Genomic DNA, 144,179 nt, shown 5'->3' with positions numbered 1-144,179 from the left:
TCCTCCCACTTCCCTACTCACCCTCCTTCCCTCCCCCTCCAGTTCTAATAGACAGCAGGGTACCCTGCCCTGTGGGAAATGCAAGGCCCTCCCCACTCCATCCAGGCCTAGAAAGGTGTGCATCCAAATAGACTAGGATCCCAAAATGCCAGTACATGCCATAGAGACAAATCCCAGTGCCATTATCATTGTCTTCTCAGTCTGCCCCAATTGTCAGCCACATTCAGAGGGTCCAGTTTGATCCCATGCTCATTCAGTCCCAGTCCAGCTGAATTTGGTGAGCTCCCATTAGATCAGGCACACTGTCTCAGTAGTTGGATCATCCCCTCATGGTCCTGACTTCCTTGCTCATATACTCCCTCCTCTGCTCTTCAACTGGACCTTGTTTCTTTTTAATTATAAAAACATTTAATTAACTTTATTATAGTATGTATATAGTGCACAAAGTGTGCATAGGTGCACATGTACTAAAGAGCACTTTGTCAGGTCAGGACTCTCCTTCCACATTTCATTGGCTTCTGGAAGGATTAAGCTAAGAATGTCATTCTCGGCAGCAAGTGTTTGCCCACTGAGCCAAACTGTTAGCCCACAGTTAATGATTTTACTTCGCTTTATCTATGGATCTCAATAAAAATGATTCTATTTCCTAGGTATTTACAAATATAGTACTCATGAAATTTCAGAGATTTGTTTGGTTTTTTGCAATTTCCTTTCTGCAGCATGTAGTGGCCCAACATACAATCAAGCAAAACACTCAAAATAAAATGGATACATGTAATAAAAATTGTCAAAAATGCAAAGTGAGTCTGAAAATTAAAAACAAATTAACAGTTGTGAGATTTAAGAAGATGAACTACATAGGTAGGTGACAATTTTTTAAAAACAATGTTACATTTTATTTAGTCACTATGTGTGAATGTTTGAGTGTGTGTGTGTCCATGATCCACTGAGTGTGTAATACCATGGGACAACTTGTGGCTGTCAATTCTGCCTTCTACGATGGACAAACAGAGAAATGAGTTCAGCTTGTCAGGTTTGGGGTTGCTAGGCAGACCAAGCATAGAGAAGTTTTTTAAGGTAATGAAATAGTTCTGTTTTTTTTTTTTTTTTTTTTTTACATTTTATGCACATGGAAGACAAGTGTTATTGCATATTTCCCAAAGTCCTATAATATAAAACAGTGTCTGTTCCTATGTCCTATACATCAAAGACTATAAACTTTGGGTGACTGAGATTATTATTAATAGCATATACAGCTCTGGTGTGGAATGCCGTTAGAGGGAAATATTTGCGTCTGCAGGCACAGGTATATTGAAACTTCCTCCACTTTTGCTCAGCTATGTTACAAACCTAAAAGTACTCTAAAATAAATTTCACTAATCATGAAACAAAGTATTCTCTCTCGGTCTCAATAATCCTCAAATGTAAAATGGAGAGTGCAACAGTGGCTCAGTTGTAGAGTGGTTGTAAGGTCAAATTAATTAGCAGACATCATTGATGGAGCACAGCTTTTCAGACAAGAGATACAGATATGTGTGTCATTATAGGATAAAGCCTTACCATCATTACAGCCTATCTCATTTATATGAACTTAATAGTCACTAAATATCCACAACACTTTATGATGTAGAGTTAGGTGAAATTTTAATATCTTTTCTCTATAAAAAGGAAAGAATAAATAATCAAATTAATTCTGTGGGATCACATGGTGAGGACTGGAGATGGGCTGTCTTTCTTCAGAAAAATCTTTTGCTTATTATATACAGTGTATACAGTATCCTGATAACAAGAATACAAGAAAGGAGAATCATTCAAAGCAAAAAGGTGCTTACACTGCTGTGTCTGAGATTTGTTTAGCATGTATATCTGTATGTTTTTCAACATTAGGTATTTAGATTAGAATAAGCAGGTAGTACAATCATTATCTGAGCTTCTGGTAAATTATAATATTGCATGTTGCCGAACAAAAAGAATGGGAATAGACAAGGAACAGTTTAGCTTATTATAAAAACAGTTTATCTTTCCTTTATTTCATTTGAAATGATATTGAAGCACCAAGATTTTAAAAGTTTATGCCAGGAGAATGGCTGCAATATAGTTTATTTCAAGAGAATGCTTTCCTGTACCCATTCTGCTCTTCTCTAGTCTAATTGTGCCTGTTCTCAACAGTCCTTCAGTTATTTTTCAGTTTGATCACTGAATTTCGCAGCAGGCAGCGTTTAAGTCTGGACTGCTTCCTGGTCCTCTTTACTTTCCATGTGGGCACATATTACTCTGGAGTGAGATGAGAAAAAAATAAACGGCCATAATATGCAAGCATTTCTGCCTGAATTAATCAGTAAGCTCTATTCATGGGGAGCACATACACTGGTGGAGAGAAGCTCAAAATACTCTGAGCTGTGAACTGGCTTCAGGAGCTGGAGAGGTGGACCAGGCCAAACTGAAGGATAAAGTGGTGGCTGCTTTGAGGGTGACCCACAGAGTAGAGGCCACAGAGCAGGGTACAAAGTAGAATGTGACAGGAGAGGAATGAACGACCTGAGACCCTTCAGATTATCCATAATTAATCCACAATGTTCAGTTTCTTATGCAGTTCAGAGAAGGTAATTACTTTTGTTTTTAGATAACTAGGACTGATGATGGAATGCCCTTTCATTTCACATTTAAGCTATAAAATGTCACCAGTATTTCCAGATTATTAGATGGCAAGTTTCTTCAAAATCTTTAATTTCACAAATATCATGCCTTTTGTTGTAGAAGGTCATTATGTGATTCTGTTTATTTGCAATTTCACCAAACAAATCAATTTTTGTTTCTTTGAAGAAAAAAGGCTGAGCTAATGAGATGCTGTTTGTGCACATAGCTTTCCTTCATCACACAGCTTGAGATTAAGTGACATGATGCTTCCAAAACACTTCGCTATCAAGTCTTAATTCCTAGGGTGAGACATATTACACCTTCTGATAGGTAAATAATGTTCCCTGCAACTGCATGTTGCAAGCAATTGTATAGTGAACCCTTATTAGGTATATATCATCAGTCCACATGTCAGATATAAAAGTTATTTACGACATGTAGCTTCCTGAAAAGACATGCTATAAATGAGTAAAGACATAAGCATAAAATTATAAAAATACTATAGGTGCAGTGACATAATACAGATGCTAAACTTCATTTCATATGAGATAAAAATAGTAGAGGATAGATAACAAATCTAAGGAGCAAATTCTCAGTTTAACTTTCCATTATTAACATTAACCCCATGAACAACCACACATTATACTACAAAAGTCAAATCACAAATATAGCACTGTATGTGCAGTTATGGCTTGATTAATATGTAAACTCCCCTTCTATCATATTTTCAAAGGGGTGGGGGGTAAATGTTTATTGATATTTATTAGAAGAAGGAATATAGTCTAATTTCTGTGTAATCAGGCTGAGGGTATTAAATGGCAGTAAGGTTTGTGAATTTTTTTTTTTTTTTACTAATTGGAAGATTCTTTTGAGAATGAAGCCTGTGAAAGTGGGGAACAATTGTTACATTCGAGTCTTCATGAACACATTTTACTCTGAACTCAGGCATACGATTCTAGATCTCCCCCACACTTATCATATAAGTTGAAATGAGTCAATATCATAAAAGATACTAAAAATTGCGCAGGACTTTAATTATGACACAAACTTGTTTCCAAGATTCATTCTGAATTCAATCTAAGACCACTCAAAGATAAGTTTTGGACAAACAAATTTAGCAAGAGTTTATTGGCAAGCAGAAAAAAAAATCACCAAAGAAACAGTCCTCAATTATAGAACACGTTCTGAGAAACTAGATCCACAAAGTAGGCAGGTAGCACTTATCCACACAGTGTGGATGTGAGGTGGATATGCAGTTTGGTCATGTTTTGTCTATCCACTGGCCACCTGTGATTGACTGAGTAATTTGTTGTAGAAGCAGGCAACTACATTAGGCTTGCAGTGGTTTTACATAAAAATACATTATAGTCCATTACATAGGGACTCAAATTACAAGCTAACCTTCTTTTCAAATAATGATATTTGAGAAGAAGCGATGTCAAAAGGTATTCAAGAAGAAGAAATGTAGAGTAGAACTAGGAATTTTAAGTCCTATTCAGTAACACACTGGTTTCGTTTGGTCAAATAGATTTTAAAGTTTCATGAAAAATAACAAATTCAGTTTTGCAGAGGTAACAATCCATAGCAAGCAAAGGCTTGGCATAAGACAAAGGACAATTAATTTGTATGAAAATATTATCAGTTTTGGTATCTGTTTTTAAAAGTTTGATATTTTGTCAAACTACTGACCCTGTGAGGTTAACAATAATTCTCCCTTCTCAACTAAATTTGCATTCTTGCATATTTGCTCTAACATATTTAAGTATATTTATTTCTCAATGTTTTAGGTCTTTTTATTTATTTTCTATTTTCTCATACTAATTGTACGTTATAGGATATAGCACTTGTGTAATGGTTATACTGATAACAGTTACCTTCTTTAAACCCTTACTATTACTACTTCATTGTGCTGAGAAGTCCAGACTTTCTTTTATATAAATGTAGTATTGCACTTATTATACAAATATAATTGCTGTCAAAAGACAATAGTCACGCAGTAACAACCAAAATTTCAGTTAATCTCTTACTTATAACCATTTGTCATTATTCATTATAATTTTTACTGTTATCATTCTAACTTCAATGAAATGATTCACCATTGTGGATTTGATTTATATTTTATGAAAATTAGAGTTCATTTATGTATATTTCTTGTGTTTTCTGAACAGTTATACATTCTTTACAGAAAAATATCTGTTGAGAGCATTCGCACCTCTCAAAATATTCCTTTCTGGAAAGTATATCAAACTCCCTATTTATTCCAACTGTTGAGGATGAACAAATGATAAGTACCTCTTGCTCTCCTTTATTTTTGCTTTGATACTCTGATTTTTAAAATCATTCTCATTTGATTTTTTGTTATGAGGATATTGATTTTGCTCTTATTCTGGAATTGAGGATCTGTGTTTGGATTATTGTAATTCTAGGTGCTGATATCTGGTCTTGTACTTGTTGGGTGAGTGTAGTTTTATTTGGTTCTGCTTTCCTTTTTGATTCCAAGCTATGTACTGCCTGGAAAGGTATCTTGGTGTGGTCACTGGAGGTTCCTGGTAAAATGTGGTCTAGGTATTGGGGAGTGACCTTTAGTAATGGAATGGACCCTAGGAATGGCTGAGAGGGCAAATGAGGAAGGAAAGCAAAGTGTTGTACCTGTATCTGCTTAGTACCAAGAGAATGAGGGCAGCGTATGTGTCAACTTCACAACCGGACTTCTGCTACACAGCTGGGGATGAGACTTGAAGATTAGATATAAAGCAGAATATGGAGAGTGAAGATTAGCTGTTAACATACCTGCTTCTTTGGCTGAATATGTGTGTGTGTGCACATATATGTATATGTATAATATGTATATATACATACATACATTATATATATATATATATATATATATATGAGGTAATACCCTTATGAGTTCATTTCAGTCATTCTAAATAATCTCATGCCTTTTGTAATGATTCTTTATCCAGAACACAGAAAAAAATACAAATCATTCTATGCCTGCTGAAAATTTTGGGTAAGATCATTTGGATTTTTTTTTTAGACAGGTAATGTGGTTTGATATCCAGTGAAGGTTTCTGTATATCTTCATGAATTTTTGAATGTGACAGTAACTGAAGCTAGAGAATGAAAGTAGGAAACTGCGAGTTTATTTATTGTGAGAAAAAAAATTGCCAAGTTATGGTTTATGTTTTTCTAGACCAAAATCACCATGCATATTGATTTTATGGAATGGAATATATTTGTACACAAAATATAATATAATTAAATGATAACTAATACAGTAATATAGTTAAATTCAATGAAACTATGCAACCATTTTGGGAGTCTGCTACCTTTGGATTCTGTGAGCTTTAATTTCTCATTGTTTTTATCTTTCTAAAGATTGTGCAAAACAAAATAATTGCACGGATTTTTACTTATGTTACAGGCAATTAATAAAAGAATACCTTTCTAATAATTGTTTTGAGTATTGTTTGGAGAGTTTAAATCCAACTTAAATGGATTTGTTTTTTCATTTTAAAGTGTGTGTTTCCATGAGTTCAACTGTAAACTCTCTGTCCTATATTGTCTGTATGAAGTAGACTAATGTAATTTAGCCTTCCTATCAGAACATAGTTACATGGCAATATATTGACATTCAGATTGTTTAGATTAACCTTCTTTCCAGACTATGACTTATTAAAAATTATTGTCATTTTAAGACAAGGAAAACTGTAAGTTCTGATTATAAGTACAGCCCAATTTGTACTTGTCTATATCCTCTCAGATACATGGTCTTCCTTTAGAACACAGTGGGCCAACCAGGAAACAAATATTAAAGGAAACTGACTCTCACTCATACAGTGTCTCTCAATTGCCACCAACTCTTCAGTAGAGGGTTGTCATTTCCAAGCTGGGATTTTGTTTGGCTTGGACTTCCAAGCTTTGGTCATGCTTTTAATACTGATGTGGATTATTATGTACAAATCTATTGTGTTGTCCAGTTCATTTCTTAATCATAAAAAAGAAGAAATGAATGTCCTAGCTGAAAATTGAGAATTTCTTTCTTTTTTTTCCTTTTTTGATTATTAATTTATTACTTTAAAAAATACCAATCCTAATTCCCACTCCTTCCCCTCCTCCCACTCCCTCCACATACCCTTCCACTGCTCCCTCCATCAATCTTAACAAAGGGCAAGGCACACTGCTCTGTGGCAAGTCCAAGTTCCTCCCTGCTACATCTAGGTTGAGCAAGGTATACATGCAAAGAGAATAGGATCCCAGAAAGCCAATAAATGCAGTAGAGACAAACCCCAGTGTCACTGTCAGTGGCCACTCTGTCTGTCTCATTTGTCAACCACATTCAGAGGGACTAGTTTGATCCCATGCTCATTAACTCCCAGTCCAGTTAGAGCTTGTGAACACTCATTAGCTCAGGCAAACTGTCTCAGTGGGTGAACCCCTTATGGTCTTGACCTACTTGCTCATATTCTCACTCCTTCCACTCTTCAACTGGACCTTGGGCGCTCAATGTAGTGACTCCTGCTAAGACCCTAAGCAAGAGAGGAGAGGGTGCCTGAACTGGTCTTGTCCTATAGTCAGACTGATGATTATCTTAAATATCACCATAGAACCTTCATCCAACAGCAGGTGGAAACAGAGGCAGAGAACCACATCAGAGAATTTACTTCTTAGACAAAGCAATAACAAAGGAAAAACTTCTAGCCTACAGGGTAAAACTCAACAAATATTACGTAAGATGCATACATTGTGGTTTTGAAGAGGATCATAGAAAATGTCATGACCTATTCAAAATGTTAGTGTCACATGATAATGTTTGAGTAAGGTTTTCTAAGAAAACCCAATAGACACTTTTTAAATTAGACTGTTTCAGACATGGATATAAGTTTTAATTTCTTAAATATGTTATTGAAAGTTACAGTATAGGCAGAAGATTTAGTTCATCGAATTTGACTTCTTTTTAGGGCTATGTTTGTTTTCATTGTTCCCCTCACCGGAGCAATCAAATTTCCTTACACACATTCAAGTCATCAAAAATAAATATTTAATTTGACTAAGTAATTTGCATTAAAAATTAAATTATATAAACATTATGTTTAAACAGACAGCTATATTTTAATTATAAATTGAGTGGTCAGAAAGTGTTTTATTTTCAGATATCATTTTAAATAAATCTGTCACATCTTTAAGCATAGCAAAAGGAATCAGAGCAAAGTAACTTACTAAGTATTCTTTTCTGAAATGAACAACTACAAATTAGAAAATCAGCGGCTTAGCAATGCTGAGATTTTCTCTTCTCAACTATCTCCAGTTAATCTAGTGGATAAAAACTCTGTTGCAGTGACCTAAGGATCCTAGTTATCCAAACAAACAAGCAACAACAAAAGTCTAGACATCTCATAACTGCCCATGCTAGAATTCTATTTTAAGTTCTCTCCTAGACTATTTCCAGAGACTCATTAAATAAACTTCAAAGATGGAAAAAAAATTAGAGCATTTAAAAGAAGCTGGTGCAAAATATCTTAAATTTCCTCTTAAAATTTACCATGTGTGCTCTTTACAAAGTCTGGATTTTCTCTTGAGACATAATCTCCTTTGTGTATAAAATGGTTACTGATTTTAATTTCCTCCACTATTGAAAACTTGAAGAATTGATTTCATTAGCACATTAAATCTGCATTGCACTTAGATTGCCCGTTTCTCTCAACACAAACTAAAGTTAAAAAATTCCTCTGTTGTTGTTTGAGATTTCATCTGGGTAGATTGGGTTCTGACTGATTGCCTGCTCTTCATTACCTCATCACACATTGCATTGATTAAGATTAAAGAAGCTATACTTTCATCATCCCAGTGTCTTATTTAAAGCATATTCAAACTTTTATTCATTTTAGAAATTGTGCATTATACATACATGAAAATAGGTTCCAAAAATTATTTCAGTCTATAATATATTCATAAGCTCTTGAGCTTTTACCTTGTCCAGACTAACATCTTTCAATTAGAGATGCTTCTTTACAGCACCTGTGATCTTTACCGTTAATGATAGTTGCCTGGAGATGATAAAAGTCAGTTTCAAAGTCCATCTCCTGAGGAAAGAGGTCATTTTCTCTCCAAGGACCTGCACCGAATATTTAGAGAGTTTATGTCTGCATTTCAGTGGATTCTCATCAAAGAAGAGGGCTAGGAATTAAATTACCACCAGTCCAATACTTCAACTGAAAACTACAATCACAGTCATTTTGATTTGGTGGGCCAGTTTCTTTATGCATACTTACTTTGGGTCTTAATTATCTCAAGTGTATGGATCAAAAATTGTGATGTTAGTCATTCACTAAAAAATACAAGTAACCATCATATTCAATTAATCTATAAATAATGATATATTCATAATAAAATAAAATAATCACAAATGTTTATATTTATAGCAAGTTTAATGATTAAAATTTTGTTTTTCAATGTATTGTGACATAATTAATAGTAAATATAGTTTTACTTATATTTCTTATATTTTATGTGCAAAGAACTATATTTATATGATAATATTTAATCACTATGAGATTTTATTCATATATATTTTATTAGTATTTGATCAAGCTGAATACTGAATAATAAAAGAGACTAATAAATCCAAGAATGATACCTGTTGTATGTCCCTTAGACAAATTTAAAATATCTATTTAAAGATAGGTGCAGCTTATTTTACTTCAACTTCCTAGAACTCAAAAATACCATGAATGGAAAAGAAAGCTAAAATTGCAGAAATAGCTAAACTGAGAATGGTCATCATTTCTTTTTGCTTTATTTCTTTGATGTGTAAAAGTTCATTCATTTGTTAAGTTTGCTCTTAAGAGAATGACATGAAATGGAACCTATTCCTTTATTATAAACTTAGTCTTTTATTGATGTTGCAATTTTTGAGGTTTAAATTAGCCCTAATTACAGGAAGAGATTAATTACATTATCTTTTAAATCAAAGATAACAAGAGAACATAAATGATTGAAAACTTCTTCTTAGATTGGATTCTTAATATTGGTTCAAATGAAATTCCGGAAGAGGTCCAAGATAGGGACTCCTGACATACTCATATCCAGTTCATCCAGACACAGCTATTTCATTTCCCTGTTTCTTGTTATTCTTAACAAAGGCAAAGTTATGTAGGAACAAGAACCTTATTTAAGGAAATGGCTTCTTCAAATCACCTATAGGCAAGTCTCAAATGCATTTGCTTGATTAATAATTAATATGGGTAGGATCATCCATAGAAGGTGTAACACTTTCAGGGCATGAGGGCTTGAGTATGTAAGAAAGCAGGCTGGGCAATTCATGAGGACTAAACTAATGAGTAGTATTCCTCCCTGGTTCCCGGGTCCCTGCCTCAGTGCCTGCTTCCAGGTCACTACACTGAATTTTTGTCTTTTTCCGTCATGGTGGCCTTGAACTAAAAAATGAAATGAACTCTTTGCTCTTCAACTGGGCATTGGGGACTCAGTCTATTACTCTGATGAGGGACTTTGTCTTTATCTCCATCTGTCACTGGAAGAAGATTCTATGGTGATATTGGAGATAATCATCAATGTGATAGTGGGGCAAGGCCAGTTCAGCACCCTCTCTTCTGCTGCCCAAGGACCTAGCTGGGGACATCCCCGTGGACAACTTGGATCCCCTCTAGAGCCAAGTCTCTTGCCAACCCTAATATGGCTCCCTTAATGTAGATATCTTCTTCTCTGCTCCTATATCTGCCCTTCCTCCATCTCCATCCTCCCAGTTCCCCAAGCTTTCCCCAGTCTTTCCCTTTTCCCTTCTCTCCCCGCCTCTCCCCTTTACCCAACCCCACCCTCACTCCCATGATCCCAACTTTTGTCCGGCAATCTTGTTTGCTTCCAATTTCCAAGAGGATCTATATATGTTTTTCTTTGGGTTGACCTTGTTATTTGGCTTCTCTAGGCTTTTCAACTATAGGCTTAATGTCCTTTGTTTATGGCTAGAGTACACTCATGAGTGAACACATACAATATTCATCTTTTTGGGTCTGGGTTACCTCACTCAGGATAGTGTTTTCTATTTCCATCCATTTACATGCAAAATTCAAAATGTCATTAATTTTTACCGCTGAGTAGTACTCTAATGTGTATATATTCCACACTTTCTTTATCCATTCTTCCATTGATGGGCATCTAGGTTGTTTTCAGGATCTGGCAATTACAAATAATGTTGCTATGAGAAGATGAGCAAGAAAGTCTGGACTGCAAGGGGTTGGTCCACCCACTGAGACAGTGTTCCTGTTCCAATGGGAGCTCACCAAATTCTGCTTGACCGGGACGGAATCAGCATGCAATCAAACCAGACTCTCTAAATGGGGCTGAAAATGGGGGCTGACTGAGAAGCCATTGATAAGGGCACTGGGACTTGTTTCTACTGCATGTACTGGCTTTTTGGGATCCTAGTCTATTTATCTATTTGGATGCAAAGTTTACTAGGACTTGATGGGGGGGGGGCAGAGCTTGGACTTCCCACAGGGCAAGATTCCCTGCCCTCTCTTAAGGAGGGAGAGGAAGGGAGGAGAGTGAGTGGGGGAGTGGAAGGGGAATGGGAGGGGGGGAGGAAGTGTAAAGTTTTTGAATGGAAAATAAAATAAAAAAATAAAAATATAAAGAAATGAACTCTTTGTTTTCCAATTTGTTTTTAGTGTTTTATCACACTAGCATACCTCAATGAAGACACTTACAAAGGTTCCGTTTCAAATAACTCATCTACACGTTTTCTAAAATGTTTTGGAGTTAGGTTTTAGTTCTGCCTTAAGCTTTTGCGTTGAAATCAGTTTGGAAAATTTGTGTGAAGCTGCTATTAAGATGTCAAATGATCTCTATCATGTTTTGCTTTAGAAACTTTTTCATTCCCAGATGTTGCAGGATATTTGATCATACTGTGAAACTCCAAGTCTACTTTAAAATAATTAACTTTGGATCAGGGAGCAAAACCAGTGACTAGTTGACAGGAATTAGCCATAGAGAAGTTGGAAGAACCAGGAATACAGATAGAGGGACACATAGAAAGGACTTAGATATTCTCTATCTTTCGGATTTGGAAAGAGACAGATGCTTCTCCTGCTGTGTCTCCTGCCATAAAGGAAGGTAAGCTAGTTGCCTCTTGGCTTCTCCAGTTTGCAGGTTTTCACACCGACACCTGACTCTCTGTCCTTATTGGTAAATAGAATGATAGAGACTTAGTTAAAACCTGCATTTAATAGTCAATGCCTAGCTGGTGCCCAGCTAGTTCCTGGAAGTCATGCCAGGCCCTTGTCTGAACAGCAGGGCACTGACAGTGGGGCTGCTGGTCACAGATGGTAGTAAAAATATCAGTAGATTCTAGTGTAATCGCTAAGCAGAAAAGCAGAAAAACAATAAACAGGACTGCTACTTTCTTCTTATTAATTCATATTTAGTAAAAAATATAGAAGTAATATAAAATAAAAGTCTGCCTTGTGCTGATTAAAAGTTAATATACTCAAAATGCTTGCCCCCACCACATTCATTTTCTTAGTTTCTCACTGTGAGGTATAAATATAATATGTACATTCAGTTAACTCATTCATCAATGTTTTGTTATATATGTATTAATATGTCAAGATATTACCATTTTACTTCAGAATACTACATTTTTCATAGTACATCATCATGACCCTTACAATCTTTCTCATACCACATATGAATATTGTATGAAGTGTGAGTTTCACCCGAACTGTGAGAGTCATGTGTGAACGAGATGAATAACACCATGGAGAATATAAAAACTAAGTTTTTAATGTTTGCCAACAATCTCACACTATTTCATGGAAATATATGAGCCTGAACTGCATTTTTAAGATGGAAACTGAACCAGAGCTATAAATTGATCATGTGCATACTTAGTCATTAAGTCTCCATCTTGTTACAAATGTTAAATCATGCTTTTATAAGTTAAACACATTTTGACATTTTCACATATGTACATAATCAATACAAACCACTCTGCCTCTCCAGTCTCCCTCCTACCCTGTCTATAACACCTGCCCAACACCCTAACAAGTTTCCTTCTCAATTTTATGTCTTTTTACTTGGTGACTCAGTAAATTTCCCCAGAATTGTGTGTGTTCCTGGGTTTGAGGTAATCTCATGGCTCATGGTGGCTTATTAGAGGTTAATCAGTAGAAGATAACGACCAGCCTTCCTACAGAATCTGTTAGTTCTAAGGAGTTACATCCCTAAAAGCCATCCATAGTTCATGACTCATTGCTGACTGGGACAGTCTTGCATTGGTCCATTGTAGTTGGAAGTAGTTTGTTGACTAGTGATTACAATGTTTAAGTCAAATCTGGAGGAAGGCACTATGCAGACTGTCACTCTGTTGTATGGCTCTTGCATACCCATTAGCTACAATTTTAATCCCTATGCCACTTTATTCCTCAAGGTGTAGATGGAGGGCTATAAATGTCTTATTTAGGGCTGAATCCTCAACTGACATCATTTCTCAGTATCTTGGGCAGGTCACAACTCTCTGCATTCAAAACCTTTTAATGCAAAGAGAAATTTAATGGTTAAGGTTGAGATTACATTTTGAACATGGGTATAAGTATCAATATTTAGAAGGCTGTTTGATATTATGATAGTGCTTTTATGAGCTCTGCCTTAGTTTCATTTTCTGTTGTTGTGATAAAGTATTTGACAAAGCAAGTTGCTGAAGGATCGCTTTCATTACCCCACAGTTCCATGTTATAGCCATCATTGTGAAGTCAAGGCAGAAGAGTCATAGCATATTGACAATAAAGTGCAGAGAACAAAATTAATGCAAGCTTTTGTTCAATCTGACTTCTCCAGTCATAAAATTCAGGACCTCCTGCCAAGGGAATGGTGCTAGTCACAGTATTTGTATCTTCTCACTACTATTAAAGAAATCTATATAATTTCCTGTATACACACACACAAAGCCAATATTGTGGGTTGTCCCTACAAATGCTAGAGAAGTCAGAGGAATAATCAATGAGAGTCAAGAAGGATGTCCAAATGAGCCTTACTTAGCTACCTGGAGCTAGTTAAAACTTCTAGAATATGACACCAGTAAGTTTATTTAAATATATTTAAGGACAATACAATTCTGGAAAAAACATTTCCTGGTAATTATTTTTTTAAGAGAATAAACTATCTGTCTTCATTATACATACCAATGCCAGTTTCCACTCCCTCCCCTCCTCCTATTCCTTCTACTTACCACCCCACCCCACCCCCTATTAACTTCACAGAGAGGGTAAGGCACATTGATTTGAGGAAGGTCCTAGGCCCATCCTATTATGCCTAGGCTGAGCAAGGTATGCATCCAAAGAAAATAGGTTTCCAAAAAGCCAGCAGAAGCAGTAGGGTTAAATTCTGGTGCCAGTAACCCCATTTCTACTCCAGCCATGCAACTGTCAACCACATTCAGAGGGATTAGTTTAGTCCTATGCTTGTTCTTACACTGTCTGGCTGGAGTTAGTGAGTTCCCATTAGCTCAGGTAGACTATTTCAGTTGGTGTACTCATCATGGTCTTGACCTTCTTTGTTGATATTCTCACTCCTCCCATTGTTCAACTGAACTTTGTAAGCTCAGTCAAGTGCTCCAATGCAGATTTGTCCCTCTGTTTCCATAAGTTACTAGATGAAATTTCTATTGTAGTATTTTAGATATTCATCAGTCTGAGTATAGGGCAAGGCCAGTTCAGGCACCCTCTCCTCTATTGCTTAGGTTCTTAGCTGGGGTCATCTTTGTGGATTCCTGTGCATTTCTCTAGAGCCAGGTTTCTTGCTAGCCTCATATGTTCCTCAATCAAGATATTTCTTTCTTTGCTCTCATCTCTGTCTTTTCTCCATCTCAACTATCCCATTCCTTCAAGTTATCCTCCCCTTCTCCCCTCCTCTTCCCCTTCTGCTGTCCCTTGTCCCCCTACCCTCATGCTCTCAATTTTGTCAGATGATGTATATTTAGACTTTTCAAATGAATCTATATATGTTTTTCTTAGGGTTCATCTTGATACTTAGCTTCTCTAGGGTCATGAACTATATGTTCAATATCCTTTGTTTATACCTAGTATCTACTTATGAGTTTCAATTGCATGTGCACAATAAAACTTAAGGTGTGACGACTTTAAAACTTTTTCAAATACACTTGACATCTACCATAAGATGATAAGCGCTTGATGAGGTCTTGGTCAAATAGATATCTTAGAGATCATCAAGCTATATAATACATGTGACATATCCTCTAAAGATGGGTTCCACTGCTGGAAACACAAAGATAAAGATCTAGGGAAAAGTGACTAGAAAAAACATAGTAGTCTGGAAGATGGCAGTGTAGCCTTGCTCTGCAGATAGAAAACAAAAACAAAAACAAAACAAAACAAAAAAACAAACAAAAACCAGGTTACTAATTATATCCTCCCTGAGCCTTGAAAGTGGAGAAGAGTTTTGTGTATCCCTTCTGTTAAAGAGAAAAACTTGGTTGCTTAAGATTCCAGTTTTCTCCAGAACTTTTCTGTGTGCACAAAGACATTGTACCCATCTATATCCACACAGTACTACTGAGATAATTCTCCATTGATATTCTCTTCCCTGCTAACTATACATTGTGTTATGTCCTCAATCACAAGAAAACATTGCTACTTCCCAAAGCATAGGGGCATAACTGAGTTTTCAGTACCAGACATGGATTCTGCCAGAAAGGGTCTAAAATCCAACCACAAAGTAGCTGGATAACCCCACAACAGCCATACCACTGGTGCACAGGTTGACACATCTTGTCTAGAAGCTTGGGTGTGTGGTTCTTAGGAAGGACAGCTGAGTATGATAATTATGCTTCCCTCTCTGCAGAAGAGCCTGCACAGCAGCTTGGCTTTCAGCTCTTTGAAAGTAGGCTGGTGGGAACATTACCATATCAGTTCCTGTGTATCTTACAAAAGGGATATGCAGTTTCTTTAGAAGAAAGAATACTTCTTCTAGTTTTGATGGGCAACCAAGAGGTATAGCAAGAGCTTGTACTATTGAGAGATCTCTGGGGTTTCCCTAAACACTTTTGGATATATTACTACCAGGAACTAGGATATTTGTTTAGTACCCCATCATTTCTAGGAGAAGGATTAGCTAACCATGCAGATTACCTCACATTAATCTTCCTTTTGAAGTTTTTATTTCAGTTAAGAGGTAGCATGTTGCCTTATGGATTTCCCATGCACTATTCATTTTAATTAAACCTTTTCCTGACGTTTTCATCCCCTCAATGATCCCAGCCAACTCCTTATTTCAACCTATCCTACCTACAGTATTCCCTCTTACTTTTATTTGTACCCATGTTCTAGTATCCCCCTTCCTTAAAGAAAGTCTCCCCAGGTCTCCTTCCTTAATTTTTGGATTATCCAGATATTTCATATTAAACAAACAGAGCTAAAGTCTTCAAGCTAGGCTCCATATAAGAGAGAATATGAAGGCGTTTTTTCTTTTTTTCTGGGTCTGCATCATCTCAGTATAATTTTTCCAGTTTTATTGATTTACATGCATATTTGATAATTTCAATTTTGCATAAAGCAGAATAAAATCCAGCTGTGAGTATGTGTCCCATTCTCAGTACCACTCAGCTGTGGATGGAAAATAAGGATGCTTCTGTTTGGTGCTATTTTGAGTATAGCATCAATGAACATGTATGTGTAGGTTTTTGTGTAACATGGCAGAATATGTGTTCTTGCAGTACTTGGTACTCCTAACAGTAGGAGTAAGGGTGTCTCCGACTCTTTTGCTTCCTCTTGCGACCCTCTTCCTCCTTTTGATCTGGCCTTGATATGAGTTTATTCTGAGTCATATTATACTTTGCTACACCAAGTTTGATTGATCTGCTTTGGAGACCGCTAGGTATTGCAAGGAACCGGAGGAAAAGTAAATCTGGGCAAGAGGTGAGGTTGCTATGAGGGGTGGAGGGAAAGGCAGCTGTGATCAGGAAGAATTGTAAGGGAAAAGAATAAATAAAATACTAGTATTGATAGAAATAGTGTCGATGAGTCATACAAAATTCTACTTAACATTTTTGAGAAGCAACAGCACTGAGTTCCAAATACATGCTATAGTTTTCACTCATACAAAAAGGGTACTCTGGCTCCTTATTCCGCATATCCAAATCTGTTTGTGGTGCCATCTGTATTGTTTTTTGAAGTTGTTTTGATTTGGATAAAATACAGTCTTATAGTAATTATAATCTGCATTTCATTGATGGCTAAAAGGAGGTTTTCTATTAGTTGGTTTTGGTGTTTTCTACCTTATGTATTCCTTCTTTTGAGAACTCTCCATTTAGTTCTATATATTATTTAGTTTTTGTTTGTTTTAATTGGGTCATTCAGTTCCTTGCTGTTTAAGTTTTGGATGTACTTTTATATTCTAGACACTAATCTTTTGCCATAGGAATAGTTTGCAAAGATTTCCTTCCATTCTGTGGGCTGATATTTCACTCAAATTATAGTTTCTTTAGTCATGTAGAAGCAACTTTGTTGGGTATTATTTGACGAGTATTGATCTGATTTCTGGTAATAATGTACCTTTTAGAAAACATTTATACTTATATGTTGAAATATTCTCTATACATTTTCTTTACCAACTCGGAATTTATGTTGACAAACTGTTTAACCCATTAAAGAATCCTCACAACATGGAAGAAAATGTATTTCTTTTTTTGAACATGTATTTCTTTAAGGAATAAAATATAATTCTTTTTTATTAGCTTGATCAAATCATCTCCAAATCTGAATGCTCTACTTCCTTCTAAATGTCCTCCAAATTCAAGATCACATCAAGAATTCCATTCATTGTGATCAAGTTGTTTTCACTACAGAAATGCAATTTTGTTTCAACATATAGAAATAAATAAATGAAATACAACACATGATTATACTCAAAGACAGAAATAACATGATGATCTCAATAGTCTTAGAAAGGTTTTTGTCAAAGTCAACATCAAATCATAACAAAAATCATGAAATTAATGAATAGTATGGGGAAAAAGCTAGCATGCCTCAACGAGATTTTAACACACACACACATATGTATATGTATAAGTATATATATATATATATATATATATATATATATAACTTCTAGCCAATGTCACAGTAGATGAAGAAAACCTCAAAATAATTGTACAGAGATCAGAAATGTGAATAAGATGTGCTTTATTTCTACTCAATAAACATCAATCTTGATTGAATAATGAGCCACACATCACATTTTAAAGCTAATATTGATTACCACTTAGAATTGTAAATTTAGTCAAGAAACCTTAACTGAAAAATTTAATAGCATCTTGATTAATAATTAGAATTCAAATGATTTGGTATGTTGGTTTTCCTTATGCTGAAAAATTATTTGCATCACTTTTCTCCAATTATGTAGGTGGGTTTCCAAAGTCAAATGGGTTCTTTCTGTGGATAGAATACACTAAAAGATAAAATTATATGTCAAACTGTGTTTTAAAGTTATACTAGAAAAATATATCAAGTTAAAATCTGTTTTTGTAAGAACAGAATGCTATTAATAACCAAAAAGTTTAGTGCTGTTAACCTTCATATCAAGAATTAAATTTCATGTGTTTTTGTACTTCATTGTCCCATTGAAAATGTATGGACTTCAAATGTTCAATCTTCCTCTTCCTTATATATGAAGCAAGCAGGGTGTGTTAAATTTTTCTCTAAATTTTGAAACCAGAAACTGATTTTTTTGACTTGCTCGATGCTACAGAAATTGATTTTTTAAAAAGAGTTATATGAAGAAATTAAGTACAGCCCCAAGCAGTAAAGAACAACTTTACCAGTGTAAATAGCCTCATTTTTGTAGAACCAATTTGGGATGAGTGATTTAAGGAAAAAACCACACACCAGAACATTATTGCTATACAATTACAGACTGTATAAAGGAAGCAAAACTGTGAAATTGTTGAAAATAATATTTTTATTAAACTACTTTGGGTATGGGACCTTCCCTGTTGAATTGTCCACCTGCCAGATGTCACAATATTAAAGAAATTAACTCTCTCTGTTTCAGCAGCCATCAGATACTAATACCTGCTTAGGTAACTTTGGGATATTGTAACTAACTCCACCTCACCAGACTTGATTTTATCTGACTTGAGTATGTAAAGGTATGCACATGTTATCACAATTGCTGGAAGTTCATATGCATAACTGTCTTGTGCCTAGAAAACACAGCTTCTTTGACGTCATCAACCACCTCTATCTCTTAGCTCAATCATTCTGTCCTTTGTTTTGCAAGGACAAATCCCCATACGTTAAGAGGGGTGATGTGATACAGATATATGATTTAGGGCTGAACACACTGAAGTCTCTTATTCTCTATACATTGAACAGTTGGGAGTCTCTGTGCTAATTACCTTCTACTTCAAGAAAAATCATCTCCATCGAAAGTAGAGGAATGATCTAATCTATGTGTTCAGCAGTTAAGTCCTTTGGATGCATTTTAATGTGGTGTTCCTTTAGCACAACAATAGTAGTAGGATTTCTCTTTTTATCTTTGACTAACTATGAGTTTTTGACCTCATTAATAGTGTCAAGTATGGGCTCCATCTGCTGTAATGAAATTTAAATCTAATCAGCCAATGATGATTTACACCCACAATATATATATAACTATTATATGATACGAATTGTTATATATAACTGAATTTAGTTTCATATTCCTCAATTTTTAATTGACGTACCTTAATACTTACTTCAATTAATAATAATTTATTTAATTGCTTGAAAATCTTAATACATTTAACTTAAATACATAAAAATGATGACACACTTTTTCAAAGCTTCCAACACAGATTGTCACTGTTATTGTTTATATACAAGAATGAGAGCTTTATATCTTACTGATAAAGATATCATATACTTTGGCTACAGAATATAGACAAAAAATATGGAAAGGATATGGATCTTTCTTATCTGATGGTAGTTTTCATAGAATCAGAGGTATTATGCAAGATGTTGAATGAGAGAAATCATCAATTATTTCGTTAAGCTATGGCCCATTATGCCACAATTGTGCACTGACTCTGAATAGGCTGACTGACAAATATATATTACAGGGGAAAACAAATGATTTCTTATTGGACTAATGGAAACTCCATGATGGAAAAATGCATTTCTGATACTACAAATAGATAAAAAGTGTATGGAGATGGATGTCACAGACCTTGTGAGAAAAACTACTACTTATATTATGCTAAACAGATATATTATTAAACTGACATCTAAATACTTATGTTTATACCTATAGACATTATCTTGTTCAGAAATGTATCATTTGGCAGTTGATGATCATACCAGAGACTCATAGGGTTCTGAGAATCGGGGATTATTAAATCAATTGTAATAAACAGAACATCTAGATCACCCCTCCATAGTTAATAGAACAATGCCATGATTATATATGTTGATGATTCTACAAAGTGATGCCTTCTACATATGATGCGGCCATTAATGTCATGAGGTTACACATCACAGATATGACCAATTTCATGATAGCTGCACAAAATAAGAAAGAGGAAGAGTGAATTGCAGGGTACGCAGAAGTTTCTAGCCACTCTCAAATAAACACATCGAGGCTTAATATTAATAATAAAAATGCTTGGCCAGTAGCTCAGACTTCTTACCAAATAGCTCTTACATTATAAATTAGCCCGTATTTCTTCTTTCTGTTCTTTCATAAGGTGTACCCTTATTTGCATGGCCCATTCATTTCTTGCTCCCTCTGCATCTGTTAATGTCTCCTCTGACTCTGTACATCTTCCTCCCAGCATCCTTAGTTTGTTGTCCTGTCTATACTTCCTGACTGGCTACCAGCCAAACAATTTTTTTTTATTAACAATGATAGCGATATATATTCATAGTATATAAAGATTGTTCTAAAGCAATGTAGCAACAGCACATTCTGAACAGGAAGGGAGAACATGAGAATCAATTTGGAAGAGCATCAATGGGAGAGGGAGGGGAGATTGGGGAGAGTTGCTAGGATTTGGAGGAATATATACAAGTGTATTGTACACAAGAACAGATATCTCAAAATTAAAATTGTACAAGCAAAAGATATACTTACTTTAATAATATCATAGAAAAAATGCCTAGAAATAAAAATAAAACTTTATTTAGTGTTGTTTGAAGGAATTAAGAGACAAAATAAAGAGAAAAGTGAAGTTTTACTCCATGTAAAGTGAAAAGAGACATAGAGAAAGTTATTTTTTTCATGAACAATTGAATGAGATTCAGGGAGAAAGAGAGAGAGAGAAAGAAAACTAAAACTTTTTAAACAGTTTTGGGCTTTTGGGGCCATCAGTTTCTTTGGAATATTTTCTTAGTTAGCATGAAGAAATATGTGCATAAAATATTAATTCCACTTTCACAGAAAAAAAATGAAAGCTCAAGAAAATGAATTAACCTGCCAAAAATCTTGTAGATATAAAAGAGGTGGACGTGGGTCTAAAAATATGTCTACTGTTTCTAGGACTGCTGTCAATACACTCAATTGCACAGCTTTTGGAAATAGGTAGTATCATCAGAAAGCACATTCACTCATAACTACAGATCTCTGTTTCCAAGGGCTGGTTGCTTGTAATTTTATAACTCTACCTGGTGTTCTGTTATGTTAAAGGGAAAGGACTGTCATGATTTAAAAGAAAAAAAAAGAAAAACACAAGGTTCATTATTGTTCTCGAAACACTGAAGAAATATAAATTATGGAAGAATTATGCAAAAATCACAGAGCCCCAGCCCACAATCAACTGTGGTAAACTCTGACTTTACTAATCAATTTTCCAGACGTTTTGGTAAGGTACAAACTACCATGTTCCAGAATTAAACAAAAAAGTTAATATAAATAATAAACTCCTGAATTTGACATAGGAATTTCCAACTGTCATTTATATGATACACTGTGTTTTATTTCATCATTGATAATTATATTAATATTTAAGGGGGTGCAAGTCAACTGCTATTTTATATATCCTTGTTGAGTGGCAGGTATATTTAACATGTTATATATGAGTGTATGGATATATTTGGTTTCTTAGGGATATTTGTCAAACTGCAAACATAACAGATACACAATTTTTCTGACTATTTTTGAAACATTTATTTATTTATTCAGAGTAAAAATTTTGAAAGATAAAAATAACAATATACATATTAGGTTCTTAATAAAATATTGCCAAGCAATAAATGCAATTTCCATTTTAAATGTGAATTATAATATTAATTTATGGATGTATATGTATTTTTAAATGTATATGCATAATATATATGTATATACACAAATGTATTAACACATATGGTAATAAAAATAACAGAGCAAACTAAAAATTTCAGTATTTGTCAATTGACCTATAATTTTTGATTGTATAATTTTAAATAACAGCAATAATAATAATAACATTGTATTTAACGCTAAAATGAAGTTATATGGAGTTTTTCATATTATATTTGATAAATTGAATTTGGAGCAAAGTCATTATTGTTATTCTATATTACTTAATCTTGACTTTTTTGAATAGGTAGACTTTTGAAATTTTAAGTTTGAATATAATAATGTCATTGAGGGCCTTCTCTATGATAATCCAGGGTTAATTCAAGGGTTTTAGAAAAGGGAAAAAAGAAGGAAAGTACTTTTGCTTCCCCAACAATATTTGCTAGAAATGGAAAAATTTGCAAATCATCCATATGGATTTGGGTAAAAGAGATATGATTGTGACTCAGAATGTCTGATTGACATGTTTGAGTTTGAATGCCTTGTAAAATTCCAGAGAATGGTTTGTGAGTTGCTGAGTCCCATTTACAGAGGCATTCAAGCACCTAGTTTTCTAGACATGCCAATGTAGTGAGAGGCAGGAATTGTTTCCATGGCATTGGTGGGCAATAAGCTACAAGCAATTTTTATAGAGAAACTATTTCAAGCAGCAGACATACGTTCAAACAGAATAATCTAGTTTCTTTGGTTAGATTGTTTTTACTATAAAAGCAAGTACATAGTTAAAAATCAATGTGCAACACATAAACCAAAATCATTTTGTGCTTCATTTGAGAAGTATAACATGGACTAATCGTAGATTGTCATTTGATTTATGATTAAATATAAAACATAAAACCTTCATGAAAAATTCTAATAAAGGAATACTAATGAAAGGCAGATCTTAAGCAAAATAATGGTTGGATTATAAGAATGGATAAGTTCTGTTGAGTGCAATATACTATACTATACACCACTATATGTGGTGTAGTGGACCACAAAGGAAAAATATTTGTAATGTGTATTCAATATATTTAGGTCAAAGTGATTTAGAAAGAAAATATTTTTTAAATAAATCAACACATAAAAGAACAACATAGGAAATTTTAACTATGATTAGTTCAGACAACACATAAAATAAAATTTTACTGTGAATAGTAGATTTGAATATTAGAGCCAAGATATAAATTAGATAGCTGTAAAAACAAAATAGCAAAGCAAATGTATCATGATTGTTTTAGAAATAAATGGTTTTTAAGCCATGGCTTGAAGTTAAAATTTAGACAAATTATGTTATTGATAGTTATCTGTAGAAATCTGCGGTGGAGGTTTCTGAGCAGGCCTTGAATACCTATAAAAATAAAATAAAATAATATACATTTTAGTAAAAATGTGTTCAAATAATCTAGTAAATGCCGCACTAAAAATTCTTAACGTAATACTTCAAGTTTACTGAGCATCTGCTGTGGTTTTTTTTGAAGAATTTTACATAGGTCCTTTTACTACAATGATCTGCCTTGTTAACTCACACATCACCCCAACCTCGCCTGAGATGATGGAACCTGTACTGGTGCTGAGTGTAAAAGTGGCTTCCTACGTCTTTCCTCCAAAATGGAGCAAGATAAATGCCTTAACAGAGCTGACAATACTGCTTATGCCTGGACTAAAGGACTTCTGGCCTGTCTTCTTTTGTTTTTCTCACATCCTGGGAGCATATACTGCTTCTGTGTTATAAACAGAAACAAAGGTTTTCGCTTCCCTTCAAGTTTGGTGATCCAATCCATGTACAGTTGTTCTTTGGTATCCATAAAATATTGACTCCAGGAGTCATTGGTGATAACATAATCTGGTTGGCTGTAATTCCATCATAAACAAAACTCAGAGGTAACGTATATAATTTATACACCCCATTAATACATTAAGGCATCTCTAGATTGTTAAAACTGTATAATAATATGCATTCTTAACCTGGAATATATTTTAAGAAATATGTTATCAGAAAAAAAATGTGAATGCTTAATAAAAATACAATATTTTTCAAATATTTTCAGTCTTTGATTTGTTGACTTTGTTCACTTGTCAGCAATGTTATATAATAAATATATGTGTATGTGCATATACATATATATGTATATAGATATATACATAAGTACATGCACACATATTTGCATATATATGCATATATATAATTCTATATATAGTGGGTTTAATTATAAATTTGTCAATCTCTGAAAAGCTTAAATATGTATTTAAATTATATATATTAAAAAGATTTAAATTTGGCTCTACTCTGTATTAGTGTTGCTATCCAGAGACACTGTAGAATAAAAATGTGTCTTAAACAGCTGGTCTCAACATCAAGAGTCCACTATCTTAACAGAATTATATGAATTATGTAGGCCCTTAATAATGGAGCTGGAAAATAAGGATTCAAGTTGGTGATATGTTTCTAACATGTTAAATAAAAGCACTATCTTTATCTTTGCATAGACTTATGACTACATTCATAAAAGTGTCTCAAACATAAACAAATTCTTTTGAATATGCTTAAAGTTTATAAAAGAAAAATATAACTATTATTTTTCTCTGAGATCATAAATGAAGGAAAGAGACCTCAGATTTAAAATTTAAGGGCTACAATTTATTTCATGTTGGTTTTTTCCCAAAACAGCTTTTAATATTAGAAAACAGATATCAAAATTCTTTATTTCTGTGAAATTAAAGATGTATAATTAAAAATGTATATATAAACCAGGTACACAAAAAACACTGACATTATTATCTTTACCTGTACAGATCACATTTTTGTTTCTTTGTTTTAACATTTTTGCTTCTTTCTTTGTTTTGTGTGTTTCTTTGCATCTTCTTTTGAGCAGACACACCCACACATGTTTTTTATGTGTTTCTGTGTTTTCAAAATTAATGTGATTAAAAGGTAAAAGAGTAAATAAATAAATGTAGGAGGGCATGAATGCTCCATGAAAACAATCCTCTCCAATATAAACTAAGCTGAACTTGCTGAAACAGATCGTTAGTCTTTCAATAAAGTCTAATTTGACCTGCTCAAACTTCATGGATAGCAAGGTTGTCTCTTTTTCAATGAGGACAAATGCCCTTCCTCAGAAGGGAACCTCATTTTTACCATTTTTCCAGTCTTTCTGCGAAGGTTCAATTACTTTACAGAGCAACCAAAGTAGCCTCCAGCTGTTTTGGGCTCCGTGTTACCAGCCAGGGATGCTGCTTCTGTTTCTCACCCAGCAGTTTTCATTTTCTCATTTAATTATTATAGAATGTGTTCCTTCTTTATTTTGTCTCCATTCTCTTCCCTAGGCAAAAGCATGATTACACAGATTTTATGAAAGCTAGTATTATATGCTATTTTTCTGTGGTAGAACGAGTAATAGTCAAGGCTTGAAAATAAGCTGCTGTTTGTACAACATCTCACATATTGCACTTGAAATTATGTTCAAGTACATTGGACATACCAAGACACTCATCAAGACACTTGATTTAGTTACTATTAGTGAGCTGTTTCCTTATACATGGGAACATGTTTATACTGATGCAGTTAAGCTTGATACATTTAAAATAATATGTTCATCTACATATTTACTACAGAAAAAACTTTCAAAATTCTATTTGAAATAAACATTAGAGCTAAATTCTAAAGTTACGAAAATTTCACAAAAATTTTTAAAAAACAAATATGCCTGAGTGATTTTTTTCCTGTATACATATAGCAGTTTGATAGCACATCTAATAATTTTCTCAGTTCCCATGAAATGATATGGTTCATTATTGATCTCAGGTTCTCACAATGCTATTCTTAGCTCTTGGAGGCCAGCTAAATTTTTGTGGCATCCATCCTTTAAGCACGTCCTCTCACAGGCTTCTGATAATTTTATATCTTATTTTAAGATAATCATTAGTTTTTCCAGTACTATTCTGATTAAATTATGTCTTACGGAACCTAACCCAATGCAAGTCTCTGTGCTTTCCAGTTTCCATATTTTATAGACAGAACAAAGAGGGCGATTTTAACACATTCAATGGTAGAGCATTTGTAAGCCCATGGTACAGAAATGCTTTCTTCTAATTATCTACATGATGGGTCAAATAAGATAATATAATCATTTCCTGCAAAATATTAGCCGTGCACTTCAGATAATCAGGTAGAGCAAACTGTACAAGAATCACTTAATACATATAAGATTCTTCTTTTATAAAACTTCTGAATGTCTTCCATATTGTACAAATTAAATATGTTAATGCCATTCAAATGTGTCTGTGCTAAAAGTACATTGTGAACACCATCTAAAGTACTGAACTTGGAGCTGGGAGAAGGTTGAGCAACTGAGTGTTAGAGTGCTTGCAGAGGACCAAGTTCAATTACTAGTACTGATTTCAGTGGATTCACAACTACCTATAGACCTGGCTCAAGGAACTCCAAATCATCTGGTCTCCATTGACATTACACTCAAGTTCAATGTGCACACACATACACACACACACACACACACACACACCTTAAAGAGTTAAATAAAATATTGAAATTATGGAGTGTTCAAAGATAGGAACTAACTCGATTAAATTATACAAATTTGATGTCATCTAACATAAAGAGGAAATAAGCCTTAAATTGGACATAAAATACTTCAACTGAGTGTCTCACAAATAACTATCCTTAAAAAATAAACTGGAGAGTATTTCTGGAAGTAATTAAAAAAGATTACATTGAATCAATCTAAATTAGGGCTTGAAGTAAATTTGGGTTAAAATAATACAGGATATTCATATACATTCTATATTTATATTTCCTTGAGCTAAAAATCAACTGAGGCTAAATGATCACATTTATTTATACATCACGAAGGATGTGAAGATAATGACAAAAGCAATATCTAATCTTAATCTTTCAAATAAGCATTAAATATCCAATCAGCACATGAACTGGAGAAGTCAATATTTAGTGAGTACCATAATAACTTTAAATTGGGTATTCTGTCCTAAGGAAATGTTTTTTTTTTGTTTTTTTTTTTAAATATACAGCTAACATCTTAATAGTCTCAAGCTGGAAAGTGCAATAGCAAACATAGGAGAAAGTATCTTCAAAGTAGAGGCCTGTTTCTTTATTGAATGCCAATCAGTGGACATTTTGGACAGTTTGTGTAGGTTCATATGCATGCATGTGATCATGAGTGTATAGGATTATAAGTGTGCATGTATGCATGTGACATAGTTTGAGAGCAGATGTTGGCAACATGTGCCTGCCTGCTCTTTACTCTATGTCTTACTATTTTAAGAAGTTTCTCAATACATCTGTCACTCACTAATTTGGCTATAGTGAGTAGCAGCAAATCCAGGAATCCACCTGTCTTACTAACCAATGTAGGGATAATAGACTAGGGTGCCTTTTTCAATGATGCTGCGGACAGTACCTGGGTCCTCACTTTTGTCAATATGTACTTTGTATTGTGAATTCTCAAGCCAGCTCTTCTTTTCAGCAGAAAGCTTGAGTAGGAAATGTAAATGACTTGGTAATTTTAGGAGTCATTCATGGTACAGATAGAGAGAAATAATGCTCATATGACACAAATTTTCTATTATTGTAAATTATATTTTAAAACTTAGAATTTGAATGTATGTTCTAATCCAGTGACTAGTGAAAAAGACAAAGATATCTGTATTGTTCTGAGAAATTTCTTATAGAGGATATTAATTGGAATATTGTCTTCCATTTAAACAGCTAATAGCCATACAAATATAAAAGTATATTCAATATATTTTAAATAAGAACTACTTCTCATAATAAGATTTTGTATGTAGAAATACAACTTGCATAATTTTATTTTAAAGAATAAAATTTGTTAAGAATCTATAGTGGCTAATAAATGTATATAAAAATAATTTCTACAATGAAAAAGTTCAATAGGTAAAAGTTTTAGTTATGTATGAATATACATAATAAATAAAGAAATGAAATCAGTTTAAAAAGTAGATAACCACTGTGAAGAACGATGGGCAAGTACACAGCATTAAAGAGCCATTCTGAAAGAAGCAAGAGGTGTGTTTAAATGTGACTATGAAGGTACAAAGTTCAGAGCATCCTATATGCTCCTCTTAGTGTTATCCCCATAGGGATCAGTGGCTACAGAGTGGCTAGATGTTCGGTTCAAGTCAGACTCAGAAACTTCCCGGAACTTGTGGCATACAGTCTAAAGCTATGAATATTAATCGTTAAAGTAGAACAATATTGTCACCCAAGAAGTCGTTTTTGTCATTTAACCAAATTGTTTGGCGATGATTTTCAACAAGAAAAGAAACTCTTGCCTCAGCTCTTATCAATAGATTTTCATGAATTAAGCTGATACCACCTTAGGTATTTCATTTTTAAATTTAGGTATTAGCTTATTACTGTTACTAAAATACTTCTTGGCAAGATTAGTAACATAAAAATCACAAATTAACACTGTCATAGTTCTGTTTCAGAATATATTTTGTACAGCTTCCTCTAGTTTGGCTTAGATGATATTACTGATTACAGTTCTGAAAGATTTAGAAACAAATCCAAGTCCTTCTTCCCTCATGTCGTTGGGAAGAACAGTTTTTCAAAGTGTTACTAATGGAGCCTTATATCTTTCCTGGTGTAAAGTGGAGACAGTGCCTAGATCCTTGAATTTTTCCACATTGCTGGAGTGGACACCACTTATATACCTTCAGATCTCATAGTGCTGCTGAACGTTTCTGATCCATCCAATCTCTGTGACCTCTCTGCTTCAGAGCCTTTTTCTTCACAGTTCTCTTCTTCCTCCCATGCTTGCGGTTCATGTGTTACCACTGTGCCTGAGTTCATAATATACAAGTTCCTCCTGGTTTTTGTATGAGCCATTTAAGCACCTTAAAAGCAAAGGCATGATAAAAAAGTAACTGTATTTCTCTTTGAATATCTATGGTTAAACAGGTTTCAAGGTTATCTATACCAGTTTGACTATAGTAGTGTATTTTAGATTATCTAAGTAATTCTACCAAGCAACCAGGATTGGAAAGCCATTTTAAAATGCTAACCCAGAGGCTTACAATGTCAATGAACTCCCCTGTTTCTCCTGATTCTCTACTCCTTCCTTCTCTCCAATTCTACTAAGCTTCTCTTTCTTCTCCTATTTATGTTCTCTGCCTTCCAGCTCTGCCTATCCCTTTCTCTGCTCAGCTATGAGCTCTACAGTTTTTTATTAGATCAATACATTGCCTTTGACAATGTATTAAACTGACAAAATTGAGGACACAGTACATTTTTACATAACCAAATACACATTTAAAAATCATTAAACAAATGCATCATAAGCAAATATAACACACCTTTACACACTTAAAGTAACATTCTGCAGTATAAAAGATGTAGCACATCTTTTCCTGGTTAAAATAATATTTCACAGCAGTTCAGATAGTACTAGACTGAAATACTATCTTCTAGGCATGACAGTGATAGTCACACATGAACTCACAGCATCTGCGGGTGCCTTCACTCAGTCTATATAATATCAAACTTCTCAACATTGGAGTGGTCTCATGATTATTCACCCCTAAATGAACAGATACAGACACAGATATGGAATGGTTTGGGTGGAGGTATAGTCAGTTCTGTTTATGTATTTGTCTACTTAGGTCAATCCTACTTCATTGGATGATGCCACATAGAGGAATATGTGTACAACACTAATTTATTACAAAGTTATTAAAAAGGTGATCCAGATTTGGGCGAGTATAAGGAGAAAAGGATAGATCTTGGAGGATTTGGTGGATGAATAATGAAATCAAACTGCATTTTATGATATTCTCAGGGAATTAATTGAAATATTTTAAGAAGATCTCAGTTATCTTGCAACCTGATCATAACTTTATGAAAACCAGCTACACATTGTGGAAAAGGATACACAGGAGCACAATAAAGTAAAAGGGTTGACCAAAGTACTGAATGGAAACCCATTACCTCCCAACCCAATTATTAAAAAAAAGTTTAGATGGGAAAGATACTTCATTGCCAAATAAGGCTGTACCTATAAAATGTGGTATCATAAAAATCCCAGGTTCAGGTGTGGGATCACTATACAAGTTGTTAATCAGGAATGCCGTCCAAGGAACATAAGGTCTCTCGTCATTGCTGTATTTTCTCTCTCAGAACTAACTGATAAGAATCTGTTGCTTCTATCCGCCAGGAAGCAGGAAATAGACAAGAGTCCCAGGTAACCTCGGGTGCATGGGCGGGGGGGGGGGGGGGGGGGGGGGGGGGGAGGGTGGGAGGGTTGTTGAAAGGGGAGAGGGTTAGAGAGAAGGGAGTAGGGGAGGAATGGGGAAAGCTCGGTGGACTGGGATGGGGGGGAGGGAGGAAGGATGAATATGGGATCAGGGAAGAATATATTTCAACTAAGGGAGTCATTTTAGGGTTTACAGGAGACTTGATTATATATGGGATCCCAGGTCCAAGGAGAGATCCCCAGATTGTTCTCTGGACAGAGGAGAGGGTGCCTAAACCGGCCTTGGCCCATAACCATACTGATGAATATTTTGCTTATCACCATAGATCCTTCATCTGGCGATGGATGGCGATACAGACGGAGACCCACATTGGAGCACCGGACTGAACCCCCCAAGGTCCAAACGAGGAGCAGAAGGACGAAGAAAATGAAAAAGGAAATAAGGACTGCGAGGGATACTATCACCCACTGATACAAGGGGACGGATCTAATGAGAGTTCACCAAGGCCAGTTGACTGGGACTGAATGAGGACGCAATCCAACCAAATTCTCTGAATGTGGCTGGATTCTCTGAATGTGGCTGGCCCGGAGTCTTTCTGAAAAGCCATTGACAATGACACTGGGACTTGTTTCCTCTGCATATACTGGATTTTGGGGATCCTGTCTGTTAGGACACTCACCTTCCTGGACCTGGAGGGAGGGGGGAGGAACTTGAACTTCCCACAGGGCAGGAAACCCTGACTGCCCTTAGGGACGAAGAGGGAGGAGGAGAGGGAGTGGGGGGAGTGGGAGGGTGTTGGGAGGAGGGGCGGAAATGGAAACTTTTATAATTTAATAAAATTACTTTCTAAAGGAAAAAAAAAGAATCTGTTGCTTTGTCTTCTATATAAAATATAGATGCCTGGCTGGAATTCAATTGGAATGTGACTCCCTGCTAGAAAGCTATCATAGGGCTAGAAGGTGATATGGAGACTACAAGAATTGAAAATGTACTAGTGGCCTTAGGCAACTGTGCACTTTAAAAACAGCCATAGAAACTGTACTTAGTTGTCCAAAGTGCCAGCAGTTATAGGGACAATTAAGCAACCTCTGATTGGATTTGAAGTTTGCTAACAGTGAGTAAATCTCTGTAGGTATTGTCTTGCTGGACAAACCCCAGAATTGCCACAAGTATAAGTCCCAGGGTAGTGATTCCTTCTGTCGTTCCTTTCTACATATCTACGTTTAAACTCATATAAAAACTGCTTCTCCCAATTTTAGCAGAGTTGTGACTGGTCAAGTGAGTACTCACCCACAAATAAACCAGTTATGTCACTCCCTGTTTCTCAGGAGATTGTTGAAGAGGGGACTGAAAGAACCAGAGCACAGGGAGGATTGTAAAATGCCATTTTCTGAGAATGGTACAGCCACTGAAATCATAAACTCACTGCAGCACTGGTAACCAGCATTGTAATAACACAGTGCTGATGCTGTCAATGTTCAGCCATGTGGCAAAGGGCCTCAGCGTCTATCTTTCTCTGCTGAACTATCGACTACTGGTAGATTCTGGGATAAAGATAATGTCATCACCAGTTGTATCCACTGGTCAGCCTGCCAGTCTGAAATGCAAAGATATAACTGTATTCAAAACCTATAGCTATGCAGACAACAAACACACCAAAAATGCACAAACATACACATCTTTATACCAGACACAAATATTAGAAAGCAATTTCTTGGGTATGGAGGAGATTGAGGGGGATGAAGTCGTAAAATGAAAGGTATGGGGGTGTGAGAGTAGATAGCAGGATCTGCGTGCATTTAAAAAATTGTCAAAACGAGTTTATTTTAAAATTCTTATTATTTAACAAGAAAATTGGAAAATATTAAAAAAAAATAGAAAGTGCTGTTGCTGGCATTATAGAGCTCTCTCCAAGTTTAACCCTGACTTTCTAACTGCAAAATGCTAATTTTGAGTCTCTTATTTCAGCCTTCTCTCACAGGATTCTGTTTGCTGTCCTGTGTGAATATTCAGAATTAGATAAGGTGATTCTAGGAGCAATTGTCTAACTCAGGGTTCATCTATCTCTATCTAGAATATCTTTAAAATGTATTGTATGAGAGAAGGATCTATTTTGAATAAAAAATGCTTGAAAATAAATAAAAATATCATTAACCCCCCCCCACCATCCAGCCAAAATAAATAAATAAATAAAGATCTGTATCCTAAAGTGCTAATTGAATTTTATGACATTTGTAGTTGGCTGGTCTATGAGAAAAATAATCCAGACATTGGAAAATACATATGTAATTAGTGTATCTGTGAAAATGGAGTCCTTCTGTACTACATACCCAAACTCCTTCAGAACTAAATTGTAGATCAAATGCTTTGGTGAATTATATCTGTAGAACTCAGAATATTTTAACCAAGGGGATAAGCCTGTAAATAAACATAAAATACAAATTTCTATGTTAAATATTGTTGTAAAGTCTTTTTTTAAAAAATAAAGAGCAAGATTATTTAATCCAATAGGATTTTGCGTGGTGATAAGATTGCTCACCCATAAAAGTCTACTTATTTGTCAACTATACTTTCAACTATTATTGCCTGAACTGGCCTTGACCTATAGCCAAGATTCATGATTTTCTTAATTGTCATCATAGAACCTTCATCCAGCAACTGTTGCAAGCAGATGCAGAGATCCACAGTGAAGCACTGGTCTAAACTCACAAGGTTAAGTCTAAGATAGGAAGGAGTGATATTATGAATAAAAGGACCAAGACCATAATGGGAATACCCACTGAAACAGGTTACCTTAGCTAATGGGAGCTCACAGACTCAGGTCTGAGAGTGGAGGAATCAGCATAGGACCAAACTAGAACCCCTGAATGTGGGTGACAGTTGTATGGTTGGGGCAGACTGTGAGACCCCTGGCACTGAGACCAGGATTTATCCTTCTTGCTTGTACTGGCTTTTTGGAAGCCACTCTCTTTGGAGGATACATACCTCCACACTAGATAAAGTGTGGAGGGTCTTGGTTCTGCCTCAAAGCAGTGTGCTAGATCTTGTTGACTCCATGGGAAGTCTTACCCTCTTTAATGAGGGGATGGTATGTGTGATAGGGAAGAATGTGGAGGGAGTGGAGACAGAACTGGGTTTGTTATGTAAAATGAGAAAAGACAGCTTTTAAAAAATGAATTAATTACTGTGCTGTAGTGGCACAAGCCTTTAATCCCTGCACTCGAGAGACGGAGGCAGGGATTCTCTGTGAGTTTGAGGCCAGCCTGGTCTACAGTGCTAGTTCCAGTACATCTAGGGCTGTTACACAGAGAAACACTATCTCCAAAAAAAGCATTAATTAATTAAAAATTAAATTCTATTAAGATACTCATATTAGATTATCCATTAAAGTTCATCGTAAATTTTGATCAATTTCAATCAAATTCCTTATTTGAAAGTCTTATTCCGCTTTATCTGAGAAAGCAGCTTCCTAAAATTACACTTGTCTGACCCCTTTGAGCCACTGTGAAGAGTCAAAATGTTCTGCCTCTAGCACAAATGATAACACTGATGTTGATAATCATTGATAGTTTCTTGGAGCTTTGCATATTTTACAGCCTTCACCATCTTAAACATAATATCTGTTTATAAGCTTTATCATAGCAATGCATGAGAAATAACATATCTGTAAAAGCAGATGAACTATGCCATAGCAGGAGAAAATTATTTAACTAAAGGTTCAAATCAAAGTTCCTCATTTGATGCATTCCAGTACTCTATTGCATTTTCTTTACCTACGTGTCTTTAAAACACTTCCCATTTCTAAGTAAGAGGAAGATTCGTCTTCACTTCTAGTTTAGATCATTCTTTGTGCTTCAGTCATGCATTTTCAGCTTCCTGCGGGAACTTTTCCACTTGGTCACGTTCCTATTATTTAAAAACCCTTTAACTGACGCCATTTGATCTAAACTCATCTATGCCAAAAGTGTGAATTTCAGAACTTCATTACTATACTGAAATTTAACAGTCATTTCAAGTATCTTAGGCAAACATGCCTTATCTTTCTATTAACATTGCAAATATCCTGAGGAAAGACATGCTGCATGAAACTTTTCAATATTGTCCTCTGTCTCTGTAAAGAAAGAAGCGGTGCATGAAGTACTGAGTAAAAGGGAAAAAAAGGGAGGGGCCCCAAATTAAAGGAGGACTGATTGAGCTATAAGTCATTTTAATTACCTGTTTAAATTAGTATCAGCATGACATTTAAATTTCAACTGAACTTGATTTGATGATCATGAGCTGGTATCACCAAGGGTGACCAAGGAAAAAGGAAAGCCGGGTGCATATAGAGGATAATCATTACACCCTGATCCCCAGACAAGTTCCACATTATAGGTTTTGCATATAGTAAAATTAAATCTGAATATCATATTAGAGAAAGGGGTTTAAGTGAGAGAATGGTGAGGGAGTCATATACTTTGCTTTCTTCCTACTGAATTAGTCAGTTGTAAAGTGATGTTAAAGTGTCCATGAATTTTGGAGAGAAAGCACATAAAACTTCAAAATATTTCCTTTGATTTCCATCAATTCTTTCAGTATATTTGTGTATATTCATTCTATTTGCCTATAAATGAGTTTGTTTTTGTGTGTGTATGTGTCTGATAATCCATGTGTATGGATATTCTTTTGAAATGTACAGTGAATATATTACAAACACATTAACTTCCAAGAGTACATCAGAATATATCCATCTTAACTGTAACTCCATATAATTGACTGTGATATCTCCACTCTTCTAAGTCAAAGTATATTTTTAAAAACAAGAAATTGTTCTCTGCTCCCCTCCCTGCCTCTCCCCTTCTCCCTTCAACTCTCTCTCAAGGACCCCATGCTTCCAATTTACTCAAGCAATCTTTTCTTTTTCTGCTTTCCATGTAGATTAGATCTATGTAAGTCTCTCTTAGTGTCCTCATTGTTGTCTAAGTTCTCTAGGATTGTGGTTTGTAAGTTGGATTTCTTTGCCTTATGTTTAAAAACCAACTATGAGGGAGTAATGTGATAATTGTCTTTCTGTGTCTAGGTTGTAGAGCTCAATAAAAGTCTTTTTTTAAAAAGGGATGATAGATACCAAGAGGAAGAACAGGACATTTAGTCTTCAAAGAAGGAAAGAAATACATGGGAAAGAAAGGATGCCAGAGGACTGTTACTATATAATATATGATTCATATAAATAATGATAAAGGCAAAACATGAGATTCAAAAGCAATTTTCAACATTATTAAATCAAAGTTAAGAGTTACATGATGAGAAACTTCAAACTTACATTGTGTTCTTATTACAGGAGGGAAAGGACCTGAGCCAACAATTTCTTCTCTCCTGCCAGAGACTAAAGTCTGTTGGAATGAGAAATCATTCTATAGCTATACAGCTATATCATCATCATCATTATCATCATCATGATCATGATCATCATCATGATCATCATCATCATTTCCTACAAGGACTGCTAATTGGGAGCAGGCACAATACTAACTTCCTTATTGTTGGAGATTTAGCGTTGTCTCAGTCCTTCTCCAGCTTAAGAGAGTTTCCGTTTCTCAGCACATATGCTATAATTCATTGGGGGAGATCTGAAGAGAGCACAGTGAGGTCAATCAGATCAAGCACAGAGATTCTAGGATGTTAGCACATCAGCATCTAAAACCAATGGTCACTAGATAAAAAGGTTTAGCACTGTTGTCTGTCATGACACGCCAGGTTGCTCCTAGGAAAAGAGTGATCAAGTTTTCTGGGTCCTTGTCAAATGGCCCATCAATGTAACAAAGCTCAGACAAAAAGATTATCTTTGTTTCCTTTCTGTGTCCAGTGAAGACACTATTAACATGAAAGCAGGTCCTACTTCTCTCAGACTGGTGTGCCTTTTGGACAGAAAAACACATGGCTGGTGCTAACAATAAATGACCAGAAGACCATGGTCTGATCATACTTGGTGAAGACAGTTGACAACTCTATAGAACCTGAAATTTAACAGATTTTTTTGAAATCAGAACACAGCTTGGAGCTTTATGACTATTTGGTCCAAATGTCGTGGTAGGCCCATTCAGAAGAGGCATTTAAACAAACACAAACAGTTTCGTGTTGGTCACTCTTCTACTGTGCTATTCCCTTTGCTATCATTTAAACTTTGGGAACTTATCAATTATGAAATGAAGGTATGTGTTATCAGTGAGAAGAATACTAAGAATACTGAGAATTGAGGATATGGTCATGATTGAATAAATAATCTTGGATAATGCCTCACAAAATTAAAGGTATTATTAAGTGTGTGAAAAAGGGAACTTGAACGCTACTACAGTATCTTGCAAATAAGCATTAGAATGTGAAAAACTGTATGGAAGACTCTAATTTTGGATATAAGAAGTACATTTTAATAAGAAGAGAGTAATTTTAATTTCATGAGGATCTGGAGAAATTCAAGCCAGCATATGAAGTCACAGGAATTCAAATATGTAGCAGAACAATTCATTTTCTAATTGTGAGTTTTCCTCACTAGAATTATACAAGCTGACATCCGCATGGTCCCTGTGAAGGAAATCTCATTATTTAAACTTTCAAACATTCCCTGTGAATAAACAGCAACAAATAAAAAAAATCATGTCCCAAGAAGAAAGACAGAAACTCTTTGTCAACAGCATAACTTCCATCTATGTTCCAAAGATGTCACAGTAAATTAAGGAACCAAATATAAAACATAAAAAAATCTCTTCCTGAAATAGACTCAGGAATAAGTCATAGCAGTTCACCTATAAATACAGTGCATTTATATTAATTTTAATTAAACAAATGCATAGTTTTATAGATAAACTACCAAGTTAACACACATCAATTTTGATCATTTTATTCAAATATTTGGAACTCTACATCCATGGTACCAAATGGGAATTATGTTTTTCCTCTTCAATTCTTCTATCCATAATTTCAGATAAGTCTAATTCATCTCGACTTTTCATAAATATTCCAAACTCCTCATTTAGACAGATATACTCTTTTCCACATTACTGAGATAAGCACTTTGAAGAAGGTACCTACATTTGTAGGACACTACAAAATACACTTGCCTTCAGATTGGAGCCCCAAGTTTTAGCATAACTCCTCTTTGAACATAATTTTTCAGTTTAGATAAATTGTTAACTATAAATGCCAGACAAGTAAATATAAAGCCTAATAAGGTGCTCATAGTTTCTCATACTGTAGTGACTACACACAATAATATTATTATCTTTTTGCTACTTCATAACTTAAGTTGATACTGAATGAATCATAATGTAAACATCAGATATGCAGGATATCTGATGGGTGGCCCCTGTGAAAGGGTCGTTTGACCCCACCAAAGGTGTCAGGACCCACAGATTGAGAGCAGCTACTATAAACCTTCCAATTCTAGTTCTCAAAAGAAATGTTTCAGCCAAAGGTTTTCAAAGCACATATATGGCAATTTTATTTTAAATCTTATGTTCCAAAATTATGCATTTACCTGTGTCTTTCTTTGGACCATCTTCTGTCATGTATCTTTTCCTAAAAATATGCAGCAATCTCTTCTGCTTGAAGAAATAGCACCCTTCCCCCACAACAGTATAGCCCCGTTCTGTTATGTTATCACCCCTTGGTGATCACTACTACAAAGTCTACTTGGTCAACCTCTCTAACATTTGAGTCCCAATGTAACTTGATGAATAATTTAGAGTCCAAGAATTCTACATTCATATTTGGCATCAAAGTTGTTAGAAAAGAAAATCTGTCAATGAAATGCACCAAATTAGAATATGTTCATGTAATGACAGCTATATGGGCTTATATATCATACAGTTATATACAGAAGATCTGAAATCAGAGTTGTATCACTACTTTCTCCAGAGATAATAAATGTAAGCCCTAATTAGCTATAGCTTTATACAACACTGTCATACTTAAATGGCCTTTCTTGTTATTCTCAAACAGAATAAATGTGTTTGATGTGATCTGTACCCTTGCATTCTTCTCTGATTTACATGAACTTGCAAGTACACTACATTGGAGTTATCTGTTTAAATGCCATATTGTTAAATAGAAACTTCCTGTGTACCAGAGTGAGAAATTGACTATCTCCAAATTCCAGGATTCTCTTTCCTATTATGAAATATTTTCAGTTCTTTTGTCTGTTCTTTACATAGCTATCAATATCAAACTTTCCTTTGATTTTTCTTTTTTACAATACTCATCATTTTAATTACACCCCAATTGAGACTGAGCTTCAGAAAATAGGGATTTGCTCTACATTTTGTCTCTTTGGCAAATCAAACTGTGCCAGCATAGAAAGAGACCTCAAAACATGCATGCAGAATGACAGAATTTTCCCAAAGTGGGCGTTTCTACTTTCTGTTCCTGAGAAATATACCTTCTCTATAACGTAAGTGTGCCCCGCTCTTAAAAGAGCACCCAACAGATTTTTTAAGTTAAAAATAAGTAGCCAATTTAGTGTTATAAATAGTAAAATAGGGAACATCAGAGAAGAAAGAAGGCCTTCAAATCAAGATTCAAACATTTTCTTCTATGATCTTAGTCTTTATTTACATTTGCTCCACTCAGATTTGAAGATATTAAATGGTAAATCCTCCCAGTGAATCCTCCCAGTGTATAGCTCCTGCTCAGAAAACTAGTATTATTTTTATTCATTACATGCCATTATTTAGACTTCCTGAAATTTGTTATCCTTATATTTATCATGATGAGTTTTAATAATTTAGAGCTGGCAGTTGACCTTGACTATCTTTAATTCAGTCTCTGAACGTTTTTCAAAGATATTGTATAAAATTCAAATTGACAGTCAACCCTTTGGAAAGAGAGTTTCCTTGCCAACCTTCATTTATATTTATCCATAATTGATTCTTCTGTCTTGTCAGCATTGCAGAGACATTGAATGACACTTGAAGGCACTCACGACAGTATCTATGAGACATTTATGGCACTTAATCTGTCAGAGATTTGTCCTTAGAATTAAGGAGTGGAATATCTTTAGACCTCAGGTCTCTTTGTAAGTTACATTCAAAATATCTTGCAAAATTAGTTTCAATGTCAGCATGCTAATGCCTGTCTCAGCTTTCCCGAAAGAGTGGCATTGATCTACAACTCCCTATATTTGACTGGAGACTATAAAATAGATGGAGTGGTCAGGCTTAGTACTAAGTAACCTTTTATTCAATGACAGTAATTACTTGTTTGAACCTTTAATTCATTTAAATTTGCTTGAACTTTCAAGTGACTACCCACATATTTTCCACTTTGACAGATAAAATTATATGACCAATAGGTGGAAGAAATCTATGTGATATTTTGACATGATTGACAACTTAAGAAAAATATAAAGTGTCTTTTACTTTGGAAAACTAATTCTTGTAAGAATAATTCATGTTAGTTACTAAATGATGATATTTATATAAGTATAACATATAAAGTAAAAATTCAGGGTCCATGACTGAGATTCCAAGGGATTATGAAAACTATGGAAGGTTCTTGTATATTTGCACTATATGGTTAGAAGTTTGAACTTTTATTTATTTTTTAAGCTTATTAACAATTTTAGCATGTGTACTGTCATTCCTGTTAATTGAATTTAAAACATTATTGAATCAATACAAAGGAAAAGCACTTATTAGAAACTCATTACTCAAAAGAAGAAAGCTATGGAAACAAGTATTATATATATTTCCTCAAATGTGACTTTTTCTCCAGTAGTATTTCTAAAAATAATGTGAGAGGCAAAGCATGGAGAATTTTATGAAACACTACCTACTGAGCATGGCATGTCTCTTATAAACATAAAGTTATAGCAACTATGGTTACCTACATGATGCGTATGTGAGATCAAAGTTCCAGCTTAGATGGATAGATTATCTCCAGGCTGAACCAATTGCTAAGGAGCCATGAGCATGGTTGGGAAGAAAGTATCATTCTATATCTATAGTATGGTTGCAAGTGGGTTTCCTAGACTGTAGTGGATGACTTCAAGCCAATTCACTTACGAGCAAGAATTACTGTTTTCAGTAGCCTATCAAAGAGCACCAACAATATGCAGTTATGGAGGGCATGTTATAGTAGTTATGAGAGAGTTGGATGGGCAAAATACAAAGCATATATGATCATATTTCACCTTAGTCATATATCAGATTCACATGAAATTGTAAAGTCAGATGAAATAACGAATAATTGGTTTTATTTATTGAAATAAAAAACTTCCAAATTGTTTGCTCTAAAGCAAGCTAGTGAATCAAAGTTATAATATGTTTTCTATTGTATATTTGTCCTTATGATGAATCCTCATCTGGGTGACTATTTTAAATCATCCAGTAACAATGTCTTTGACCTTGAATATATTCTAAAGAATTATGACAATATAGTTGCCTTTAGCACTAATAGCGATCATAGAGAAGATTTCTCTGTCTTAGAGTCTTCAGTTGTGCTGTGGTGCCTGTTATCGCTGAGGTTGAAGTCTCATGTTCCCAATGGATTGCTTTAATTTATTCTCTGCCATCTTCCTTGTCACAGGTATGCTTCCCTTTCCTAAAATAGATCAAAATTTAGGCAGCAATCTCAGGCTTTACATCACTATGACACATTTCCTAATATCTTCAGTTCAAATTTCTATAAATTAGGATATTTATACATATGCATAAAAGCAAAGATTAAATCAGATATGATGACAACTTGAAATAACATGTTGATTCTATTGTGTTTGTATTACTGCCATTTATCCCCTATGGAATTTATAAGGTGCTATCTGTAGAGCTTGTCCAATTTACTCTAGATGAAAGGTATTAAGGTCAATTCTAAATTTCTAGTTCAATAGAACTTAGATACAGTTTTGAGATCTGCATGTGTAATATATTCCACTAATGGTTTCTGGTATTTGAAGTCAGGGAAAATGCTGGTAATGCAAGCTTTATTTCTCCTATGAACTGTTGTTACTTTTCCATAATTTTCTTGTGAATTTCAATCCCCAGATATATCTAACACATCTTGTTCAATCATGCATAAGAGTGAAAGAATGATTTTAAGTGTGTTGTCTTCTGGTTTAGTCCATAAACTTTACTAAATGTCTTTTATGCTATCATTTTATATGGTTATCATTCCTGATCATAATACTTTTTCTCATAGATATTGATATTTATTATTAAATAAATTATTGGTTTTATAATTAGAACAGATATTTGTAAAGATGTTAGTAAATGGCTTATCTATATAACGGGTGCCTGTGTATATAAAAAATATGATTTAATTTTAAAATGGTGGCACTTTAGATCATTTAGCCAAAACACATTTAAATATACTGCTATCCTGTTAATATAGATTCATGCAAACACTATAATTTTTTAAATATTTATTCTCTCATGCAATGCATACTGATCACAGTTTCTCTGCTCTCACCACTTCTCCAAGCTTCCACCAACATCTTGCCCCCAAATCAACTGCCCCTCCATTTCCATTCATAAAAGAGAAGGCCTCCAAATGTCAACCAAACAAAACAAAACAAAATATGATAAGACAAGACAACAGCCCTTACAAACACTTTAATATTATTTTAATAGGATCCATTAAGAACAATAATACTATTATTATAATTATTGATTATACTTGTTTATAAATTATAAAAAATCAGATATATTTTTTGCATCCCAACTGCAGTTTTCTTTCCCTTCTCTAGTTCCAGTTCCTTCCCCCCACCTCAGATCTTCATCTCCTATCTTCTCCTCCTTCATATCTCTTCAGAAAAGGGCGGGATTGACCTGGATATCAATAAAACATGGCTTATCAATTTGCAGTAAGACTAAACACCTCCCTTTGTACTTAAATTGGGAAATGCAAATCAATGTAATATGGTCCCCATCCTTTACTCCCACTACAAGGAGACCACACTTAACAACTTTCACACATATAGTCAAGGTCAATCCCATGCTGGCTCACTGGTTGTTGTTTTAGTCTCTATGAGCTTCTTTGAGTACAGGTTATTTGATTCTGTGGGTTTTCTCATGGTGTCCTTGACCTCTCTTGCTCCTAAAGTCCTTCCTCCCTCTGTACAGCAGGATTACCTGAGCTCAGTCTAGTCTTTGACAGTGGGAGTCTGCATGTATTTACACCTGTATCTTAATGAAGCTGCTATGATGACTATTGGACTAGGCACCAATCTTTAAGTATAGAAGAATATCTTTAGGCATCATTACCCTGCCTTTTTTTCCCAAAAGTGATGTTTTGATCTGTCCTAAGTCTCTGGCTCATCCAGCCTGTGGTTTCTGTTGTACCAGGCAGTGACACAGAAAGGCTCAGTCTTGTGGAATAGGTCTGAGGCTGGAAGAGTCATTAGCTGGCCATTCCAACAATCTCTAGGCCACTATTACTCTGGCATATCCTATGGCAGGAAACACTGTAGGTCAAAGGTTATGTAGACAGAGAAAAAGGAATTTTATGTAGCCAATGTTTAACATGTTTCACCTCCACAGGAAGCCAGTCTTGTGGCAATATACAGATTAACAGAAATGGGTTAATATAATAGTTTGCATTAGCCAGTAAGAAGCCGAAGACATTGTCCAAGCAATTGTGACTAATAGCAGGTCTCAGAGTGACTATTTCATAAGTGACTTCAGGGATAGGTGAGCAGAGAAAAGTCAGTCCAGGGAGAACCGAGGGACAGAGAGTACTTCTAGTTGCATGTTATTTTTTTTAACAGCTGAGTAATACTCCATTAAGCATATGAAGGACATCTTTCTTTGTCCATTCATTGGTTGAGTTACAACTTGGTTGATAATGGGTTCTATTAAATAAAACTTCTATGAACACAGGTGAGCAAGCGTCTTTGTGGTGTGACTGAGCATTCAATGGATATATGCCCAAGAGTAGTAGGGCTGGGACTTGAGGTAGATTGATGCCCAATTTTCTTAAAAACTGTGATATTGATTTCCAATCAATATGTATGTGTATGAACAAACTTGCACTCCCATCAGTAATGAAGGAGTGTTCCCCTTTACTCTATATCCTCTCCAGCATGTCCAGCATGAGTTGTCACTTGTGTTTTTGGTCTTAGCCATTCTGACAGGTGTAATAAAAAATCTCTGTGTCATTTTAATTACATTACCCTGACTACTAAGGATTGGTGTAGTATATGTCTTGCTTTTATTGGTTAAAGAATAAAGAATCTGAGTTGGCCTGTGACTAAACTCTGAGACACAGAAATAGAACGGCCCTCTTTCCTTTCAAGTGCTCTAACCCTATGGTGACAATGAAACCCTGGTGGCATGCCCAAGTATGATGGTTTAGTCCTGTGTGCATTGTATTAGAGTGAAATAAATGTCTAGGTTGTTACCAAATCACACAAATTTTTAATACCGAATACTTGCCAAGTGTCAGAGATCAGCTTCAACAATGATGCCACCAAGGTAGGGGCATGGGTATTAGAAAAATAACTAAGGAAAACATGAATGAAATTAATAAAGCAGAAACATAGAATAGTACAGGAAGGAAGTCCCAGTGAATACTGAAATCACCCACATTTAATCTCCATTTGCTTAAAATACCCAGATCACAAAATGTAGGAGTAAGAGAAAAAATAATGCATTAACGTGATACAAGCTAATGAACATATCATTTGGAAATTGTGGGCTTTATTCTTAGTAAAATATCTGTTGCTAATAATGCTCACACCTTAGACCAAATCATTTTTTAGGCAAACCACTCCTTGGGTGGAGTCCATTGTTATTGCCCTAATGGAGTAAAAACTTATTTGAAGTCTTAGACATTTGTTTGAGGTAGAAACATATCTACTTCTCTATACTTAAAATACAAGGTCTGGATATTAGCCACACCTGTTGACAATAACCTTAAGAGAGCAAAACTCTCTGATTTAAATCTAGGTAGAACCTCTTTTGAGGTAGAAACAGACAACAACCTCAAGCAAGTTGAAATTTGCTGACCTTCAGACAAGGTAGAAATAGGAAATATGTTCACATTTTTGGACCTCTACCACCAGGGTTGCATCTGTGGACTCTGTTTTAAAACCTTGTGAGCCATGACTCTTAGCCAGTAGAGTGGGCTGTGGCTATAGACTTAAGTACAACCATCAGCATTGCTGGCCAGGAGATTATAATTTATGCTCATTCCAATATAAATGCTAGGGTTTTTTTTTTATTTTTCTCCCATGAAAAAGACCACTAATTTTAAGAAAAATGTTTTGGAGAGATCACTAACACAAGTGACATAACTAAACATATTAAAACAATATACAGCAAGCTGATAGTCAACATCAAATTGAATAAAGAGAAATTCACAGCTACTCCACTAACATCAGTAACAAGTTAAGACTGTCCATCATCCCCATATCTATTCAATATAGTACTTTAAGTTCTAATCCAGCAATATGACAAATAAAGACGATCAAGAGGATAGAAATGGGAAAAGAATGAGCAACAGTACCATTATTTTCAGATGATTTAGTAGTATACAGAAACAACCCCAACAATTCTACCACGGAACCCACGCAGCTCATTTTTACTGATGTAGCTGAATACATGATTAATTTAGAAATATCAGTAGACTTCCAATATACAAATAAGCAATGGGCTGAGAAAAAAAATCAGGGAAATGATACCTTTCATAAGAGGCAGAAATAATGTGAAACATTGTAGATAATTCTAAGCAAGCAAAGGAAAACCAGTATGACAAAAATTTCCAAGTCTTTGGAGAAAGAAATTTGTGGAGATATCAGAAGATGGAAAGATCTTCTACACTCATGGATTAGTAGGGTTACCCTTTTAAAAGTGACTGTCTCATCAAAAGCAATCTACAGATTCAACACAATCCCCATTAAAATCCCAACAAATTCTTTACAGACCTTAAAAGAACAATACTCGAAGAAAATAAGCAGAGGTTCTGGGGGCCCAGGGTGGCCTGAGGACAGCAACAACCCCCAGATGCAAATTTCCCAGAAATGGTCCAGCTGGGGCCTTCCTAACAGGCAGAAGAAATCCAGCCTAGGTTCCGGGGCCTGTGGGACCACTCCTTTTAAATAAACAAAAGGTACAAAATTGGGAGAGTATGTGAAGGATATGCTATGTATAGATACATAAAGGAAGAAAGATATGTGTAAAAAGATTAGGCAGACGTTGGAGGCCAGCTTGGTACCTGGGTCCATGATGACAATGGTGAGGTGTAACATGAGGCCCGGCTGGCTTGTTGGGGTTTCTATCCCGCCTGGTACCCCACAACCAGCATGCCCCAAAGAGAAAATCACACACAGGACTCCATAAGATTATAAACTGATTGGCCCATTAGGTCAGGCTTCTTATTAGTCCTTGTAACTTATATTAATCCATTATCATTATCTATGTTAGCCACAGGGCTCAGTACCTTTCTCAGTGTGACAGCTTACATCTTGCATCTTCGGTGGTCTGCCCAGGAATGGCAGAGAAACCTTCCTGCTTCCCAGAATTCCTGTTCTCATCGCTCCGCCTCTACTTCCTGTCTGGTTGACCCACCTATACTTCCTGCCTGTCCAATCAGCGTTTTATTAAAATACATGATGGACAGAATACAGACAATTCTCCCGCACCAGTGAGGAGTAGACTAAGGAGCAATGTCTGCTTGTCACCCAGTACTGTGGCCATGTGCAGATCAGGTGACTTCCAAGGGTCATATGTGTGTCTCTGTCTGACAGCAGTCATAGTCTGTGTTTATATGTACGACTCCTGTTGCATTTGAGTGTTGTGGTGATTCCAGTGTGATAGTCTGGCTCCTGGGGCCAACATAGGATTGAAGAACTATGCTGCCAGTGGGGTCATACTGATCTGGGTGACTTTTGCCGTTACTGGGACCATGGTGACTTTCAGCATGGTGATCCTATGCTGCTGCTGAGGATCATGTCTGTGCCCATGTTTCTACCACAGCTGTAGTCTGTATTGATAACCATGTCCCCAGTGTGCTACCAAATGCCACATGAAGCCTGAGGTCTGGATTGCATCCTGTGGCCTTTTGGTGTCCAGCGGCCATGCTGCCATCAGAGTCATGTTGATCTGAGTGCCCGGTGCTACCACTTGGAACAAGAATGTCACCAAGACTCAGTTGCTGCTGCCTGAGGACATGTCTGTGTCCATGGTCCAGTTGCAGCTGGGGTCTGCGTTGAACTCTGTGACACAGTTTAACACTAGGGACCATACAAATGCCATTTATCTGGGTCATACCCTGTGGCTTCTGTAGAGTCAGAGTCAGGAGGCCATGCCAGTCCAGGGGTCATACAGCTATGGGTAACCTGTACCACCTCACAGACCAGGGTGTGATCTTGTTACAGTCTGCTACTGAGGGCCATATTTTGGTCCATGTCTTCGTAGTGGCCGAAGTTCGGATTGACATATGTGGCATAAGTTGCCACCAAGTGGCATGAAGGAACCTGGGCTCAAACAAGCAACCTGAGTCCATGTTGGCGGCTGAGGTCCAGGATGCATCTATATCTGAGTGGGACTGAGAGGTGATCAGAATTGAGCTGCATGATGTGAAAACCCCAAAGATTCGATTTTTAAGTTAAAAAGAACAATACTCAGCTTCATATGAAAAACAGATACACATTTTTATAAAAAATTCCAACTACATTAGAATAATTCAAATAGGATTAGTCATTTTTCAGTGTTATTGCTGTGCAGTGAAGGAAAATTTCAGAGTACCTAATGGATATTTTAGATAAACACAAGGTCCTAAAACCTTGTTTAAGGTCTTCTTAAGAAACAATTCTTAAAAACCTTTCAGAATACTCACAGAATATGGCATTTAAAAAGTTTTAATAACATAAGACTTTTATTGACAGTGAGAAATACCTGGCACCACCAACCTACTTCAAAAGAGAATTATGGGCATCAAAGAACTTCCATATGGAGTTTACTTTTTTATGGCAAAGTTACTCATGGGCAAAGAAACTGCCCTTGCCTCAATTGCTGACAGTGTGCTGTCAAAATTGGAAAAGCAGGAAACAAAAGAAGGGTACTGCCAAACTTTGGCAAGACAAAGTAGGAGAGTCCTTCAAAATTCACACTTCACAGAAAAGTTTATCAGATATTCTAGGCCAGTTAAGCCAAAAATATACGCCCCAATGTTATAGTAAAAACTTGTTTGACTGACTGGGAAATCAAATATCTCTGTCATTTCTATAGTTTTGAAGTTGTTCATTCTGCATTTACTGGTTTCTTAAGTAATGTTTTATCTTTTCTACGTCTCTGATGGTTATTGCTTAGTAGACAGTTGTAGAATTTTCTTTGTTATGAAATTCAGACAAAAAGTACATAAAGATGTAAAGTTTATAAGGTTGAAAAACATTAAAGTTTAGGTTGCTTATCTTAGAAGATTTTTTAAGTTATAAAATGATGTTTTAGGATGGTAATAAAAGATAATTAAAAAATGGTTTATATATAAAATTTTGTACTTATCAAGATATGATAGGTAATAGAGTAATTTCTCCAAATTTGTCAAATTGCACATTGTGATTGTAACTCTTAAGTGATAATTGTTCTTATTGTATATAATTTTACTTTATTAGAGTTAAAACCTTTTTTTATTTACACAAAAGGGGAAATATTGTGGGATATTTGCATGCTGTGTAAAGATGTATTGTTTTGAATGGTATAATAAATAGCTGAATGGCTAATAGCTAGGCAGGAGTTATAGGCAAACACTCTGGTAGAAAGAAAACACTAAAAAAGAAAGGCAAAGTCACTAGTCAGTAATAAAGGATGGGCAGTACAGAGATGAAGTAATGAGCCAAGTTACAAAATTTAGATAAAAAAATATGGATTAGTCGAAGTTATAAGAACAAGTTAGCAACAAGCCTAAGCAAGGCTGAGTATTTATAATTAATAACAAGTTTCTGTGTTATTACTGGTGAGTTGGAGGTTCTGAAAAGAAAGTATTGCTACAGGCAACTGCCTGAGTTAAGGAGGATTTCCAGGCAAGTTTCTTTGATCAACAACTAAATCAAATGTAACTCATCCTGAGGATGGAAGTTTTATTTGGTGACAAGAGACAGCCAGTTGGAGCCCTAGGTTCCCCATTATTTGGCTATTTCATTTAGATCACCTTCATTTATGCATATATTTTAGGAAGCTTCTACTGTATTATGTTCACATACTATCCCTCAAGTGCTCTTAATTTTCTCTTTCTCTCACTATTCCTCAAATGTTCTTTAATTTTGAATTTTTCTCTCTTTCGTATTTCATTTTCCCTCCCTCTCCTCACTTGATCCTCCTGTTTTACCCACAACCATCTATTCTATTTTCATTTTCTGACAAGATGTAATATGTTCATCCCTTTCTTTATACATAATCTCTATGGTTTTATGGATACTAGCTTTGTTTTTATTGATTTAACAGCTAAAATCCACATAAAATCAATAGCAGGCCAAAATTCTCTTTCTGTGTCAGGAATATTTCTATTTACCTAATAATTTCCAGAGTTAACTTTTTAACACCTGACTAATACTCCATTGTGTAGATTCACAACATTTTCTTAGTTCAATACTCAGTTTGAGGGACATCTAGACTGTTTCCACAGGCTATTATGAATGGAACAGAAGTGAACATGGTGAAGCAAGGATACTTGTGTTAATATGATATATTCATTGATTATATGCCCAGAAGGAGTATTACTGAATCTTGAGGTAGATCAATTCACATCTTGATGAGGCATTGACATATTGATTTTCATAGTTGATGCAGATCTTTGCATTCTCACCAGCCTTGTGTAAGTGTTCCACTTTGACCACATACTTGGTAGCATGAATTGTCACTTGTTCTGTTGCTCTCAGTCATTTTGAAATGTGTAACATGAAATCTCAAAGTAGTCTTTATTTGTGTATCCCTGATGGCTAAGGATATTTACCATTTTATTTTCCAGCCATTTGATTTTATTCCTTTAAAAATTTTTAGAATTCTTTTTTTAGGGCTTGTACTTCATTTTAAACTAGATTTGCTTTTATTTTTTGGTATCTAGTTTTTTGAGTTATTTTTATATTTTTGATATTAGCTCTATATCACATGTGTGGTTATGTATATGAAGACATGTAAACATGGTGCTAGAGTAGTATCTTAGAGTTTACATTTTGATGCATAATCACAATACAGAGAGAGATAACTAGTCCTCGGATAACCCTTTAAAAGCCTAGTCACATTGACATAACTTCTTCAAAAGGGCCATGCCACCTAATCCTTCCCAAACTTTCTTAACAACTGGGTCAACTATTTGAACCAATTAGCACATAGATATGGGCATTCTCATTCTAACTACCATAGTCACAAACAACTATATTAATTGAAATCAGTGTCATGCTTCATCTATCGGTATATTGCAAAATTATTTAGTTAACTTGAAATAACATTACAACAATGAAAATTTGTCATGATCTATTGTAGTTACAGAAAAGACAGGGATTAATGTCTGTTAAATTTGTTCAGGATCACTCATTTTTTTCTGTGAACTTGAATCTTAGAAACTGTACAAATGGTACATAAATTTGTGGCTAATGATTTTTTGTTCTATCCAGCAATATCTGAATTATGGTTATAATCCCCTCTAATCTTGCACTTACTTATGTAATATGAAGATAATATCAATCTTTGCTATATTAATATTAATTTTAAAAAATTTGTTACTTAAGTGGTTGCTCATGAATCATGATTTGACAGTAATGAGAAAATGTATTTCCCATTCTTTTTACTGGGCAGATATCCTAGAAAATAGGGACTACACCATCTTTGAGGTCTCTGTATTTCCAGGTTACCTTTGTGGAAAATATGGGAGTAGAACAATGAAGAAAATTGTCATCATTTCTTCACTGAGAAACGATAAATTTATTTCAAATTGGAACTGATAAACTGATCTGAAGTTTCTGGGGTATTAGGGATAGGTTTCACATTTAAGCTGAAGATTTAACCATTCTGCTTGATTGATTAAAATTTTCTGATTACATAGAACTGAAAACTTGCTGTATCAGAGTTTATATCATCATGTAATCTCTACAGTTCCTGTTCATGGCATTTCTTCACCTCTACAAATGATCTGAAATCCTTTGACTATTAAATAAAATTTTGTCTTCCAATGGTCCAGGAACTAAAAGGTCCTTGTATTGCAAATTAATTCTATAAGAGAAACATTGTAATTTGTTGTAGTACACATACATGATGTCCCCCTCAAGTGCATTTTGAAAACATCTGGATATATATTTTGTCTTTTAGTCTATAACTTCAGAGGTTTGTGTAATCACTTCTATACTTAGTCATGCTTTTAGGAGAAATACGATTCCAGGTCAGAGTCATTCATACTTAGTAGAGAAGATGCTCTTATTTACTTTGAAATAAGATTTGTGTTTGTATTGAGAAAATTTAAAAATCTGCAAATAGTATCTACAGAAAAAGTAAGATTCACTTGAAAATATGGAGTTACAAACTAATACCCAATTTTCAGTTTTTAAAGATGCAGATCAATTCAGAGCTCACATTTCTGTATCTGGAGTAAAATGAATATTTTGAAGGGATGGCTAAATTTCTTGAATTTAGAAAGTAACCTGTCTTCCTCATTTATATTTAGCACTTCCAGATAATGAATGTAAAACTGGTGAATGGGAAATTCAGATCAGAAAATCATTTCTTAAGAAGTAAATCAATTATTCCTACATTGAAGTGATGCATTTTCAAAGAAATGTGGTTACTTCAATATTTAGAATTCAGTATTTTAAGATTTGAATGCAAAGAAGCTTATCTGTAATAAGTGCAAAGAGGAGAACCTGGAAGGAAATAAGATATTTGGATCATGCACTTTTCTTTAACCTCAATTTCAATGGATCCTTTTGTGATAGTTTCCTTCAAGCCTAGAGGTATTTTTCTCTCTTCTTATTCATAAAATCATATTTTAAAAGTAATATAAAATTATATAAAATAAATGAAAATACAAATTATCCATGACTATGAGAGGAAATAGCTACTTGTGATTTGAATATTTATAACAATTCAGAATAGGTAAATAATTTTTGTAATATATCCATATAGGCGTATACAAGAAACTTGTTACACATTCAAGTGTTTAGCCTGTCTACAAACATTCAGGTAAATAATCAGTATTTATTCTAAAAGTTTATCTCTATTTTCTTAAACCTCATTTGGTTATTGAATCCTCAAAAATCAATCATTTTGAAACAGAAATGTAACACATTTTACAGTGACAAGAACGGGTATGCCTTAAAACAAATATGATTGTGAGCATTTTCTAAAGTGTTTTTTATTGTTGTTGTTATTTGTGTTAAGTCTTTAGTCTTTAGTTAAACAGACTACTGTTATTTCCTCATAATCAAACTTTTGATATAAAATAGAAAATGAAGTTAACTGAACATGTCTTAAGCATTTACTTTAAAGTGTTATAAAAAAATGAAAACTTTTGTGGTTACTCTATAGGCTGTATGTATAGAAAGGATCAATAAATCTGTGGTCATATAAGGAGTTACTAAAGGAATTGTAAATTTAAAGGTTTTCCTGATAAAAATAAACACACTCAATATACCCAGATGTGTACTCAGGCAATGTGACAATTATAATCCCCACTAAGTTTATTTTGAAGCATTTTAGGCTTGTAAACTTTTATGGGGAGGGAAAGTATAAACACCTGACAAGAATCCTCTGATTGGAGCAAATCACACACCACCTCAACCATCAACATCTTTTCCTCATTCTAAATTTAGAAGAAAAGAAAAATGGAAAGGATTTAAAACTTGTTTTGTGATAATTAGCTATACACAGAGCAATTCAAAATCACTGCTTAATGAGAATTCCAAAGTGCTTGCCATGTGTAAATCAAAATCTTCTCATAATGAGTCTTTATGCATTAAATGACATATTAATACTATTGAAAAATAGAAATGTTATTTACATATAAAATATTCACATGTTTTGTATAAGTTGAATATGGATAACTTTAATGCTTATTTGAAAGGAGAATTCATGTGTATATATAATTTTAATTATATTAATGAAATAATTAACCTATAGATAATTCCATACTTTGTGCAGGCTAGTAAATATTCTGCCACGGGCATGTATCCTCATCTCTCGAAAGAGTACATTTATTAATCCAGTGAAAATACTTAATTTTCATAAGGAATATTTCATATTTGAAAGTGTGACTCTCCTGTAAGTCATTTTTCAATAATGGACAATAATTGTCTTTCAATATCATCCTGAAAACTTGCTGTATGTACAAAAACATGTTTTAGGTTGGATATGTTGACTGGTGTCTGTAAGCCTAGCAGACAGAAATATAAAACCATAAATATGAAACTATCACATCCTGCACATATACATGGACACACACACACACACACACACACTCTAATAAGAATATGGAGCAATTGTAAATCTGTAGATACATATTTATGAAAACAGAAACCACTTGGTACAGATCTGTAAAGTTAACAGAAAGTCCACTGTAAGCAAAAAAGACAAGAAAGTTATCTCTTTACTATTCTATCTATAAAATATTAAATGAATCTATTAAATTATTTATAACTCAAAATACTTTACATTTCAGTTTTACAGTATTATGAATTGCTGAGTAATATAAATTACTGTATATAATTTTATGTAAGAAAGAGGGAGAAGTAGGTTTTAATATATAAGCATAAAGGAGTGAATAATTAAGTTACAAGGTTACCTATAATGATAAAATTAATATACAGAAGATTATATCTTTAAAATGTATCATTTTAGAGAGACCTGTTCTCATAATATCTATTTTAAAGCCATATATATTTTTATAGAAAAAAAATCAAATAATTTATTCAAATGTAAGCAATTCATAAGTGTGATGCAAAATTAATTAGATTCACATGTGGATAATTTATTCTCAGTGAATTTAAAACATGATGTTATTACAATAGATCTCTAGCAAGAAAATATTTTAAAGTACTTTTTAAGACAGTTATACTACTGTATTAATATTAGTATTTTTATTTTTTATTGTACATGGCATACATCATAAAAGTTGAGCAATCATGAGACATTTTAATTGTAACAAATATCCTAGAGGAATATCTATGCATGAATAACATTATCCAAAAAATGTAAATTATGGAAATGCCACATCTAAAATTTTATATTTTAATCTAAAACTATGCCATGAACATATTTTGTAACAAATTTGTAAACCATGAAAAGAATAGTTCTACCATTCTGTGGTAAGTATCTGGCAAAAAAGGCTGTTTCTGTCTCAATCACCTTGATCTAGTGCAAGGGTATCATGTCCTTTTCTAACTACAAGGAAGATAATACAAAAGATTATTCTGTACCATCCCAATATGTCACATGATAAGGCAGTTCGCAATGACTGCTAGAATCATATCACAGTGACACAAAAGTCTAACAGCAGGAGTTTTTCTTGATACACACATGGCATCTAAGAAATTAAATATGTGAAATATGTATGGATTAAAGTTAATTATATATTAAGAATATAAAGACACATGATGGTGTTGCATGCCTTTAATTTCAGCACTCTGGAGGCAGAGGCAGGTGATATCTGTGAATTAGAGGTAAGCCTGATCTAATGAGCCAGTTCTGGGATAACCAGGGATACATAGTAAAGATATGTCTAGGAAAACAAAGAGTAAAACATGAAAAGAAACAAAGAAATTAATAATTAGAAAGAAAACTGATAGAGGGAAGGAATCAAGCACTTATATCAGATTTTATTTAGGAATTGTAATCATGAATGAAAATCTGAAAACTAGAAAGGTATTTCAAGAAAGTCAAACTGGAATTTATACAGCACTTTACAAAAAAGCAACCTTTAAATTGTAAAGAAAACAAAATACAAAAGGAAATAAATATACATACGTACATGTATATATTACTATAGTATATATTTTTCTGAAGATCAAAGTAAAGAAACAACAAAAAGATGATGTGAAAATTGGAGGATATATATATACAGCTATATATATACATATATATATATATATATGCAGATGACAAAGATTATATCATAAAAATAATTAAATTACAAGAAGAAATGTAGAACATCACTGGTCACCAGAGAAATACAAATCAAAACTGCCATAATATATTTTCTTTCCCTAAAAGCATGATTACACAGATTAAAAGCTACTGATATTGCCAAAGATGCAGATAAAAAGAATCACCTGGTATACAAAATGTATACCAGTGTAACCTTTATGGACAAAGGGTAAAAACTGTTCCTCAAAAATATTTATTAAAAGAACCACCAAATACTCAGTAATCTTGATTGTTTGCTGTGGAATAATTATTTTGCACACTGTGAAGATTTGTCACTCTGATTTGTTTAATAAAACAGTTGATTGGCTGGTAGCTAGACAGGAAGTACATGCAGGACAATCAAACTAAGGATGCTGGGAAGAAGTAAGAGGAATACTCAGCTGATGCAGACAGAAGCAAGATGAGTATGCTGCACTGAGAAAATGTAGAAAGTCATTTTTCAGAGCATAGATAAACAAAATCCTGGAAAACAGAAACAAAGAACACATCAAAAATATCATCCACCATGATCAAGTAGGTTTCATTCCACAAATTCAGAGATGTTTTAGCATATGAAAATCTGTAATGCAATCAACATTATAAATAAACTGAAAGGAAAAAAAAACACATGATCATCACATTAAATACTGAAAAAGCCTTTGACAAAATCCAATATTGCTGCATGATATGATAACAAACTATTTAAAATGATATATTTTGGTATAGAATTATTCCAAAATTTGTGGCTTAAGGAAATTCTTTGAAAATACCAAGTCTCATGGAGCTGTGTGTTACCTCTGATCTTCTCTACTCACCTGATGACTATAAACTTTCATTGTTGAATAGTGTCTGGCGATAGGCAACTGAAAAATTCTTAGCTAGTCGAGGTGGCTCTACCATGGAGTTTTTTGGTAGTCTGAGTTTCTTTGTCTCTTTTACTATGACATCTGATCTCCCACATTACTTCCATGCCTTGCCTTACATGGGCCATAGTCTGCTAAATATAGTACAAATACCAGATCTGTTTTACCTGGTTTCCAAGAGGAATGAGATGTTGAGAATCAAGTTTAGCTATATTTCAAATGGTCAGAGTCCCTTTACATTTTTTTTTATAGGGAAGACTGTTGTGGAATATTGTTTTAGCTGGACAAAGATATGCCGCATTTGTTTATGCTGCAAATATTACCTTAACTGCGTAAAAGGTATATCATGTTTTTGGTGATACATTTGTGTAAAGATGTAAGGATATGTGGTTAATTATGGAAAGAGGCATTGTATTTGTTTCACCTTGCCTCCTTAAGGCACTTGACTGGTCTAATAAAGAGCTGAATGGCAATAAGTAGGCAGAGAAATAATAAGTAGACTTTCAGGCAGAAAGAATAAATATGATGAGAAATCTAGGCTCAGGAGGGAAGAAGAAGGGAGAAGAGAATGAGGACAAAGTGGGCTACATGCCGGGGGCCAGAAGCCTGACAGTCGCCAGTCAGATACAACAAGCAGTGAAAGTAAAATATTTAGAAGGAAGCAAGGTAAAAAAACCTACAGGCAAACAGATTAAGTCAAAAGAGATAGCCAGAAATGAGCCTAAGTTATGCCAGTCATTCATAATTTAATAATAAGTCTCTGTATCATGATGTAGGAGCTGGTTGATGACCGTAAAGAAAAAGTCTGATACAATAGTGAGTAATGTAACATGAGGGCCGGCTTGTTGGGGTTTCTGTCCTGCCTGGTACCCCACAGCCGGCATTTCCCAAAGAAAATAACAAAGAGTCTATCTTAGGTTATAAACTGATTGGCCTGTTAGCTCGAGCTTCTTGTTAACCCTTGTAACTTATATTAACCCATTATTATTATCTATGTTAGCCATATGGCTTGGTACCTTTTTCAGCTGTCAGCTCACATGATGCCTCTTCGTTGGTCTGAGCAGGAATGGCTGCGGGAGCTTCCTGCTTCCCAGAATATTCCTGTTCTCATTGCCCTGCCTCTACTTCCTGTCTGGTTGACCCACCTATACTTCCTGCCTGGCCAATCAGCATTTATTTAAAATATGATTGACAGATTACAGATAATTCTCCCACACCATTTCCCCCTCTTTTTTTTAAAAAACAAAGGAAAATACCCATAGTCCATTTGTTGGGAATGTGGGTGTAGTATTTCAGGCTACTTCCTGCTGGTGGGGGCACTGATAATCTTATGGGGAACTAAAGAAAATTATCATCAAGTCCTGACTGGAGTATCCTGTGAGTCTTGATCACCGCAGGCAGCAATCCTGAATCCATTCTGGATGTAGAACTCTGTATCCAGGCCATCTGTTCATACTGGAGATTTCTCAGGTGGTCTTCCTTGATTGAACCTGATTTTTCTTAATTCAGAATGAGTTCACAGCATCTCATTTCCTGTGGAAACAAAAGCACAATCTCTTCTCCAAAGTAGCATACCTTTTGATTGCAATTTTGAAGCCAAGGTATTTTTAAAATATTTATCTTGGATTAATTCATCAGCATTTATAAGCAAATATCTTTTAGCAGCTCTTGCTCCATCTTCAGCATTCAAACAATTCAAAGAGAGCATAATAGCATACAGTATTAAGATTCTCTGTGTATTTTCCATCTTTATTCGGCTTTATTTTAACCTCTATTTCTTTTATTTTTTCTTTTAACTTTTTGAGACAGGTTCTTTGTATCTCTTTGTCCTGGAATAACTCTGTAGACCAAGCTGTTCTTGAACTCACAGAGATCCCTCTGTCTCTGCCTCCCCAGTGCTGGGCTCAAAGGTGTTTGCTACCACACCTTGAACTCACAGAGACCTGTCTGCTCTGCCTCCCAGGCATTGGGATTAAAGGTGTGTACCACCACACCCTACTACTCTCTTTCTTTCTTTTTAACTTTAAGAGCTTTAACTTTTAGCCTGTATACATTTTTAACACACTGCAAACCATTTAGAGGTTTTCTTCATCTTTGAACCTCTCTTTACTGTATCTCTCTCTCTTTTTCTGACCACAGGAGTCTAAAGCCATGGCTTTGACGGCTGAATTTAGCCCATTCCTTAGCTTTCCAGCCTCATGGCAGAAGTACTGCTGAAACCATTTTTATTGCCACAACTCTGTGGCATTTCAAGGTCCCTGCCAGCAAGCAAGCCGCAGCATTCTGCTCACAGACCACACTCAGTTGGACTGCCTGCCTGAAAGAGTCAGAGTTTGTCCTGGCAGGACGGCCCAGAAAGTCAGCATTTTAAAACAGCACAGTGTTTTTCCTGCTATGGCTGCAAACCAAAAAGCATGCATTCAGCTTTTCACCAACACTGTTTAAGTGTTTTGTGGCAGGACCTCTTAAAAGAGCTGCAAGGTTTTACAGCTAAAGCTAAGTCAGGAAGCCTCTCTTAGATGAGAGCATTGCTTGTCTCTAGCAAGAAGAGCAGACCTGAGAAATTGCTGCTACCAAGAAAACATGCTGTACTCTATTTTTTTCCAAGCTTTCTTAAGCTTTCTGTGGATTCAGTTATCCACGTGGTCGCCATCTGTAACATGAGGGCTGGCTTGTTGGGGTTTCTGTCCTATCCAGTACCCCACAACTGGCAATTCCCAAAGAGAATAACACAGAGTCTACATTAGGTTATAAACTGATTGGCCCATTAGCTCAGGCTTCTTGTTAACCCTTGTAACTCATATTAACCCATTATTATTATCTATGTTAGCCATGTGACTTGGTACCTTTTTCAGCTGTCAGCTCATATGTTGCCTCTTTGGTGGTCTGAGCAGGAATGGCAGCGGGAGCTTCCTGCTTCCCAGAATATTCCTGTTCTCATTGCCCTGCCTCTACTTCCTGTCTGTTTGACCCACCTATACTTCCTGCCTGGCCAATCAGCATTTATTTAAAATATGATTGACAGATTACAGATAATTCTCCCACACCAGAGTAAAATTGTTTATGTCCGTGAAAGCAGTTAAATGCAACTTTTGTTTAAATTAAACTGCTTTAATATCACATAGCTGAGAATTGGGCAAGATACAGGATTTTGTTATGCTTCAGTTTGTAAAGTCTATCCTCTATTCATCCACTGTTTTTCCCTGTTTTTCCTCTTCATTTGTGTTGTACACTACTAGAAGCTACTACTTTAGGCCTTGAAGATATCAAATCAAAACAACCCCCAACTAACCAAGTCCAGCAAGTAATAGCTTTAGTATCTATCAGCATATGTCTCATCTTCGCTAAGATCTAAACTGTGAGAAGGTGCATTCCATTAGTGCTTAAAAACATCATTTGTTCTGCATTGTGTTCCTTCTTAACACCTCATATTGCCACACAATGGAGATTTAAATAACCTGACTTCCTGCTTTCTGCTATTCAATTTTTTGTCCTTGTTAAAGGGCTAATTTATGTTGCATAGTAAAACAAAAATATATCCAAAGACAAAAAACAAAAAGTTGACATAGTTTGTTGCTTTGGGACAACTATAAAGATTTGTCACTTGTATTGGTTTAATAAAATGTTGATTTGGCAGTAGCTAGGTAGGAAGTATAGGTGGAGAGACCTGAATAGTAGAATTCTGGGGATTGAAAAGGCTCAGTCTGCAGTCATCACTCAGACGCAGAGGATACAAGATGAGAATGCCTCACTGATAAAAGATACCATGACACATGGCTAACATAGACAAGAATATGGGCTAGTGTAGGATGTAAGAGTTAATTAATAAGAAATCTGAGCTAAAGGGCTAACCAGTTTAAAATTAATGTAGGCCTCTGATTTGTTTTGTTTTGTTTTGTTTTGTTTTTTTCGGGTGGAGGCACTGAATGTCTGCCGGACCAGGCAGGACAGGAAACTCTGTCAACAGTTTTTATACTTACCTGGCACACGCAAAGATGTAATTCTATATAATTCCTTTGTTTTGTCACACTATTTAAGAAGATATCTCTATTCCATACCTACATACCTCAGTCCTCTTTGAAAGGAGCTTGTGCCAGGCTCAGAAATAAGGTGCTAGGCATTCAATCTGAAAAATGCTGTTTAGCTTTTATCATACTAGAAATCTCAGCTGCCTTTGATCCACTAGTCTGATTATTGAAGTTTAAAATAAACAGAAATATTACTGCTCTATCTCAGAACAAGCACAAAGATCTTAGAGAAATAGTTCTTTATCAATGTACTTAAATTTACCCTCAGACTCAGAGAAGAATCAGCAGAGAGAATTGGTTACCTTTTCCACTGATTAGCTGAAGCTAATTGTGTGCAGTTCCCTTACTCTTTGAGAAGAATTTCATTCTATAAAGTTCTTGTCCTTCAACAGATCTTGCAGGCCATCAACTGCACATCACATACTCTGCAGTCACAGTTTTGGTTAAGTTTTTCCCATACTGTACAGAGTGAATGAAAACATTGGAAAGTAACAGCAACATAATATTTTTAAAATGTTAATGAATTTTCTATTTCTTAAGAAATAATACATCTTCACTCATGTATATGATGTATTAAAGGCTAATAAATCAATTATCATTTATATTTTTGTCTTGAAGTGTAAAACCATTAAAATACAAAGGACATGATATGTATTTTAAGAGATGTTTAAATTTAAGAGATGTTTAAACTGTGCAGCCAGGTGGCTCATGCTTGTCATCCCAGCACCTAGAAAAGTGAGGAAGGATTGCTGTGAATTCAAGGCATAAGAAAAATTGTAGCTATAAATGATAATCTGTGAGCCTTTTCCAATTGCTAACTACATTTACATAATGAAAATCTTCAAAGTACATTAAATTATTCTTTGTTTATAGAATTAAAAAAAAATCTGTCTGCTAAGCTAACTTATTCTGATCTTAAACAACTATAACTTAAACTGTGACAGCAATTTTACTAAGTGGAAATAAAAACCAACAATGAACTTTTCTAAACCTTGTATTCTAAATTACATTGTTATAAATTCTCTTATAAAATAGGAAAAACTGGAGGAGAAAGATTAGGATAAAAAAGGTCCTAAAGACAAAGAGAAATGTTTCAATTGCTATATATTTGGAAATATTTTAGGCAAATGAAGAAATTTTAAGGTATGCCACTTTGTCCTGAATACTAATATTTGACTTATTATTAATTATTTTGAAGAATTTGTACTATTTATAAATAGGAACCTATTTTCTTCATTCATCCCATTTCTAAAACACCAGAAGTATAAAAATTCTATGCAGAATACACAAAAAAAACTAAAAAATAAGAGAAATCTAAATAGAATTAAAGATAAAGCATGCCCAATTCTACAGCTGACTAACCAAGAGTTACAATAATATTGTTCACGTTGTAAATAAGAACCCCAACAGTTGGAGGGGACGTCCTCCAACCCTTCCTGAGGGAACTAACTTGGGTATGATGAAAACTACTTTAATTGACTGGGAAAGATTCAATTCTTACATTCTTATATTGCTGTACTGAAGATCAAACCTTCACCACATAAATTAAATGTTTTAATCTAGCAACAAAAATCATTATATAAACCAAATGGTTAATTATAATTATTTACTTAAATACCTATTTTTCTACCAAAGACACACACACACATGACTCTTGTTTACCCTCACAGAATAACTTACTGAGAATGTTACCTATATTCTTTGCTTCTGTGACAAAATGTTTGACAGAGCAAGTTAAAGAAAGTAGTTTATATTCTGCCTCACATGGTGGGATGCAGTCCGTTTTGGCAGCCAGCACTGGGGCAACGTTTACAAATCACCTTCCTGCAATAAACAGAGACAGATAACGTTAGCATTCAACCTGCATTCTCCATTTTATTCAGGCCAGGATCCCACTCCACTTAGTAGTGCCACTCCCATTTAGGGGCCAACTTCCGATGTCAGTTAACCTACTCTAAAGACTCATGAACAAACATGACCCGAAGTTCATTTCCTCGGGGATTGCAGGAGATTGGGAAGTTGGAGAGTGACATTAACGTCTGTATTTTGCTCACTTACTTTTCTTTGTTTTGATTTTCATTTTCAAACATCTTCTCATTTTTAGATAATTTAAAATAAATTTATGGAATCTCCTGGTTGTGCAGGTCCACTGTTTTGAGAAATAACCTTGAAGAATGTGTATTCTTTTGATTCAACATGGCAGGTATGTTCATATTTTTCTCCATTTCCATGCCCAGACAAGATAAACAGATAAACTTACCACAATTTTATGAGCTCAGCCAGTGAGTCGCATAAGTACACTATTGGTGAGTTTCCCAGCTGTATCTTCAAAAATTTTAGTCCTACTTAATTTAAAACTGTTAAAGTTAATTTAAATATAAATTTTTATTACTCAATTTTCACATGAATCAAAAGTGACTTCACTTTTATCTAACTTCTCTTTATTCCATTACATTTGTGAGTGTAGATTTCCCTTCATTTATATCAAAGCCAATCTCTTCATTTGTGTTCTCATTTCAATATATTTCTATCTCTGGAGGTTTTGTTCCATTATTTTCTAATTTTACCATGCTTCTTAAATCCCTTATCCTTGGAATTTGCTTTCACTAAAAAGATTGCTTATGATTTTCTAGCCTTCAAAACATGTTTCTCTTGCTACAAATCTAATCTAAGTCCTTCTCCTTTTCATTGTAACTGACATAAAATTTCCCTGTCTTTAAATCTCTGATCTCATTACATCAAAGAACTCATAATACAAGTCTTCAGCAACTTCTGCAAGAGACTAACTTTTCCAGTTGAGAGATTTTATAGTACAGACCAAAGATCCAGAATTAGGGTCACCATAGTCACCATAGCATTCAGCTGAATTTGTATGTATTTAGACTTCCTAAGTGTCTAAGTTGGGAAACTTGGGAAAGAGTCAAATTCGTTAATTAATTCTTGTTACACTATTGATCTAGAAGCCACACTCTCCTGGTCCCATTGTTTAAAAAGATGGTCTTTAACACAAGTGTGACCTAAATTTTAGAGAAAACTCTATGAGATTTTGGCAATGGGGAAGATCTGTAAGTTACCAGAAAATTGCCCAGAGGGGATAGTGATGCCCTAAACCACTTACTCTTTTTCTTTTCTTTTTATTATATCTTAGCAGACAAGTATAAAGTTTTATTCTGTAAATCTTCTCTGATTTATTGCCTCATTATAGACCTATGAGCAACGGGGCATACACAGCACAAAATTAAACGTTCACAACACTGAAAAAGAATTGGTCCTCTTCACAATTCAGTGACCTCTGTTATTTTGTCTTAATCTTATTTGTCATGTGGATATACCGGGTATTCTTGTGTGTGTGCAATTCTGTTTCCTTGTGGAAACACAGGCATGGGGCCACTCAAAATGGATGTTGCTAATTCTTTTTGATTCTTCTCCAGCTAACAGTTTAAGGCAGTGTATCTCAGTATAGCCCAGAGTTGTCCAATGTGGCCTGTTCTGTTAGTCATCTTGTACTAGCGATAACTATCTCCACATTTGAGGCTATAATTACAGGAGGATAATGTTTCTTTTTCCTAGATACTTGACAAAATATTATTCTAATAGTGTCTTGAACATATTCCTGGATGTGAATAACATTTGAATTCTTATATCTAATAAAATATTTGTCTGCCATAATGCAGTTGGGGCTCTGATCTAGCAAGTATTTAAGATGAAACCATACTGCATAGTGCTGGTGTATATGTAGCACTTAAAATGCTGTCTCCTTTCCACTTCTCTCTCAATCAATCAATCAATCAGAAGCTATAAGCCCTGTGTAAAAAGAAAAATCAAACCAGAAAGACCACAGGTTGTCATCATGTGACCATGCTTGTCTTATGATTCCCCATGCACCAACTTCCAAGTACTAATATTATTGGCATGCACTAACATGCTTGTCATTCATTTTTTTTTTTTACTTTTATTTTGTTTCAATTCTGGTAGTGACTGCTTTAAAACTCCAGCCACAGAGCTAAAGTCTATTAATGTTAGCAAGAACTTGGAATTAATGGAGCTCGTAGGTGAGACTCTCAGATGCTCACTGGACAATCTGACTCCAAAACTGGCTTTGAATGATATTTTTGAAGAAGCTATGCCATGTGTTAAATATTATAAGACCATTTTCATATTTGATTATACCATCACATTTTAAGTAGCATAAAATCATACATAAAGTGCTAAGCAAATACTAGGTTTCCTGTAAAAAATTTTCCTCTGAAACTCTTGGGAAAAGTTTGCTTTTAAGGTAAGGCACAGTGGAACAATCACCACACACAGTAACCACATCAGGATTGCTGCATTCTTACACCTGGTGTCACATTGGATGATACTCAAACTAAACATCTTGTGAATGAAATTATTTCTTGGAAGTAATTTACACTACAGCCTAGGTTGTGATGTGCAACAATATAACACAGAATTTCACATTTTACATACACACAAACACACACATGTATGCAGAGAGAGACAGTTCTTATTGAGTAAGTTTGTTTGTAGACAATTTCACACATTTTCAATGCATACCAAATACGGCCACTTCCATTTCCTACCCCTCTTTTCTGTCACATGTCCCACAAATCTTTATCTCTCGAGTTCATATTTTTGCATTTTTTTCTTTTGACCAATTGAGATTCAGCAGTACTGCCTGTATAGCTATGAATTATGAGTTATCCATTGGAAACAGGGGATTATCAAGTTGCAACAATGGTTCTCCGTTTTCTATAGTACTCAGTAGACAGTATCTCAGGGATAGGAAGATGGCTCTGTAGTTAAGAGCAAGTACTGCTCTTTTAGTAAATTAAAATTCTGCTCCACTTTGGGCAACTGCCCAACTGCCTGTAATTCCAGCTCCAGGAGCTCCAATGGTCTCTTTTGACATTTGCTACGAATTATATTTATGTGGATATTCACACATGAACACAGACATACATGTATTTAAAAATCAAACATTTTTTATAAAAACTAGCCAGTAGTTCAGTATTTAAACAATAAGTGTTAGATGTAAGGAGAGAGTGAAGTCACAAGTGAGAGAAGTTCTGAGTGAGTGTGTATTGATTAACATGAGCCAGCCATATCAATGACCAGGGGATCATTTCCACAATCGCCAAAATCTTCCCCAACGTCAGTTTTAGAAGGGCAAAACTGTTCTCTATCCAAATATTAGTGTTTAAGAATGATTGACAAGTGTACAAAACTTGCTACTGCAGCTTCCTTGTTTCAAATTATTGCAACCTGAGACAGCCAGCCTGCTGATATCTCCCACCAAGACTAGCTACCCCCTCCCATGTGCTGTATATAAAAACCACAATGAGATTCCTTGTTGTGGTGGTAAGTTAGTGTGACTGTATCAAATTGCCAAAGCCCATTTCACCTTATTTCTGTCTACATGTCTGTCCTCTCTTCATTTCCTCTCAATCCCAGGTAAGTTTTTACACTTAATATTGCTGATTGAATTAGGTAGGGCTCTAAGAATCCTCAGACTCCCTAGACAAAACCATTTCTTAATGGGTCCTGAAGGGGTGCGGTGCGATCGGTAATAAAAGATCCGCCAGACTAACTTAATACAAAATATACAGCTTTAATAAACAGAAGGAAGACTTACACCAGAATCCCAACGATCCATCCGGACGCAGGAGCCAGGCGAGAGAGAGCTAGGGGAAGCGCACTCCCCAGGTTTATAGGTAAATTTTTGACTTAGGGTGACACGGCCCATGAACAGAATATGATTGGCTGAACTCCCCTATCAGGGTCCAGTGTAGATAACTACAATTTTTATGAGTTAACATTTCCAATAGTTGTGTCAATTGTAGACATACTAGACTTCACCCTGTTCTCTGGTTCTTCCTTCCTTCCTTTTCTTCTTCTACAATGTTCTAGACTCTTAGGCTTGGTGGTGTAAAAATCGTTTTTGTGGTTGTGCCTGCACTATTTCTTATTTTAGCACATGTAAACGAGAAAAAAAGAGGAATAATGCTGTGGATGATAAGGGTCAAGCGGAGAAGGAGGTGGAAGGGTTGAATAATTATGGCGCCTGAGGGAAGGAGAGACTCATCCTCAAAATGGGAGAATAATGAAGCTTTTTAGAAACATGCCATCTTGTAGACCTTAAAAATACTGAAAAAGATGGAATGTAGTTACCTTTTATTACTGAATGCTGCTGATCTTAGGAATAGTGAATGCGTAAACAGAGTTCTCAGTCTCAGATATAAGTTTGAAGCTAGCCTTCAGTTTATACTGAGGTCTAGACTGTACTGGGCTACAAAGTGATATGATGTCTTAAAAGTCTAGTAAGTACACTAAAACAAAAAACGAAACACAAAACAAAACTCAGCCCCATTGCCTTCACATGTTTTATCTGATATAAAAGTTTGGCCCTTTCTAACTTTTACATTTTTACATTTTGGACATGGGTTAGTTTTATGAAACTTTATTCAAATGTCCACTGAAGTATCAGAGCTTCAACCTACACTGGAATCATTTTCTTCCTGTATCAGATAGACAGAGGTTTGAAACTTTCTCATTTGGTCCCATCTTTGTGTAGTTGTGAGTTATCAGTCTGATAATTTTATGCTTATCTTTTAGAGAAAAACAAAAGACTTCAGTTTTTTTAAATATTCATTTGAGGGGAAAACACTTTCCCAATGTACATAGTTCTCCTCTTGAATGAATTTGAAGTTTTAAGTAACAGAGATCTTTACCAATAATGTACATATTAGTGGTAACACAGGGACATCAATTTTGAGTTATAATATTTATGCAACTTTTGCAAAGTCCAAAAGCTTTTGCAAAAATATTTATTAGAATGAATGAAATGACCTTCATTAAATTTTCAAAGTTGATTTTGTGATTATAGCAATCAATTTATTTTTCAGTTTGGTGGTGAATTTATAAATTAAAATACTACCACAGCTCTTTTTTCAAAGAAAGGGTACTGCTACATTTTAATAAATAGAGAACACAAGCTAATAATTGCCTCCAACTTTTTAGACAAATATACATTCTCATCAGAAAGAAATTAGGAAAGTTTGGGTCACACTCTCTCTTTCAAAGGTCATCATGCATTTTCAACTATAGAATCAATATTTTTTGGTTGTTTCTAAGAAAGGATCATTCTCTGTCACCCTGGATGTCCTCCATCTCACTCTGTAGGTCAGGCCAGCCTCAAACACAGATTCTCTTGACTTCATATTCCTAGCACAAGGATTACAGGTGTGCCCCTCCCCCCACTGCCCGGTGTTCTCCAGTATTGCCCTGTGGGCACCACCATTGCTCCGTGTGCTCAAACACTGTCAGGTGGGTGCCATCACTGTCTGATATGTGCTAACTTTTCCCAGTGTGCACCAACACTGCCTGGTTACAGATAGAATTTGTAAACCCATAAAATTAGGATATTTCAAATATCAGTGTCCTTTCACATGCATGCTTCCCACAGATGGCAAAGACCATGTTTCACTACACAGCAGAATGCAGGTGGTCACTGCTTCTTATTCTTATTACCTCTGTGTCTACAGTGTGCTGTAAGGAAGAGACACTGTTACTCTGTGTTATTTTCAAGTTGCAGAATGCTTTCCACAAAATTATACTGTAACCATTTAAAATGTGAAACTTAGACAATTACATTCATTGTTTTAGTTAATTATTTTAACCTGTTTTGTTTATTTCTTTACTATATAGCAAGCATGATGATAGACTGCAATTTAGTTTGAGGGACATTTGATATTCAATGAGAAACTTCAAAGATTATAGGATAGAAGAAAATGAAAGATAAAAATGAAAAGAGTAAAAAAAAACTTCAGTACATTGCTTTCATTTTATTTATATTGTAACAAGTTATGAAATGAGTCTCACATTGATTAACTGATCTAGGTTAATTTGCAAATGACACTAAAAATTTTCTAGAAATGCTGATCTGTTAACTATTTTTTCCACAAATAAGGCAGTACATTCTAAATTTATATACCAATTATTCAGCATTAATAAATTTTTAGTTGATAGATACTATGAAACAAATTTAAGCATTTGACATAAAAACCCTGTATAACATTGCAACTATTCAACAAAGAAAACGCTTGATGTCAGATATGCTGTGCACCAAGTACAGGGAATGTTTGAGACCAACTGAAATTTACAAAAGGTAAAAAGATAGACTGTATTTAGAGTCATAATAGCAAAGACTTGAAGGTAATGAAGATATAAACAGGACAGTATCTTGGAAAATCCTACACTGTAGAGAAGGAGAAGTACTAAACCTTTGTTAAACTATGTGGGAGAACTTACCACTCAGAAGTTATAACTGATCCTGAGAGGATGATAAAGTCAGACAACAAGAGATTATGAGTAAGACAGACAACAGTAATTAAGCAAGGACAGAAAAGTCTTTGGGTCATCTCAAGTAAGTTACATTTGTTGCAAGTCCATTTGGGAAACACAGTATGCTTTAAAGTTTTTTTTTTGTTTGTTTTTGTTTTTGTTTTTTTTTTTATATCAACTATCAACTGATTACCTGGCAAGAGAGTAGTAATACAACATGGGGAAGGGAAGTAGAAATACAAAGTCTTCCCTACGGTGATTCCATATTTGTCAAAGTGATCAGACAAAAAGGTGTACATTCCATGAAAGACTCTGGCTATGTACCCAAGAAACAGGTTCTTCTACTAACATTATAATACAAGTAAATGTCACTACAACTCTAGAGATGTCTTGGGTATTTGCCCGCATTCCAGGAATTAATAATAAGATTTATAAAGCAATTAAGTAATCAGTACTGTGGTTTCCAGGTCCATGTGACTTGAGAGATGAAAGGTGGACCCGTGGGTACAAGACAAATGTGAGTTTCCACAGATGTGATCTAATTATATAAAGCTTAGGAAGGATAAATGTGAGGAAAACTTGACAATTTTCATTTACTTTTATGAGGATGTTGTCCTTAAAGTCTTATACACATCTCCTTTCTGCAAACCAAGAAGCCAGATGTGTTTTTAGCATTTAGAATTTTAGAGGTACTTCGAGAGAATTATGCCACACATCTACTATGTATTACATAACACCCTTAGTTGGGGTCTGCAATCAAGCACAGCTTTATGTGCAAAGAAAATCATATGAATATTCACACCAAGTAAGGAGACAAGCTATAAATATCCTCAAATATATTCATTTACTAAGTGAATACAGAACAGACAAATTTGACTGCCCATTAAGACGTGAAGAAATTTTGTTTTCAGAAGTTTGGGGATTTTAAAATCACAGGAAAAATGATGAGGCACCTGTATTTGCTCACATATTTTAGCCTAGATATTGCAAATATATAGTATTTTAACCCAAAAATATTGAATAAAGATTTCAAATCGATATGAGTCCACAAATTAATGTTAAACTTTAAGCATTGTCATGACATTTCATAAAATAGTGTAAATTTGAAGTATCTAAAAACAATTTTAAGTTTTTTAGAATATAAATATAAGTATTATGAGAATATTAGTAATTAATTTTTCAGTTACAAAATGAGGTCCACTATATATGATAGCATAAGTCTTCATGTTATCCTGGATTAAAATTTTAGTTTTGGAATGAGAACATGAAATGTTGACATCCTTAATCTACACTAGAATAACAATTTTTAAATAAAACCTAAAAACATGCATGACATGCTGAAATACTACCTTGAAGTTTACAGAATGAAGTATTTTTTTGCAGTTAAGAAATGCACAGCATGGCCATGCATGGGAAAAAAAGCATACATAATCCCCGGTATTTGTTAGGAAAGGCAGAGTAATGCAAGCTTTCCTTAGCTCTATACCAAGTTTGATGCCAACTTGATTTTATACAATCCTATATTAAAAAGAAATGAGAGAAAGACATTTTAAATGGTGTTATTGATACCCATAGTATGATTCATAATGTACAATAAATTGAAATAATTTAATAACTGAAAAGATTTGATCTCTATCACATTTCTCATGTCTTATTCAATGGTACTAGATGAAGTTCCCTGGCTTCCACAAAAACATAGTTAATATGTCATGTCCCTTAATTTACTGAAAGAAGAACATGTTTAATTATATGTGTTCACACATATGTTCTTGGCTATCTGGTTAATATATGTAAATATTTTAAAGTTAGTTCTTATAAGTCATGAGTATGTTAAAGTATTCTATAAATGGTTACCACCAAGTTAATTTAATAAATATTCATATTATTTTAATAATTGTTACTTTTATTATTATTATAATCTATGAAAACATTTCATTGAGTCTGGTCTCTTAACTATTATTATAATATAATACATGGTAAAATACTTTCCAGAAAAGCTGAAACCATTGATAATTTTACATTCCATATGTCCAAGAATACTTACTGTTCCATAAGAAAATAGACTGCTTGATATTCTTTAGTACTTAGAATTAATGATACTTTTATGAAATGCATATTCTAAGGCTATATACACATACACACACTCACAAGCACACACACTTGTCTCAAGGTCATTGGACTTATAGTAAATTATATTAAGTCTTTTAGAAAAGATACATTTTATGGTCATGGTGCTTCATAAATATCTTGACTTTAACACAATAGGCTGTTCTCCAGAAACTGACATCAAGACACCTTTGCTGAAGACACCACCCACAGAACTAATTGACCTGAAAACATTGAGCTGGTGCCTGCATAGAAACATCAGTGTTTCTCTGGAACAGAAAGAAACTCCTCAAGCTACCAAGGAGAATCATAAATACCAATGCCACCATAAAACCTTTGATCCACAATTTGTACTATCTCAAAAATATGATATAGTAGCAAAAATAGGGCACTGGTGGCATAAAACTTGTGAGACTAACCAACCAGTGTTTTATTTGTCTTAATATCAATGCCATAAGGCAGAACACATACCAACATTGTTTGAGTGACCAAGAATCAAAGATTGGATAGTCCAGAGAACTAGAGTAACCCATATACTAATGGTCTAAATAAATAACAATAAAGTGACTATTAAAAATAACCTGCTATACTCAGGGATTGGTGCCCTTTTCAGTCATCATCAGAGAGGTTTTCTCCTGCAGGAGATGGGAACAAATACAGAGAGTCATAGTGAGACATTCCGCAGAGAGAAAGAACTTGGCACATACAGCTCTACATGAGATGTCTCCATGAAACCCCTTGCTCAGAGCTAAGGAAAACTGGGAAAGAGGAGGTTGCGGCAGTTGGGGAGAAAAGGGAATGGAGGGTACCAGGAGAATAAGAACCTCTAAAACAACTAAGCAAAGCTCATTTGAAATCACAGAGACTGAAGAAGCAATCACATTACCTTCACTGGTCTGAATGTTTATATGATAGATTACATTTATCTATTTACAGATATTGAGCTAATACTGAATATCAGGGTTATGATAAATGATCTTTTTGATGTGTCTCTGGATTTAGTTTACAAGTAATCTATTGAGAACATTTGTGGCATTTTCACAAGGGAATCAGAGAAATGGGCATGTAATTCTATTGCTTTATGTGGTTTGGGATAGGGTAACTGTGGCCTCATAATACAAATTTGGCAATTAAAATTTTATTTTGAGCTTTAACATACTACACATATTTGTTTTTCTTCTGATTATTTTTTCTTTGTGTCCTTAACTATTTTAGTTTTCATTAATATAGGACACAGAAAAGTTTCTCAGAGAATATCAAGACTATTTTTATGAGTTTTGCTAAGTCCAATTTGTATTCTAGATGCTATATGTCTCCAATTAAAAAGGGCTTATAAACAGAGTATGCATTTTCTTTTTGGATGATGCTAAAAATCACATCCAATTTAATGGATGGAACAGTTCTTTACAACTTGTGTTGTAAAACAATCTTCGTTAACATTGATAGAGCATGTTACTTAACAAGCAAAACTTTATTTGTAGAAGCAAATTAAATTCATAAACTCATACAATGCAATAGAAGAACCCCCAACTTCTATGAAATCTAATAGCAGGGCTGGGTCACATCAACATTTTAAAAAGGAAATTTATTATAATAAGTTTCTCAGTAATTATTTGTTGTTTAAATATGAGAGGATTTAATTTTATCTAAGAGTGACATTCGCAAATATAATAATAATTTTTTATAAATTACTTTTCTACTATGAAATGGAAATTAATTTATGTACCATAATTGAGTGTCATAGCATTTTATCTCAAATGATTTCTGGGTATGGTATTTAAATTGGGCCATATAGTATTTATATTTGTGGAATTCTGAAGTTTCTATATAGTTCTTCCATCTAAAATACAGCATTATAACAAAGCTCCACAACTGAACATTATGCAGGGAGTGAGAGACTTTGAAATCTTCAGTCATAAGTGGGCTGTCGTCATCATGCCCTTCTACTCGGCTCAGAGAACTATGAGAAAGAGGAGGCAGTCAGTGAGGATGGAAGACACCAAAGAAATGAAGCCTTCTAGACATAAGAGGGTTGAAGCACATATGAACTCACAGAGACTATGGCAGCATAAAAAGGGTCCTCACAAACTCAAGACAAATTGTTTCCCAGAACATAGATGGGGCAGTTGACAGTACTTCCTATCCTCAACCAAGAAGCTCTTTTCAATTGAAAACATCTGCCGAGCAAAGCTTATTTTCTGAGAGGGAATCTTGCTGTGTAGACAAACCCTATTGAAGGACAGGCCACAGTGTAACAGTAAATGACAAACACAAAATGAAGCCAAAGTTATATTTGTAGATGTTTTGCCTCATATTATTCTGTGTGGATTATTGTTTTGCTTTACTTGTCTTTTGCTGGTATATTATGGTTTTAAATTTTATGTTTTTAGGGATATTGTTTCGGTATCCATATGCTTTTTTGTGTTTTTTTTCTGATTGTTCTTTACTTTCTTCAATTGTTTATTTTGATTTGTTATTACTTGTTTGGTTCTTATCTTTAACTGCTTGATTTTGTAAGAGAGAAAGGAGACACAAAGTTGGGAGGGTGGAAAAGTAGTGAGTAGTTAAGGAATTTCTCCATTATCCTGTTAATTCTGGTGTAGACCCCAGCTGCTCTAAAATGCAAACCCTTTAAAATCCAAATCACTATAAACATAATCTGAGAAGTAGTACATTATCTTTGGGTGTAGTGTTTCATCTTGGATTTTCAGGTGGCATTTGTTTACTGTGTAGTTGAATTGATCATGGATAATTTGCTTTCTACTGTAATATATTGTAACATTTTCTCATACAAGCACAAACTACATTTTAGGCTTTTGTATAATTACACTTAACTTTTGCTCTCCTCATCTTCTCATTAGCACATCTTGGTCTGCGGTGTTGTGCTCCTAGAAGTCACGTGGACTGAGGATATCTTTCCATTAAGCCTCATCCCCTTCAGTTCTTTTTGTTTAATGCTAAATGAAGAGTTCATGAGCATAGTTGATGTTCTTCTATCTTCAGTTCCGAGATTATTTTTCTTTTAAAAAATTTACACTTCACATTGATCATATAATTATTCTAAGAGTTCACTTACTGCAATTATTAACTCTGTTCAATATTAATTGTTTAGAGGGACCAGGGGATTTAGTCTTGTGATTTGTCTGTACAGAATTCACATTGTCAGACACATTAAACTCTATTTATTATTCTTCTAATATTTGATTTTGAATATTCTTTTATGTGCTTTAGTCCCATTTTAATTGACTTAATAAACATATCTTGGAAGATAGGATGGACTTTAGCATCCTTGAATAGAAGAAAGAGGAGAGGAGGAGAAAAAACAAGAGAAGACAAAGGGTAGGAGAGGTAGAAGAGTACAGGAAGGATAAAGGTGAATGGAAAACTCAAAATGTACTCTGTTTGGAGGTGTCAGTGTTGATGATTGTAATGATGCTTGCTCTGGATTATGTATGTCCATTACAGTTTCCTGTCTAAACATGAAAAACAAGCAAAAAATATACAGTATAACCACTTATGGATCCTCATTGCCTTGAATGAAGTGGTAGGCTAGAAAATCAGGTCCCACCTTGCCAAATGTATCTACAAATTAAAATATTGAATTTTTAAATATAATTTTATCTGACAAAGCAGGATGTTAGTTATGGTTTTAGAAATAATAACTCTTAAATTAAGAAAACTAAATTGCAGTATCAATATTGACCAAAAGTGAATTCACATTTATCCCTAAAAAGAGGATAAATGACACATACTACGCTAGAAAGTCATACAAAAGACTAAATTGGAAACAGAATCAAAGAATTCCTTATTCATATAACCAAAGACAGAGGGAGTTTCTGAGTCAACAGAGAGATATAGATGTGGGTATTAACAGAGTATTTTGAAAGCACCCTTATAAGTGTGGTTTTATACATCCTCATTTTCAGCAGAGAGAAACTGATTTTGAAAATCAGACTTCCAAAATTGAAAGTGGGCAAGGAAATTGTTTTAAGATGCTCATTTTCTGTTCATTTCTCTCTTTGTTTGTTCTAATTAAAAATTAATATATAACAGATTAATATGTAATATTATGTTATAGAATATAACATACATAACTATAATATAAGGATTAGGTATATATATATGTATACATTTACATATATATTCAGTACAGAGAATAAAGGCACACAGAATCAATTTTTGCAATAATTAGCTTTAGTGATAGAGTAATAGCTAACTTGGTAAAGTATAAGACATGCAACATAAGCACCTAAATTTGAATCTCAGAACCCACAGAGAGTTGCACATACTTGGATGCCCACAGCTGGGCAACTGGCAACAGCAGGATCTCAGAAATCCTTTGCCAGCTATTTCATGATAATCATCAAGATCCTAGTATCAGTGATAGATTTATTCTCAAAAATCTAATATGACAGCACCTCAAACTTGCCATCAGTGCCAAGGCTAAGCTTTGAAACACACACACATGCACGCACACGCACATACACACACAGGATGTAACAGTGATTCTTTTAAACAGATTAATATAGACCTTCTTGACATCATTTTGATTTTGACTTTGTATACTAAATATGGATTATCTTTAATATATTGTGTTAGTGTGTTTTGCTAAACAAAAGTATAGTAACATTGTGTAAATGCTAACAAATCATGGATTTAAGAGTTTATAATACTTCAGTGCTGTAAATCATCATGCAGTAATTAGAATCCACCACAGTAATAATTCTTTTTTTACTTTGTAATGAATTATCTTGTCCTTTTGTCTACAAGTAGTATGTATCTTAATTTGGACAGTTAATCAAACATGGAAAATAGTTTCAAAGCACTGAAATTAAATTAATCAAAATATAATCGTAGCAAAACTGAAAAACTTTCAAAAGTTGATTTGTTTCACATATAAGCATCAATATGTAATAACATTATAGCTCCTTATGGACACAGAAATATTAGCTTATATTTTTAATGATTGAGTGAAGCATTCCTTTAGCTTGAAAAAAGACTACAGTCCTGAGAGTTACCACAAGTCTCTATTTCACATTTCATGTTGACAGAAAATTTTTAGTTATCCATCTGAGAATCTACTCTTTTCGTCTTAATTTGTCTTATCAATTGCATACTTAGCTCAATAATTAATGGAACATATAATCTTTATAGCTTTACATATGGATTTCCTTTGATAATGTTAAAATTGGAATAATTAACATCATGTTATTGGAGATAGAAAAGTAGATACTCCATATTTTTATTGTAAATGTTTCTTCTGATGTGGGATTGCCCCTCTATATGCTCTGAATATGTTTTATTACCATTGTGTCAATAACCAACTTCAGCTAGTATTTACTTTACCAGGGTAGGGGCTTGCTGATTATAAAAACTAAGTAAAGAGAACAAAGACACAATGAAAATAATAAGGCAGAAACATACGATAGTACCTGGAGTGAGTTCCAGAGAATGCTGAAATCTGCCCATATTTAATTTTCCACATTCTTTTATAGCCCAATACAACAATTGGAAAAAGGCAAAAAAAACCCCTGCTTTAACATGATACAAAAGTCAACTAGAGGAGTTACTTGCTTCAATAATTTGAGACATCAAGTCATTAATTCCTTAGAAAAACATTCTTCTGTTTTGACAGTGAACCCACACTAGACCAAGTGTCCCGAAAGCAACTGCTCCCTTGATCAAATTTCCTAATTTAAAAGAAGTAGTAGAAGCATGCTTGAATTCTCTGATTTTGGTCAGGGTGGAATAGATCAACCTGCATGAGCCATCTTAATGTCTAAATCAGCAAGCAACCACACCCTAAGTCATGGTATATAGCAACATTTGTTGTTAAGAACTTTTAGCAACCTCAAACTCTCTGACTGTGAACAAAATAAAAATAGGCACAATTTTTGGGCCTCCAGACCAGTGATTAATAAAGAAGCTGCTTTGGCCTATGACAGGGTAGAATGTAGCTAGGCAGGAACACTAAACTGAATTCAGCAAGAAAGAGGGCAGAGTCAGGCAGATACCATGTAACTGCCAAAGGAAAAAGATGTCAGAATATTAGTAGTAAGCCACATTCTTGTGGCAATACATTGATACATAGAAAATGGTTAATTTAAGATGTAAGAGCTAATTAGGAATTTGCCTGAGCCATTGGCCAAAAAGTCTGACATTTAATATAGTTTCTGTGTGATTATTCAGATCTGAGTGTCTGGGAAATGAAATCATAGTCTCCATTTATACTCTTCTTGATCCTTTAGTGAAGTTCCCTAGAATTTCTATACCATTTTTCCTTCTCAGTTTTATCTCTCATGTATTAATCTCAAAAAATGAATATATATCTTCTGTTTGTTGGAAGTCAACCAGTTCAGTTTTATTATTTTTTTGCATTTGTTCTTGTGTATTTCTTTGTGTATGTACTTGTATAGAAGTTGGAGGACAACATGTAATATCATTCCCAAGAAGGTTGTTTACCTCTATTGAGACAGGGTTTCTCATTGGTGTGAATCTCACTAATAAGGCTAGTCTAGTCCCACACATACTCCATTCTCCATTTAAATATGGCTGTAATATCAGATACCTGATACTACACCAGGCATTTTTACCTGAATTCTGGGATAGGAACTCATGTTCCTGCGCTTGCTAATAAATCCTTTACCAACTAACCTATATATTTCTAGCTTCTGTTCAGTTTTTCACCATTTCTATATTTCCTATTGAATCTTTTCTCACATAAGATGTTCCAAGATCTTTTAGAAAGGCAACAGCCTGTTCTGATTCACTCATATCTCTGGTCATATAATAAAGATCATTGTGGGAAGCACATGAGGGCAAAGAAGGTATGGATATGATCAAAAATCATAGCCACTTAAGTTTAAAGTAGAACTGACTGCAAATTTCTGAGCCCTAAATGGGTCATCTCTCTACAAATACTCATCCTGCCAAGGCTCAGGCATAATTGAAGAAGACAGGCAGGTGGACTGGGAAGATTAAATTTCCAGAGACAGATGATGATCAGAAAACAGTGTTTTCCAATCACCTTAAGAAAATTGCACAAATAAATTATGGAAGTTATGGCAGGATATATAAGTTGTGTAAGCTCAAAAATGCTCGTGGAAGTCTAGGAAAACATCCTTCCCCATGAATGATAATAAGATAGCTTCTGAGAGAGGAAAATAGTTTTCTACCAAGGTTTGGCTTCTCATAGATCTCAAATGTTCCACTGGATCACCACGTTCTTAAGAGTATAAAGTCAACACTAAGAAGAAATGAGTACAAATCAAGAGTACAGAATGGGGATGTGAATTTGAGAGGAGCTGCAGAAAAAATAAAAAAATAAAAGAAGAAATTATAGAAGAATTAATAAAAATATCTTAAAATGTATAGAAATATAAATACCAAAACTAAAGTAATTAGAAATATTGTTTTCATCTACTGTTAAGATCATCTTTAAGTCAAAGTAAGTACTATGTTATTACCAGTCAAAATTTATCTTTGTGAACTGATTTCCAGTAAAACAGAACCAGTAAATTTTTATGAATATATGTGAATTTATGCATGTATATGCAGTTTGATTCTTTTATCATTTACCTATCTGTCTGTCTTTCTGTCCAACTATGTATCTATCTATTGTCTATCTAGCCTTTTTGTCATCTATCATCTATCAGTATATTTTAAATATATGATTCTATCTATTTACTATATATGTGAGGTTTTTTTGCCTTTTTTATCAGTTTACCATCTATCTATCATCAATCTCTGATAATTTTCATCTTTATACATCTTTTCTATCTATTTAGAGTAATTTTTTAAGGAATAGGCTCTCTAAAGATGAAGATAATCAAGTTAAAAAATTTAGTTAGCAAAGAGAAAATTCAGATAAGGATTGATCTGTAACAATACATCTGTAACAATCTGCAAGAGAGACAAAGGTTAGAAAATAGTGTGAGACTCTGTTCATACTGTGGAGGAATATTTGCTTTTTCTTTGAAAAGACAGTACAATCTTCTCATACCTTTAGTTAATTGAAGTGCTCTATTCACATTATGGAGTGGAATCAACCTCTGAGTTAACCTGATCATAAATATTAACACATCTACAAATGCTTTTTTTCTCATTTAGATTTAGAAATTCCTCCAAGCAATATGTATAAAAGATTTGGCTCTGGCCTGTGTCACTATTGAGATGCTGTAAAGTTGCTAAGGGATAAAGCTTAGTTGGAGAAAGGTAAGTCACCAGGGCACATCCATGACTAGGAAAACTGTGCTTTGACCTGTTTCTATTGCCCACTTGGCTTGTTGACTGCCATCAGCTGAAAGATGCTTTTGACATTATTTTTTTCAGTATCACAATGTATACCAACAAGCTCAAAAAAATAGAGTGAAATTTCAGAACACTGTGACAAACTTTTCAACCCTTTATTTTGCTTACCTTGAAATTAGGCAACAAAGGAAAAAGATTCATTCCTGTTTACAGCAATAGCTACAGCAATGAATTAATATTCCTATGGCTTGGCATGAGAGACTAGGCAATCAATATAGTTAATTCCACACTGATTAATATTATTGTACAATAATCCTCTGACACAGAATGGGTCAATGTGCAACAAGTAAAAACATATGGGTTGTTCACCCTTAAATGAGGCATCTATGTTACACCCAGTCATCCAAGACTCAGGGATAATTGCTGAAGAGAATTTTATTCTTGTCAGCTGTACCTAACTGATGCATCAAAAACTATGAGTAAAACATAGTTTCACCCCTGTAAATTGTTTTTCTTAGGTATTTGGCCATAACAAATGAACAGCTAACTGACACAGAAAACTAGTAAACTTGTTGTGATTTAGTTTTCATGATTACAGAAAAAAAAGAAAGGCCAATTTATGAAGTAAATGTTCTGGCCACCAAACCTGAAGACCTGAGTTTAATCCCTGGGACCCACATGGTGGAAGGAAGGATCTGACTCCAACACTTGCTCTGACCTCCACTTAAGCTTAATGAAATGTATGAACTCACATAGATAGTCTTACATATGAACTTTTAAAAGGACTGTGTAAATTAGTAAATACCCCTAATAAATTGTTTTTGGATATCTCCCATGTCTATTTAGTATGTAAAGAAATTCAGTGAATTCCTTTTTCTGAATATATTTCTCTTGAAGAACTTTAGAAAATAGAAGTAGTATCAGCTGGAATAAGGGCAAAGCTTAGTTACCAAACATGAAAGATACAAAGTCTCTATTCTGAGAGGGCCTATCCTGACATCTACCTGTCAGTTTGCAATTATCCACCTGAACTGCTATGTGGTATACTTCTTGTACTTGAGCCAACTTTGTTTTGATGTCCCTAAAAGAGGTTGCTTCCATCCTTAAGCAGACACCTAGTTCCTCCTTTCCTCTTTCTTGTCCAAACATGGTTTTGTTTACATGATAAAATGTATGAGATTCTGTTAAATATGCATAAGCACAACATAATCATCAAGGTCCTGAAAACTGAATCTTCAACTAAGTTTAAGGTATCAGCATGGCTGGAATCTAAAGTGAGCTCTTCTTTGCATCTGAGAAATAATTTTGTTACTATAAGGAAGTCCAGCTACCAAAGGAGAGGAGTATTTTGTCCTCACTGAGGAAAAAAAAAAGGACAACTACACAGAAAGTACCAGAGATATTGTGAGACTAAAGAAGAGAAGTTAAACGCCACAGATTTACTAAAGATGGGTATGCTATCATCACAGAATGGTTTTTTAAATGCTAAACATTGTAAACTACCATGAAAATGAAGTTTCTAGACATGAACATTCAAAAAATATTTAAATAATAGTTCTTGCCAGATTATGTAAATACAGGTAACAGAGATAAAATTTTACAAGGTCTCAATAATAAAACATTAAAAGAAAATTATAAATATCCTAAACATTGCTAATAACCACAAATGGTTCTGATTTGTAACAGTAAGAATCTCAAAACCTCACTTTCTTGTTTATATTAATGCTTATTTTAATGGATCCATGGCACAATATATAGAAATAAAATAATTTCTCCATTAAACATCTCTCAACAAAATTTACCTGCTTATTAAGGATGAAAGGTTTCTTCATTTCATTGTTTACATGATTTCTACATCCACATGACTCAGATATAATAGAATTTCGCTCTTGCTTCAGGCTTATTGATGTATGACTTTATTAATTTCTATGTTGCAAAACAAATTACCACAAATATAGTCTCTTAAAGCAATAGACATTAGATATTTCAGTTTCTTTAGACTAGAAATACAGCTACTACAGTTTAATTGGGTTTTCTGCATTAAAATCTCATCAGACCCTTATTCAGAAGTTGTGGAGAGAGTTTAGTCTTGCCTTGGAATCTATTAGGACAAATATATCTCACAAGCTCTTTTGCTTCTTATGAAATCTATTTCCTTAGGTATACATATACAAATACAATATTTCTGTTTTCTACTTGAAAACACTCTCTGAGCTGAGAAGCTGCTTGCATTTTCCTTTTACATGACTCTCCATAGGGCTTCACAGTTACATGGCAACTTATTTTCAAATTCAGCAAGATGGATTTTTTTTTCGCTCAATCTACTAAAATAGTGTCACTTATAACAATCATTAGAAAGATGAACCTATCACCCTTACCATTTTATGCAACCTAATCACTGAAGGGGCAGTCTATGCAAGGTCAGACAGTAGACTCAGATATGTTGCTGGTAGTTTATGGATAGATTATGCATGGACCTACATAATTAAAGCCCAAACTGGAGTGTAGAACTCCAGATGATACGGATGTCAGGAATGTGGTTCATTGGCAGAAAAAAAGATGCAGACACTGAGAGAAGCTGTCTGGAATAGAGGCCAGAGGTGCTGCAAGTATCAGATTTATACACCCAAAGCTTGACAAGATTACTGATATCAAGCAGCTAGATGTTGTTGATGGTAAAGAAAAGCTGTTTGATTTAAAAATTGCATAGCTGGGCTCTCGTTTTGCATTTTTCATCTTTTCTTGTTATACTTTTCTTTGGGCATGGTAATATTTACTTTGAAGTGCTGTATATTTAAAGTTCATTGATTTATGTTCCATTTTGCTGAGGTTTATAAATAAGAGATGGCCTTTAGTTTCAGTAGAATTTCTAGATTTAGACTTTTGAAAAAAATAGAACTATGAATTATTTTTTGAAATTAGAATAAAAGTAATTTTCATTATAAATTTCCTATTAACATTTTAGTGCCAAGGGTATGACATTCTAACCTGATTCTGGAATATCCCTGAAAGGCTTATGTTTTGAGTGTCACGTCTACAGTGAATGGCATTATATTGAGAACTGTGGAAACTTTAGAATATGGAATCTAGTTGCAAGAACAAAGTCATTGAGGGTATGTCTGTGGAATGTAGAGAATATCTGAATACTTACTACCTAGTCCTCAGTTTCAGCGTCTGTCATGATATGATTAACTGTCCTCTGTGAAGTACTCCTATAACAAATATTGTTTGGTAAACCACAGAAGACCAACTCAACATAGCTATTATATTATAAGTCAAAGATAGTTATTATCTTAAATAGTTTCTGTCAAATATTTCAGTAATCATAATAAAATATCGCTAATGCAAGTGTATTTAATCATTACAGTCCACAATGCAAACTATGTCAATTCACAATTAGGAATGTTAGACAGAGGCTGCCCATTGCTCATTTATGTTTCTGGAGAGTAGCAATTATAAGTAGAGTAAATTTTTTTTTGTTATTGGTCAGTATTTTCTTATTATTATAAGTATTATGTTAATACTTCTATGATTACCAAGACAATGACTAGCACACACATACAGGAGAATAGGAAAGCTGTTCACACCTTCTCCAAGAAGTCTTCTGAATATGAGTTACATTTGATATACTGTCCTTTATTAGTTAGGCTGTTTCACATATTCCTCTTGATGATACATTCAATATATGTAATTTTAATAATTGACTTGCTCACAATTAAAACAAACTTATTCACAGATCATTTCTCTTCCATATTGTAGAAAGAGCCTGGTTCAATATTTGCAAATTTTCTCACTTTTGTTCATGTGTGTGGTGGTTTGAATATGTGGCACTATTAGGAGGTGTGGCCTTATTGGAGTAGGTGTGGCATTCTTGTTAGATAAAGTGTGTCACATCACTTTCTGTCAGTCCAGAAAAAGAACTCTCAGCTCCTTTCCCAGCATCATGCTTGCTTATATGTCACTATGATTCCCACCATGAAGATAGTGGACTACACCTCTGAAACTGTAAGCTAGTCCCTCTTAATAACTGTTTTCCATTAAAAGAGTTGATGTTGTCCAGGTGGTTCTTCACAACAGTAAAACCCTAAGACAATGTGCATCATGGTTTCTTTGCCTATTGATGGGAAAATTGATATGAACACTATTTGCAATAATTTTGAAATGTCAGATGACCATACTAAATGATTTTACTTATTGATATTGCATTATGCTATTAATTAACAAATATGTTAATATGTGTTAATATTATATGATAGTCACAGAACATATAATGTGAATTTTGCAGGCACTCTGAATAAAGGAGATAGCATAGAGTATAAAATAAACATTGAAAATAAACTTTCCTTTTATTCATTAAAGATAATATGATTTTTTTCCCATATACATGTCTTGTAGTACTATAGTTTAAAACAAAGATCTGGCATAGGCATGCCAACTATACAACATGGAGAAATATCCACCACAACCCGGCTACAACAGGGGCCAAGCATCATAACTTATGTAATACCTTCATATAGATTGGTGTGTGTGTATAGCCATAATCACACACACACACACACACACACACACATGCATATATATAGTATTATTGTGGTACTTGGGATCAAACTGAGGGACTCTAGCTAGCACGCCACACAAGAATACTCTCACTGATGTATATGACCATCTTTGACAGAGCCCTTCTGTCAAGATAATTCAATCTGGAGTTTAATGTCTCACTAAAGCACTCAAATTATTCAAATTATTTATTTTTATAAAGAGATCAAAACTCAGACTATTTCAGGATTTAGGATGGCAAAAAGCTTTAAAGTGGTTATTAGATTTACTTAGGCTAGTTAATCTACTAAGTACCATGTTTTCTCTTGGTGTGGGAGAATTATCTGTATTCTGTCAATCATGTATTTTAATAAAACGTTGATTGGCCAGGCAGGCAGTATAGGCAGGAAAGCCAGACAGGAAGTAGGTGTGGAGCAAAAAGACTGGGAGTTTTCTGGGAAGCAGGAAGCTCCTCTGCCATTCCTGTCCAGATCACCGAAGAAGCAACATGTAAACTGTCTCACTGAGAAAGGTACTGAGCCCGTGTGGCTAACTAACATAGATCAGAATAATGGGTTAAGATAAGTCATAAGAACTAATAAGTAGCCTGACCTAATGGGCCAATCAGTTTATAACCTTATTTAGTCCTGTGTGTGATTTTTTCTTTGGGACTTGCCGACTTGTTGGGGTTCCGGGTGGGACAGTAACCCCAACAAGCCGGCCCTCATACTACATTCTCTGAAATATAAAAATATATAATTTTTTCCTAATATTTGAGCTGCATTATATCCTTTGGGGTGGTTAAGATTTGGGAAAACACTAAACAAGTGTTTAAAATGTAGGTATTTGAGGAAATGGACATTATACTCTTTAAGAAAAATGGATTTCCTTTAAAAGAAAGTTGTTTTTCTAAAATAGGCAAAGATAGAACAGCATTTATTTTATATAATTTGTGCAAAGCACAGAAAAATGCTGTGTTATTCATGCCACCAATAAATGAAAGAACAATTAGAGACAATGCACAATACACCCACCCACCCACCACCCACCCCCGCCCACACACACACAGAGATGCACACATAGAGATACACACACACACACACACACACACACACACACACACACACATTGTATCTACATTTATAAGTTTAAAACCAAATCTCTCTTCCCCAAAACTACTCTTCCTCTGTTTTACTTCAGAATAGAGAAGGCCTCCCAGGGATAGCAACCAAACATAGTCTATCAAGTTGCAGTAAGGCTAAACTCCTTTCCATGTCTTTAAGGTGGGCACGGCCACCCAGTATAAAGAATAGCTTACCAAAAGTCTGTAAAAGAGTCAGATACAGCCTCTCTTCTTGCCGTTAAGAGTTCTACAAAAGGACCAAGCTACACAACTGTAACATATATGCCGAGTGCCTAGGTCAGACCCATACAGGCTCCCTGGTTGACAGTTCAGCCTCTGTAAGTATCTGTGAGCCCTTTTGAGTTTATTTTAAGAGGTTTCTTATGGTGTTCTTCCTCTTGCTCCTACAGTTCTTCTTCTTCCCCGTGTTTTGCAGGACTCCCCAAGATCTGTCTACGGTTCAGCAATCGTTGTCTGCATATTTACATTTTTCACTGTTATCTCAAATATGTATAGGTATTCTCCAAAATGACCTTGTCTCTGAAACTTGAGTGCTACTTCCTGCCTTTACATCATCTCTATGATTTCTCACATATTATTATCATACCTTGACGATCATTTCTTGAGTTCAATGAAGTTGAAAATACTATTATCCCTTTCAAAGTTTTATTTTAAAGGAAACAGTTAAGTAGCACTTAAATTAGGTTAATGCCTTGAACCAAGTCTTTTAATGTGATTTACTGATCGATGGTAGAATATACTTTTTAAAAAGCTAATATTGTGTTTAGATGATGAAATGCCAGTCTTTAGAAGTTCTAAGGTTTAGAATGGCTAAGTCTGGAAGTCTATAGAAGGAGAGTGTACTTAGATTAGAAGTAGAAGAAGCCTTAAGTTGGAAACAAATGGATAATTAATTCTTCTACGAGGTGGTTGTTTTAAGAAATAAAGATCACCAGACATTATGCAATATATATCATCAGTGAATTGATATTTATTTCAAGAGAAAGTTATGAAAGACAGAGAGATTATTTCATTGACCTAGATAAGGGATGACTGTTGTGGAAAGAACAGAAACATAATATTAAAAACTTACAAGCAACTGGAACTGATTACTAATTTGGTGGGAAGAGTGAGGAGAAGAGAGGCAAAGATATTCCAAATGAATGAATGGCCTGAGGGCATTTTAAACAAGCGTTTAATTTGAACTACTGTCATATAGTGGAAGCAAAAGAATGAGACTGGAAGGGGACATGTAAGAAACCAGTATTGCCTGATTTATATCAGATGACATTAATCTGCTTTTCTAGTTACTCAAAATCAAAACCTTTGCATATCCTGATTTTTATTTCTCTGTTATAGCTGTTATGCAAAATATAAAATTCTATTTCAAATGTAGCATTCATCTTGTCACCCTCACTGCTATATCTCAGCTCTAAATCTGTTTCATCTGCAAACAGATAAATTGAAGTGTGTTTAAATGTCCTGCCCATGCCATCAAGTCTGTATGGTTTGAACATAGCACATGAGGAAAGAGAGATGGAAGACATGCCTTCTATGTCAGAGACATAATCAGGATTGAGCACTCTTGGCTTCGCAGGATATGGGAAATCATTTGTAATTTATTTAACATTTGAAAAGACACTACTGGAGTCTGTCCACCAGCGAAGTGAAATATCTGATTAGGCTTTGAAACAAACAGGTTTCTTTAGAGAACAAAATGCAGTATGTCAGGGACAAAAAGAATATAAGAAACTCTTTTGCCATGTAACCCATGCCTGGAACCCTTTTGCTTTCTGAAATAAAATGTTTTCCACTTTCCAGACATTATTCTTGCTGTGTTGTTTTTGCCTTTTGTTTTTAGGTAATAGGCTTTCCTTCTGTTTTCACACAGCTTAACCATGACCATAGGGTTCATTTCCATCAAAACTGTTTTCTTGCAATATCCCTCAGACCATGCTTTGTCTCTTGCCCTGGACTGACCAATAAATTTGCTGTGGTCATTCAGTGCCCACAAAGAGTTTAAGTTGTATGGTTCATTCATCTATTTCTATTCTGCATCCCCATAGTAAAAGATGATCTAGGAAAGTAGGAAATGCAGTGACCTTATTGCTGTATTTCTGTTTCTAAGCACAGTGTTAATACCGACATATGTGCTTAACATATTTGTGACTTGGTGAACAAAAGAAAGTAAAATAATAAGTTACAAAATTTGGAACTACCTTGACAACTTAGTGAGATTGTTGAGGAATATATGATTTGTTTAAAGAATGTTGACATGTGCTTTTTTGCAATTTATGCATTGACAGTCAAGAAAAATGTTATATAGCCATTCTGTAAATTTAAAGAAAATTAGGCAAAATAGATTTCTATTATATATGGCAACAAGAATGCTCATTCTTATATGCTTACAAAATACTGAAAGTGTTATACTATTTAGATAAAACGGATATCTCTTAGATATAAATAATTACATGTGATTATGTCCCGCGCTACCGTCTCGCCAGCAAGAACAACACGGCACACTTAGGATCCTTCTGCAGAAAAGCTTTAATGCGTCTTGAGAGAGAGAGCATAAGCTTCCAAAGCAGAGACCCAGAATGAGGGTAACCCATCCCTTATATAGGAAACAGTCCTCGCTTCGGACGTGTCACTCTTGGATTGGTCCACTGCCCATCAACCCAGATGATGCCTCGGGAGTAGGCAGGGACAGCAGCAGTGGAAAGTTATTAAAGGCGTGTGCTACAACACCTTGAACTCACAGAGATCTGTCTCTGCCTCCCAGGCATAGGGATTAAAGGCGTGTACTACCACACCTTGAGGTCACAGAGGTCAATCTGCCTCTGCCCCTTGAAGTCAGAGGTTAATCTTCCTCTGCCTCCCTTGTGTTGGGATTAAAGGTGTGTACTGCCACACACTGAAGTCACAGAGGTCAACTACCTCTGCCCCTTAAAGTAATGGAGAATGTGGTTGCAGCCCTCCACATGATTAAATATAAGTATTCTCAGAATATTTTTAAAAAAAATCTTACATATATAGTATATGGCTTTAACCAAATTCAAAATTGACATTGATTTTTACTTTTAGCATAACAAATACAGTTAAGCATTTTTGAAAAATATTATATCTTGAATATATTGGCCACTAAAATATGAAATCATATGTCAAAACTGTTTTATGTTTCTGCCTCAAATGAAGCTCGATTTGACTAATAGTAAAAGTTTCCTCTGTTTCAGTGGCTCCAGAAACAATCTTCATACTAGATATTCAGGCTTATGTCAGTAGACCATGAATAAAGCAATTCAAGCTTCTTATTGTAAGGCCCCTTGTTCCCAGAGTTGTAACCATGACATATTATCGGACCTTGTTCTATATCAAACTGTAATTCAGACATTTACTTATATAACATCTTTTCTTTATCTAGAAAAATAGTGGTTCCTTTTTCCTTTCAAGAGCTGTTTTGTACATATGTAAGAATACAAAATAAATCTATCTTCACAGCAGTATCAACTTATAAGGATTCATCAAAATAACAGTCAACATACTAAATTCTAAAAATAAGTACATAGCGAATGAATATATGCATGGAATGGGCATAGTTGTGCAAGTTAATGGAATTACAGGAAATATGAATATTTTCAAAAAACTCCTGACTAGACAATGGTTTTGGAATTTCTGTTTTCTCCACTTTAGTTTTTTTTCTTGACATTATTTTCTAACTTAGAGAAATACATAATAATAATAGAAAAACAAAAAATAATGCAAATCAAAACAACAAAAATAAGCCAAAGAAAAAGCACAAGAAACACATATAGATGCCAAAACACATAGAAATAAATAACAAAAAAAATAACCAAAACATTGAGTTCATTTTAGATTAGTGAGTTTATTGTAGCAATCTTAGCTATTTGAAATGTTAACTCCTTCTAAAATTGTAGAAGAAGTGGCGGGTTGTGTCCTGCCACCTGGCTCCCGGCTAGCTTTATCCGAAATAATTACACGGAAACTGTATTCTTTTAAACACTGCTTGGCTCATTAGTTTTAGCCTCTTATTGGTTAACTCTCACATCTTGATTAACCTATTTTTAATGATCTGTGTAGCACCATGAGGTGGTGGCTTACCGGGAGGATTCTAACCTGCGTCTGTCTCAGAGAGGAGAGTCATGGCATCTGCCTCACTGCCTTCTTTCTCCCAACATTCTGTTCTGTCTTCCCCGCCTACCTATGTTCTGACCTATCAGGTCAAGCAGTCTCTTTATTAACCAATGAAAGTAACGAATAGAAAGACACACCTACATCATAAAATGATTAGTGCAATGAAGTTTCCTCTCTTTCTTCAAGAATGTTTACTTGTATTTTTTTGATATATTATAATGCAGCATGAAAATCCTCTCCATACTCCCCAAAATTTCCCAATGTTTTTGGAATTTCCAACTCATACAACCACAGTTTAACAAATGCTCATTATTTATAACCAACCAGTCTACAACATTCCATTACTTAGCTTCCTTCTGTTGGTGTTTCATTAATGAGTCTTTTTGTTTGGTCTCAGAATGAAAGCATGAAGGACGAAGTTGGCAGAAGCAATTTTCTCTAAACTACTGGTGTCTACTATTGTACTGACTATATATCTATGCCCACCCCTTTGACTTTCATTCCCTTCAGTTACATTAGTCCTTCTAAGCTCTTTGATGTCCTTTGTAAAGGACCATTTCAGAGCTTTAGATGGATCTCAGTAGAAAAATAAGTGACATGATTAAAAAAATAGAAAATAAAATATCTATATTAATTATATTTACTCATATCTATTGGGACAGAAGGGTCTATGGTTAAGAAATTTGTATTTGGTGAGAGCTGTTAGTAATCCACTAATGCCAATTCATACCTGGTGTGGGAGAATTGCCTGTATTCTGTCAATCATATTTTAATAAAACGCTGATTGGCCAGGCAGGCAGTATAGGCAGGAAAGCCAGACAGGAAGTAGGGGTGGAGCAAAGAGACTGGGAGTATTCTGGAAGCAGAAGCTCCCACTGGCACTCCTGACAGACCACAGAAGAGGCAGCATGTAACTTGCCCAGCTGAGAAAGGTACGGAGCCATGTGGCTAATGTAGATAAGGATAATGGGGTAACATAAGTCATAAGAGTTAACAAGAAGCCTGACCTAATGGGCCAATCAGTTTATAACCCTATGGAGTCCTGTGTGTGATTTTTCTTGGGGCTTGCCGGTTGTGGGGTACTGGGCGGGACAGATACCCCAACAAGCCAGCTCCCTCGTGTTACACATTCCCAAAGTTCTAGTCAATATTGCCCTAATATTCCCTTTAGTTTAAATAAATCAAAAGATGATTTCTGTATTTTTGACTTCTTAAGAATTGTAGAACATATTGTTTAGAATATTTGCAACTCCAAAACCTATGTTTGTCCATCTGAAATAGGAATATTTTTTCAATATGTTTTACATTTTTTAATATAATAAAATTATATATTTAATCAAAAGTCTTTGACTACTAATTTTAATAACTATTTATTAAGTAGATGTTGGTAGATATGAATGTATGTATGTGTTGTGTGTATAGGTATGTGGATACACACTTAGATGTCAAAGAACTACTTGCTAGAGGAAGTTATATCCTTCCACTATGTTGGTCCAAAGCACAAACTTTGAACTTCAAATTATAGTGAAAAGTTCCTCATAACAACTAAACTTTTTGAATTCAAAAAATGTTTTGCCATTTTTAGAGTCTTTGACTACCTCACTCAAGGGATCGAAACATGAAGGAAGAGAAATTATAAAGATTTAATTGTGCACATTTTTATTTATTTATTTGCTTTTTTGAGACAGGGTTTCTCTGTTGCTTTGGAGCTTGTCATGGAACTAGCCCTTATAGACTAGGCTGGCCTTGAACTCACAGATATCCTCCTGCCTCTACCTTCTGAGTGCTGGGATTAAAGGCTTGTGCCACTACCACCTGGCTGTGCACATTTTTAATGTCAGAACTGGGAAAGTAAGGCAAGAGGATTATGAGTTTAGATCAATCAAGATGACGTAATGGTATCCTGTCTCAAAAGAAACACATACACACCCACACACATACAAATACATTTATATCATATCATATTATATCATATCATATGTGCCTATGTATGAGAATCACTCAGGAGGGAAAGACAGAGAGGAGAGAGAGAGAAGTAATATTCCAATTTCAGTTTAAACATACTCAACCCAACATCCGAATTTGATGCAAAATTCTCTTTATCTTTAAAAGATTACATTTATTTTGGGTTAGGATATTTATTACCTTGGCATAACCAGTATCCTTTCAACAAACTTTTCAAACCTATTCAGAGTACTTTTTGTTTCCTCTTCCCTGTTGCAAATAATATTGAATAAAGAAATACTTCCTTATCTTTTCCACACTGTCAGATTTATTTTTTTTCTTGTCACTAATGTGCAAATAACTATGTTTGGTTCTTCAGGGTTTCCAATTACCTATTCTGCTCCTGCCATAGTGCAACTTTATATTTCTCTTAATTTTCTAGAAACAGATTAGATAATGAATGATTGCATAAAACCAAGTGTCCTTGTCTTTATTTCTTACCTTCCAGTAAGAGTTGTCCCCTGGAAGACAATGGGACTGCTCATAACCTTTCCTCCACATACTTTCTATTTTATTGTTGTCTGGAATGAACTGATAATTTCATTGCTGATGAATTCAGTGCCTGGATGAAGATTTATTGCAGGACATTTGTTCACACTGTGAAACCTGAAAGTGTGTTAAGAAAAGCCATCTAGGATCAGGGGGTGGAGACAGGAAATAGCTGACAGGAATTGGCCAAAGGAAGTATAGAAAAGTCAGGAAGCTTGATGAAGAGATGCTCAGGAAGGAGTAGGAAGGGACTTGCAGTTGTGTGGTATTATTTGGTTTGGCAAACTGCTTGAGAGATGCTCTCTTGTTGAGTCCCTTACCAAAAAGGAAGGTCAGCTGGTGGCTTCTTGACCTCTCTAGCTAGTAGGTTTTCAGGTCAATATCTGGCTCCCGAGTATTTATTGGTAAATAGAACATTAGAAACTTAGTTTAAACCTACTTTTGGGGGTCATAGCAATAACAGAGTTTGGGTTGGCAGGACCAGAAATCCTTCAAGGCTGAGGTCTGAGCAAAGGGGGTTGTAACAATAGGCAGCAATCCTTAGTTTCTGGGATTACAGGAATGTTAATCTGGTCTGCAGATGTTGGTTAAAATATGAGTAGATTCAGGTACATCACTAAACCGACAAAAAAAAAAACAACAAAGGCGAAAAAGGGATCAGCAAATGTCTTGACACACAAGGGTACTTGTTTATGGAACCTAATGAACAGAATTAAATATCTGAAACTAAAGGAGAAGAGCAGGTATTTAGAGAACATGACTGGATTCTGATCTTCACATGTGCCCCATGACACACACAAACATAACTCTAAACTTTCTCCCACAGTAATAATTAGTAAAATTAGTGTCTTGAGCAATGACTCTAAGCCCCTCTTATTGTAAAGGTTTATAGATTTAAAATTAATTATATAGATGTATATATGTGGTTATACAATTATAATCTTTATTAGCATTGTATGTGTATGGATATTCTGTCTACATATCTGTCTGTGTTATGCCTACTTAGACCAAAAGACAGTACTGGATCCCCTGGATCTACAATAACAAAATTTTCAATCCACCAACTTTTAACTGAGAATCAAACTCAGGTTCTTTGGAAGAGCAACCACTGTTCTTGAATATTGAGCAAATATTTCAGGCCCTAATATAATTTAATATTACTGCTTGTGCATGTTTAGAGTTTGAATTTGTATGTGTCATGGTACATATCTGAAGTTCAGAGGCCAGCATTGTTTTTGGAGTATTTGCTCTAACTTTATTCGTTTCATATTTGGAATTTTGTTCTTAAGGATTCAAAAGTACTATTGTGATTTTGACATTTTCTGGCTTCTCTCTCCCTCTCTCTTTATTTTTATTTTTTAAAAAAGAATATAGACTATCTTTTTAAATTTTACATACAAATCCGGTTTCCACTCCCTCCCTACTCCCATTTCCTGCACATACCCACTCACCACACCCCTACCCACTCTTCAGAGAGAATAAGTCACATTGCTATGACAAAGGTTGAAGGCCCTCCCTACCTTCTATATGTAGGTTGAGCAAGGTATCCCTCCAAAGAAAATAGATTCCCAAAAAGCCAGTACAAGCAGTAGGGTGATGTGGGAGAATTGTCTGTATTCTGTCAATCATATTTTAATAAAACTCTGATTGGCCAGGCAGGCAGTATAGGCGGGAAAGCCAGACAGGAAGTAGAGGTGGAGCAAAGAGACTGGGAGTATTCTGGGGAGCAGGAAGCTCCCTCCACAGTTCTGCCCAGACCACCAGAGAGGAAAGATGTAAGCTGCCCAGCTGAGAAAGGTATTGAGACGTGTGGCTAATATAGATAAGGATAATGGGGTAGCATAAGTTATAAGAGCTAATAAGTAGCCTGACCTAATTGGCCAATCAGGTTTATAACTTATAGAGATATCTGTGGGATTGATTTTCTTTGAGGTATGCTGACTGTGGGGTGTCGGGCGGGACAGATACCCCAACAAGCCAGCCCCCTCATGTTACAGTAGGCATAAAACTTGCATCAACCACTGACAAAATCTACAACGTCTGGACAGGACAAGTAGGATATACGAAAGAAGACTGTCAAATCTTACCAAGACAGGGCAAGATTGATTTGAAAAATTTTGTATCTCTGTAAATGGTCTGTCTATTACTCTAGGCATTAGCCAAGGTTGGTTGCTCCAAGGTGGCTTATGAGACCTTGGGTGATTGCCTAGATAATCAGTTGTCTCAGTCATTTGTGGCACATTTTGGAAGTTGTTTGATTACACTTTCTGCTTCCTCAAGTAATATTATTTTCCTTCTCAGTTCTTCAATGGGGTTGAACACAAGATAGTTCCAGTTGCTTTCCTCTCATGACTTGGCCAAGTTATTTATACACAAGACTTAAACTCATAGGATAGAAAAATTGTTGAAACATTTATCACATGTATCTTACTTGAAATTGTTTGTTGGTTATAATTCTAATTTATATACCTGATATTTGTTTTTATTGTATATAACTTTGTATTAGGCTTAGAAATGTCTTATTTAAACCAAAAGGTGAGTAGGAATTCCTACTACCAGTAGCCTTTAAGTTACCTGCCCACTTGGGTGTGGCCTCTTATACTATATATGCTGATGTTAAGTGCCCATCTGGCCTCTTTTCTGGCTGAAAGATTCTGTTGCTGTTCCTTGTCCCAGCAGATTGTGATCTGTGAGTCTACCCCTAAATAAATAACCCTCTATTATACTCAATTCTGAGCTAGTGTGGGATTTGTTTTAAGCATCCTTCTTTATTGCCCAGGGTTTGTCCCACTGTGGAGGTCATAGAGAGTGGGCTGTCTCCCCACATGGCTGGTTGCTTACTTTTTGGTCCACTCAGTATTGTGGCAAGCTGTGTTTCAGAGTTTCACTGAGGTCACAGCAGGATCGGTGAGTTAGAGGGAGGGATGGGGATAGTAGTTTGCAGAGTCTGGTGAATAAAGGTGGGTATTCTAGGCAGCCTACCTGAAGGCCTCTTATTCTCTTCTATGGACATGTTCTAATTTTTTAGCAAGTTCTCTTGAGATTGATGAACATTATTTTTTTGCCATTATGTATTCATTTATCTTTAAATTATTTTATTTTTGGTTAACATATAATTATATCATTTCCCCTCCATTTCCAATGTATGGTCTCTTTATTTAATTATTATTGAATTATTCACACATATGTATGAATGAATATACAAATACAATATGTTGAATTCAATTAGCATTGCTTGTATTCATGTGGTCCTAATACTTTCTTCTTGGTATTGGAAAAAAAATTACATATATCATTCCTAGGGAAGACTTAAGTCTCCCTTTCTCAGTCAATGTTAGTTGCCTATAGCTATTTGTCTCTGGTTGAGGATTTATGAGAATTTCCCCATCCAATTGGCATTGGAACAGATATTGTCAATATTCAGGTCTTGTTTAGGTGGTGATATTTTTGTGAGTTCATGGGTGCTCTTATCTGTCATCCAAAGACACCTCTAAGCAGAAAATTCCCTGGGTCTATGGTTCATAAATCTTTCCCCTCAAACATCCTTAATATGTATAGATTCAAATGCATAGGAAATGTATAGTAGACGTATATGTTGGTTTAAGGTAAATTACTGACAGCTATTTTCTACATTTTGATCAATTGTGGCTTTCTGTAATGGTCACCATCTGCTGTACAAAGAAGCGTCTTTGATAAGGCAATTCAATATACACTTTTATGTGGGTATAAGGATATATATATATATATATATCAAGAATACTGTTAACTATTACTCTGTTTTAGAAACAGGAGTATTATTTTATGAGATCCAAGAAGTCTCTAGCCAAGGGAAGCTGACTAGGCTTATAGTATCAGGCATGCCCCTGCAGTTCATTGTTGGAGCCTTAAATCTAGTTATATGGCTGTTACCATCAAGATATGAGAGCTACTATTGGAGATTTTGTAATATCTTGTTTATCTGGTATCTGTCTTTGTTCTTTGGCATCACAACTGGTACTGTGAACCTTATTTGGTTTTCATGAACTAGTAATACAAATTACCTCACCAAGAGTCCTATAAAAAGATATGTAACAACATTATACTTTCAGACTATTCATAGGTAACCATTTCATTGATTCTAGTTATTTCCTTGCTTCTTTTGTTTTTCTAAGACTCAGAGTCGATGAATAATCAATAATTCTCATGGTGCTTTATAATAAGAACTCATTTCTCCATTATTTTGGTTTGTGATAACATTCATTGCAATTTTATTTCCATTTCAGCTAATTTTCCAAATTATGGTTTTTAGTAAAACAAAAGAAGGACTGACTCAGACAATCCAACATGTAACCAAGTATTCCAGAAAAAGAAGCATAAGTTAAGGTGAACCTCTTAATTATTTTTAGTTCTTGGAATGTATTTAATCATTTGACATATGAGACTACCATAATAAACATCCTAATATATATCATTTAAATTAAAGATAGCAGTATTTTTTCCAACACTTGCTTTTGTATGTTTTGGTATCTCTATTGCTTTTCTCCATTCTTCCTTCATTTACTTTTTCTTATTTGAAATAAAATATTTGAATACAAACCTCAGACATCATGTTCCTTTGTAAAAGGAGACTGCTTTTTTGTTTCCTAGAAACTCAGACCTGAATAATAACATAAAAACTTTATTAATTACAAAATTATTTAGCTTATTATCTCAGGTTTATTAAGTTTATTAAGTAGCTCTTACAACTTAAGTTAACCCATAGTTCTTATCTATGTTTAGCCTCATGACTTGGTACCTTTTCTCAGTGCAGTATTTTCATCTTGCTTCCTCTGCATCTGGGTGGTGACTGCAGACTGATCCTTTCCTCTTCCCCAATTTTCCTAGTCTGTTTTCCCCACCTACACTTCCTGACTGGCTACTGGCCAATCAGTATTTTATTAAAACTGTACAAGTGCCAAATCTTTACAGGGTACAAGAGCATTACCCCACAGCCTCCTTTATTTACTGTATGATTGTTCTTGAATACAATTATATCTCAATGCAATGACATACCTAAAATGAAATTGGGGCTATAGAAATGGCTTAGTGTTTAAGTGAATGGGTTGCTCCACCAGAGCAGAAGACCCTGCGTCAACTCCCAGCACCTACATGATGCTAAGAACTTCTTGTAACTCCAGTTCCAGAAAATTTGAACCCTACAAGCCCGATGTGCACATGCTGCACAGATATAAATGCAGAAAAAACTCTCACACAAATAAAAATAAATAAATAAAAAATTAAAAAGTACTTTGAATTCCTCAATTTAATATCTGTTCAATCAATCTTTGAAATGTTTATTTTATTTTTAGAATCTGGCACAGTTTTACTTAAGTCAGAGTTCAGAAGATGATATATGGTCTGTGACAGACATGCTGGAATTCTTTGACATACATCATGAATAACTTTTGAATACTAGCCTTTGGAATATAGTGTGCTTTTTTAACATGATGAGAAACAAATATTAATATATGTAGGAATGCAGGGAGTAAATCTTATTGAGTTTCTGAAGAAATATAAATCTTTTGCAAAGTGTTTATCAATTACAGATGAAAAGGGGCTTTGATGTTTGAATTGTGTTTTCTATAATATAGAAAGAAAAAGAAAATTGATAGACCTATGATTGTGATTTTAATATTTAATTCACATAAACCAGTCAGTTCCTTCTTGATATTTTTCTTTATTGTTCATGATATTCATTTTAGTATGTTTATCAATATTCATTTAATTCTATGAATGTAGCAGCAGGCCACTTGTTGGTTCCCGACTACTTAGGCCTGAAATTTTCACACAGAAACTGTATTAATTAAATCACTGCTTGAAACATTAGCTCTAACTCTTACCTGTTAATTTAACCCATCTCTATTAATCTGTGTATCACGACGTGGCTGTTGCTTACCATCTAAAGTTTCAGCATCCATGTCTGGGCGATATGGCTTCTTCTTTACTCTGCCTTTTTTTTCCCTCCTAGCATTCAGTTTAGGTTTTCCTGCCTACCTTTATTCCACTCTATCTTGCCAAGCCAGTTGTCTTTATTCATTAATGGTACTCATAGAATACAGAGGGGAATCACACATGATATGAACAAATAGTAGGTGATAATAAAATAGAACTAAATTTGTCCAAAGTCCTAAATATGGAAACTTTTATTTTTCAGAGATACATACATATACTATTTGAGATGCAATTTTTAAGGTTTCACCCAGCTTTCACATAATTTATGTTAAAGTGCCTTCAAAATAAAATATAAAGAAACTGTGAATTTATTTTTTAAATACTTCACATGTTGAATTTTAGATGCCTAAAATTTTAGCATAATATCAAAGATGAACAGTATTAATAATATTGTTAAGTATTTAGTTATTGACAAAAACTCAAGGCAAATGAGCTACGTCATTTCTGATTTCTTTGTCAATATAATATGAACTTCGTTCTTTGGCTCTCCAGGACACTTTTGAAACTCAGTTCTACTTTTCAGTAAAATAATTCATTTCCTTACTGTGTGTTTGCATAATTAATGTGTCACTCTACAATTTCCATGCACTGATTTTGAAAGAATGATTTCAAAGCTTTGCATTTTATTGCAGCTTGTTCAAGATTAATTCTGTCTGTTTGCAAATATAATTTGTTTCTGATTAACCTCATTTAAACTTTGTATTATATGAAGAGATAATTTATAAAGAAAGAGGTACATGCAGCCTTTGCATACAGAGTAATATACTCAGAGGTTAATTACAAAATTGCATTTCAAAAAGGTCAGAAAATCATGAATTCTGACAAACTTCTTCTTAAGATAAATGTTTGAACATTATTCTCTAAATTTGACAAGAAATTTACAAATGGGAAATCATTGGATTAATTTATTCACCCTCAAATTGAACATTGTATTAAACTTAAGTTATTATGAATCTAATAGTAATTATTTAGGACTCAAGGAACACAGGATTATATTAAGCTTTTTTTATTCCCTTTCTATTGACACAACCTCCATGTTGCTTCCACAAGGTTGATATCACCTGAGTGTTATGACTGACCCATGCTTTTATTTTTGTACTTACATTTTTATTTTGACTGAGCTCCTTTCATAAGTAAAAGTATTCTTTCTTTCTCCACATAACAGTTTTGGGGCATCCCTGTCGACTTGTACCTGTCGACATCCTTCTTTTTATGTGTTATGTGATCCAGCTCTTCACTTACAATTGATTGATTTCACATGAGATTTCACTTGATTTCCCTTTGGTAGCTGGCAAACTTCTTTCAAGAACAATACTGAAATATATGTAGGATACTTTTATTTTTCTATTATTTTATTGATAACAAAATCTTTAATAAACCTTCTCACAAACATAGATGTCACCAATCACAAAATTACTTGTTTAAGTAAAGCATAAGATTTTAATTATGAAAAACATTTTGTACAGAATGAAAAGAGGCATATATCACAAAATATGAAGCAGCAAGGAAAAACAACTGTCATAGAAAACAACAATCTCCCAAGCACATAAAGATTACAAGGCACAATAGGACCATTTCTAATACTTTTGAAAAGTGGACTCACTGAATCCTAGGTAGCAAAATTATGAAATCCTTCAATGTGCTCTTTCTTACACTGTTGCCTATACAATTACATTGCCTGTTTACAAACACCCTTAACCATCTAAAGAACTCCACAATTAACAGAAAAAGCACCTGTGAATATGATGGAGAAATACAAGAAGAAATTGATCTAAATATTCCCTTTATTGGTGTTCTCTTAACTTCTGGAAAGTTTGCCATAATAGAAAGTTTTCATAAAATTTCTAAGAGAAAAAGAAAACACTATATAATCAGGCAAATTGAGCTACTAGGTTATCAGGCATTTAAGAAAATATAACAATGCTTTGTGGCCACAAACAAGATAGATCCTTTACCTAAGGATGTTTTGTATAGTTTATATACAAAACATTCTTAAGTAAGTTATATATATATATATATATATATATATATATATATATATATTAAATGATATATTTTATACATTGACTACATGTATAGTCATCTACTCTATCTATCTCACTATTGAAGAAAAATCAATGATATTGACTTTTGAGACTTGTTATAAAAGATAAATCATTACCATATGCTGAGGTTAAATAGAAAGCATACTTAGTTTGAACTTTAAAGAATAACTGTAACAATTAGTCCAGGGTGTAACGTTGTTCAATACCAAATAGTCAACCCTGAAAAACTTTGCATATAAAATATATTATACAGACTGAGAAGATTACATATAGTAATAAACACAAATACACACATGAATTCGATAACAATTAGTGGAAAAAAAAACATTGACTTGGAAAAAATAGAGGGTTGTGATGAAAGGTTTAGATATAATACATATTGCTTAAACTCATACATAATAAATATTAGAAAAAATTCATATTCTATGCAAAAATAGAAGCATAAGGATTCAAAAGTTTTCAAAACATACACTTGAGGCTTATGAACAGCATTTACTCTAGTGTCTATTTCTGTGTTCTGTGACACAGTATTTCTATTTTAGTTCACAGTGAATGAAACTTTGAATTGTTAGACACCATCTGGTTCATTGAACAATTCCTCTATAACTTTATTTTAAAAATGGAGTAACAAGAAAGTGAACACTGGTACATTAGAGATATCACTTTATTTATTCCTTTATTAATAATTTGGATAAAAGTGAGTGTAGAAGGAGCAGCGGGCTGCTTTTCATCCTGTCCGGCTCCTGGCTGCTTGACTAGCTTTACCCCAAATTATTACACAGACACTGTATTCATTTAAACACTACCTGGCCCATTATATCTAGCCTCTTCTTGGCTAATTCTCACATCTTGCTTTAACCCATATTTAGTAATCTGTGTAGCACCATGAGGTGGTGGCTTACCGAGAAAAATCCTAACCTGCATCCGTCTGGGGTCGAAGAATCATGGTGTCTGCCTGCCTCTGCTTTCTTTCTCCCACAATTCTGTTCTGTCTACTCTGCCTATCTAAGCTGCTGTTCTATCAAAGGCCAAGGCAATCTCTTTATTAACCAATGATAGCAGCACATAGACAGATAACCCTCCTGTATCAAGTAAGAGACAAATACAAAACTAGTCTTAATTTGTATTAACACTTAATTATGTATATATATATACATATATGTATATATAAACTTCATGATTATTAAATTCTTATTGAATATATGTACACACATTGAAATTCATTGAAAATTCCTGAAAATCTTTGGACATAAGGTGAGGAAATATCCTGATTTTCTGTTCAAGCCCTTTTTAACTTAAGAAAAATAACATTAACTACAAACCTTCTGAGCTACATCTAGTATTTATCCCAAATTTGTTATTTGGGGAAATATACAATAGTGTTTGTATAGTAAGAAATAATTCTTTTTATTATGATACAAGGTAGGAAACTGTCTTCACATTATATATTTTGGTTTGAACATATATAAGTTAAACACGCCAAGTAACACAGAAAAGCTATATTCAGTGATGTGGTTTGCCTCCAATTTAATGATATTATGGCCTACATCTTTAGGAGCAGGAAACAACAGGTCTTATCCAGGAACAGTGGAACTTCCTGATGAGGTAGTTTGGTCTTAGAAGTGTCTTAGAAAACAAGTAAAGTGCAAAGTTCCACTAAGTCCTTCAAATAAAAATGATGTAAACCCACAGATGACAGTTTAATGGGCTTAGGCAGGAGGACAGGGATATATAATATCAAGATAGATGATCCTGAATACCATGGACAGATTCAGTTACTGACTCTACAGATCAATAATGGCAATCATGATGAGAATTTACTGTTAGGGAAACATATTTTGGAAGTATCTGTGGCTTGCCTGACAATGCATATTCAAAAGACAAATTGTATGCCCTGCAATGTTAACCCTATCTTTGATAAATTTCCTAATTTTTGAGGTATTCTAAAAAGGTTGTTCTTTTTTACCATTTTAAAATTATTTGGCTGATTACAAATATTTATATTACTTCTACTCCAACAATTTGGTATCCTTTAAACTACGGTAATATAACTAAATTGTGTTTCATTCATAGTTTAATATTATTTTACATTTTATTTTTTATTTTTATATACTCTAAACACAGAAAAACAACACATATACCTGCATTTAGTATTTGAGGAGACAATACATGACATTGAAGGATATGCATTCTAATGGGAATGTAAAATGATATATTATGCTATATTCAGGAAAATTGTCAACCTTGCATAAAGCTGGGCATCCCAATTGCATCTGTTAGCAAAATTCTAATTGACAATTTTGCTTTAAGAAAAATTGCACTTATTGGTATGGAGATTAAAAAAAGAGCAATTAATCAAGTGTCAGCTTCACAGGTTTTAGGGTTTATAATCTTTTCTACAAAATAAGAAACAAGAGAATATTCAGAATTTTACTCTGCCGGGTCTTTATTTTTCATGTTTTTGAATTGTTATATAAAATTTATACTGTCATATTGAAGAATATTGCTTTAATTTGCATTTGAAATATCTTAAAGTTTTCAAATAATGAAGCATGGGTCATTATTTGATGGGATTGGGGGATCTGACTGGATCCAGAGGTCTATATGTATCAAATTCTTTCTTTGGCAGATAAAAACTGAATGGTATTCGGGAAAGATGAATCTCTGTTGAAGAAAATAAGAGGAGCTATGGAATAAGGTGTGGAATGATCTTCCTTGTCTCTTTCTACTTCCAGGTTGTTGTATGTAAGCTGCCTGTCTTCCTGGTTCACCACACCCTCTCTGCCTGCACTGCCACATCATCTTTGCCGTAATGATTTGTGATGTCCCAAAATATGGAGACAAAGTGACTCCAGTCTGGATCATATGAAATAAACATTCTAATAAATATTTCCCTACTTGAGCTCTTTCTCCAAGGTTTATTTTTTTAATGACATAAGAAAATTTTAACTAAATGTAAATAATAGTGTAAAATAGTAAATAAATCAAATCTGTTGTCATCTCATGTTCATTTATTTTCTGTATCTCCTGTTCCACTCAGATGATAAAGATGATTAATCTGTGTGTCACCACAAGAATGTGGCTTACTGGTAAGGTTCTGTTGTCTTTCTCCTTTGGCAGCTACATGGCTTCTCTTTGACTCCACCTACTCTCTCTCTCTCTCTCTCTCTCTCTCTCTCTCTCTCTCTCTGTGTGTGTGTGTGTGTGTGTGTGTGTGTGTGTATATATATATATATATATATATATATATATATATATATATATATGTTCAGATTTCCATCCCGACTTTACTCTTCTAAGCCATTGGCCAAAACACTTTCATTCATTATCTAATAAAAGCCACACATATACAGAAGGACATCCCACATCACAGTTATTTGTTTCTCTAGAGGAAGTTCTGTTACTTAGTTTTAACCACTGCTATGTAGTCCATTTTCAAGGCAATTATTCCCCGTTCATGCTCATACAAACAATCGCAGATTAGTTCAGTAAAAGAGGCATGGAAATAGGGACTTGATGAACAAAATAAATGGTTTATTGTGGGAAAGAAGAGAAGAGAGTGTAAGGAGGGAGAATATGATCAAAGTACATTGTTCAAACATATAAATATATGTGCTTTGCATATAAAAATTGATTATTTTACCATCGGTTCCACTATTCAACACCAGCAGGCATAAGATTGCTCTTGAAACTCCAATGAATTGACAGTATAGGTTCTAGGATGTTCTCTATGCATTATACATTCTTTTACTTATAGAGACTAAAAAGTTATTTAGTACAAGTAAGAGTGAAATGTCAGGTTACTAAACTTTACTTTTCACCTTTTAAATACAAAACACTTTTCAGCTATTTATTTCCTTCAGAGTTAGACAGTCAAATATTTGTGACAACATCACTAAATTGTAAATTTTACTGAACAATTCTTATATGTAATAAGATCATTATGTTTTGGATCCATATACCCTCTGTATATGAAGTAAATGAGGGAAAAATGAAGGACATTAAAATAATATTTGCCCAAGATAAAAAGTCTAAAGTACTTTATGCTTAATGATTCTTGAGATTTTTATTCTATTATTATAAAACATTTCACAAAAGCAAGGAATTATTGCTTTATGCATTTTTGATAGAAGAAAAAAATTATATTTAAAAGTATTCCTTCTCAGACAACCTTGATTCTATTTGACAATTTAACTGTCCTATCTTTATCCCATGTAATGAATGGATTAGGTAATTACATTACCCCAGAAATTCTGTTACATGAGCTGATATTAAAAGTTGGGAAAACCAATTTGACTGGTAAGTTAGAAAAAGAAGTTAGATAGAATAGCCCAAGGGAAAATGAAAAATGGTATTCATTTGATGTTCAGTCACAGGTTACAAAATTAGGAGGCTACATTGTTAAGTTTTAAGAATGATCTCATTCATATTATAATCCTCAAAGCTATATTCCATACAGTTATTGTAGAGAGTCCTATTTTTTTTATTTTTATTTGATATAGTACTTCCTTTCCTATAATATTGTTAATGAAGTGGATAAAATTTCATAGTTTATCTCAGGCATTATTTTTTAATATTCTTCTTCTTTTGAGTGGAAGGATAGACTCTGCATGCTGAACACTTTTCTTCTGTGTAAATCCATTCATTCCATGGAGACAGGAGGCCACTGTCCCTGCTGGCACTGTGTACCCTGCTGTAATGTTCCATTAAACAGTATGCTTATGACAGGGTTGATTTTTCACAAAGAAATCCCTAATCTATTGAAAGGAAAGCAAAAAGTGTATATTATTTTGTTAGTGTCTTACAGATCCAAATGTCAGTGTTGGTTAGCAAGTATCCTTGTACCCAAACTGGATCAACTGTTTTCTATTTTCCCTGTTCACATGTTGAAAGAAGAAAACCAAATCCCACAAGTTATCTTATGATTTCCACATGGTTTCAAGACATGCATAGAGATTTCCAAGCACTTGCACATTCACAAATTAATAAATAAAATTAAAAATTATCATGTTATAAACTAAATGACAACTCGGACAAGAGAGGTTATCTTCTTTGAAACATGAATGTTTTAGGCTTATGTAACTATCATTAATCCAAAGGTATCTAATACCAAAATGTGATAAATATAGTTAAGGAAATTAAACTCATCTCTGTGTGTGGCATTTTCATAATACCAGAACTAGAAGGGCAAGATGAGGAAATTTGCTGTTTTGAAAGTAAAGGTTATGGTTATTTAGACTCTATAAATGTTGGCTGTTCGGTGAGCACCTAATACTTTCAAATTAACTGTTCCTTTTAAATTTAATTTATATATATTTTAAAATTCAGAAATTAAACTTTCATTTTTTTACAAGACTAAATTTTGTGACCAGAATGTCTGTAATCAGAACTCTTTTTATACAAAGTTAATCTATTTGACTTTTTTCTGAGAATTATGGTAGAGGCTAAACCTTACTATTTCATGTCAAATAAACACTGTCTTTATAACTCTCATATCTATTCTTCTGGAAAGTTTTTCTTTGTTTTATCTATGTTTAAGACAAGTTGTGAAATAAGGTGATTAATCCCAATAAGTCATAAAATATTGAATGCATATGTGCATCCTAAAATCATACAAAAATTAGAATTCCAATTAACATTCTTGCACAGTATGTTTGCTAATACTATGCTTTGTTTGTATGTCTGTTATTTAAGACAAGGTTTCTCTGTGTAATATTCCTGAATGTCCTGGAATTCACTTTCTATACCAGGTTAATCTTGAACTCACTGAGATCTACCTGCCTCTGCCTCCCGTGTGCTGAAACTAAAGGCGTGTACCAGCTCCGGTGGGCACTAAAACTATTCTTTAGTAGACAAGCATACAAGAATACAATTAACAGAATTAACTGATAGTATATAAAAATTCTAATGTTGAAAATGAATACATATGCAGACCTGTCTAAAATCTATTTAAATTTAGTTTTAAAATATTGAGTATTTAAGCATCTCAAAAGAAAAACCAGTCTAATTAATTTATAAAATGATTACTATTTAAATACTTTGTGTTTACTTCAGACAGTGATTGTTCAGAACAAGTTTGTGAATTAAAATTTTTTCTAAAATATGAATTTCTGGGAAGTAAGCCAAGGTTTTGAGCTTGATGTAAACCAAGGAGGCTAATAATAAGAACTCTTATGCTATCTGTACTGAATTATTCAGACATAATCAATAGTGTCTAAATTTTCAAAGTTCATCAGACATCTACAATCTAGTAAGAGTTCCAAAGGGCATATTTTCTTCTGGAAGGATCTCTACATATTTTCATAATTTGGTAATATCATCCATCATAGATGAATTACATTCTTTGATCGTGTAGATAAACAGTTTTCTTTGAAAGAGAGGGTAGAATTGAAATCTCGATAAAATATAAAAATGTTTAAGTATAATTTCAGTGAGTTAGTTGACATAAAAATTTTACATTTGTATTGCTTTTCAATTATATTATATTGACTATTCATTAAAAACATTACTTTCTCCTTTACTCCTCTTAATGTAGTCCTGGTAGGTCCAGAATTCACTTTGGAACTAAAGATGGCTTTCAATTTCTAATCCTTCTGATCCTTTCTCCTTTTCTTTCCTCTGTGATGTTGTAACAAAATATATATACCATACTGCTGGGGTTTTAGGGTGCTGAGGCTCAAACTCAGGGCTTTACACATGATAAGTGATTGCCCTATTAACTGAGCTACACCTTGAGGCCTAAATGTATCAATTGTCTAAATGCATATGAATAGAACATTTTGTGCTCAGTCCAAATGATTCTCAGTAGCTATATGTGAAGTCACGAGTTCACATCTTATCAATTTCTCAAGGAATTATGTCTCAACTGATTAATTTTTTTGTACTCTGAGAAACAAAATCTCCTATTTGAAACTAACAAACTATTAAATAAACTTAGTGTTTAAGAATATTTAGTTACAATGAATAATGTAGTCATATTTATGTATATCTCCCACAGTATCTAAAGTAGCCAAATTGATTTACAATTAAGTGGGATTCAAATCTAAGAAAAGGAAGTAAACCTTTCAAGAATACTAGAATACCAAAGGTAAATTTACAGGAGAATTAAACGAGTTGAATATTGAAAGTTTGTCTTAGGTAGTTTACACAGGGGTTGAGCATTGAAATAAAAATGAAGAATCCAAAAGTTGAAGCTTGTGACAATTTTTTGCCTTGAATCATGGGATGCAACAGAGATTTGGTTTGCAAAAACATGGGTAAGCTGATTCACTTATTAGTTGCTACTGAGTCTTGATAATACATAAACATCTTAGGCAATTTTATAGATTTCAACACAGTCAAGGTATGAGCAAAAAAACAAGATGGAGTAGTTGCAAAACACACAAAACAACTTTACAGAATTTTCTTTTTTACTGTAATGTCCCAATAAAATAATGGAGTAGTTGCAAAACACACAAAACAACTTTACAGAATTTTCTTTTTTACTGTAATGTCCCAATAAAATAATGTCAACAGGATTTGAATCGCAGAAGTTTAATGGTATTTCCAAAACTCACGTTGACTGTATACAAAAATTTCTAGTGATATTTTATTCATGCTTTAGTAAATAAAGCTTGCCTAAAGATCAGAATGGCAAAGCTAACCCATTAGAGGTCAGGCAGTGGTGGCACACACCTTTAATCCCAGAATTTAGGAGATAAAAGCAGATGGATCTCTGGGAGTAAAAGGAAATCCTGGACTACACAAGATCAATGCTAAAATAGATATAGGTAGTGGTGGTTCACACCTTTAATCCCAGTACCAGGGAGTCACTCTTTTATTCTAGCAATAGAGGGAATGCAAAATGGGAGGAGAGAGAGGCTCAGTCTACTTAATCTGTTTAGTCAGTTTAGCCTGCTTAGTCTATGGTCATTCAGCCTTGGTAAAGGTTAAGATTTCCCTAGGAGCTTGGCTGATTTGCTTTTCTGGTTTTTAGGTCTAACCCCAATATCTTTCTCTGGATTTTTTTTATTCATGCTACAATTATTAGGTGAGAATGGGTAATTTTCGCATAGTACTGCCAAGAACTTTATTAGAAAATATCACTTGTGTCCTGTATACTGCTTACATCTTCTTAGTCAAAAATCTCTGAAACTTTTGATACTATAAATAAATACAACTATATTATTACTACTTCCTGGGAGTTTGTCTCAAAAATATACTGCTTTGTAGGAGAATTAAAAAAACTAGTATTTATTGAACCACTGAACATTTACGTGGTATTGGTTCAAATTATTCCTGATGGAATTCATAAAGAAATGGATGAAGATATTAAAAATGGTATTAAGAGTGTATTTATGATTCCAAACACATACTTCAATTCATTTTTTTTCTTTACTTTTTAAAAAGTATTTATTGAATTTCTTCTACCTGTCAGAAATCTATTCCGGGCTCTGGGAAGACATGAAAAGTGAATTAGGAACATGCTATTATATAGCTTTACAGCACAGCAGGGGGAAATACAGAAAGAAAAGAAACAAAGCAAATCAGGCAGCCACAAATTCTCGGCAGAAAACTTAAGATGTGATGCTTTATTAACTGGAAGTAAGAAGACATCTGAAGATGTCATAGTGAGAGAAGGACTCAGAACAACTAATAGATTCATTACATAATGTATGGCTGCAAACTTTAAGAGCCTAAAGAATATCTCTCTCTTTACCTCTAAAGTCTATAGAATGTCTGCTTTCTGCTGTTCTTGTGCTTCTTTAAAAATCTCATTCTGCTTTGAGATTTCTTCTGTCTCTTCAAACAGCTAGAAACATGTCTGGGGGTTGTGTGACCTTGGATGATTTTCCTCACATCTGCAGAGGCTGGCAAGTTGTTGGTCAAGATACCAAAGCCAAATACCTTTGGTTATTTAAGAAATTGGTACTGAGAAAGAGATATCTTGATAGAGGGAACCATTGTGGGGTTAGTGAGAAATCTGATACTAGGGAATTTCCCAGGACGACCCCAGCTATGACTCTAAACAATATTGGAGATGGTGCCTGAACTGGCCCTTCTATGTAATCAGATTGATGATTTCCTTAATTGTTGTCATAGAACCCTCAACCAGTAACTGATGGAATCAGATGCAGAGATCCGCAACTAAGCTCCACAGCTAAGCACCGGGCCAAGCTCCAGGAAGCCAGTTGAAGAGATGGAGAGGCAATAATATGAGCAAAAGGATGAAGACCATGTTGGGGTTACCCATAAAACAGCTGAGCTAGGGAGAGCTCACTTATTTGGGTCTGACAGCTGAGGAACCTGCATAGGACCAAACTAGGACCTTTGAATGTGGGTGACAATTGTGTGGCTTGTGTAGTCTGTGGGCCACTGGCAGTGGGACCTGGATATATCCCTAGTTCATGAACTGACTTTGATATGCCAAATGAATTAAAAAATGGAGAAAGAAAATGGAATAAAATCCAGAAAGAAAGAATCTATTAACAAATAAGCAAAACACTAAACTGCATTTAGATAGTTTTGTAAAGCTGAAAATAAATTTATATATATATATATATAATTATCAAAATTGTAAGATCTGCCATAAAGAGAAGAAGAAAAATCTGTCAAAGTTGATAAAAAAATCAGCTGAATGGAAATCTCAGAGAGGTAAATTAATAGGCCTACAGTAATTATATTTATCATTATTTGAAAAGTATATATTGCAAATAGTAACAAGTATTTATAAAAATACATTTTTTTACTCCATCCAAATTAGTATTGTTCTGGAGGAAGAATTTTAGAAAAAGTGGGAGAATGCATTAGTGTGATATGTGCTACAGCAATGCAAATTCTAAGACAAAGCATTTATCACAAAGTGAGATTTACTTGGCTTATAGATGTAGATATTGAGAACTCACTCTGCACTTATAGACCTCTGTGCAAAACCTGGCTGCAGATTAAGTGTGAAATAACAGAAAAACCCGACAATGAGATGATAAAGCCGGAGCTTGACAGAATGTATCAAGGGTCTAAAATATTCATGGGACTTCAAGATACCTATGAACTAAGAATCTCTCTACATAAAATGTTTCAATACTACCACCTTTGAATCAAGCATCTAAAACATGAAACTTCAGGAAGACATTCAGCATCCAAACCATAGGAATCGGGGCTAGTTAGGAAGAATACAGAGGAGAAAAATTATGCCAAATGCAGGTGATTCTTAAAATTTTTTAAATGAATGGCTGGATACACAAAAATATAAGAAAATCTCAGAACTTAAAACAAATCATGAAAAATGCCATTTTGGTACTTTTAAATGCTACACAAACCAGTAACAAATCAATCATTTAGAACTGGGTTTCATATGAGGTCTAAGATAAACCAAAATAAAGATAGGACTTGAAGTAAGAATGTTTTTAAAGTCTGTTTCAAGATCTCAATCAACAAAGATGTATAACCAAATTATTGTCAAAATGACATGGCAGGAGGGGAGTATACATGTGTTTAGGAATAATCTTGTTTTTATTAAAATTTTGAGATATTTCTTTCTGAAAAATAGTGAAGTACATTGACAGGTCTGCCTCGTTTATGCCTTGTTTGCTGAGAAATGTCTAAGCGTAATTCAGAATACTAGAAATATTTATTGTAATAAGTCTGTAATTTTATGTTACAAGTTATGAACTTTTCTGTTTCATCGTTTTGTGCAATAAAACATTGCATAGCTCTTTAAAGGCAATTTGCATTAAAAAGGAAGGAATAGAAATGTGCTTTTTGGCTTGCAAATTATTTTTGTAAATATCCACTCTCATTTCCATTTTGGAACAAAGTTCAAAATCTAAAACTGAAGCATTTATATTCTAGGTAACCTTGATAAAAATACCTGGTTATAATTATAATGAGGAAGCAAAGGAAAAACAGTAAACATCAAAGGCTAATAAATGCAATTGTCTATGATAATTAAGATTAAGTTGTCTAGCTAATGCTCCACCTATGGTTGTCGAAAATCCTATTTGCACCTAGTTTCAGAAAATCTGAAGGAGACTCAAGGTGGGTTGTATTTTTCTTTTGAAAATTTGTTTTATTTACACACACACACACACACACACACACACACACACCCTCTATTGACCACTAACATATAGTCTGACTGTTTTCAGACACCACTTATCACTCTTTATCTTTGAGTTTGTGTAATGGTGTGTGGTGGATGTGTGCCTTTCTTTATGCAAGTTCGTGTGTGTATAAATTATTGTGTGCTTATAAATGATGGGAATGTGAAGGCTGGAGGTTGAAATTAAGACACTTTCTTCATCACTCTTCTTGTTATAAACTTCAGCAGGCTCTTCACTTAAATTAACTCCTTGCCAGATTGACTAGTCTAGATAATCCACATATGTTGTTGCATCAACAACTTTGTTTCTCACTTTGAGTTTCTCTGGAAAGTTGCCAAGCCCACCAGGCTAGCTGGGTGCTGAAGAGCTGAGTTCCAGTCCTAAAGCTAGCAGTGAAAATACTTTTACTTGATAAGCCATCTCTCCAGCTTCATTTTCATGTTTAAAACTGTATATTTAAAACTTTACTGGTACTGAATTCCTTGGCAAAAAATATTGTAGTCTTTTTAGTTAAGATAAAGTTAAGATACCAATTGTCTCTGATCACGTCTATTATTTTAACATTAAAAATCAAACTTTAATAAGAAATAGTTTTCTTATTAAAAGTCCCAAAAGTCCCTCTGAATATACTTTGGTTTAAAATAACTTCTGAGAGAAGGGAGCAGGGGAGGAATGGGAAATGCTCGGGGGACTGGGAAGGAAGGAAGGGAGGAAGGATAGATATGGGTTCAGGGAAGAATATATCTCAACTATGGAAGTCAGTTTAGGGTTTACTAGATTCTTGACTGTAAATGGGATCTCAGGTCCAAGGAGAGATCCCCAGATTGTTCTCTGGACAGAGGAGAGGGTGCCTGAACTGGCCTTGGCCCATAACCATACTGATGAATATTTTGCTTATCACCAAAGATCCTTCATCTGGCAATAGATGGAGATAGAGACGGGAACCCACGTTGGAACACTGGACTTAACTCCCTAGGTCCAACCGAGAAGCAGAAGGAAGAAGAACGTGAGCAGGGAGGGCAAGATCAGAGGGAACCTTCTGAGTTCTGAGCGATGCAGAGGGAGACCCACATTGGAGCACCGGACTGAGCCCCCCAAGGTCCAAAGGAGGAGCAGAAGGAGGAAGAACATGAAAAAGGAAATCAGAGCTGCAAGGGGAGCGATCATCCACTGATACAAGGCGACTGATCTAATGAGAGTTCACCAAGGCCAATTGACTGGGACTGAAGGAGCGCTTGATCCAACCAGATTCTCTGGAGGAGGCTGGATTCTCTGAATGTGGCTGGCCCGAAGTCTTTCTAAAAAGCCATTGACAATGACTCTGCATATTCTGGATTTTTGGGGATCCAGTCTGATTGGATACTCACCTTCCTGGTCCTGGAGGGAGCGGGGAGGAACTTGAACTACCCACAGGGCAGGAAACCCTGACTGCTCTTAGGGATGGAGAGGGAAGAGGAGAGGGAGTGGGGGGAGTGGGAGGGTGTTGGGAGGAGGGGCGAAAATGGAAACTTTAATATTTTAATAAACTTTTAAAAAATAAAATAAAATAACTTCTGAAATTTAGCCCTAAAGCTATGATTTCAGTATTTCATTGAAAAATCCCAACACTTGATAATTTGTTAACTGAACATAGAGTTAACTGAACACAATTTGTTTAATTAATTTGTAAATTGGAACAACTTATAAACCTGTGCATACACATGGTGTCATAGAATGAAGGTCTAAGTTTTCTATCACATATTTCAAAAAATGCCAAATCTTGGAAAACAGTATATGAATATGCAAAAAATAAAGAAAATTTTTAAAAATCTTTTCATTATTATGAAAAAAATCATTAAGGAGTCTTCAAGGTTAACACCTCGACTTGGGATTTACTTTATTATATCCATTTTGTTCCTAATCACCGATAGTTCCTTGGCATGCTGTGTCCTGTTTTCATGCAACTATGACCTGTGTTTCTATTCCTTTCTAAACCTTCTGTTTCACAATTCATTTAATAGAGCCTCATTGAATATTGATTTTTGACCAAGTATTAAGTTTTGACCAAGTACCAAAGCTATGTTTTTCAAATTTTGATAATTTCACTTAGAGTATATTATCCTCGGTTACCTGTTCAAGGACCACTTCTACCATATTTACACACATTATGAGAGCACCTGAGAGTTAGATTCACACTAAAAGTTTTTCTTCACCAAGATTGGGGACCTGAGTTAGATTTCTGAACCCATGTGGTTTTAAGAGAGAGCTAACTCCTCCCAATTGTGTTCTGAGTTCTTCATGTTTTGTCCTGTGCCATGTTGCACGCACGCGCGCGCGCACACACACACACACACACACACGTGCGCGCACACCCCCCCACACACAATCTATAAATCAATCAAACAATAACAGAAAATAAAAAGAAATAATTTTTGAAGCTGATAATTGTGTGCCAGCAATGTTAAAAATGATTGCTCTGACTTAAGAATATAGGAATGGAAAATAAAAGGCTCTAGAATTAAGTATGTGTAGACTTCTGTACCGTACAGTTTCACTGCGATGAAACAGATTTTTCCATTATTTGTTCATTTTATGCTTCTTTTAGATGGGCTACAGGACAGATTTTGAGATTGCGAGTCAAAGAAGCAATTTCCACAAAGTCACTCTGTTCATGTCCATTTTTAAACTAGTTTGCTAACATTAATTGGAGCAACGATAATTCTTTTTTTCTTCATTTTTGGGTTTAAATATTTATGATAAATGGCTATGCTCATATGACAAAGGACATAGTTTCTTTAAATAGCAATAATAGCTGATCAGATTTGAGCCTCTCCTCTTGGGCTATAGTCTGGTTGGTTTGGGGAGGGGGTCTATGAAGTGTTTGTTTTGCTTTGCACCTGTCTTTGATTTTCTCAAACCTGTACACTACGCATGAAGCTGTTACACCAGGCAACAAGTGAACACATATTGTGCAGCTGGTTGTTCTTGAGGTTCAGGGAATTCCTACTTAAAGTCCAGTGTTTACGTCAGGCTTAGTTCAAGAATTGGACTATTCCGATCACCAACAACTATTCAAGTTAATAAATAGTGAATGTGTTGTATTTATTAAATCGTACATTTATTTACTATAGAGGATTGGGTAAAATAAAAATAAAGTGTAGTGCAATTAACAAGAGTTCAAACATATTACAAGCATAATATATAGAAACTATTATTACCACCTTAAAGTCCATAATCCATCATTACTTTTGAAACATCTTACCATATAAATAATCATGAAAGAGGAATAGCAACCAACAGGCAAGTATGCAAGCAAAAGGAATATGTCTCTTCCCCAAAGTCTGCTTATTATGCTGTCTCCAAACTCTGAAAAGCAAGAAAACACTGAAGGTATTGTATTTTATATACATATCAAGTCCAATAAATACAAAATAAATCTTTCTCAGATAATAGAGCATCCATTGACGGCATAAAGTGTTATATAGTAAATAGTGATTTGTTTTGTTGTCTATATTCTTTGTATTGGACACAAATTCCTAGCGTAAGTTTAGAGAGCTCAGGGTAAACTGAGAAATTCAAAAACTGGGGAGGCAGTGATTAATGGGAACTAATTATACTTGTACAATAGAATTTGTAATGTCTTATTTACAGTAAAGTGTCTATAGATGAAAATAAAACTCTGCAAATCTCAAAACCTATAGGGTTTTATAGGGTTTCATCAACAGGAAAATAGAAACAACACTGCTCTTGGATTGAGAACAATTATTTAATGTAGATGTAGGAGATGTAGGAGACATCTCTTATTCATACCACAACACAAATCCTGTTCCTTGGAGGCTTTTCAGACATCATGGACCTGGAAATATGGTTTCAGATATTCACATATTTTTGTCTAGAACCATTTCTTTTCTTCTTCATCATCACCACCATTATTGTTGTTATTATTATTATTTAGAGGTAGTGGTATATTATTATTATTATTATTATTATTATTATTATCTTAAAAGACAGGTCAACTCTGGCTGTCTTATAATTCATTCTGTAGAGCATGTTGCCCAACAACTCAGAGATCTTCCTGTTTTCCTGTTCATAATTCAGAGATTTGGGATGTGTAGCAGCTTTCTTTAAAACTTTCAGACATACATCTTCTACTTTGAAGAAATCATTGTATTTAATTCTTTGGCAAGAATCAGGATAAAAAATTGAATTTATTGTATGAAGTAAAATGCAAATGTTGAGGAAGGTAACAGAGAAAGAATGAGCTTTGTAGGAATGTCCCCTGCCTGGTTTATTTATGAATTCTTCAGCTTTATAATATTTTAAAGATAAAATAAGATAAAGTATGCTGGCATAAGAGTTCTAAATATGTATAGAAACAAGGAAATCAATTCAATTATATTTAGCATGAACAAAATTGCCTTGTATATAATAAAAAACTGTAATTTATACATATTTTATATGCACTATTTTGAAAGTAATGTTCCAGCTGTTAAGACAAACTGTGAAAAAAGTTTCTAAATATAAAAACTTTTTGTGCTGATACAGATTGGTAATATGGCAAGTACATTTAATGTAAAGTAACTCAGATGAAGTGGAATGCACTTCCTGAACTGAAGTAGTAAAGGACTCAACTCTTCTAAGAATGAATGATGTGAAAAAGGGACAAAGAGTAAGAAACTCTCTGATTTAGGGTTGAGATAAGAAGTAGTGTTTTAGCCACATGCATGCATAAATTCACCACTATGCTCTCGCTGCTGCTTTTAGAATGGGGATGACAGTATTCAATGCTAAAAGCATAAAGGAGTCAAAATTTACTGTGACTCCAATTTTCAGAATATCCCATTTCATCGTGGCAGGGATGAGAGAAGAAGGATAGTGAATTGATACAAAAATGTTTAGAAGATGCTGTTCACATTGTATTGGACAAGAAGAGATAATGAGAAGTAGGGTGCAGATTGAATCCTCAAAGCCTGACAATAAACGACTTACTTCCACTGGTCAGTTGACATCTCCTGAAGCTACAAATATTTCAAAGTTGCACTATCAGATGGGAAATAAGCATCTAAAACATGAGCTGTCTCCTGTAGATTCAAGTTCAGCATGTAAACAAGCACATACATGTGAAGGAATCAATTGTTTCTATATTATCTCTCCCAGTGTCGAAAAGATCTCTCTCTCCTCAGACATTTATAGATGTATTCATTTTTAAAATATTGTCATCAGTTTCACTTGACTCTCATAATACAGCATTCTTCATTGAATACGTACAAATTTTTCAAAATTTATGCCTGTATTTCTTATATGTTTTTTCCTTTCTAAATTTTGAGTGTTTATCTTAATGTTATCTCTTAAAATATGTCTCAATTCAAAGTTGTAATGACTTATGTGTAATTATAAATGTATTATAATGCTAATAAAATTAATTATTAAAGCATAATTTATTAATTAAAAATTAATAAATTGTAAATACACAAAATGGATTACATGTAACTTTTAAAATGATACAGTATGATATAAATTGAAAGATAAAATATATTTTATAAAAATATTAAACCTTCATAGATGACGATCGGTATTAAATTTCTGACCATAAAATTTATTTTTCTTAAGTTTTGAAAAATTCTTATAAAAAATAAAAATAATGAGAGAAAAACCATATGATGAAAAACTTTTGAATGTAACCATCAGATTTTTGTTCTTATTTTTCCTAACATTCTCTTTTTTTTTAAAGGGAAATTTGATCAGTTGTCAATTTCAATTAATTAAATTTCTTAGAGTATATGTGTTTTGGGGACAAAAACTTTCTCTAGGTTTATGAAAATTGTATTATTCATTATGGTATTAATTATTAGTCAGAGTTTTCCTTGCTCCTCACGTTGATCATTCTATATGGAGAACATGGGATGTTAAGGGCACTGTAATTTTGAGGGTTAATGTTAAATCACCATTTTTGCATGCCTCTTCTTCATTAGATCAATAATGCAAGAAGTCTAATGCAGTGTCAAAGGAATTGCATTCATCAAACTGGAAATACCTTGTGGCTATTCCTCAATGTAACTTACCCCTTGAAAAATACTACTGAAGATGTTTATTGAATCAATGAATACCTAGGGGAGATTATATATAACATATTAGAAAAGCAAATGCAGGAAATGGATGAATAATTGCTTGACATAAAAAAGATCATTGTGACCATGGAATATAAAACATAATTCACACATATTAAACCTGTGATAAATGTTTCTAGGCATAATATTTTAATTTATTATAAATTAATAATTTAAAATTAATTTTGTGGTTAAACTGTGTTGATATTTCTAATAATTTTTATTTGTTTTACTTGATTCCTTATGCATCACCTTCAGATTGAAATTATTGTTACATTAGTTGAAATAATAAAACAATTCAGAGAGACATCACATAATCTTCGAATCTTCAATGTTTTCACCTAATTTATTACTATGATATTTATGGTGGGATGACCATAAGAAAATTTCTTTTTAAAAAAAGAACTTTTTCAGGATTTTGGGATCCAGTCTGTTTGGATGCTCACCTTCCTGTACCTGGAGGGAGGGGGGAGGAGCTTGATCTACCCACAGGACAGGAGACCCTGACTGCTATTGGGAATAGAAAGGGAGGAGGGGAGGGAGTGGGGGGGAGTGGGAGGGTGTAGGGAGGAGGGGCAGAAATGGAGACTTTTGTATTTTAATAAACTTTGAGAAAAAAAAGAACTTAACTTAAAGATAAAAAACTATTATTATCTTTTCTATCTTTTAAATATACATTAAATAATTCACAAATTTATTAACTCAGAAAGTGTTAGAAAATTAATAAACTATGAAGGAGATCAGTTATAATTGCCAGTATGTATTAATAATGTGTTATTTAAATAACAATAATTAATTGAAATAATTTATAATTTGTGCAGAAGACATGCATAGTCTTTGATAAGTTTTCAATGCCCCCTTAAATCAGATAGATTTATCAATTAATTGATTTTAATTCAAACCACAAATGATGCCATAGCATGCTGTTTCAAAATGCTCATATTTAAAAAGGACAACGGTACCAAATACTGTGAAATTTTGCTTGGAACTAACCACTACTTCATTGAATATAAAGTAGATGAATATGTTTGAGAAGCTATCTTTCTAGTATGATGTTGTCAGAGTTCTCAACATCTCTGAAAAGCATGTGGTAACCAGATGGCACATCCACATAACTCCTATTCTTTCATGTAGAGGTGAAAAGATAAACTATACACCAACATGCTGCATGTGAATCCTGACATGAATATTATATATGATTGCTAAACATAATTCAAATGACTATTAGTAAGTAAATCAATACATTAAAGTAGTCTAATAGGGTATTAGTAATACAATTGGAACTATGAAACAAAAATCATGAATATTAAAGTATTTGTGCAAAATATAAAAATGTTAAGACTCTTCAAATAATATACACTACCCAGTTCTCTATTGAAATCCTCAAGTATGCTGACTGAGACAGTTGGGAAAGCACAGCATAGCTATTAACAATGGACAGATGAGGTGGATCTGGTAAGAGAAACAGATGGAATGGGAGCATAAAGGGCTTATTTGAGTACAGTAACAAATATTATTTAATGTGTGTGTGTGCATAGGTGGGTGTGGGTATATGTGTTCATAAGTGTGTTGCATATATGTGGATGCTGGAATCTATGTGTGCCAGCAGTGTACATGTGGAAGTAAAAAGATAACATGGGAATTTAGTGTTCTCCATCCATCATAGGTTCCAAACCTAGAGCTGTTCTCAGTTTCCCATGGTAAGCTCTGTTACTGACTGGGTCATTTTGACAATGCATTAAATTTTTTTCTTGTATGTTTATATATTTTTTCTTTAATTTAATCTTTGAAGACATCACAGAAGTAGAAAGTGCATTTCTTTCTATATAACTATAACACTCTCCCTCCAATTTCCCTCAAGAATTTTCCAACAAGTTTGTTTCCCAATTCCAGACCCTCCTTTTGTAGATTTTTATTTTGTATTAATCTACAGCGTTCAGAGCTTGGTGTCCACATGCACTTGAGCATCGAGTCTAGAAGTGCTCAGGACAATATTTAAGGGGCACAGATAAAAAAATTACCTTGCTTTTCCTTAGTAGATACCAACTACAAAAAGACCCTCAGCTAGAGAAGCAGCCGCTTAGTAAGTGGACCCACTCCTCTCCATGTAAAATTGAACCTGTAATTCTCTTTCTTGGTAATGTTTTAATGTGGGTTTTTATCAGGTAATTGTAACCTCATAAAAAAAGAGTTTGTCTGTGTTCCTTCTGTGCCTATGGTGTCAAACAATTTGCAGAGTATTGGTATTTGTTCTTTGAAAATCTTGTAGAATTCTAAGCTGAGATCATGTGGTCCTGGGCTTTTTTTGGTTGGGAGGCTTTTGATGAATGTTTCTATTTTTTTTAGCAGTTATATATTGAGGAAGCCACTTATTTCTTATTGGCTAAATCCTACATCATAATTTAACTCATCACCACATGGCTGTGGCTTAAAGGATAAAGTTCCATCTGTCTGTCTCCTGTGGGTCTACATGGCTTCTGTCTGACTCTGCCTTCTTTCTCCCAGCATACAGTTTAGCTTTCCCTGCCTACCTCTATTCCCTACACAGGCCCAAGACAGTTTATTTTTTAACCAATGGTATTCACAGCATGCAGAGGGGAATCCCACATCAGTTATAGGTCTATTTAATTTGCTTATCAGGCCTTGATTTAATCTTGCTGATATTTATCCAGGAAGTCATCAATTTTCTTTAAGTTTTCCAATTTTGTGGAGTACAGGTTTTCAAATATGACTTGATGATTCTTTGAATTTCCTCCATGTCTCTTGTTATGTCCCCCTTTTCATTTCTGATTTTGTTAAAGTGGATATTCTCTCTCTGCCATTTCATTAGTTTGGATAAAGGTTTTTCTATTTTGTTGATTTTTCTCAAAGAACCAACTCTTTGTCTCAGTAATTCTTTGTATTGTTTTCTTTGTTTATATTTTGTTGATTTCAGCTCTCAATTTGCTTATTTCCTGGCATTTAGTTCTCTTGGGGGAGTTTGTTTCTTTTTGTTCTAAAGTTTTCAAAAGTTCTTTTAATTCTCTAGTGGGGAACTTTTCCGGCTTCTTTATGTAGGCCCTTAGTGTTATAAACTTTCCTCTTAACACTGTTCACATTGTGTCCCATAAAATTGGGTATGGTGTATGGCCATTTTCACTGAATTTTTGGAACTTTTAAATTTCTCTCTTTATTTCTTCCTTGACCCATTGATGATTCAAGTGAGCATTGTTTAATTTTCATGTGTTTGTGGGCTTTCTGGAATTAGTGTTGCTGTTGAATTCAAGTTTTAAGCCACAGTGATCTGATAAGATACATGGGGTTATTCCAATTTTTTGTATCTGTTGAGGTTTGTTTCATTACCAAGTATGTGGTCAATTTTTGAGAAGGTTCTATGAAGTGTTGAGAAGAAGGTATATTCTTTTATGTTTGAATGAATTATTGTATATATTTCTGTTAAGTCCATTTGAGTCATAATATCTGTTAGTTCCCTTATTTCTCTGTTAATTTTTTGTCTGACTGAACTGTCCAGTGGTGAGGGTGGAGTGTTGAAGTCTCCCACTATTAGTGTGCATGGTTTAATAAATGATTTAAGCTTTAGAATTGTTTCTTTTACATTTGAGGTTGCCCTTGCATTTGGGGCATAGATGTTCAGTATTAAGATTTCCTCTTAATGGATTTTTCCTGTGACTAATATGAAACGTTCTTCTTTTTCTCTTTTGATTGATTTTGCTAACTAGATTTTTTTAAAAACTTAAATTAACCCATTTCTGCTCATCTGTGCTCTACTCTGAGGCTCATTTACTTCATCTCTATGCTCTCAATCTTGCTGTCCTGCTTCCTTAAGGTCTACCTGTCTTGACCCAAACTTGTTGGCCCATTTACTAATTGACTCTCTACTGGCTGGCTGGCTTCCATTTTCTCTTTGCTCACCAGCTCCACTTATCCTCCTTTGCTTAACTATTGGCTGTTCAGTTTTTTATTAGATCAATCAGGGGCCCTAGACAGACTAGGTAAAACAGCAACACATCCCTACATAGTTAAACAAATGCAGCAAAAACAAATGTAATACATCTTTATATATTTAAACAAAAATTCTCTAACACAAGCAAATGCAACACATCTTTACATTGTTAAACAAATATTGTATTCTGCGAAAATATAATTTTATTTTTAAAAAAAGTTTCTATGGCATTGATTAGGCAATGTGTTTGTATATTTGCTTCAGGAAGTATTTTTTGGGGGGGCGGGAGCTTCAACCTGAAGATCAGTAAAGGAAAGAAGCCAAGCCATTGGAGAAGTCTTAAAGTCTTACCTTTACCAATGCTGGGCAACTGCAGACTGAGTCCTGAGCCTCTGTCTTCTCCCATCCTATATTCCCCTCTAGTGCTGTGTGTGACTTCCTAGTACTGAGATTAAAGGTGTTAGCAACCACCATTTGGATCTGTTTCTGCATTCATCTTGTGTAGCCTAGGGTGGCCTTGAACTCACAAAAATCCATCTGTCTCTCAAAACCTGGAATTAAAGATATGTGACCGCCTGGAATCTAGTGGGTTAATTTTGCCTTCTGATCCCCAAGCAAGCACTATTTATTAAAACATAACTGAAATATCACTACATTCCTATTTAGGAAGTATTTTTATAAAGAGAAAAGCAGTTGCCTCATGGGATGGGTCCAGACTGATTGAAAAAAGGAAAGGCTTAAAAAGCCATCTAACCCCCCAGAATTCCCTGAGCTCTGCTTTGGCACCATAGACCAAGCGTTTTTCCCCTGCCATTATGCCTTTGTCAGCACAGACTGCATTTATCTGAACTGGTAGCCCTTGTATACCCTCTGCTTTTAATTTGATAGTTTTTCTGAAATTTGGTAGCAATTGCAAGCAAAGTAATGAGCTGAATATTTAATCGATGTGATGCATTGTATCAGAAAAAAAGGGCATACTAGCTATGTAAAATATTTAACTATTATTAACATTATATAATAAGGAAAACCAGTCATGTAGGGACATGAGCATAATCAGACAGAAACACAACACACAAATGATATAAATATACTGCAAATGTAAATGACAGGCAGAGAGGATGCGTTCATTTGCATTTTTAGGATAAGTGCCAGTGAAAAGGAAAGACACACCATGATCAGTTACAATGATTAACTTTAATAATCAACAAAATTTGATTAAAATGCCAAAGGGACTAATGTAGTACACATCTTAATGCATATGTGATGGCATTTTCAGTCACAGACCATGAGGGCTCTGCTGTAACTAATGCAATAATCCTGTAGCTGATTCAAATCTCAGGACATTAAGAGAAGGTAGGGAAAAGTAGGAAATGGGGGATGTTGGAGAAAGAAATTAACTGATGTTATATAGCTCTCTGGATCCTTCCTATATCTTCACATTTTTAGCTTCCCATTCAAGATGTTGCAATCCACTTCTGTCACATGGTCTTCTCTCTATGTGTTGCTTTCATTGGTTGAATAAAGAAAACTGCCTTGGCCTTTTGATAGTGCAGCCCTTAGATGGGCATGGTAGACAGAACAGAATTCTGGGAGGAAGACGGCAGTGTCGCAGACGCCATGGCTCCCTTCTCTGAGATTAATGCTGGGTAGACTCTTGACAGTAAGCCACAGTCAAGTAGCAGTACACATAGTAGAGATGGGTTAAACTAATATGTGAGAGCTAGCCAATAAGGGGCTGGAGATAATGGGCCAGGCAGTGTTTAAATGAATACGATTTCCATGTGGTTATTTCTGGCATAAGCTAGTCGGGCGGCCAGAGCTGGGTGGGACGCAGCCTGCCTCTTCTTCTTCTACAGTCACATACTCACCCAGTCATGTTGTGCTGCCTTATTCATATCACAAACAGGATTGTGAGAAAATAAACCACTTATGTTGTTTTCCTACCTATTACATCAATGTAACAACAAGGTAATGCAGAAGAAAAGTCTGTACACTTATTAGATTAATGAAATATATAATACGATATTGCATAGACTGAATAAAATTATATAATAATTATGTCTCATTCAATTTGTTGTAGCCACACAGATTTGAAATCCAAGACTTCAATGAGTTTGTTGTTGTCAATATATTTCTGTATTCTAAATAAAACTGAAAAGATAATATGAATTATAATAAACCAGAAAACTTCATTTATAGTTTATTAATGAGTCACATTCTGTAATTACTAAATGTTTTATATTTATAGAAATATAAAACTACATTTTTATATTTCTAGTCATATTTTATTATATATTTACATTATAAAGGTGTATCCATATTTTTAGTGTCTCAATGGAATTTTGCTACCTTTCTGCTCTCTTCTGTAAACTACATGAAATAAATTGTATATGTCTCCCAGAGCTCCTGCGTTAAAAACAACAGGGAAGTGAACATTTTTGCCACTCTTTTCTTATGATAAAACACTACCCAAAATTAATCCTGAGGAGGAAAGAATTTTTCAGGATAATAATTCATAGCCCACCGTCAAAGACTGCTAAAGAAGGCATTCAAGGGAGCAGTTCAGACACTAATTTGATTCTGTCTTTTTTTGTTGCTGTTCATTTTTGAGATTGTACTTAATTACATTTAGCCCTTCCTTTCCTTCCCTATCTTATATCCTTTCTTGATCTCCACCAACTCCATCACTCTTTTTCAATACTTGGTTTTGCATGCATAGTTGTATTAATATTATGTATTATATATATAATTTTCAAATATAACCTGTTAAGTACATACAATGTTACTTGTATGTATGTTTGTAGGGCTGATCATTTAACATCAGACAGCAAACTGAGGTGCTTCTCAATGTGGAGGAAATCCTCTCCTACTTCCAGCTTTACCAGGTTGCTTGTAGTTCTTCGATTAGGATTGAGGCCTCATAGACTTTTATCTGTACAATTTGGCATGTTGTCCTCCTTGTTCAACTCATGTTTAGGTGTTCATATGGTTGAGACTTTTCAGGTGTCTTAGTAGGATTACTATTGCTGTGATGAAACACCATGACCAAAAGAAACTCAGAGAGCAAAGGGTTTATTTGCCATATTTTCACAACAATATTCATCATGGAAGGAAGTCAGGACAGGAACTCAAACACAGCAGGATCTTGGAGGTAGGAGCTGAGGTAGAGGCCATGGAGAAGTGATACTTGCAGGCAGCTCCTCCTTACATGTTGAACTTACTTATATGAACCAGGAACCTCCAGCCTGGAGACGGCACCAGTGATATAGCAATGGGACCTCTCTCATCAATCACTACTTAAGAAAATGTCTACAGCCAGAAATTATGGAGGCATTTTATTAGTTAGATTTACACCTCGCAGATGACTACATTGTTTCAAGTTGACATAAAACTAGCAAGTATAACAGGTATAGTTTCTAATGTTAGGAGACATAAACTTACAGCAAATTCATGGACAGCATGTAGCAGTACTAGAAGAAAATAAAATAAAGATGATTAAAATAATAAAAATACATGCGTATAAAACTATGGGGTGCAGTAAATAGGACAATGCATGACATAACAATTATTTCGGGACCTTAAGCATTAGGTGCAAGCATATGATGATTAGAAGAGTACATTAAATCAGAAATTTTGAGAAATGTTGTGAATTGTGACTCAGCATTTCTAATAGTTGCTCAGTTTGTTAAGAGTACTGAAACTAAGTGCACTAAATCCGTATCAAGGCATTTGCTCATTTCGTGTCTCTAGTGACTTATGAAGGAAATTTTCATCTTTTGGTATATGGCAAAGTATTACTATTTCTTATAAATTCTCACAGTGGGTTCATGGGTTTCCATTTCTGCTAGGAACAGGAAGCTTTAATGGTTACAGGTAGAAGTAGCAAAGTTTTATTCACTCTAAAATAGTCTTTTCGGAGAAAACGGCCAAATTTCCTTCTTTCTCATGGGGAAGAGAAACTGCCTACATATTCACATTTGGGTAAATAAAGTTAAAAATATAGATAATTTCCTAGTCTGGCATGTATGGCTGTGATGAAATCTTCACTGAAATGTCATGATAAAACATAATCCAATAAGATAACAAGGAGCAGTAAATAAAACAATTTTCATGGAAGCGAAAAAGCAAAGTCTCTGATGTTTTAAATCAATCAGGTTCTTTAATTGTGTCTAGTTTTAGATACTGACCTTTTGTTGGGGAGACTGAAAAAACAGGAGGTGGTCAGAGGAGAGAAACAGGGTTAATTAACCTTCTGGCAAACTGAGATATTAAATGAATTAGATTTGTTTAGTTTAGAGGCCAGGATGAAAAGTGATCTGATTAGAGCAGTGAGTCAGAGACAAAATAATTAGAAGGGAAATACCATTTCCTATGTTCCTGCAGGAATGCTCAGAAGCCCATGAACTTTAATAAAATACTAATTTTATTTTCAGATATAAAGTTTTTAAAAAGTAAATTATTCTTGAAAAGTGACTGCTAATAATTTAATGTGCAGTCTATTGTGTTAGTGAGGACTTCAGTGTGACTACATTTGTTTGCTATAGAAAGGCTACTTATCAGATGAGAGAGAATTGATGTACTGTTGGATCTAGATAAACAAATTCTCCACAGCTTCTGTGCTTGTTTTTACAGATATATTTCCTCACAGAAGGTTACTGCAAACAATGTAAATCTACCTCTATAAAGTCAAAATTTTCTATACAAAGTGTGATTTAAGCTTTGGAGAAATTGAACAAAAGCAATCTAGGTTACATTGCTTTATAAAAAACTCAGAAGTTAAAAATGAAACCTCACAAAGAGAGAATATTTTAATACATTTTAAGTTAACTCTGCTGTAGGAATTCCTACAGCCAGTAGCCTTTATGTTATCCACCCACTTGGACATGGCCTCTTATTCTATATATGCCGATGTAAAGCATGTCCGGCTTCTCTTCCAGCTGTGGGATTCCGATCTGTTTCCTGTTCGAGAAGAGTACTATAATTTGTGAGTCTCCCCCTAAATAAATAACCTTCTATTATTCTCAGTTCTGAGCTAGTGTGGGATTTCTTTCAAGCGTCCTTCTGCATAACTCACTTTAGACATTTACATGATTTGGGGAGATTCTTTTGTTTGTTTTTTGTTTGTTTGTTTTATGCTTATTTGTTTCTCACATTTATTCATTCTTCTCTTAATATAATATATCCCAACCACAGCTTCCACTTCTACTCCTCCATGACCTCTGACCAGTTCAACTCTCCTCCAGATCTACTCTTCCTCCATTTCCTTAAAGTCTAGGTATCCCAGCGATATCAATTGAATATGGCACAACAAGATACAATAACTCTTGACAAAACCCTTATATAAAGTATGGGTAGGGTAACTCAGTAGGAAGACATGGTTCCTAAGATCAGGCAAAACTCAAACAACCTTATACCCACTGTTAGGTGTGCCATAAAAACACCAAGCAAACAACCATAACATATAGAAAAGGGCTGAGCATAGACCCACACAGATTCTATGAGTCCCATATCTGTGTCAATGAGCCTTTGTGAGCCCACCACAGTTAAAGAAAAATGTGTTTAACAATGGTGTTGTTAGACTAAGAACAACAACAATCCAATGGAAAAAAAAGGTTTGGATGTTTCATTAACACTTCAATTTATGTAAGGCTGGGGTTGCAGATATGGCTCATCTGTTAAGAGCACTACCTGCTCTTCTGGAGAAACAAGGTTTAGTTCTTTTTTTTTTTAAGTAAATTTTATTAAATTATAAAAGTTTCCATGTCCGCCCCCCCCTCCCACTCCCCCCACTCCCCCTCCTCCTCCCTCTTCTTCCCCCAGGGCAGTCAGGGTTTCCTGCCCTGTGGGAAGTTCCAGTTCCTTCTCCCTCCCTCCAGGTCCAGGAAGGTGAGTGTCCAAACAGACTGGATCCCCAAAATCCAGTATATGTAGAGGAAACAGGTCCCAGTGTCATAGTCAATGGCTTTTCAGAAAGACTTCAGGCCAGCCACAGTCATAGAATCCGGCCAAGGTTGGATCACGTCCTCATTCAGTCCCAGTCCAACTGGCCTTGGTAAACTCTCATCAGATCCGTTCCCTTGTATCAGTGGGTGATAGCATCCCTCGCAGTACTGATTTCGTTTTTCATGTTCTTCCTCCTTCTGCTCCTCATTTGGACCTCGGGGGGCTCAGTCCGGTGCTCCAATGTGGGTCTCCGACTGTATCGCCGTCCTTCGCCAGATGAAGGATCTATGGTGACAAGCAAAATATACATCAGTATGGTCATGGGCCACGGCCGATTCAGGCACCCTCTCCTCTGTCCAGAGAGTCAACCTCCCTCAGTACCCAGCAATTCCACTCTTGGTAATATACCCTAGAGATTCCCTAACATACTACAAAAGCATTTGTTCTACTATGTTCATAGCAGCACTATTTGTAATAGCCAGAACCTGGAAACAGCCTAGGTGCCCCTCAATAGAAGAATGGTTAAAAAAGGTGTGGAACATATACACATTAGAGTTTTACTCAGCGGTTAAAAACAATGACATCTTGAATTTTGCATGCAAATGGATGGAAATAGAAAACGCTTTACTGAGTGAGGTAAGCCAGACCCAAAAAGAGGAGCACGGTATGTATTCACTCATAAGTGGATTCTAACCATAATTAAAGGTCTTTGAGCCTATTATTCGTGATCCTAGAGAAGCTAAATAAGAAGATGAACCTGATGAAGATTATTTAGCTATCCACCAGGAGGTAGGAAATAGACAAGAGTCCCAGGTAACCTCGGGTGCATGGGGGGGATGGGAGGGTCGATGGAAGGGGAGAGGGTTAGAGAGAAGGGAGTAGGGGAGGAACGGGGAAAGCTTGGTGGCCTGGGATGGGGGTGGGGAGGAAGGATGAATATGGGATCAGGGAAGAATATATTTCAACTAAGGGAGCCATTTTAGGGTTTACAGGAGACTTGATTATATATGGGATCCCAGGTCCAAGGAGAGATCCCCCAGATTGCTCTCTGGACAAAGGTTTAGTTCTTAGTACCCACAGAACAGACAGCTTACAATCATCTACATCTGAATTTCCAGTGATTCTGAAACCTTTGTGGCACAAAATATACAGATGTGCACAGATGCACATGCAGTCAAAATATCTATAAACATTATAAGTAAAACAAAATAAATTCATGTAAATACAATATATAAACCAGGTCGCACTATCTAACTGTGAAAACCGAAAAAATATGCTCAGTATATTCAATAGCTGATGCAGAGACTCATAACTTGTCAATATGTTGAAAACAAGTGACTACTAACTTCTCAGGCTTAAATCAGACACTTTACATTGTCTACTCTAGAGCACAGAGAAAGTAGTGTGAAGGGACCATAGTAAGATTGTAAGATCTGTCAGGTGGAAAGAGTGCAATTGTATAATGTCTTCTGAATGTGAACATGCCCTTGGCAGTCATGAAGACATGGCAGCTGAGGCTACTGTGCACACAACCAGCACAAAGAAAGAGTTGAAAGTAGTAATGGGGCTAGTTAGGGAGGAGAAAACTGTTATCAGGTATTATAGGGAATCAAGAAAGATATTGGATTTGGATATTAGCATGATACGTTGTATATATGCATCAAATTATTCAAAAAAAAGTGTAAAATATGTCATGTCAAGGACATATGATAATCTATAAAGATGGATCTCTTAATGTGACTAGTATTTAGAAAAATTTCTTGAGGAAGACTGGCTCATTGATCAAAAAGGAAATTGAGATTCTAATGACTTCTGACTGCTTGGGTGACTATTTTGACATATTATTATTTGGTGCGGGAGAATTGTCTGTATTTTGTCAATCATATTTTAAATAAACGCTGATTGGCCAGGCAGGAGGTGTAGGTGGAAAACCAGACAGGAAGTGGAAATGATGCAAGGAGAGCAGGAGAATTCTGGGGAGGAGGAAGTTGATTCCTCCCATTCCTGCCCAGATCACCGAAGGAGCAGGATGTGAGCTGCCCAACTGAAAAAAGGTACTGAGCCACATGGCTAACTTAGATCAGAAAATGGGTTAATCAAGATGTGAGAGTTAGCCATTAAGAAGCCTGACCTAAAGGGCCAATCAGCTTTATAACTTATAGAGATTTCAGTGTGACGTTTCTCTAGGACTAAAACAGCTGGGGGAACTAGGCAGTACAAAAACCCCACCAAGCAGGCCCCGGCCCACTCATGTTACAATTATTAGATTTGGTGATATTTTATTTGCTATTTCTTCATTTTTATAATTCAAATAATATTAGTAAAATCTATACTTATTACAGAAAATTTATTTTATATTATGCCTATGCTAGGTGGAATGAACTTTAAAATATAGAGGTGTTTAAATAGAGTATTCAAGACTATACCAACTAGCTAAATAACACATATAGCAGATAGTAAAGAAAGAAATGATTATGGATAAGGATGATTGAAAGGAGTACTTCACTGGTTTAGTTCATTTTTATAGATGGGAGGTGCCAAATGCTAACAATCAAGTAAGTGATTATCTTTTTATTAAGTACTTGCATTGAAGGGTAAAATACTTATAATTATCTGAAGTATAATTACTCCTGATTGTTTGATAATGCAGACAATTTTGCTGAAAGGCAATTTGTGTCTCTTAGGTATTAACATTTTTCTCTCTACTACAGGATACTTCAATTGCTGAGTGTCCCTTGAACATGATAAATATTAATGTCTGGACTGCCTTGCTTTTAGGCTTGTCATCAGTTAGCTCTCTTTATTATCTGCATTTCAAATTAAGGATGATATATTAAGAGCTCTTTATTTTTCCATTATCTTCCATTCATGTGACTACCACTTGACTAGCTCATATTCAGCTTAAATACCAATTAAGCTTGAAAGTAGGGTATGGAATTTTTGTATATGTTTCTCCCTGTTAGGCATATTTTATAGTTGGCAGCTCACCTTTTTTCTTTTTACTCTTTCTTATCGTCTTTTATTGATTATTTTTGACTTTTTAATTTACAAATTTCTAAAATATTCAAGATTTTTTTTGGATTTAATATTTCCTCCCAAGTTTCCATCCAAAATCAAAGCCTTACTCTTCAGATACAGTGTCTTAATTTTCTGAGGACAGTAACATTCTACTTTGAAGGGAGGTTACTTAAGAGTTAAGATGTTCTCAGATGAAATATTCCTTGACCATGATGAGTTCACCCATTGAAACAGTCTATCTGAGCTAATGGAAGCTCAGCAACTCCAGCCAGACTGGAAAGGAACAAGCATAAGACCAAACTAGTCCCTCTGAACGTGCTTGACAGTTTCATGGCTGGGGCAGACTGAGGGGCCACTGGTAGTGGCACCAGGATTTATCCCTACTGCATATACTGGCTTTTGGGGAACCTATTCTCTTTGGATGTGTAACTTGCTCAGCCTAGATGTAGTATGGGGAGCCTTGGACCTTCCACAACGCAATGTTCCTTACCTTCTCTGAGGATTGGAGGGGTAGGGTGGGAGTGTGTGTGGAGAGAATAGGAGGAAGGGGGGAGTGGGAACTTGCCTTGGTATTTTTTAAAAACCTAATAAATCAAAAAAGAAAAAAATTACAAACCTATTATTTGGATAACTCTGTTGGTATCAGAAAGGTAATGTTTTATTTTCCTTATACCAATATATTTATTTTTGATGTGTTGGAGAAGGTAAATTGTAACTTGAAAGACAGTCAAACTATAATCTCTGCAAAAGACTTTCTCTGCCTATATTCATCACAAAAGAGTCATCCTTATTATGAAACTTATAAGGACACAGTCTACTTGCATATTAGTATATCTTCATGATTTTTCTTATATGGCAGTTACAGTGGTGGTTACTGTAGCTTGATATATAAAATGATAATTTATTTAAGAAGGCAATATGCTTTTAGATGGTTCTATTTGAACCAATCCACTTTCATCTAACTTTGATGTTTATCTGAATAAAATGTTCAATTATTTGAAGAACATTAAATCTATATGGGAAAATTTTTTAATATATTTTGATTATGATTTCCCTTTGCCAGTTCTCCCAGATCCCTGTGAATTGCATCCATCCAAATGCTCACTTTCTTTTCTCTTACTGCTTAAAACATAAGTAAGCATCTAATAATAATAATAATAATAACTATAAATCAAAATAAAAAGGCACTCTAATAAGACAAAACAAACAATAAAATCAGCCACAGAAAAAATATCAGAAACTTGAAAGAACTGCTGGAGGTACTACGATTTCAGATATTTAATCTTATTACATATCTATAGTATAAATATGCCATGGTATAGGCATAAAAACTGACCCAACCATTTATGGATAATTGAGATTCAGTGATAAGTCCATACAACAACGGACATATGATTTTTGGCAATGAAGCCAAAATGCATGCAGAAGTAGGTTTCATTTTAAGCAAGTGGTTTTGGGTAAACTGTACAGTGTCATGCAGAAGAATGATTAAAGATCCATACCCATCATAGTGTACAAAACTGAACTTCCAAGTTGTTCAAGGTCACATGTTAGTAATCCTCCAAATCCATGAACATATGAATTCTGATATCATATCAATGTCTTAAAATTCTTGTTTCAATGTATTATATTTTAAAATAATATGTCTTTTACTTGCCTACTTAGAGATTTCCCAAGATATTTTATTTTTGAGTGAATTGTACTGTTATCTTAATTTTTTCTTAGTATGATTATCACTTGTAAATGGCATTTGTACATAGCATCATATACATATATATATCATTTGCATATAACACTGACATTGTGTGTTAATTTCAAATCCTATTATCATTTTCCAAGTATTTATTATTTGCAGAAGTTTTATGGTGGAGGTTTTAGGAACCATTATGTATAAGTTGTATCATCTGCAAATGAAGAAACTTTGAATCTCTGATTTGTAGTTCTTTGATATTCTTCAGTTTTCTTATTTTCTTGATTATGACTTCAAGAACTACAATGCATTGGTATGGAAAAAGAGGACATAGCATTCTTATTCTGATACTAGTTGACAGGTTTTAAGGTTTTCTTCATTAAAATTGGTGTTGGATATGGGCTTGATGCAAACATTTTATTATGTTATATATTTGTTATATGTATTCATAGTTCTCAATAGGGCTTTTATCATGAGTGGATGTTGCATTTTGATAATGACTTTTCTTCATCTAATAAGGTAATCATGTGTATTTTGTCTTTCATTTTGGTTATATGTTAGATCACATTTATTGATTTATATATTTTGAACCAGTCATGCCTTTCTAGAATGGGTCCAATTATATCATGATGTGTAATTTTGAGTGCATTTTTAAATTTGGCATTCAAGTATTCGATTTAGAATTTTGTCTGTATGTTCAAATGGGATAATATCCTATAGTTTTCTTTATTGAGGGATTACTAGTATGTTTTGGCATCAGGGTAAAAGTGGCATAAAAAGTGTTAGGATATATTTGTTCATTTCATGTCTTTTGAAATAATTTAAAAGGTATTGGCATTAATTGATGGTCTAGTAAAATTCTTTTTGTACCCATTTGGCCTTGGGATATTTGTTATTGATGATGTGAGACTTAATTCTTTATTCTACTTTACTTGGTGTTTTTGGTTTGTTCACATTGCTTATTTGATACAGATTTTATTTTGATCAGTCATATATATAATGAATTCATAAATTTTTTATAGGTTTTCCACTTTCATAGAATATAGATTTTATAGTTATTTCCTCATGTTTCTCTGAATTTCCTCAGTTTCCATTTGAATGCTCCATTCTTTTTTATCTCCCATCCTATTAATTTGGATCTCTCTTTTTCTCTTTGTGTCTGTGTTTGTTTGTGTGTGTGTGTTTATACTCAATTTTGCTAAGTGTTTGTCAGTCTTGCTAATTTTCTACAGTAACCCACAAAGAAGACGGTGGTCAACTATAGAATGGTTGCAATGGGACTAAGAGTATATTCAGAGAGATTGAATTTTCATCCTTTTTTAAATCCACCAAACTCATTTATTCATGTCTCTATGGGAATAGATGTAAGATCATTAACAACAGCTTTGGTAGACTCCTAGTGTCCATGTCCCTGAAGAAAACCAATCTTTCACTGTAGTGAGGAGCTGCAGGCAGGCCTGCTTTTATCCCGCAGAGCTCCTGCATGGCTAGATTAGCCCCAGAAATAACAACACACAAATTGTATTCATTTAAACACTGCCTGGCCCATTATCTCTAGAGAGTTAGCTACTGACTTGATTTACCCATTTCTTATTATCTGTGTAGCACCACGAGGTGGTGGCTTACCGGAAAAGATTCAGCATGTCTGACCTGGTGGCTGGCTCCATGGCGTCTGCCTCATTGCCCTCTTCCCAGCATTCTGTTCTGTTTACTGCACCTACCTAATTTTCTGTCCTATCAAAGGGCCAAGGCAGTCTCTTTATTAACCAATGAAAATAACACAAAGACAGAAGGCCCACCTACATCACTTCCCTTCCCTTGTTTCCACAAATTCCTAATAACTCCTCATCTACGGGTAGAGCTTTACAGAACTGCCTCTTAATCCATGCTCTGTTTTGGCAGACAAAATCTTGTGCATGTTGTTCTTGTGTTTACAACTGGAGTCAACGATAGTTCATACATGCAAAGGCCTAGCCCTGATGCGAAAAGAAAACTTTGTTTTAGTGTTCTTACAAATTTGTCATCCCTTTTGCCATGATGATCCTTGAGTCTTTGGGGGATGGTATTTGATACATACATCACACTTAGAAATGAGCATTCTAGTCTCTTGTTCTCTTCATAGTTATCCTCCAAATATAAGTGCCAGATTGTGTTTGGGACCATAATTATAATTTTATGATTTGAGAAGATGAAGTTCAATGAAAATGGAGGAAGAAAAAATGCATTTAACAAATATAAACTCTTGGAAGAATTTGATAGTAAATAGTTATTCAACATGACTGATAATAGCGGAGAAAGCAAATAAGATAATGATATGATTTACAATGGAATACTCCATCCTACCATTGTAGATTTTTCTCTTTAATCCTATTTGATCATTTGTAATAGGTGGAAAAACAGAATTGAATTTGAAAGAGTTATGTCATTCTATATTATTTCTAATTACTTAAGGTTTTCCTTTTAAAAACAATATTTAAATTTAAAAATACTGCTGAATATTTCCTCAGATTATAGTAGGTAAATAATAAAATGTTGAATAGAATTTTAGAAAGGCAGTCAGTCTTTGTTGTGTTTCAGATAAACAATGCAGCATGATATGTGAACTTTGACTAACTTGAGTTCTTCAGAACATCTGCCCGAAAGGTATTGAGTTACATATGTCTGACATTGGACTTTTTCCAAGACATCAAAATACAGAAGGAAAATAAAGAAGGAAATTACAGGTTCATGTAAACTTGCCATTGTCAGGACAGATCCTGAACAATCAAAGCAGTTGACAAAGGATAGCTATTATGGACAAATGTGCAGTGATAGGTCCATGATTTACAAAAGAAAATTTTATTTTTTAGAATTCTAAGATAATTATTATAAAAAGAGTTGGTGGTTAGAAAATGTAAATATTAAATAAGCATTAAGAAGAAAAGTGTTGCCTAGGAACAGTCACCAGAGCTAAGGCATGAACAGAAAGAGCTGAAATACAAGGTCATAGAATGGGCAATGGGTTACTTAAATGAAATGGTTAGAGGAATTATTAAATAATCCTTTACGCTAACACTGAAATCACCAAAAGCTGTAGCGGGAATTGCATGGGAGACAGAACACCACAATGGTGCATCTGGGAAATAGAGGCAGAGTCAGCCTGCTCAGCTCATCTCATAATTTCTCCACAAGGATGAATGAAGATTTTTATCACTTGGCATCAAAACCAGTCCAGATGTGAAAGGTTATCAAGGGTGGACATGGTTTAAGTGGCTGAGACAAAATTTTCAGTCAAGGAAACATTAGTGGAGAATAGAAGTGGAAATTCCTGTAAATCGCTACTTTATTAACAATAACACCTTAATTATTTTTGTCTATGTTGCATTTGGCAATTTCAAAATCATTTTACCCTGCCTTCGTCTGACCCTTACAGCAAATCTGTGAAGAGTATGGAGACAGTGTTATTATCATGGGACAAAAATGAGACCTTAAGATGCTAAAAGTCTGGATCAAAGACTTAGACCAATTAAGCAAAAGACAAGTCCCAGAAATACCATATAGATTGCTCAATAGATTTACTTCTCTTTGCTCTAAATAACTATGACTGTCATTATTTTCATTCCTTAGCCATATTTCATAAATGTCTAGCTACAAATCAGTGAGTCTTTTCAGAGCAAATTAGAATACTAGAATTATGGTTGTGTTGAAAAGCAGAAAATAATTTGGAAAGCACATAAAATATAAACCTAAAACCTAGATTAAAAGGGATAATTTTGATGCTAAATAATCAATGGATACAGGAAGTTGTAATATTTTCTTCACTTCAATATTTTGCAATACATTTTTTTAACGTAGCACTTCATTAACAATATAAAACACACATCAATGTGCTGCATAATATTTTGGAATTTGTAATTTTATACTTTAATTTCTCCCTATGTTTTGCCTAATGAGAATTTTTCAATTCCATCGTCTTGCAGCATGCTAAAATATTGTTTTTACATGCAAAAGTCCTATTTCAGGTAGCTTGGTCTGTAGTGACACCTGGCGTAGGGACAGGGATCTATCCCTGGTGTATGAGCTGGCTTTTAGGAGCCCATGATGGATGCCTTGCGCAGCCTTGATATAGAGGGGGGAGGAGCTTGGTCTTGCCTCAGTTTAATACATCAGGCTCTGTTGATTCCCCATGGAAGAAATTACCCTTTGGGAAGAGACAGTGGGAGGTGGGTAGGGTGGAAGTAAATGGGGGCAGGAGGAGGTTTGGGTGGGAGAACTATGGTTGGAATGAAACATGAATAATAAATTGTAGTGATATTTCATTTGTATTATAATAAATAAAGCTTGTCTAAAGATCAGAGAGTAAACAGTCCCACTAGTTAGCCTTACAGACCAGGCAGTGGTGACACACACCTTAAATCCCAATAGCCAAACTAGTTTGCCATTTGAAACGGGGTAGAGGTGGTGTACACCTTTAATCCCAAACCTAGAGAGAAATACAAGCCAGGAGAAGACAACTTTCAGACAGTCTCATCCTGAGGATTCCTGGACCCAGGATTGTCATTTTGGACTGATATAGAAGTAAGAGTCAGTGGCTGACTGTTTTACTTTTCTAACCTTCAGTTTGAACCCCAATATCTTTTTATGGATTTTTATTAATTGTGCTAAAATAAATAAATGCATAAAATGCAAATATGAGAACTTTTAGCTCAAATATGAAATTAATGGAAAAATACTATTCTTAATGTACATCAAAATAACTTAAACATTTTTCTGTACAGCTGAGTTATTGAATGAATCTAGATCTCAAACTCTTTACATGTAAAAAGTCATGAATATATCTGCTTGGAATTGTGAAGGAATATAAAAGAATAACACTTAGAATGTTTCATGCATTTTGCATCAACTTTTGTGAACATTGATAAACAGCAGTTGCTATTGATAATAGTTACATGCTTAAAATTTTTGAAATATATTTATCCTTGAAAAAATCTAAATACACAAAATTTATATGTTTCAAAATCTAATAATTAAATAAGATGCCCAAACATAAAATAATCCCACTCGTTCATAATTATTTCCTTTCTTTTGGATATAAATTTTGACATCAAATGTGAGAATTAGTTTTATATTTATTATTTTTATGTTTTTTAACTGTTTCATTTATCATAGATAATTCATAGATACCCTTCTCATGGTAGACATAGATTTCTCATTATAATTAATTTCAAAATTATTTTCCATCCCTTATATAGAATTTAATAAAAACAAAGGAATTGTCCAAAATCAAATACAATCTAAAGGCCCCTTCTTGCTTCTAAGGACATGTTGTTTGCATAACTCTGGCAGGTTCACATAACACACGTTAAAGGAAAAATGTAATCTTTGAACTATTCAGAAATTTCATGTAAATGTTAAATAAAGTTGTGCATAGGTGTGCATCAGATGAATTCACAGCTGACACAATCAAATGTTAAGCAATAAAAACGATCATGAGAGCGGCTGGCAGTGTCCCTGCTTAGTAAGAGCCTGGTTTATATCAAAGATAGATAAGGCCACACAGAAACTTATTCAGCAAGGTCCCTCATGGTCTACTACAAAGCTAGGCCTCTAAGTTAACTGCTTTCCACTGACACATGACTTGAGACAACAGGATATCTTTATCTAACCATTGTGTTCACTGTAGTCTTCCAATAATGTCCTCATTGATTATCAAAACAGTCACAAAGTTCTATGGACTTATGTGCAAAGTCCCTGGTTTTATGTTGGTAACTAGTAACAGTTCCCATCTTCAGTTCTTTTCTGCTTCTTATCTGGTAAACAGATACCCAGGCCCTGGTTAATCAAAAATTTTATCCTTTTAAATAAGTTTTGAATTACATGATAAGCAATGCTTCTTTGGAAGACTCCATGCCAACTCTTTGAATTGATGCAGTTTAGATGTAATCTAATCAATCGTGTAGGAAGACTTGCTTCAGATCTATGCATTTTCAAGTGTTATTTTGCTGTGATTCATCTTAATGGTCATTTAATTCTCTTGAATATTAGTATATGCCAAAATACTGCAACCTGTCAAACTTGTACTATTGCTTTCTTTTGATGATTGAGAGTACAATATCATATTTCTACTCTCAAACTTGTTGTTTTTAAAATATCTGGGGAAGTCACTGTGAAATAAATGTCTGACTCTACATCATAAATGACAAAAAAGAATCCTTAAAGATTCTTTTTTTAAAAATTAATTTCTTATATTTTAATAATAAATTTTATTTGCTATTCAGTTTTCTGAGACTATAGATTTACCAATTTTTTTCTAGATAGTCTTGTTTGGGGTTAAGCTTGGAATTTTTTAACTTCTTTTATTCATTGGTATTATATTATAAGTATATCATTCTCTAAGCTTTACTCCATCCAGGACCACCCTAGATCCTTTTCAAAGCCATAGCCTCACACTGATGAATATCTTGCATATCACCATAGAAGCTTCATCTGGCGATGGATGGAGAAAGAGATAGAGACCCACATTGGAGCACTGGACTGAACTCCCAAAGCCCAAATGAGGAGCAGAAGAAGGGAGAACATGAGCAAGGAAGTCAGGACAGCCAGGAATGCACCCACCCACTGAGATGGTGGGGCTGATCTAATGGGAGCTCACCAAGGCCAGCTGGACTGGGACAGATGGAGCATGTGATCAAACCGGACTCTCTGTGGCAGACAATGAGGGATGACTGAGAAGCCAAGGACAATGGCACTGGGTTCTGTCTGATTCTACTGCATGTCCTTGCTATGTGGGAGCCTAGTTTGTTTGGTTGTACACCTTCCTGGACCTGGATGGAGGGGGGAGGACCCTGGACTTCCTACAGGGCAGGGAACTCTGACTGCTCTTTGGACTGGAGAGAAAGGGGTAGGGGCTTGGGGGGGGGAAGGGAAATGGGAGATAGGGAGGAGGTGGAAATTTTTTAATAATAAAAAAAAAATTTAAAAAAAGAAAAAAAAAACATGGCCACTCTTTTTCATTAGAGGTTATTACTAGCATATATCTATTCATATATAAATATGTATTTCTTGTAACCTGCTTTGTTTGTGCAATATTTCTTGTATGCAAGTTTTGAGTATCCACTTTAAAATTTCAGATATTATAAGTAACTTGACATTCTATCATCTTTCTTTTCTTTTGACAGAGCAATTGTAATTTTCTTCTTAATTATTAATTGTATATTTCACTTCAATTTTTTTCTGTGAGAATTTAGATATCATTCTTGGCCTTCTATTTGTAACTCTTAATCTGACACTATATAACACTAAAATGTTAAGGAAATTATGATTTATATTTATCTGTATATATATTTTTGATCTTTCTACAATAAGTCTCATATCATTCTCTATGATGTCCAGCAGTGTTTTGAAATACTTTATATCTTTTTTTTAGTTTAACTTCTGTCATTGTTTTGTTTCTTGGACAAATCTCTCAGAAATGACTTTGCTTATTAATTGTTTTCATGCATATGATATTTAATTAATTCCATTATTAACTTGTTAGAAAAAAATGGTTTCTCATTTCAAGATTTTTAAAGTATTCATTTTATAAGCACTTATTAAAATTCTATTTTATCAATGTTATTTTATTTCTTATCCCTAAATATATCTAAATATTTATTATCAGTTAATATCTCACTTTCATAGGTTATTATTAGTATTTGTTTTTTATGACAGATTTTCCATGCACAGCTTTGCATGTCCTAGAACTTGTTATGTACACCAGATTGGACTCAAAATCAGATCTGTCTATCTCTGCCTAGCAAGGATTAAAGCCATATGCCCCCATCACTGTGCATTTTCAAGTTTTAACATTAAGAAATCCAAGTTCTAGAAATAATATGTTGAATTTTGTCTGTTAGAAATATAAAAAGGGAATAAAAACTTAAAAACACACCCAATAATTCCATTTCATCTTACCCACCAAGATAGGACAACGCTGGAAAATACCTATTCTATGAACCAAGAAGAGGTTCATAAAATAAAGCGTGACAACTTTGATCTTTGATTTTCAGTCCTCAGACTGTGATAAACAAAATTTGCTTTTGTCTTTGTCATCCTCCCTGTCTAATATTGAAGTAGAACATAACTGTAGTCTAAAATAGTCATTCTCATTTCATCTAGATACAAATTCTTCTAATTGACTTAGTTCTCTGTGCATATCACCATAAATTTCCAATTTTCAATATTGGTTTGCTATTTCATTAGTAAAAGTTGTTTTGATCTCCCACTTTATTTTTGTGTGCATTAATTTTATATATTACATGGGATTGCTGTTACATTTATTTTATTTAAGTACTAGCAAAGCAACAAAACCTTAAAGAGCTGGCTTTTAATCCACCCAGTGGTAACAAAAGGAGTTGACAGCACCAAGACTGCCAGCATGACTTTAGCTATATCACTACAATTCATTCCATGTCAATATTATCTAAACAAAAATCCTAAATAAGAACAAGTTGTTTGATTTCCCTTAGGATTGGAAGATCCAGTGTTATATCTTCCATTGAAATTCATGCCAAAATGTTAATCCAGAACTTCTTATACTTTAAAAACAAGTGTCATTTTTCATTTCCCTGGTTTACTTTCTAACTCTAAAACTAACAGATTTACATGTTCAAATCTGTTCAAACCTCCTCATTTTTTTGGAGTTATTTTCCATTTGATCATAGATTCTTATTCAATTTAATAGATCCTTTAACTCACTTTTTTCATGATTTTTCTCACTTTAGTATATACTTAGAATGATTCACAAAGGTTGGGTAGCTGAAATTTTATCTCTTGACTCATGAATTATTGCAATGTTTTCCTTATAGGTTTTAATTTAAAAATTAAATGTTTTAACTTATATATATATATAATTTTATATATAATGTCATTAAATAGTTGATATTTTAACACAGAAAATTTTTCTTTGTTTTATGTTTTCATATTTATTTATTTACGGTCTCTCTGTGTATATGCATACATGCAACCACATTCCCGTGGATATAAGTAGATGACTTGTGGGAATGTGTTGTCTCTTTCCACTAGTGGATTTCCAGAAAAGAACTGAGGTCCCCAGGCCTATAAGCAGTTACTTTTGTGACACCAAATCATTTTGCTTACCTTTATTTTACAAAGATGATATATCATAACATCATTGTAGCACATTTCAGCCTAGAATTCGTGATCCTACTCTCACAGCTACCTAAATTCTTAGATAATTGGTATTTACAACTGTGACTACTATTAATTGTCTTGTAAGTAAATTAATAATTTTGTGAATCATTTTCCTAAGAAATTCCTAAGAAATTTATAATCCTATAAATTGAGTAGAAAAATGAAATATATCAAGGTTATAAACTAAAGGGAAGACATTTCATTTAACCTGTTAATATTTCAACTAAAACAACTATTTTGAGTAGTGCATACATTATTAAATTAGGCCAGATATTTGTCTTATGTCACTGAAGAAATTTCAGGCAATATGTACTAATAGGTCCTTTCAGTCATATTTTTCATATAGAACACCTCTATGATATGTATTTTAAAATCACATATTAGTGCTGAACAAAATACTATAAAGACAATATAGAAATGTACTTGCATTTCCTTCTCTCAAGAGTGCACAAGTTAGCATATTATATTTGTGGATTTTAGTGTACAAGCAATTACCATCATCAGCCTTGCATAGCAGCCTTTGAGTTGGCTCACATCATTCTCGCATGTCAACATGTGATCATGCAACAGAAACATTATCATTTTAAAATCAAATGATGTCAAATGAAAAAGAACAGCGATTACTTGGGCAAAAAAAGAATTGCAAGATATTTTGATTATATTCTTCAAGCTTTTCCTAACATAACTGAAATATACCTGTGGGGGTAGCTCCACGCCACGGGGTCAGCATCACCACCCACCTACCATGAGTTCTATATTGTTTTAGGGGTTGAAAGACAAGACGCACAGGACACAAACAGAGTTTCAAGTCATCCTCAAGAAGAGAATGCTCAATTTATTCAGCTTAATCTGGGATTATATACCCTTTTGCCCCAGTAAAGAAAAACTTCTTCCACCCAGAGGGGGCTGGGGAAACTGGAGCCTGTGAGAGCTTCTCCGCAGGCAGGTGGTCGAGGGTGCAAGGCAGTGTCAGACAGGTAAGATGGACCTTGGCGCCTGGGCTTTTCCAGGCAGGTTGAGAAATTACCATTTTAAAGTGATATAGAGCCCTTAGGCTATTATACCAGGCTACAGCAGAGCAAGCACGGAATTTAGCAGGAAGCTTAGCTGGTTAGTGTAAACATTTCTTGCATCCTGTGTTTTGGCCTAGAGTAACAGGGAAGACAGGGCCTCACATATACCTTTATGAAATAAGTGCATGCAATTATCACTTTCAGTGCTAATTCTAATTCTTGTCTGTGAGACTTTTGTTTTATTTTAATTCCATGCTATCATTCACCATTACTATTTTCCTTTTGACTCTATAGACAATCTGCTCTCCCTTTTCTGTATTTTTCTTCAGTGAGTGTCTTCCAGAATATAACACAATATTCAGGATGAAAATAACATCAAATAATAAAGTGGGTGTTATATGTGTTGATTTATAAATTGCCACTTATTAAACTTAACCCATGCTGTTGCAAAGCACATTTTTGAGTAGATAAATTATGAAATCTCAGACATAATGGATACCAACTTCTGTCTAATATGGAGTCTGATCTTAACCTTCTTCCTTTCTTAAACATTCACCAACATTTTACCCTCTTTTTTTGCACTCCAATAATTTCTCACAGATATTTGACATAAGCTTAATGAACTGATCTTAAAGGTCACTCAGTGCCCTGAGATATAATTTGTCTGAGCCAAAATTCTTAAAAGCATTAGTAAGCTACTTGCTCTCTTACAATTTTTCTCAATACACTTGATTTATTGTTCTAATCAATTTTTGCTAGTAAATGCCTTTAATCACTTTCCTAAATTGCAGAGGAAAGAGAAGCAAAACAGCCCAAGGATTTATTTCTACATTTTTATTTGATTTTGACCATATCATTTAATATCAGACATTTAGTTTATGATAATTTCCCCCAATTTATAATGAACACATTCCATTTACCTCTGTGATTATGTATGTAGCAATTATATTCCAAATGCTAGGTCTTTATTTTGTACTCCCCATCTCTATTTGACAGAAGGCAGAGTAGTGCTGGTGTTGGGGAGGGAAGAAAAGGCAGAGAAAGCAGTAGAAGTAGAAATAGAAGAAGGAGAAGATGAAGTGAAAGAAAATATATTTTAAAGGATTAGCTCAGAGCAGTGTAGTGACTATGAAGTAAGTGCCTGGATCAACAGTATAGTTGTATATCCCATTCAGCTATAGATTCAAGATAGCCAATATCTCTCCAAGCCCAGAGTTTGATTGGAACAAACACAGGAAAATCTGGTAATCTATTTTTAACCCAAAGGTATGAATCAGGATGGGGCAACTAAGACAGTAACTAGAAGTCAATAAAGTTACACAATTTTTTTTCATTCTAGCTGAATTAATGTTTGCCATTCTACATAGACCTTCAATTTTTATATTATGTCCACTCACATTAAGAAAGGAAGTCTGTTTTACATAGTGGACTGTCTGAAATTTAAGGTTTAAAACAAAAAAATATACATAGAAACAACAACAAACATAAAGAAAAGTTTAAATACATAACCAGAATTATCTGACGTAGTAAAGCTAAAATAAATATAACTATTTTCTTACATTGGTTTTATAGACTCTTGACATACCTAGGTTTGTAGTCAGTTATGAATTCTATCCATTTCACCTGGATTTTATTCTGGTGACTGTGGACTTTATGATAAATAAGAACACACTCTTAAAGTACTAAATATTTATATCCTCATTTGCATAATTTCACACGATGTATCCAAAGTATATTTTTAAAATGCACTTGTAAAATATCTGAATATATTGGAAACAAAACACAGTCACTACTGCCAACTTAAAAATAAGAAAATAAAATCAATAAATCTAAAAAAAAATTCTACAAAGCTATCTAATTGAAGTCTCCTTATCATTTTTATATATGAAAGTTGCAAACTTTGAAAATGCCCACAGTTTACTATGGTGCATGAATTCCAGAAAAATGTTCATTCTTCCCATCACAGCACCTTACAATCCCCATAAATGTATGTGAATTGGGCAAACTAAACCGCACACTGATTCAATTTTGGCTAAAATCTTAATAATTATTTATTATCATTATGTTTTTTTAAATATAAATTTGGCAACATATTTTCTGATTAAAGTCTAGAATACATTAGAATACATGTTTAAATTATTTGAAACTTTTGTTTCTCAATGCTCATTAAAAACAGTATTTGCGTTTTCATCTTGTGTTTAGAAGGGATTCATTGTGGACTTTCAAAACTCATCTAACATAATAATAATAGTTATTACTGTTTCAGTGTTCTGGGAAATAAAATACACAAGCCTAGTCAAAAACTATTCTATACTTTTTGACCATACTGCCATTTTGTTCTTTAATGCACCCATTTTCTGCTCCTGCTGTAATTCAGTAAGGTTTAGTGAGAGCATGTTCCTCATTTTATTCCATTTTGTCCATTTGTGGTTTTCTCTATTATTATACGATGTTGCTGCCAATTCTAATTTGTTCTGTCTTTTTATTTTTTCTGTGTATTGTTAACCAACACTGCTACCTTTCAAACCATCTATTGCAATGAGCACATAATTGCTTCTCTTACTGGGTGTAGGAGAGAAAAATCAAAGTAGTACAAATAATACTCTTGTATTCCTTTTTGTCCAACAAATTTCTGTTATTTTTTTCATGTGCCATCTGTATGATTTGTAATATCTTGTCTAATACAGCTTTAATTATCCTTTCTTCTCTTTTTATTTAATGTTTGTTTTGGTTGTCTTCATGTGTAGCTATAATTCAAGTTCAAACATGCTGGTTGGAATAATGGTACATACTATTTTAATTTCATGGGTGTCACCCTGATATCAAAATACAGGTAGTCAATAAATAGAACTGAGTTTCCACAATATGTTGATAGTTTTTATAAAATCAAATATACATCTGACATTTATTCACTAAATGCATTAACTTAAGAATTTTAAAGAAATATAATGACAATTTGGCTAATAATTACTTACCTTTATGTTTGTTGAAGAGATTGCATTTTATGAGGATGCAAGTATGTATACCCTTGTGCAGTAGGTGTAAGTCAGAGAAAGATTATGGACTTCCTCACAAATTCTTTGCTTTGTTCCCAAAAGAAATGATCTTTCACTGATCTTGAAGTTTGCAATTTCTGCCTTTCTTATTGTTCAGTGGTCCCTTAGAGTCTGTATATCTCAGTTCATCTGTTATGGATTTACTCGTAGGTCCTGTCATGCCTATTTCATAACACAGGTGATGGATATTGGGCCAAGGTCCTCCTATTTTTAGAGCAAACCTTGTACACACTGAGACATCCCCATAATCTTTATAATTACTTTTCTTTTGTGAACAGAGTGTAGATTTATATTGGACGGAGAAGGTGGAGATGAAAGGAAGAAGGAGAGACATAGACATACAGAGAGAGGAAAAGAGTTGGAGAGGGGGGATTTTACATAAACCCTGGGCACAAAAGGAGAAGGCCTCTTGTTTGTAGAGCTGTTACAGATACAGGCACAGGTAGAAACAAATGTTAGACATCTTAGGTTACGTTTGGCTTTGATTTACATATAGCTTTAGGGGAGATAACTTGTAATGCAGGGATCACTGCTTACTTACATACTTTGTATGAAAAGTATTTGATGTCTTAGTAATTAAAAGAAGTTTCCTGACTTTTAAGCAAAAGTAATCTATACTAGTTTTTTTATTTCATTGACTATATCAAATGTCAATAGCAATAAGGTAGTAGAATTAACAATATTATATGTCTTTACTTCCTTAAACAAACAAAGGGAAACAGCATTATGACTTCTGACCTATGTACAAAGGATTTCTGTCAATATTTTTTAACTCTACAATTCTGTGCAGTTTTCATTAGTGATGCAAAAAAATGTATTCAGACACACATGTAAATGTACTATGTTTCAAGGACATCCTATTTAAAAAATAATTTTGGTGGTTATTGTATAGCTAGATAGGTAAAAATGTAAAAAGATGATAGATAGATAGATAGATGATAGATAGATAGATGATAGATAGATAGATAGATAGATAAAAAGAAAG

This window comes from Myodes glareolus, chromosome 2 (assembly GCF_982192425.1).
Source record: "Myodes glareolus chromosome 2, mMyoGla1.1, whole genome shotgun sequence".
In the NCBI taxonomy this organism is placed as follows: Eukaryota; Metazoa; Chordata; class Mammalia; order Rodentia; family Cricetidae; genus Myodes; species Myodes glareolus.
This window is presented reverse-complemented; position numbering follows the sequence as displayed.